The sequence below is a fragment of the Gossypium raimondii genome, chromosome 6 (assembly GCF_025698545.1).
Source record: "Gossypium raimondii isolate GPD5lz chromosome 6, ASM2569854v1, whole genome shotgun sequence".
In the NCBI taxonomy this organism is placed as follows: Eukaryota; Viridiplantae; Streptophyta; class Magnoliopsida; order Malvales; family Malvaceae; genus Gossypium; species Gossypium raimondii.
The window spans coordinates 620,671-742,566 of NC_068570.1; the positions used below are offsets into that span (position 1 = coordinate 620,671).

General features: G+C 31.5%; 13 protein-coding genes and 1 non-coding gene across 20 annotated transcripts; 10 read left to right on the top strand and 4 right to left on the bottom strand.

The window, feature by feature from the left end:
* The first annotated feature begins 7,799 nt into the window (after positions 1–7,799).
* LOC105774648 (glucose-1-phosphate adenylyltransferase large subunit 2, chloroplastic) lies at positions 7,800–10,733 on the top strand. Of its 2 annotated transcripts, none has more exons than XM_012597213.2 (14): positions 7,800–8,081; positions 8,174–8,281; positions 8,376–8,549; positions 8,625–8,717; positions 8,789–8,872; positions 8,951–9,006; positions 9,080–9,173; positions 9,270–9,455; positions 9,545–9,625; positions 9,727–9,813; positions 9,892–9,996; positions 10,072–10,178; positions 10,270–10,346; positions 10,430–10,733. In XM_012597213.2, the coding sequence occupies exons 1-13, from the start codon at positions 7,848–7,850 to the stop codon at positions 10,340–10,342; spliced, it is 1,482 nt and encodes a 493-aa protein (XP_012452667.1). In that variant the 5' UTR covers positions 7,800–7,847; the 3' UTR covers positions 10,343–10,346; positions 10,430–10,733. The 2 variants fall into 2 exon arrangements, with proteins under 2 accessions (XP_012452667.1, XP_012452666.1); XM_012597212.2 differs by having other exon boundaries at positions 10,286–10,346.
* A 4,853-nt stretch (positions 10,734–15,586) lies between these two features.
* Positions 15,587–16,794, top strand: LOC105774637 (F-box/kelch-repeat protein At3g06240). The gene has a single exon (XM_012597197.2). It carries the CDS (start codon positions 15,682–15,684, stop codon positions 16,723–16,725), a length of 1,044 nt encoding a protein of 347 aa, XP_012452651.1. The 5' UTR covers positions 15,587–15,681; the 3' UTR covers positions 16,726–16,794.
* Positions 16,795–45,026: 28,232 nt separating this feature from the next.
* Positions 45,027–49,265, top strand: LOC105772697 (bifunctional dihydroflavonol 4-reductase/flavanone 4-reductase). The gene is made up of 6 exons (XM_012594112.1): positions 45,027–45,244; positions 45,578–45,747; positions 46,346–46,540; positions 47,217–47,376; positions 47,899–48,091; positions 48,947–49,265. Exons 1-6 carry the CDS (start codon positions 45,127–45,129, stop codon positions 49,164–49,166), a joined length of 1,056 nt encoding a protein of 351 aa, XP_012449566.1. The 5' UTR covers positions 45,027–45,126; the 3' UTR covers positions 49,167–49,265.
* A 482-nt stretch (positions 49,266–49,747) lies between these two features.
* Positions 49,748–49,828, top strand: TRNAL-CAA (transfer RNA leucine (anticodon CAA)). Its single transcript has one exon. It is a non-coding gene; the product is annotated as a tRNA-Leu (tRNA).
* A 1,886-nt stretch (positions 49,829–51,714) lies between these two features.
* LOC105772698 (auxilin-like protein 1) lies at positions 51,715–57,716 on the bottom strand. The gene is made up of 8 exons (XM_012594113.2): positions 57,257–57,716; positions 53,887–56,950; positions 53,734–53,800; positions 53,487–53,584; positions 53,339–53,404; positions 53,154–53,243; positions 52,815–52,991; positions 51,715–51,912 (listed from the first exon to the last, which is right to left on the bottom strand). Exons 1-8 carry the CDS (start codon positions 57,580–57,582, stop codon positions 51,877–51,879), a joined length of 3,924 nt encoding a protein of 1,307 aa, XP_012449567.1. The 5' UTR covers positions 57,583–57,716; the 3' UTR covers positions 51,715–51,876.
* Positions 57,717–72,960: 15,244 nt separating this feature from the next.
* Positions 72,961–75,553, top strand: LOC105773590 (proteasome subunit alpha type-1-B). The gene is made up of 2 exons (XM_012595598.2): positions 72,961–73,393; positions 74,836–75,553. The coding sequence occupies exons 1-2, from the start codon at positions 73,043–73,045 to the stop codon at positions 75,316–75,318; spliced, it is 834 nt and encodes a 277-aa protein (XP_012451052.1). The 5' UTR covers positions 72,961–73,042; the 3' UTR covers positions 75,319–75,553.
* A 1,537-nt stretch (positions 75,554–77,090) lies between these two features.
* LOC105774733 (protein RER1B) lies at positions 77,091–82,298 on the top strand. 3 transcript variants are annotated; one of them, XM_052632255.1, is made up of 6 exons: positions 77,091–77,609; positions 78,608–78,788; positions 78,879–80,563; positions 80,653–80,888; positions 81,601–81,670; positions 81,793–82,298. In XM_052632255.1, the coding sequence occupies exons 1-3, from the start codon at positions 77,260–77,262 to the stop codon at positions 78,930–78,932; spliced, it is 585 nt and encodes a 194-aa protein (XP_052488215.1). In that variant the 5' UTR covers positions 77,091–77,259; the 3' UTR covers positions 78,933–80,563; positions 80,653–80,888; positions 81,601–81,670; positions 81,793–82,298. The 3 variants fall into 3 exon arrangements, with proteins under 3 accessions (XP_052488215.1, XP_052488214.1, XP_012452745.2); XM_052632254.1 differs by lacking the exons at positions 81,601–81,670; positions 81,793–82,298 and having other exon boundaries at positions 78,879–79,699; positions 80,106–80,563; positions 80,653–81,433; XM_012597291.2 differs by lacking the exons at positions 81,601–81,670; positions 81,793–82,298 and having other exon boundaries at positions 80,653–81,433.
* A 6,387-nt stretch (positions 82,299–88,685) lies between these two features.
* LOC105772764 (tubby-like F-box protein 6) lies at positions 88,686–91,399 on the top strand. 2 transcript variants are annotated; one of them, XM_012594203.2, is made up of 5 exons: positions 88,686–89,496; positions 89,577–89,664; positions 90,131–90,263; positions 90,351–90,981; positions 91,292–91,399. In XM_012594203.2, exons 1-5 carry the CDS (start codon positions 89,140–89,142, stop codon positions 91,322–91,324), a joined length of 1,242 nt encoding a protein of 413 aa, XP_012449657.1. In that variant the 5' UTR covers positions 88,686–89,139; the 3' UTR covers positions 91,325–91,399. The 2 variants fall into 2 exon arrangements, with proteins under 2 accessions (XP_012449657.1, XP_052488891.1); XM_052632931.1 differs by lacking the exon at positions 91,292–91,399 and having other exon boundaries at positions 88,690–89,496; positions 90,351–91,183.
* LOC105772763 (flocculation protein FLO11) lies at positions 91,209–93,307 on the bottom strand. Its single transcript, XM_012594202.2, has one exon. The coding sequence runs from the start codon at positions 93,305–93,307 to the stop codon at positions 91,484–91,486; it is 1,824 nt and encodes a 607-aa protein (XP_012449656.2). The 3' UTR covers positions 91,209–91,483.
* Positions 93,225–96,621, top strand: LOC105772766 (CBS domain-containing protein CBSX3, mitochondrial). Of its 2 annotated transcripts, none has more exons than XM_012594205.2 (6): positions 93,225–93,368; positions 94,596–94,848; positions 94,942–95,023; positions 95,760–95,833; positions 96,195–96,255; positions 96,361–96,621. In XM_012594205.2, exons 2-6 carry the CDS (start codon positions 94,606–94,608, stop codon positions 96,501–96,503), a joined length of 603 nt encoding a protein of 200 aa, XP_012449659.1. In that variant the 5' UTR covers positions 93,225–93,368; positions 94,596–94,605; the 3' UTR covers positions 96,504–96,621. The 2 variants fall into 2 exon arrangements, with proteins under 2 accessions (XP_012449659.1, XP_012449660.1); XM_012594206.2 differs by lacking the exon at positions 93,225–93,368 and adding an exon at positions 93,796–94,494.
* On the bottom strand, positions 96,121–99,880 carry LOC105772762 (uncharacterized). Its single transcript, XM_012594201.2, has 3 exons — positions 98,572–99,880; positions 96,768–97,836; positions 96,121–96,435 (listed from the first exon to the last, which is right to left on the bottom strand). The coding sequence occupies exons 1-2, from the start codon at positions 99,634–99,636 to the stop codon at positions 96,787–96,789; spliced, it is 2,115 nt and encodes a 704-aa protein (XP_012449655.1). The 5' UTR covers positions 99,637–99,880; the 3' UTR covers positions 96,121–96,435; positions 96,768–96,786.
* A 2,760-nt stretch (positions 99,881–102,640) lies between these two features.
* Positions 102,641–104,429, top strand: LOC105773931 (uncharacterized). Its single transcript, XM_012596151.2, has 2 exons — positions 102,641–103,044; positions 104,126–104,429. The coding sequence occupies exons 1-2, from the start codon at positions 102,692–102,694 to the stop codon at positions 104,232–104,234; spliced, it is 462 nt and encodes a 153-aa protein (XP_012451605.1). The 5' UTR covers positions 102,641–102,691; the 3' UTR covers positions 104,235–104,429.
* A 5,188-nt stretch (positions 104,430–109,617) lies between these two features.
* LOC105773930 (sugar transporter ERD6-like 6) lies at positions 109,618–115,700 on the top strand. Of its 2 annotated transcripts, XM_012596147.2 has the most exons (19): positions 109,618–109,769; positions 109,914–110,228; positions 110,332–110,394; positions 110,471–110,560; positions 111,105–111,164; positions 111,246–111,311; positions 111,397–111,462; positions 111,567–111,642; positions 111,881–111,945; positions 112,034–112,126; positions 112,618–112,698; positions 112,817–112,901; positions 113,020–113,066; positions 113,147–113,209; positions 113,342–113,401; positions 113,860–113,925; positions 114,004–114,063; positions 114,855–114,969; positions 115,270–115,700. In XM_012596147.2, the coding sequence occupies exons 2-19, from the start codon at positions 110,031–110,033 to the stop codon at positions 115,380–115,382; spliced, it is 1,467 nt and encodes a 488-aa protein (XP_012451601.1). In that variant the 5' UTR covers positions 109,618–109,769; positions 109,914–110,030; the 3' UTR covers positions 115,383–115,700. The 2 variants fall into 2 exon arrangements, with proteins under 2 accessions (XP_012451601.1, XP_052488781.1); XM_052632821.1 differs by lacking the exons at positions 109,618–109,769; positions 110,471–110,560 and having other exon boundaries at positions 109,805–110,228.
* Positions 115,701–118,231: 2,531 nt separating this feature from the next.
* Positions 118,232–120,338, bottom strand: LOC128041925 (protein RADIALIS-like 3). Its single transcript, XM_052632860.1, has 2 exons — positions 120,009–120,338; positions 118,232–118,726 (listed from the first exon to the last, which is right to left on the bottom strand). The coding sequence occupies exons 1-2, from the start codon at positions 120,269–120,271 to the stop codon at positions 118,702–118,704; spliced, it is 288 nt and encodes a 95-aa protein (XP_052488820.1). The 5' UTR covers positions 120,272–120,338; the 3' UTR covers positions 118,232–118,701.
* Between the last annotated feature and the right edge of the window lie 1,558 nt (positions 120,339–121,896).

Here is a 121,896-nt window from a genome sequence, read left to right on the forward strand (position 1 = left end):
GGACTAAATTTCAAGTTTTTGAAGAGTATAGGGAATTATGGCATATTTTAACTTTATTAAAATAAATTTTATACAATGCCTATAGCTGCCCATAACCCCTTCTCAACCCTTAAATAGGAGGATAAACACGCTTTAACGTGCTTGAACCCATGTCCTCTTGCACTGGCAACAATGTCAATGCTAACCGAGTTGAGACTCAATCCGCACCTTATTAAAATCATATTGTAATGCCCTGAACCCGACCCGATTCACTAGGTCTGAATCTCGAGTGTTACTTCACAAGGACAAGAGGTATTATCCCTTATAGGATCATCTTTCTGTGATTTTCTTCTCATGTCTTCTATTATCTTCAACCCCATATTCAGGGATGAAGGCAAAGGGGGCAGGTAGTGACATTGGCCTCCCAAAAATGGTAGATTTTTCATTTAACCTCTTAAGTTTTTATAAAATTACATATTAGTATAATGATAAAATTACACTTTGACCCCAAAATTTTATAATTCATCTCTTGCCTCCAAAGCAATTTTCTACCTTTGTATTTGCTCATATTACTTTCTTTCTCGATTACCAAATCTCGTCATTGACTAAAGCATTCAGAAAACATCTTGAAGTAGAAGCTCTGGTGCCTCCCACAATTTACCTTCATCTCGAGAACACCCGAATCCGTCTCCAAATCTAATATAGGCATCGAATTTCATCCAACATAAGTTATTTTGTTTATGTAAAATCGTTTTAATCACCAAAGAAATTTCTTTAATTGAACTAAATTGGATTTTGAGCTAAGTGTTTGATTCAAGACCATTTACTCAGCATCTACATTTGGGTCTTTAATGTTGGATAAACCCATTTGTTATGGATTTTCATTTGGGCTTTCTAATTTCAATTTTGTTTTTTGTTTTGGATTGATAAGATCCTTTTATGTTTTAACTTGATTTTAGGCTCATTAATTTCTAGCCCCATTTTATAAATATAAAATATAAAAATAAATTTTTATAGCATTTTGTGATTTAAAATATTAAATTTTTTTATAAATTTTATAACATGTTATGAATTTAATTAATTTCTAATAAATTTTATAAATTTTAAAATTTTTTAAAATTCCAAAATGTATCTAAACAAAAGAGTGTCCATATTCAAATGTACCTGGACAAGTGTTTATCCAGTTTCATTATGTACTTATTTTAGAATTTTTATTTTTATTTTATTTTTTGCTGACATGGCATCATTTAACAGCCACATCAGCGTTGTTATTAAATACTAACGATCAACATCAATCAAAGGGCTTATTTGATTAATGTTGTTAATTCAAGGGCTCAATTTGGTGCAAAAAGTTCGAAGAATCTTAATTGATTTTTTTGAAAAAATTTGAGTGCTTATAATACCATTAAGCCAATATTTTATTTTATGTTAATGAATAAAATTTAAATCAAAGATATATTGAATCTTATAAAATAAAATAAAATAAAAACTGTGCTAAATATATATTTATAAATTTAATTATTAATTTAATTTGATCACGAATGCTTAAATTCGTGATGAAAATATTCAAAAAACATTTATAACACTAAACTCAATACTCAAAACAAAATTCAATTCCTATCCTCTACATGAAATGCTATTTTTAATTTCAATTAATCCGATCTCATATCAAACTATTTCTAATCCTTTAGAGATTACATATTTCTCATCATTCTAAAATTCCTACACCACAAAGAAATCTTCAATCTATAGAATTATACAATAGTCAAACGAATTGCCAATTAAAATTTGGGTCAATATTTGACGGATAATCATGCTCCCAATCTTCGTCGGAATTGTTCGAACTAAATGCATCCATATCCCCAACATCATCCTCCACTAGGATGACATGCTTGTCCACTATGATCTCCTCCGAATTGCAACAACGTTCCATTTCCTCCTCAGAAAGTGAAGGAACAGATTCAACATCGTCGATGGGCAAGTCATCTTGATAAGATCTAACATCGTCATCGTCGACAACGTAAGGCGATTTGAGCCGTGTGTGGCTAGAGAGAAAGCAAAGAGCAAAGATGATGAAGGTGATGAAGATGAAAATAGGCAATTGCTCGTTTGAAAGAGCTTTAGCAATATCTACATGGATGAATAACCAAAACAAAAATGCCAAAGCCAACATCATCCCACGCGAAGGAACATTATTATTGTTGTATGAGTGTTCTTCCATATATTTCTAAAAAGAAAAAAACCCAAAATTTAAAAATTTCTTTTTCTCTAGCTAAAATCGAACAAAATTGGATTTTGGATGCCTTATTTGGTCAAAAGTACGAGTTGTATTTATATGAAAAACTTGGAAGTTAAGTTAGAAGATTTGTCACTAAGGTCAATGGTCAAGAAAATCAATGAAAGATGGTGTTTTGATGAGGATAAAATATAATAATAAGTTTTGATTTCAATGACAATCTAAAGGGTCAATTGCACCAAAGGTTGCCAAATTATCACCCAGATTCTAAATTGGTTCTTAGACTTCAAAATGTTCTAATTGAATCCTCAAAATATCAGTACTATAGTAATCAAACCATACTACCAGCCTGTCAATTAATTTAGGCATTAAATGTCAATTCTAATATAATGTGTAACATCTTCAAAACATCTAGATCGAATCATAAATATACGTGTATCTACAACATGTACAACTTGGATTATTTCTTTCTTCTAATACATAAATCTAAGTTGTTCATACAGTAACTACACACATGTTTTTGAATGTGTTTAACCCCAAGCTAATGACAAAGCTAACATAAAACCTATTTGATACAATATATATATATATATTTAAAGACTCAATTAGAATGTTTGAAGTCTAAGGACCAATTTATAATCTAAATCAAAGTTTGAGAATGCCTGATAAAATTAACCATAAGTAACTCTAGACCTCAATTCTTTCTCGAACCTTCATAAATCATAAGGGAAAGAACAAGGAAAATGATTAATAAGATATCTGTTTGATTAAGAAACGCCTAATAACCTTTTACACTTCCTTTTTTAATTTATTTTGAAGGATTCTAATATTTGTATAATCTAGCAAGAAAACGAAATTATATGTACAAGTGGAAAGAAAATATCCAAGCTAAACAAGTGGCATTTCAAGCTAACAGGTGCCACCAAGGGTAGCCAGGTGCTGGTAGGCACCAGGTTGCTTTTAAAATGGAAAATTTTTATTTATGTCCTTTTAAAATTTATAAAATTTTAAATTAATAAAAGTAAAATTATACTTTGACCCTTAAAAATAATAAAAATTTGATTTAATCCTTTAAAAATTATAAAGATATAGATATTAAAATAGTGAAATTATATTTTTACTATCTGCAATAATTAATAGGGTTATTAATTTGAAATTATTGATAAGGATTAAATTAATTTTTAGAGGGATGAAAGTGAAACTAAATTAAGCAGTGAACCTAGTACCATGCTCAATAGCCCAAGGTTCAAAAGAGAAGAGGATTTAAGATTAGAAATAACATTAATACAATCATATTATTGTTAGTTTTTCCATTACCAAAGGTTATTTGTTACTAGGATTACTTTCACAGCTTTTTAATATGAAAAATTGTTCTTGACAAGTGATTTTGTTATAATTGTTAATTCCGTTAAAATTTAATATTATTTAATTTTTTAATAGTATAAAATTAAACTGATCCATTTAATAAATGAATATGGTAGATACTTTTATTGTCATAGAATCTATTTCTGGTCACTTTTACCGACCAACTTTCATTTTGTGGGTAAAATGGGTTTGGATCCTGACCAAGACATTTTCACCCATTGTTTTCTAATACACTAATCATCATCATTTAAATGTGTAAAGTTTATGAATGGTCAAAATCTTACTTTTAAATGGTAATTAAAATTGTATTGGATAAAAATGAACATAAAAGTAATGGATGGGGAGCTTATGATGGTCTAAATATTGTATGGTCACTAGGGATTAAAAATTTGATTCTTGAGACAGACAGCTTGACAACTATTAATCTTATTGGCAAGAAGACCAGGAGCCTTCATCAGATGCAGTGATCCGTGCAATACAACGTATGTTGAAGTGGAGATGAATTTTTCACATTAAACATGTGTGTCGTAAGATAAATGGTGTGGTAAATTCCTTGGCAACTCGTGCAAAAATGCGGACAATAAGATACTATGTTCTCAATGACCCCCCTGAAGAATCTAAGTTGGATTCTCCATAAGCATTGGATTCTCACCCTTAAGCATTGGATTCTCCATAATCTCTAGCAGTTGCCTAAACTTCTTGACCTGGTTGTATGGGTGAAGGTAGAGATTTTGTTTGAGGGAAGGCAAGTGCTTTGGCTCTAAAAAGTAGAAAATTGGCTTTTTAGTCCCTTAATATTTAAAAATTAAAAATTAATATATAATAAAATTATATTTTAGCTTTCTCAAAAATGAAAAAAAAATATTAATCATTTTAAATATGATGAAATTATAAATTCATACATAATAAAATTACACTTTAATTTTGCTTAAAATATTTTCTAATTTCACCCTATCAGCAATCCCATTAGCCTCTTTATTTTTAATATTTTAGAAGTTAAAATTTGAATAAGATTATCATGTTGATATTTCCTTCTTCTTTTTAATTCAAAATTAATTATTGCTTTTGGACAAATTGATCAGGTTTGTATGTCCTTTGCGCAGTGAGGGGCAATGGCACAGAATTTCAAGAACCTCAAACTTAATTTCACATAATATTAAAAAATATTTAATAACATTTAATTAAATATTATTTCTTTTTGATTAAACACAAAGAGTGGGGCAAAGTGTTATGATGCTCTCATCAATTTCTTTCACAATAATGTCAATATCCCAACATTCCCTCTCAATATCATAGCTCTAAATTCAACAACAGGTGACAATTGACAAATACATGATGCCATTGGCCCTTCCTAAAGCATAGCATGCTCCTTAGTTCACATTACAACTCTCAAAAAATTGAAAAATTAATCTAATTATTAGTAAATATATTAATTTAAATTTTTGGTTTTTACTATTTTATGTTAATTATAATTTTTTATTAATATTTTTGTAAATAAATTACTGAATTATTGATTTTCAAGACAATAATTTTACAATAATATTAACAATTTTACCCAATTAAACTAATTTTGTAATTTTCATAAAGTATGAAAATTAAAAGTTGACAAAATAAAGTGTATATATATATGGAGTCAATCAAAGTTATGCTATTAATCCACTATAAAATTAGAGGAGTGAACAAATATAAAATCGATTAAACCAAATAAAAATCAATTAGAAAATCATTTGAATCAAATTTAAAGTTGCTTATGTTAGAATTTGTGTGACCAGAATCCCGTCACTTATTGAGAAAATAAATACAGTGGCAAAATAAAGAGGTTCGTAGGGGCGAGAGATTGAGGGTCGTAGGCTGGGTTGCGGGGGGCAAACAAGTTGAGTCTGTATAAAACTATACTTCTACTATTTGATTTTGATTAGAACAAGCTTTTTTAACCCTTAGTCAAAACTCCTCTTGTATCATTCATTTTTTAACATTAGTAGAATTCTTCTTCTCTACCCATGTGTTTTTTTTCCAAAAGAGTATTAATGTAGAATCTGTGTTTTTTATTTTTCTTTTCTTATTACTTACTTTGCGATTGTTCTACCGCCATTATCGACGTTTATCATAACAACTTAAACATTTAATCTTGTTATTATAATTTATAAAATAAATATTTCTCTTAGTATTATAAGTTATTTATGTTTATTCACTTTTATAATTAAAAAAATTAATTTATGATAATTAAATAAAAAATTAACAATCTAATCAATTCAATTGTTATAACATTCTTTATACCTACTTCATCTTGAGGAATGGTTCATTTCCTTGTCACCTAGTTTACTATTTGATCATAAAATCCAATGTTTACAATTAAAATTTTTGTTGGCCACCATCAAAATATATCTTTCTTGATTTGACACAGACATAGATTCTAAGAAGGTGACAGCCACATGGCATCTATCAACCCATCTGTGTCTCTTACTATGGCTCCTGACCACCGATCTGTTACTCACATCGCTTTCAGCTTGATCTAATGCCTGAAATAGTCTCAAGTTTATAATTTATTCAATTTAGTACATTTCTAATTATGTAGGATAGGACTCAGGATTTTGGATTTTTGCTATATCTTTATCTGAAACATTAAATAATCTCTTAGTTAGAAGAATTTATAAGTTGATACAATTCTTGGTATTATCTATAATTTTAATACTTAAATATATTTGAACTTTGTTTGAAAATCTCATCTGCTTACTTAACCTTTAAATATTTTAATATATTAAAGTTTTATTTTAAAATTAAAAAACTATATATCAAATTTGAAATTTATCTTTTACTTATCTAAAATTTATACTATCAAATTTAAAATTTGAAAAAAATATATCTTAACAATGAACTTACATTAATTATTTTAAAATTACACTATTCATTTTACATTTCGCTGAATATATCATTTATAAGTTTTAACTTTTTTAATTTTGAAATAATACTCATATTATTCATAAAATTTATATATAAATTATAAAATAATTTTTAAAGACTTAGAAAATGATTTAGCATGTTTTAATTTATACATATGATGAACCTATGTATCATGTCATGGTTTGCCCATGAACAAGTCAGCCAACCGATGAAACAAAGCCCTCTTAATGTTGGCAAAGGCCCCAGATGGGGATAGAGGCGACTAAGAGTGTAGACAACGACCAACAAGGGCTTAAGAGGGCCTCCTCAAGTGTAGCAGGAGCAAGAATGGTGCATATGCGAGAATAATGAGTACAAGAGTTCTTTGAATGTCTCGAAATGATCTAGAATATGTGAGAACACCTTAAAAGCTCTAGAAATCTGAAAGTCCGAGGAAGGAATGGAACCCTTGTATAAATACTTGTATAAATTTGTATAGATTGTCCATAGATAAATGATCTTAACTGTTCATTGTATTCAATCTCAAACCATTGGATCAAAGGGACTCGGCCTATATAAAGGTTTCAATCCTCTCTCATTGTAACATAAGCTAGCTTAAGTTTAATAACACTTCCGGCATTCTCTCAACTCTCTTGTGTTATTTAGTGTGCTCTTTTTGGTGTGCTTGTTTAGAGCTAAAGGCTTGTTAAGTAACTCTCTTGAATGGTTTGAAGGTTATACTTAGAGGTATACATTAGTGTAAGACTTGAGTAAAGTGGTATCAAGTAGTTCCTTTCATCAACTTACCTATAAATATTGCCAACTCAACTTACCTATCAATACAAACATTAAATGTCAACTCAGATTTAACATGGAACATTTTTTTTTGACAATTTAGATCCAAGCTCTTCACATAGTAAGTATATATTGCGAGCTTTAAACATGTTTCACATCATGTTCAAGTTAGCATATGACACCTAAATTGACGAATAAACTCACAAAAGAACCTACTTGATATAATTATGATATTTAATACAATATTCTAACCTGTATAAAGACTAATTTAAAACTCTACAAATTCAAATACTTATCATAATTTAGAAAGCAGCACTATTATAAAAATGAAAATTGAACAAATTTAGATGCTTCACCACTATTCTTATTTCAACAAATTTATTTATTTAGGTTTCAAGGTTTTGAGATATTCTCGGATCTGGGTGTTTCGAATTTAGTATTTTGTTGACTAAGACACAGTCTACAGCTTTTTAATATCTTTTTATCTATATTAAAGAAAAATAGTTTTCTTTTTCTTTTTTTTTTTTTCTTTTTAGTATCTTGAGATAATCCTCTGGTTATTTTTGTTTTATTGATTAAAATTTCTTCAGCAATGGCTTCTCACTTCATATCACTCAACGCCAATGCCAATCCCTATAACCTTATCAAAGGTCGTAGTTACGGTGGTTCTGTTTTTTTGGGTGAGAGAATCAGTTGGTCTATTAAAAGTAGGGATTATGGAAGAGTTTTATGGAGGAGTTTGAGAATTGAAAATGATGTTAGAAAAGCAAAGTGTGGTGTTGTTCACTGTGTTCAAACCCCAACCAATGAAAATGATGATCCTACGGTAAGAGTTTGATTTTTCTGTTAAAATTATTATTATTATTTTCAATGTGGGTATTTTGATCATCACTAAGTATTTGAATTTTAAGTTCCTAGATGTTTGAGAGTCCACAAGCAGATCCAAAGGAAGTGGCTTCTATCGTATTGGGTGGTGGTGCTGGCACTCGCTTGTTTCCTCTTACAAGCATGAGAGCCAAGCCAGCCGTAAGGAATTCAATTTTTTTTACTCTTTTATGAATAAAATTAGAATCCCAATGATTAGATTTAGAGGTTTTGATGGTTTTTTATTGGTTTGCAGGTTCCTATTGGTGGTTGTTACAGGCTGATCGATGTTCCAATGAGCAATTGTATCAACAGTGGCATAAAAAAGATCTTTATTTTAACTCAATTTAATTCTTTTTCACTCAATCGTCACTTGGCTAGGACATACAATTTTGGTAATGGTGTAAATTTTGGAGATGGATTTATGGAGGTAAGCCAATTTTAATTTAACATTATAGCTTATTTTTGTGAAGCTTTTGATGAAGCTATATTGGCTCTGTAACAGGTTCTTGCTGCCACTCAAACATCAGGAGAAGCAGGGAAGAAATGGTTTCAAGGAACGGCTGATGCCGTGAGGCAATTCATTTGGGTCTTTGAGGTTAGTTACTAAAGTTTTATTCAAGCTGAAGTCATTCGATGTTCACCGGCTATGATTTTATTTTCTAACAGGATGCCAAAGTTAAGGATGTCCAGCATGTACTGATATTGTCTGGTGATCATCTTTACCGCGCAGATTATATGGATTTTGTGCAGGTAACTAGTTCAATTTCTAGGATCCGTGGTGTAGCTCAGAAAATCATTATGGCTAATCTACAGTTATTGTGCTTGCAGAAGCATATTGATTCAAATGCTGATATCACAGTATCATGTCTACCAATGGATAATAGGTACTTAATCCATGTTATTTTGTTATGATGAGTATAGTGGCTATAATAGTTATTAATATCGAGTTTTGTGCAGCCGTGCTTCGGATTTCGGATTGATGAAGATAGATGTAACTGGACGGATTATTCAATTTGCTGAGAAACCGAAGGGCAAGGATCTTAACGCTATGGTACATGCTTTTACTACTCCATCATTTCTTAATCCCATTAACATAATTGTGTATGTATTTACATATACTATGGCTTGTTTCACATTTGTATGGCAGCAAGTTGATACCTCGATATTAGGGCTATCAGCGGAAGATGCTGCAAAATATTCTTACATTGCATCAATGGGTGTGTATGTGTTCAAAAAGGATATCTTGTTAAAGCTTCTGACACAAAGCTATCCGTCATGCAATGACTTTGGCTCGGAGATTATTCCATCCGCGGTAAAGGAACATAACGTACAGGTAAGATAACTTTTACAAGGACTTTTACCTATAGTTTTCTCTTTGGAATTTTCACTAGTAATCAAATGCTAAAAAGGACTCGTTTGCAGGCATATTTATTCAATGATTATTGGGAAGACATTGGGACAATAAAGTCTTTCTTTGATGCTAATTTAGCCCTCACAGATCAGGTTTGCATATAGATATGTGAATTGTTTGCATTATTATGTTATTAGGTAAGGGATATGATATTCGTTCCCTGAAAATTGTTCTCTTTGTATGCTCTGCGCAGCCACCAAAGTTCGAATTTTATGATCCAAAGACACCTTTTTATACATCTCCGAGATTCTTGCCTCCTAGCAAAATTGATCAATGCAGGGTATTTACTTCAAGCCTTTTGTTTATATCTTGATTAATAAATCTGGTCGTCTTATCTCACGGCAAATGATTGTTGCAGATTGTTAATGCCATAATTTCACACGGTTGTTTCTTGCGGAACTGTAGTGTAAAACGCTCTGTAGTTGGGGTGCGGTCGCGTTTGGAGTCCGGTGTTGAGCTTGAGGTGATCCACAACTTCTAAAAGCTCTGCAAATTCCAATACCACATTTATTTATCTTTTATGTTCCTTTCTTTGTAGGATACCATGATGATGGGAGCAGACTTCTACCAAACGGAGATGGAAATAATGTCTCTCCTGAAAGAAGGAAAGGTTCCGATCGGTGTCGGACAAAATACCAAGATAAAGTAAGATTTAGATTGAAAAACCAAATGTTACAATCGATAAATCCTATTGAGAAAATTATTGTTTTGAAAAATATTTCCTTATTGTTGCAAGTTGTGTGTTTTGGAAGGAATTGCATAATAGACAAGAATGCCAAGATAGGAAAAAATGTGATCATATCAAATAGTGATGTAAGTATTTCTTTCCTTTCATGAATGTTTAGTATAATTATATATATTTTTTCAAATAATTTTCATTGACTTTGGTCATTCAGGGTGTTGAAGAAGCTGAGAGACCAGAACAAGGCTTTTACATTAGGTCCGGAATTACAGTGATAATGAAGAATGCAACAATTAAAGATGGATCCGTAATATGAAATTTCAAGTTGATTTCAAGTGGTTTCAGAGGTTGTCATATTCGATCGAGCACATCATCGGAAAGCTTAGAGCCCTAGTTTGCTAGGTTTTGCTCGGCTATTTTTGCAGTGAAAAATATATAGCAGTAATGCTTTGTACATGTAAAGTACAATTTCCTCTGCGAATTTTACAAAGGAAATTTAATTGCGATTTTGTAGTGGTTTGTGCTTAAATTTAATAATTTCACATTCTATAAGGTTATTAGTTAGTCCAAATTATTAATATCGATATTCTAATAAAGTGTTGATATGGATTTTTTTAAAAAAAAAAAGAATTTTATGCCAATTGAATGATTATGGGTGTTCTTTAAAAATTGTCAATCAAATGCATAAGAGTGCTTTTAAAATTTTACATTATCAACTGTAAGATCCAAAATATCTATGCACTAGGTTTAAACGTAATTACAATTTGATCTATATGTTTTAAATATGCATGTATTATATTTGAGCAAATTTTTAACTCGTAAGCTAACGGTAGTTAGGTTGATGGAAAGACCTTATTGATACAATATCGATATGTTGAAGACTCAATTAGAATGTTCTAATGTTTGAGGATGTCTAGTGCAATTAACCAACAAGTGTTGTGTGTAATGATAAAACACATTACACTCTCAAAAAAGAGAACTCAAGTTTGAATCTTGGAGACGATAGTGTAGAAAGATGCAACCACAAATCTTGAAAGGACTATGTTATATTAGATCTTAAAACGAACATGAAAGATACTTGATCCTAGAAAAAATGGGTAAATTACACCCAAGGTCACTAAATTAATAGTAAGTTTACGTTCTGATCACTCAACTTCAAAAAGTTACAAAATAGTTACTGAACTATTCGAAAGTTTTCATTTAAGTCACTGAACTATTCAGAAGTTTTTATTCAAGTCACTAAACTATTATAGTTTTTTTTTAAAGTTCGGCTAGCGAATTCCAAGTGATGATTCAATGATCAATAGGGTGGATATGCACCCATCGACGATTAGAAGAATATGCCTTAGATCCAAGCCGATTTGACAGTCAATGTCGGAGAACAGAAAATAAAATTGTTTAGATTTTGGTTCGTAGTTTCGTGAAATTCAAAGTATGTTTCATGAAAAAATTGAGTTGTGGAAGAGAAGAAAAAAGAGAGCTTTCAATTGGTGCAGGTGATACAAATGAAAACTTTTGAATAGTTCAATGCCCATTTTGTAACTTTTTAACGTTAAATGACCAAAACATAAATTTACTAATAGTTTAGTGATCTTGGATAAAATTTACCCAAAAAAGTCTTTAGTGGTTACCAACCTGGTGAGAATTAGTAGACCACGTGATTGTTAGATGGAAAAAAAAACATCTATAAATAGAAATGGCGTTTTTGTAAGTAAGCCATTCTTATGCATCTTCTTCCCTCTGCTAGTTTTACAATCGTCCACATTTATGAAAATAAAAATTATATTTCCCGTCCTTTTATTTTTCTATTTTTTTAATTTTGCATCCTTCAAATTTCTTTTCTACTCTACCAAGTCCTAATATCTCACCTCAAAGATAATAACTCCTATAAAAGATAAATTACTTAATTAGATATAGTGAGAAAGCAAAAGGAAAAAAAAACTTCTAATAAACACCTTATTATCATGGATAGTATCTATCTATCCTCTATTTCACTAAGGATGGAATCCGTCCATCAATTGGATCTAAAATTGATTAGAGTATTGGTCCGATTACAGGAATTAGATTGATTATTAATTTGCAAATCGGTTGTATCAACTAAATTGACTAAAAATTTGTTGAATTAATTTTCTCTATTTTTAATTTTTATGAATTTTTTAATTATTTATTTAATCAATCACCAATTAGTTATGAAAACCTTGATTTTGACAACTTGCTATTTGTTTTTAAAAGACACTTACTACTTCATGTTTAATGTAAAATGCCCTTACCTCCCATGGTTTAAAGAATGCTCACTTTATCTCCTCCAATTTGAAGAAAATCTCATGAACCCTCTTAAAATCTACGTAGTGCTTGGAAAGTCGCCTAATAGTTAGATTTAAATATAATTGTTTGTAATTACACAATTATGGCATGTTTAGATAACCATTGTAATTGATGAATTCTACTAAACTGGGTGGAATTGAAGCACCCTAATTACACTTTCCAAGTCTTAAGGGACAAGGTGAGACTCAAATTCAATTTTTTTAAAAATTATGATAATTATGACAAAATTTCTTATATTATAGATCATAAAATATATTATTTAAAGATATATTGTTCAATATAATTTATTTGTATATCATACGTTTTTACAGTACTTGCCTTTGAAGATATAAGTTGACAATTATTGTTGCTCATTAAAGCTGCATTATTTGTTGTGTTCGATGAAAGCAACTCAAATTTTGGATTATAAAGTAGAAAATTTATTTAATAATATTGAGTTGCATTACTAATAACAAATTTTAATAAATTATTTAATATATTTCTTTAATTTAACAAATTTATTTCTATAAAAGTATATGCAGAATGATTGAGATGCCAAAGCTGAAAATGATGGGAGCTCATATATTTTCGAAATTTAACTTAATGATTATCACTTAGAGTAGAAAATACACTGTTACACTTCTCCATAAAGTATGAACTTAAAGTATGAGATAACACTTATGAGGTTGCGTTGGAAAGTAAGGAGTTATCGTATTCCAAGAATTCATAATGAGGTTGTCGATCATATGACTAAATATTATATTTTCGAAATTTAGCTTAATGATCATCACTGAGAGTAAAAGGCTCATTGTTATACTTCTACATTAAGGCTGGATTTGAATGGACGGTGCATTTATTTGCAATTAGTGTAAAAACAATTATGACAGTGATATTAAAAATTGTAGCAATAATGTAATATGAAATAAAAAGTAAAAAAAGTACACCACACTTCACTGTCCATTCAAACCCACTTTTAAGTATGAATTTAAAGAATGAGATAAGACTGTTACATGTTGAATTTTTTGTTTTCTCCTTATATTGGTCTTGTTCCATTTCCATTTCTAAATTCAAAGCTTTAATGGAAAGTTTACAACCCCTAGTACAGAAAAAGAAAACTGCTATGGACTTGGTAGTTGATATTCGTTGTACTTTTTTATTTTTCTAAATTTGTTTAATAAGTTGCTGATGAATTTTTTTGTCTTTTATACTCCTTTTATAATTTATAATATGGTAGATTGTGCTTTTATTCCTTTTATAAAATTTGCTAAATTGTTGTCAAAAAGTGTGCAACAAGTTTCACGATACATGGATAAGTAACTAGTCGTTTTATAATTTTTAAAGGAAAACCATTCGTTATGAGAGAATTAAAAAATAAGCGAAAACCCGAATCAATAGGTTTATCTTAATTTGGATTTAACTCAACTTTGAATTAGCATTAGAGCTTTCGTAAGCTCGTATAAGACCCAGAAATAATTGTGTATTGCATTATGTGATTATAATACTCGTAATTGAATATTTAATGGTAAATTGAATGTAATTAATCGTAGTTCCTCCGACATCGAATGTGGCACCCTGTAATTTGGATCCTGCAACCGGATCGAGTATCGGGGTGCTACACTAAACCTTGGAGGAGCCACATGTGAGATTGTGGGTCAATTGACCCCAAAAAAAATTAAGAAAAAATTACTTTAGTAGTAAATTGAGTTGTTGATCCCAAAAAATATATAAAAACAACCACTAATAATTTTTATTTTCATTCAACATTCATATTCTTTTTCCTCAAAATTTTCTTATTCTCTCACTCTCTCTTCATAACTTTTACAATATATAGATTATCAATCTTTCAATACTTTTAAATAGGTTTCCCTAATTTGGTAACAATTTTTCGTTTCTTTTCTTTTCAAGCTTTATTGATTGATCTCTAAAAAATTAAGATTGTGACTTTACTTGTGATAGATTAGGATTTTCATGTAAGATTAAGTTTTCATCAACGGAATGCTTTTGGGATATTGATTTTGTATGAGATTATTGATATCTTGATTACTTTATAATTTTAGAGAATATTAATACAAATCCGTGAAGAAATTATAATTGATTGTCGTATAATATTGCATTTCTTGAATATAGATTAAAATTGCTGCTGGTGTGATTTCGATGCGTCTTGAGTTTATGTTCATCTTATGTTTTAGATATTGCATTCTCATGGCATCAAAAAACACTTAGGTAACTTTTATTATTGTGAAAGAAATTATATTTTATCTTCCAACTATTGACGAGAATTGCAAAATGAGATTTTCTTTCAGTGATAAATATATATCCCTATTGATTAGAAGACTTCACTTCTGTAAATTACTATTGATCTAATACTAATAATATAGTTGTGTTGCGTGGAAGCATGTAAAAGAGAAATTATTGTACTGAAAAATCACTCCAAGTTCAATTCTCAGGAAAGAGAGGTGGATCACGAGGATTACTTAAGTACCAGGTCTTTCCTAGCCAGAATATCCCTCTATCGTAATTTAATAGTACAATAAATCACTAAAATCACACTCACAAAATATGCAAAATAAACAATAAAGAACACTAGAATTTTAACGAGGTTCAGGAAATTTTGCCTACGTCCTCGGGCACTACCAAATATATTTCACTCCAAAATACAAGTGAAAATTTACAAATAAGGAGAGAGAACAATGCCTTAAGTAGAGAATGACAAATGTGGGATATTGAAAATGAAAAATAGTTAGGCCTATTTATAGTTGAGGTTCAAGGATCAACTTGCAAAGTCCCTATACAACTAGAGACCAAAATTGCAATTATCCCATGCCAAATTTCAACCAACTTTCGGTGCCTTAAATTTTCTGATTTCCGGTGTCATCATCCTAACACCCATATCTTTGACTTTTCAAGGTATGGATGGTTGCCAATAAGTTGACTTTATGAATTTTTTTGTGTTTAGAACTTAGATTTAGTTAGTTTCTTTTTTTTTAATAATTTTATAATAATCTTACATTTAATATTATCCATTGGTTTAAATGAACTTTTAAAAATTTGAGCGATGCCTGTCTATCACTAACTTCGAGATCTGGCATAATGATATCCATGCACTGATGCACCTAACACCAATAAATAAATTAAAGGACAAACCCTTGCTAGCTATCAGCAATGGCTTTCATTCCAAGCCCTATAATCTACAACATCCTCAGTAAACTACCAGTGAAATCTCTAGCCAGATTCAAGTCCTTAAACAAGCTTTATTGCTCTTTCATCAAAGATCCACACTTCATCAATGCCCATTTCAAGAACCATAGTGTTGTTCATGGTGATCTTTGCTTAATCCTTTCATGCATAGAGCACCAAAATCTCAACAATACATCCAAGATTCACTTCTTCACCATCAAAGACAACGAGCATGCAATGATTGAATACTCAATTCCTGTAAGTTTCGACACTTACCATATCTTACCATCTTGTAATGGTTTAATTTGCTTTTATGGTCTTCATGGTAGCGTTCATGTATGTAACCCCACCACTAAAACCATCGTCAATTTGCCAAATATTGATGATGATCTTCAAAGGTTTCAATCATGTGGATTTGGGTTTGATGGAATCAATGGTACATATAAAGTGATTAAATTTTTCGACCCTCATAAGATTGAAATATTCACAATGGTGAATGGTTCTTGGAACAAAATATGGTACACTTACTCACCTTGTTTTGGTTTTCAACACCATCAACCACCAGTGTTTGCTAATGGGGTTTTTTATTGGTTTTCAATTTCATCCTCCATTGTTTCATTTGATATTGGGAAAGAAACCTTTGAAACCATTTCTTTACCACAAAGTGCTTTAAACAAGGACAAGTACAAGCTTTACTTAGTGGAATTGAAAGGGGAACTATGCATGGTGGATATGGACTTTGAAGATAAGAAAAGAGTTGATATTTGGATCTTCAAAAGCAACGGAGGGCTTTGGGTGAAGCTTGGAACCATTGTTCATAGATCAGAACCTATTGATACTACTCGTCCAGTGGGGATTAAAGCTAATAAGAAAGAGATTTTACTGCATGGATTTATCAAAGGATTGGGACATTTGAGCTGCTATAATATGGAGACAGGTGGGTTTAGGCCAATTAATATCAAAGGCTTTACTTTAGACTATTTTCATGTAAGCCAACATGTGGAAACCCTTTTCCAAGTTGGTGATTAAACAAATGTAAAATCATGGATTTTATCCCTAAAAGTTGATTTATGTTTGAAAGTTATGAGAATTCAATTATTGACCGAATTGATTAAATTATTAATTTCAACACCATCAATTTAACCTGGGATCCAATCGTTTTCTAAAATAGTAAATCTACTTTTAAATATTACATATGTTTCCTTTGTAGACCTTGAATTGGGTAAATTTCTTTGACAATTTTTCTTTTAATTTAAACTCTAAATTTTGATCTTTGATTTCATTAAGATACCATGATGATATGATATATTGATATTCTTCTACATTACCACTTAAATTCTTTTTAAAAATTAAAATTTTCTTTTAAATTTTTGTTATTTTTTAGATTTACTTGGCAATTTTTTCACCATGGTACTTGAAACTTTTTTTTGTTCACTTGAATCTTAGAATTTGGCAGCTTTTTCAATCTAATCTCTCAACTTGATTCCATTAAGATATAATGTTAACATTCAACAATTAGTCCTTTTCAATACTAAACTTAAAATCTATCAAATTGGTCCCTTAAACTTCAACTATTTAACAATGGTAACATTTTCAGTCTTTAACAATACTGAAAAATACTATATAGGTCAGCCAGCTTAAGTTCCCGAAATTTCGAAAACATAAAAATTACAAAAAAAAACACTAACCGATTTTGGAATTGAATTAAAATTTCTAAGGACCGAACGTTCTCCTTTCTCCCTTTTCTTCAATTAAAACTTAAGTCACCGTCCACTATTAGTGTAGTAGTGGGATAATTGCCTTCTAAGTCCCATATGCTAGATCTAATTAAATATTCTTTTACCATTAATTTTTTACCACTTTTATGATTTATTCTCTGTACCTTAATAAAACATTCATTCGATAAAATTATTCGACTGATATTCAAACCAATTCTAATATAAATCTGTAAATATTTAATAAAAATATTTACGATTTTGATTTACGAAAACGAGGTCCCGATAACTTAGTTTCCCAAAACCACTAACTTTAGAACTTATACACTTGCACCTTGTCTAACTTTCAAAATAACCGAAATTATTAGACCAAACTTCAGTATAATTCTGTAATACCCTCGTAAATATTAATAAATAATATTCACTGACTCTATCATCCTAAAACAGAATTTCGAAACCACCGTTTTCGACTCTACTGATTTCCGGATCGTTACAACGGCACCCTAGGGATTCCGAGCAAAAATTCAATAATCTAAAATTATATAAATAAGGGGAATCAAACTCGGGTTCTCAAGGGAAGAAAGAAAGGTTTTACCCATTGAGCTAAACTTATTACCTAACATAGTTCTACAGATTTAAAACAAAAAAATTGAGATGTTACAAATATTGTGCACATCATCACTTAATTTGTTGAAATTTATTTATTTTTGTATTTTTATATTATATATATTTAAAAATTTAAGCATTAATATACAACAATATTAAAGTATTATATCATCACACGTTAACGAGTCCAAATTTATGTACCAAACTAAAAAAAAGTTGTCCAAATTCATGGAACAAACTAAAATAGTTGTCAAGTCAAATAATTGTTTGCAAGCTGGTTTGGATTTGAGTTGAAGGAACCATGTGATGTGTTGGGTTGATGGGATGTGGAAAGTTTTATTGAAGCATATTCACTAGTGTGTGCTCACAATTGATTTTGTTTTGAGCATTTTAGGGTGTATAAAAGCTTATGTTATCTCATTTTAGGTAACCTTGTGGTCAGTTTTTAACCCTTTGAGTTCTAATAATACTTTTACACTGGCTGAGAAGAAAATGTCAAATTCTTCTCCATGTATTGCCAAAATACCAAGGAAATCTTTTTTGTTTGTTGTTCTCTATTCAAACAAGTTTGAAATATTTATCAAAGGAAGTTTCTCGGCCTACTCGTTTTCTTTCTTCATTTTATATTTATTCTAGCCAATATTTTTGGAATAAGATTAATAATTAATTGGTCAAATTATCAATTCTGAATTCGATCGGTCCAGACAAAAAGTAAATAAATTATTAAAAATTATAAAGAAATTGTTCAACTACATTTTCAGTTCGATTCAATCGATTTGTTGAGCAACTAATTTTATATCTCTAATCAAACTAATCTTCTTAACCGGTTCCCAATCCAACTGATCCGACTGATAGCTCCGCTTAGGACAACATTGATCTTATCTATTTTATCTTTTATAATAATATATATTCCACTATTTTAATTCAACATAAGTTTTAAATTTATAATATTATTAACTATATTAATAACATCCACTACACCAGAACAGGTTTTTAGCGGCATTTTTTTAGGCCTTTAGCAGCGCTTTTTAACGCCACTAAAGGCATTTGCGGCGCTTGAAGAAGAGCCACAAAAAATGCCGCTAATGACAACGTCGCTAACTTTTGCGGCGCTTACAGAAGAAAACGCCGCTAAAGAACATGTTCTTTAGCGGCACGTGGTCAAAAACGCCGCTAAAAGTAGTGTTCTTTAGCTGCGCTTATTTCACAAACGCCACTATTTGATATGACTTTTAGCGGCGCTTTTTTAAAAAACGCCACTAATTTTGGGATTTTTTTAAAATAAAATTTTCTTTTTTTCACCTCCGCAACAACAAATCAAAAGCAACCAGATCTAAACTAACCAAAACAATAAATTTATATAATATTTCAAATTAAATGACTAAAATAATATTAATTGATATAAATAAAAGTGAATTCATACTTTTCTTTACAAAAACGTTAAAAGTTAAAATGATAAAAATATTTATGCAATATACACTATGACGGCGGAAGTTGCAACTGCTGAAACATCTTCATCATAATCTGAAGCTGCTGTTGAAGTTCGTCGTACTTTTTGCTCTGCTCTGCTTCTCTCGATGCCGCATCATTTTGAAGTCGTAGCTGTAGTTCTTCATATTTCTTTTGAACCTCTGCTTCTATCGCTGCTTCTCTCGCTGCTTCTCTCACTGCGGCCTCTACTTCTCTCGCTGTAGCCTCTGCTTCCCTCGCTGCCGCCTCTGCTTTAAGTTGTTGCTGAAGTTCTTCATATTTCCTTTGAACCTCAAATGTGGTCGCTTGCATCTGAGCCATCTGGTCTTTTAACCTCTGAACTTCAGCTTGAGATTGACTCCCCGAAGCCATGTATTGGTGCGAGCTGGATCCAAAATATTGGGTTGGGCTGATAAAAAATCCTTGAAATTGAACCCGACCATACTTTTTAGGACCCAAAACTTCAGTAATAATCCGGTTATCAATGTCTTCAAGATGAACAGAACTATCACTAGAAGCAATCGCTTCGTACTCCGTCTTTTTTTCCTTTAGTTCTTCCTAATAAATAAATCACATAGTTAGGAATGCAATATATATTAAAAAAAACAAATGCAATATAACAATAGTCGCATTACAAGCAATGAATTAAACCATTAGAAAATAAACACTATAAATAACTAAAACAAATCAAATTGTATTAAGTAAACGTACCATAATTTCACCAGCTTCAGGAGTCATAGCAGATCCATCTTTCTTCTTATGTGTAATTTCAAAAAGTTGATGGCATCCAACTTTTTGACCGGACGACCGTTCCTACAATATAGTAGTAAAAATATTATTTAATAGAAATTTATACATATTTGAGAATATTAAAAAATTAAAAATACCTCCGCCTCAGTTACACATGCAAAACTTCTCGACGGCGGTGTGAGTGAATTTTTGTTCTTCTTACATTTTTTCCAACTCGTTCATGATCCTACGTTATAAAATTTTTAGTACGTAAATAGTAAATACTATAAACCAAAATAATTACAATAGTTTGGAAGTACGTCGTACCTCGCCTTTACGAGAATGCCAAAATCTAACCGCATCTTCCCATTGGTACCTCAACATACCGTGGGACATTTTGCAATTTCTCATCGAGGGTTGTTTTGTCTTATAATAATTTTTCTTCAAAGTACTTTTATTGTCTCTCCATCTTTTCCCAATGCCTTCTTTACATAAGCATCGAGACCTCTAAAGCAAACCTCTTTGCAAAAACACAAGTTAATAAAGTAAATATAAATGAAACTATTTCCCAAGCATTACAGATGACATTAACATTTTGTTACCTTAATATTATCAAGGGCTTGGTTTTTGTTGCTATCGGGCATTTGACGCCATGACTCGTAGTTGATAGGCAACATATTCGCATTTCGTGTTAAAATGCCCATGTATCCTGCTAAAAGTCTAGCTTCTGATCCAACAGGCTGACCAAAATTGTTTCTGCATACCTTGACACGCTCGAGTCGATCTAACTCGTATAACTCTCTAAGTAGCGTACGTCCTCGACCTCTGCGCGTCCCACCATTTTCAGCTACAAATGGTATATTATAATATAAGAATTTGAAAAATAAATCAATTATAAGTCAACACGCATGTAAATTAAATGTAAAATTACTTTAAACTTTCGTAGGATCCTCAGGTGTAATTGGAACATTCGAAGATCCAATTGCTGTCTGTTGTTCAGTACTATTTGTTTCTGTCGAGTTTGGATCATTTTGAACAATGCTTTCCCTTATAATTTTTCTTCTAGACATTTTATCTGCAATACACATAAAATGTAATTAAACTTAATAACTAATTACAACAATAACAACACATATAAAATAGTTGAAATATATAATAAGAGCAATATTTAATACTAATATAAGTTACATATAATTAAACAATCGTAAAATCTTACTACATCATTATTCGTAAATATCTTCATCCGTATCCTGACGAACCCATTGAAATTGTGCACTAGTACTAGGGATATTATCTTTAAGTTTTGTCCAGGAAATGGCAAAGTTTCTGATCTGTCGTCGATGTTATCTCTACTTCCACTGCCCATGTCAAACAAGTCTCTAGGGATGTTACGGAGTACAACGTACCAACCCTCATCAGTTGGATCTTTTGAGTAAAAAACTTGTTTTACTTGAGATGAGAATACATACGGCTCATCTATCAGTTGTTGTCCTGTGTGAATCAATCGGTCAAAGTTCACCATTGTAAAACCAAATTGATCTTGCTTGATTCCACGAGCTGTATTAACATCGGCCCAATCACCTCGAAATAAGACAACTTTCCATTTGCCGTAGTAATCCAACTCAATTATGTCAGTAAGATGTCCGAAATATTCCACATTTCACTCGACAGGATTATTGTCCCTAGCACTAGCATAACTTGTAATTGCAGAATTAACAACTATTCCACAATTTTGCGTTCTCCTCAACCTCTCGCGATATTTTGTATGAAATCTGAATCCGTTGATGAGGAACGCACTATATCTTTTAACCACTTGATTTGGACCTTGGGAGAGCTATTTAACTTCGTCGTCTACGTTCTTCCCACTCCAAACCTATTGAATGGAAAGTAAACCGAGTAATTAAAATGTTATGAAAAACATTATTGTTTGTAGCGGAAGCTCCAAGCGCATACCGTTTGGCTTAACCATTCATAAAAGATTCGTAAACAACTTATTGATATCTCGATGTTGTGTTCTTGAGAGCTGACGAGATCTCAATATTTGTTTGTACTCAACGTGTTAAAAAATGTTCACTTTGTTAGAAGATAAACAATTATTAGTTTGATAAATATTTATCAAATTTGTAGAACTTACTTCTGTAAAGGTTCCAATGATTCGTGGTGAAACAGAACATATCTATGTGCTTGTACCCACGATAAATGATCTAATTCTGCAATTTCAACTTTGTCGATTGGTTCTCCAAAACTTTGGAACAAATAAGTATCGGCTAAGTTATGGTCCGCGAGTCCAGCATTCCTATTTGGTCTGTTCAACCTTGTTTCAACATCTTCCAAATATCTTGAGCAGAAGGTCATACATTCCTCGCTTAAGTAGCCTTGACAATCGATCCTTACGGATATAAACATTACGGCAGTAAGACTTTAATTTGGATAGGAACCTAAACACAAAATACAACATTATCAAAAGTTATAACTAAAGGCATAGAGGTGAATGAAGGAAAATTTTAAAAATTTTAATTAACACCTTTCTATGGGATACATCCATCGATACAAAACGGGTCCGCCAAGAATTGCTTCGTGCGGGAGATGGATTATCAAGTGAACCATAATGGTGAAGAAGGAAGGTGGGAAGATTTTCTCCATGTTGCATAAAGTCAAAACGGCTCGATCCTGTACCTTCTGAAGTTCTTGAACATCCAAAACTTTGCCACAAATGGCTTTCATTATATTAGATAGTTCAATTATACAAGGCGTCGACTTCTTAGACATACAACATCGTGAAACAGCTGGAAGTAAATCTTGCATTAAGATGTGATAGTCATGTGATTTCAGCGAATATAATCTTCGATCTTTAACACTAACACATCGAGATATATTTGATGCATACGCATCTGGAACCTTTATATCCTTCAGCACCATGCAAAATAGTTCTTTCTCCGTCTTGGACATTGAGAAAATAGAAGGCGGCAACTGATATTTCCCATTCGGAAGTAGATTGGGATGAAGATCAGGTCAAATTCCCATTTAGACTAAATCAAGTTGACTCTGAAGATTGTCTTTTGATTTTCCGTCAACATTCAAAATTGTACCCACAATGTTCTCGCAGACATTTTTCTCAATGTGCATAACATCAAGATTGTGTCGTAAAAGGTGATGCTCCCAATAAGGAAACTGAAAAAAATACTTCTTTTTTTTCCACAAGTTCGCCTCATTAGGATCGTTCTCTTCGTTAGAGTCATCATCAGCTTCATCATTTGATCTTCTGTTTCTTTGTATGTTTGGCGGTTGGTTCATCTTCCCATAAATGAAATTCATATCTTCCAACATGAACAAGATTTCAGAGCCACTGGTCTGCGAAAGAGCTTCTCTAAACTCTTTAGTGCCGTCAAATACAGAACTCTGAAATCTAAATCTATGATTTTTCGGTAACCACCGACGATGCCTCATGTAAGAGAACTTCTTCCCATTGTACAACCATTGCGAACATGTTTGTGCAGCACAACAAGGACACACGTAACGACCCTTGGTACTCCAACCGGATAAATTGGCATAAGCGGGAAAGTCATTAATGGTCCACATCAAAGCTGCACGTAAATTAAAGTTCTCTTTTCTCAGCATATCGTATGTCTCGACACCAGCCCATAATTGTTTTAACTCTTCAATAAGTGGCTGTAAATAAATGTCGATATCATTCCCAAGCCCTTTCTCCCCAGGGATAATCATAGATAAAATAAGGGAAGATTGCTTCATGCAAATCCACGGAGGCAGATTGTAAGGAACAAGCACAACTAGCCAAGTATTGTACGCAGTACTCATGATCTTGAAAGGATTAAATCCATCAGATGCTAACCCAAGCCTCACACTCCTAGGATCGCTTGCAAAGTTTAGAAATTTATTGTCAAATGATTTCCAAGCTAAAGAATCTGCTGGATGCCTCATCTTCCCATCATCGGTTCGTCCATCATGGTGCCACGTCATAGACTCCGCTGTCTTCGACAACATGAAAAGCCTTTAAAGCCTTGGTATCAGCGAAAAATATCACAAAATCTTGACCGGCTTTTGTCTTCGGTGTGCAACATTTTCATCGCCGCTCCCATCTTCTGTGTTTCTATTAATCCAACGTAATTGGCCGCATATATGACAGCACTGTTGGTTTCTCCGATCGCCCCAATACAACATGCAGTCATTCGGGCAACTATGAATTTTGGTGTACCCAAGACCTAAATCTTTTATCATTTTCTTCATATCTTTGCATGATTGAGGGATTTTTGCCAACGGAAACATTTCTCTCAAAAACTCTAACAGCATTGTCAATGAGTTCCCGGTCCATCCTCCCAAACATTTTAACTGAAAAAGACGAATACATAAAGACAATTTTGAGAATTTTGATCTCTCATACAGTTTTTCGTTCATGTCATTAAGTAGCGCGTAGAACTTTGCCGCTTCTCCATTCGGCTCTTCATGATGTACACTTCTTCCGGATTCGGTAAAAGCATTTCCACCGAGATTACAATCATCAGATGGAACAAAGTCGGGTGGGAACGACTGTAAACCATGACTGTGAATATTAAATGCTTCCCGCAACATCTCTTCCATGTCATCCCCTCTAACAAACTGATGGTAAGTAGTACTATCATAAGATACATCCATCCTTGAAGAGGAAGTACTAGGCGGGCATTCTCCATGAAAAAACCATTGTTTATAACCCCGAACAAACCCATCAACAATTAGATGCTCGTATACAACTTCACGATAATGCCAGTTTATGTTGACACACTTCTTACACGGGCAAAGAATCATGTTCTCTTGCTTGCATATTGAAATGCAAAATTTAGAAAAGTTTGTACTCCATTTCGATAACCGTCGCTTACCCTTGACAAATTCATCCAAGACCGGTCCATTTCTTATTTCTTGAAGCCTAATCTTGACAATAAATTGCACGGGTTTAGGATTTAGGAATAAGTATAATTAAGCTATGTAAGTTATGTATTATGTAAGTTATTTATTATGAAAATTATGCTATGTAAGTTTTGTAAGTCATATAAGTTATGTATTATGTAAGTTATGTAAGTTATTTATTATGAAAATTAAGTAAGTTATGTAATTTATGAATAATTAAAAAATGTAAGTTATGTAAGTTGTAAGTTATGTAAGTTGTAAGTTATGTAAGTTATGCATAATATTAATTAATTAAGTTATGTAATTTATGTATAATATTAATGTAAGTTATGTAATTTATGAATAATTAAAAAATGTAAGTTATGTAAGTTGTAAGTTATGTAAGTTATGTATAATATTAATTAATTAAGTTATGTAATTTATGTATAATATTAATGTAACTTATGTAAGTTGTAAGTTATGTAAGTTATGTATAATATTAATTAATTAAGTTATGTAAGTTATGTATAATACTAATGTAATTTTGCCAAACATTTTAATGTAAGTTATGTAATTTATGAATAATTAAAAAATGTAAGTTATGTAAGTTATGTATAATATTAATTAATTAAGTTATGTAATTTATGTATAATATTAATTAATTAATTAAGTTATGTAATCGAGGATGTAAGTGGATCACTCCCCTTTAATATTTACTACTTTTTATCATTTCAACACTAATTTGATTTTTCGATCATTTTCACTTTCAACTTTTAACATTCAATTAAATTATAATTTTTAGATAAAGCGGTTAGATAAACTCTTAAAAATTTAATGACATTAAAGTGACAACTCACGTAATAATTCATATTTATTGCATAAAAATCAGAAAAATAACAAAAATTTTAAAATTTCAACAAATTTAAAAATATTCATAAAAACAAATATCTACAACGGTAATAAAGTATACATTATATGAAATGTTATCAATATCATTAAATTTTTAATATAAGTATTTTTGCAAAATAAAAATAATTTAATTAAGTTTGAATATAGAAAGAAATGATAAAAATAAAATTAAGACTGAAATGACGAATAAGCGAATATTAATAATAAATTTATTTTACGCCTTACGTTAAATAAATTAATAATATATTTATAATTAAATAAAACAATAAAAGCTAATTTTATTTAAGTAATGTAATATATTTAAGTAATGTAAGTTATAAATTTTAGTAAGTAATATATTTAAGTAATGTAATATATTTTAGTAAGTAATGTAAGTAATGTAATATATCTTGTAATTTTAGTAAGTCATGTATTTAACATTACATTAAATCAGGCAGCCCATTTTACAATGTATATACAAGATCCAAATCTAGTGTAAGAAACAAACAAAGCAGAGAACTAACAAACTCATTGAACAAAGCAGAATAGACATGTAGGAACTTCGGTGTGAAAGGAACTTTTGTTCTTCATGTGTTCTATATCAATGTTTGAATATGTGTAGGAATCCAGATATAGCATCGGATGGATACTTTAGGAACAATCGGAGAATGAAGAAATCGTGTAACATAGTTTAACATTGTTTACCAACTACTGAGCTAATTACAGAGTTTGGGAAATCGATTACGTTCTAAGAAAATTACTTTCAACAATTTTACTGCAACTTGAGAAAAATTTAAAATATATAAAGAAGGAAGAGCACTAAAGCGTTTACAGAGATGCGCTTTTATACTAAATTACTCCAAAGCCTCAACAATATATGAATAAATTAGGCTTTGTCCATTCACCCAATAAGTTTTTCTTAAAGAGATTTTAAAATGCACAAAATTTCCAAGCCATTCAAATGTTTTTACCAAGTTAAAAGTTTAAATAACACTTAAAGCAAAAGCGTGATGCTTATTTGAGGAAATTCACAGTGAAGTCAACTAAAATTAGAGATTGTCGAAGAGTAAACTTTTGTAGTTTTAGTTCAGTTGTTTACCCCTTTTTAGTAATAACTAAATAAATTCAACTCTGAAATCAGAAGGAATAAAAGTAAGGACATTTTGATTAAAATAATATCAGCAAACTTACCTAAATACGAGCTAATCAATAAGGCAGTAACAAATGGTTAATCCACAATTTTGAGTTCTCCTTTCTTTAACAGTTGGGCAAATGCAGTGTTACTTCTGGGGAACAAAACTTGAACATAAGAACAAGTGTTATTTTTAACTCTTCAACAATGAGAAGAACAAACTAGAAAGCAAACACAGAAGATCGGTACTTCTTCCCAAACCCTAGACACGCAAAAATTCCCAAATTCCCCAAATTCCCAAACAAACTGGTACAAGCTTGGTGATTGAACTTGGACTCTAAACCCCAAATTCCCAAATTACACTGAACCCAAACCCTAAATCAAGATACAGTGTTTTGAAAGAAAAAAGCTTACCTTTTAACCACAAATTCCGCAACTTTGATAGTATCCTGTCAAGATTGACTCAACTGTTGCTTCGTTTCTGATGATTTATGAGTTCTCCTCTCCCTTTTTTCCTTTGTATTTTCTCTTTCGTTTTTATCCCTTTCATTTTGTCCTCTGCTTCTGTTTCTTTTTGTGTTCTGCCTTATAGAGAAAATGATAAGTTAAAACACGATGAACAGAAACGGCGTCGTTTAGCCAAAATTTTAAGACACCATTGCGGCGTTTCTTAGAAAAACGCCATTATTGCTTGTATATTTGCAGCGTTTCCAAAAAACGCCACTAAAAATTGAAGTTCTAATCTAAAACGGCGCCGTTTAATAAAGCTTTAATGCATATTTCTGGCATTTTCTATAAAAAACACCATTAAAAAATAATTTGCTTAAGCTAAACGTCGTCGTTTAGCTAATATTTTAAGTCACTTTTGCGGTGTTTCCCGCGAAAACGCCACTAGAAATTAACAGAAACGGCGCCGTTGAATTAATATAGAGAAAATGCTAAGTTAAAATTCGAATATAGAAACGGCTCCGTTTAGACATTGTTTTAATACCCTTTTGCGGCGTTTACTGAAAACACGCCGCTATTGATTCCAAAATTTCCGGCACTATCACGAAAACGCCACTACTACTTAACGTACAACAAGCCAAACGGTGACGTTTCAAGTAATTAATACTAAACTTTTTATAAGTTAAAAATCGTGTAGACAAACGGCGTCGTTTACTCAAATTTTAAAGACACTTTTGCGGCGTTTCTTGAACAAACGCCACTACTGCTTCCCACAGTTGCGGCATTTAACAGTTAAAACGCCACTAAAAGTTTAACTATTCATTCAAAAACGGCGCCGTTTTGTAAATTTTAGATTTTTTTGTCATTTTTTGTTTTTTTTATTTCATTTCTTATGTATTTGGTCCTAAATATATCCATCCATATAAAATATATCAATATATTTTTTTAACTTATTTATGAATTCTATTTAAAATAATATTTAAATATATCAATTGGTACTTTAAATTGATTTTTTAAAATATTATTTAAAGAAATTAATCTAAACTAACCTAAAACCCTTATTCTACCCTGAAACCCTAAACTTTAAATTCTAAACCACTAACCCTTAACACGTAACTGGTAACCCCTAAACCCCTAACCCTTATATCCCAAACCTTAAATCCATACCCCCCAATCCTTAAAATAGCACGGCCATCCAAAATAATCCCTAAATATTTAATAATCATAAAATAGTTATAATTGATTAAACAATAATTAATAGTAAAAACTTTTTGTAATATTATCTTTATAATATTTATTTTTTTGTATAAAGTTTGAAATTTATAATATTTAATTTTATTGATAAATAAATAAATTTAAACTATATATTATATATTTTAGAAATATATAAGAACATATTTAATATAAAAATTAATAAAACTAATTAATCTAAACTTAAACTCTAACATAATCGTTGAAACCTTAAACCCCAAATCTATAACCCCCTAACCTCTTACCCCTAAATCCCCTAACCCCTAAAGCATAACCCTTAACCCCTAAATCCCCCTAAACATTAAATCCCAAACCCTAAATCCATACCCCGACCTACTCCTTAAACTCTAAACCATATACTGTAATTAATTCAATATTTAAAATTAATACTATCTCCTTTACGATTATATAAGAAATTATTTAATATATAAACTAAAAAAATCAGTAATGTATCCTTTTAAATAATAGTATTTTAATTTTTCCATTTTTAACAAATATTTTAAATTATTTTAAATCCTTGAGCATTAGCGGCGCTTTCCTAAAAACGCCGCTAAATCCCCGACAGCTCAGAAAACGGCGTCGTTGGTCTTAGGTATTTTTGCGGCGCTTTCCCAAAAACGCCGCTAAATCCCTGAGCATTAGCGGCGCTTTTCTAAAAACGCCGCTAAATCTGATATTTCGTAAAAGCGGCGTCGTTGGTCTTAGGTATTTTTGCGGCGCTTTCCCAAAAACGCCGCTAAAGCCCTAAGCATTAGCGGCGCTTACATAGAAACGCCACTAAATCCCCGACAGCTCAGAAAACGGCGTCGTTGGTCTTAGGTATTTTTGCGGCGCTTTCCCAAAAACGCCGCTAAATCCCTAAGCATTAGCGGCGCTTACCTAGAAACGCCACTAAATCCCCGATGGCTCAGAAAACGGCGTCGTTGGCCTTAGGTATTTTTGTGGCACTTTCCCAAAAACGCCGCTAAATCCCTGAGCATTAGCGGCACTTACATAGAAACGCCACTAAATCCCCGAAAGCTCCAAAAACGGCGTCGTTGGGCTTAGGTATTTTGCGGCGCTTTTCTGGAAACGCCGCTAATGTTTATTTTCAGCGGCATTTTCCATGAAGCGCCGCTAATGATCTATCTTTAGCGGCGTTTGTTATCCAACCGCTGCTAAAAATGCCGCTAAAAGCCTGTTTTGGTGTAGTGATCATTAGTTAGTTGATGTTATTGAAGAGACAAGCCGGAACTTTTTTACTATCGTTGAATCACATATTCAATGCCACATGAAATTTCAAATAAAGTATGCTCAATTAAACTAGAGCGATTAAACTCAAAATTTCAATATAATAAAAATATTAAAACTAAATTAGATCAAAAAGAAAGAATTTGACAATTTCTTTTTCCTTTGTCGTGGTAAGAGCTGTTGATGGCCAAGCATAGCTGCTCTGGGTTAAGTTCGGATTTATATTTTTTAACCCCAATTTGATGTGATTCTATTCATTTTGCTATTTAAATTAAATTTAAATAGTAAATGAGTTATTTGGATAGATTTAATTAGATCGGAATTGAACTCAATCATAATCTTTTAAAAATTAAACCTCAATTTCATCCAAAACATAAACATCATTTATACCTTTTTGCATGATGCAACATCAATTGTTCAAGCAACTTATTAGTTTTGGCATCCCCATGAAAATGTACCAATTAAACCATTTGACTAAAGTTGACTATTAAGTTTTAATATTTACCAGCGTTCATCATTAACATATGGGGTTTTTATTTGCTTTTGCAATGTGTTACTCCACGATTGTGCGATGTGGCATTTATGTTTTTTTTTTATTAGAAATGTTTAAAAATATTTTCAAATTATAAAAATTGAGAAAAAAAATATTTTTTAGGAAAAAATCGAAATATTATTAGTAAGGAAAATGAAAGAAACATGAAGCGGACTAAACTAAATCCCAAGCCGATGCTTACCCGATACACATGTTCCTATTGCCATCTTCTCCCTTAGTTTCAACAATACGAGTTTTCAAGGACATAGGTTTACTCAACGTAATCCACATAAAATAAAATTATCATCGCAAGCATACAAGATATCTTATTAGCGTTTCTACGAATGTGTTGGAAGGATAAATCATTAAAGTGAGAGTTAACATAAATACAATGCTTGCACAACGATATAGGTGAGAATAAGGTTAAGAGTAAAACCAAAAACCCATTTGATTATTTTGAGATGGAAAAACCCCACCGTGGAGGGTCACTTTCTCTCTTAATGAAACACTTTTGTACTAATTTTCAACTATTTTTGCTGTAATGAAAGAACATAGAGGCAAAAAGACAAACAACTAGCCTTCAAGTACTTCAATCATGAGAACCAAGATGACCAATAAGTTTGGCGGAAATTGTACTCTAGGAAAAATTTAAAAGAATGAAAAGGATACCATCAATTAGTAGGAACCAAACTATATCTAACATTATTAAATTATTAATAAATTTATGTTTTAGTCACTAAATTTCAAAAAATTATAAATAGTTATGAAATATTCGAAAGTTTTCATATAAGTTATTGGGATGTTAAAATTATTGTCGTATGGCATTATTTGTTAGCACCACCTGCACCAATTGAAAGCTTTCCTCCTTCTCTTCTATAGTTTGGTTTTTCATTAAACAACTTTGAATGTCATGGATCTGCGAACCAAACAACTTTCTTCTCCAATCTCTTACACTGACAGTCATATCGATTTAAATCTAAGGTATGTTCTTCTACTCATCGATGGGTACTGATCCACTATACCGATTGTTTAATTGTCGCTTCGACCTCAGTAGTCAGATTTTTTTTTAAAAAAATAAACTTAATAGCCCAGTGACTTAAATAATTCTTCCGAATAGTTTAGTGACCATTTTATAACTTTTTAAAATTGAGTGACCAAAATGTATACTTAACAATAATTTAGTGACATTAATTGTATTATATCCTAATTTAAAAGAAAGAAAATGATGTGATGAATAAGTTTGGTGGAAATTGTATTTTAGTATGTTGATCTTAGGATCCCAATAATTTAAAAGAATGGAAAGCAAACAATGAATAAGTTTGGTGGAAATTGTACTCAAGTTAAATTAATGGAAAGCATACTGTAACACCCCAAACCCGACTTAGACGTTACGACCCAATTAGGGAGTGTTACGAAAAAGGGTTTTGAGATCAATGATACTTCGATAAAACTTTGTATAGTTGTTCGATAAAAAATCCAAGTTTTATCAGACATATTCTTTTATATAACTCTTACTGAAAACGTTATTTGGTTAATTCATTTGCCAAAACATAATTTGCAGCGGAAGTTTTAGAAATCGTTATATTTTGAAAATCCAGTTTGTATTTTCAGAAAAACCTTTGTCTACGTAAATCGTGTTTTTTTGAAAACGTCGCAGTTATAGAAAAACATAAATGCAACCAAAACAAAATTCAAAGAAACAGTCTAAAAGTCCGGAGAGTCTAAAAATTACAAAACTATCACAAATTTCAGAAATATAAGTAGTAATATTAAAAACAGTTTTTCAGCTAGTGGTCACCACTGAGCCTCCGTCGCACCGACCCGCCTATGTCCAAAGGTTGCTTGACCAAAACAGACAAACAATGTGAGTTTTCATAAACCCAGTGTGTAACCCAATAGAGATAGACATACAAATGTACACAGTATTCTTTTATGTAGATCAAATACAAATTCGGACCTAAGTTCTTAGAAGATACAAATATCAGAATCAAATAATCCAGTCAAATATACAAAATCCTACCCCCGTCCTCTACACACCATCTTCATCCATCTTATCACACCATGTGGGGTTAAAAACACTCACCCATATAATATGTGACACATAACAGATAATATGCAGTCAAGCTTCTAGAATATAGGCGAAAGGTTGTGTACAGATCACTTCTTCCACACATACAAATCTCATCCTAAACACTGATACAGAATACAGATTCAGAAATAATAGATTTAACATGCTTAATATGCTCGTATACAGATAACATACATACTTAAACAGTACAGTCAAACATAGATATCAGTTTCCTACTCAGATCAGACTATCAGAATATCATATCATAGGAAAAAGCGTTTGATTATCCCTTACTGACCCTACGATAGGCCCACAGACGATCAGAATGACCCGTGCGACCCTAAGGAAAATTTCAGAATTTTGGGCACACATACCCGTATAGCTTGCCCGTGTGGGCCCACATGCCCAAGCCCATGAGGCCCACACGGCCACACATCACTATCACACGGCCGTGTCTTGCACACAGCCAGCCACACGTCAGGGACACGTTCGTGTAGTGTCGACAGACCATTTTTTCAACTTTTGCCAAACCTCAATTTTACATGTTTAGGGTACACACCTGGTACAGTTTTGATGCGAAAGCAATCCTGAGCCTTTCTAAACCTAAAAACTAGTACCCCAAACACCAATTTAGCAACCAAAATACAAATTCACGATAGAAATTCAACAATGCCCAAGAACTCACTGCCGACGATAAACACCCGCTAACGCGTACTAAGTCGTTGAAATGTAATTTTTCGCCTTACAACCTTCACCTAATCACAGATTTATCTATTAATCACCAAATAATGGCTACCATTTAACATCGCTAACATCTCAAAAATCAAATGTGAACGACAAACGAAGTTCTACTTACCAAGACGAATAAAGAACCCGACAATTCTAATAGCATGATTGGACGACAGGTTCACGAACAGAATCGAAGAAGAACAAAGCAAAGATTTACAGAGAATGGGAAGAATGTCAGAAAGGGAAAAGACAACGTCAGAAAATTGAAGAAACTAACGTCAGAGGAAAATTGGGAAGAGAGAGAAAAATAATAAAAATTAAATCAAATAAAATCTTACAATCCCCAATTTTAGGCATAATCTCCTACTAACCCAGTCTCTCATTCACTTACACAGGCTTCCAAACCCATCCAAACTCTCTCAGACAACCGAGACAAAAATTAACAACCACGCTCGCACAAGAATTTGAACACAAGACCTCCAATAAGTTAACTCCTTACCACTCGAACCAACAAGCTCATTCTAATATGAGTTTACAAACAATAAGACATAAGCCTACCCAGCAGGGATAAGGCTAAGATTAAAAATAATAGAATTTGCCAAAAATGGGACTTGAAACCAAGACCTCACACACACACCCAAAACATTTAGCCATTAAAGCAGACACTCATTTTTGTGTCAAGACTTACAGAAACAGAAATAAATTATTCAGGGCATTACACATACAATGAATAAGTTTGGTGGAAATTGTACATAAGTATGTTGGTCTTACGACTCCAATAATTTAAAGGGTAAATTACATTTAAGGTCATTAAATTATTAGTAAGTTTATGTTTGGTTACTAAATTTTAAAAAGTTACAAAATGGTTATTGATCTATTCGAAAGTTTTCATTTAAGTTATCGGGTTGTTAAAATCGTTGTCGTATGACATTCTCTATTCGCACCACTTACACCAATTGAAAGCTCTCATCTCTCTTCTTTTCTACATTTTAGTTTTTTCATGAAACAACTTTGAACGTCACGAACCTGTAAACCAAAGTCCAAACATCTTTCTTTTCCGGTCTTCGACACTGACTGTCAAATTGATTTGAATTTAAGGTATGTTATTCTACTCATTGATGAGTACTGATCCACTATACCGATCACCGATCGTCGAATCGTCTCTTGGACCTCGCTAGATAATTTTTTTTAAAATGAACTTAACAGCCCAGTGACATAAATAAAAACTTTTGAATAGTTCAGTGACTATTTTATAGCTTTTTGAAGTTGACTAACCAAAACATGAACTTAGTAATAGTTTAGTGACATTGAATGTAGTTTACCCTATTTTCAAAGAAAGAAAAGGATACAATCAATAAGATTGGTGGGAATTGTGTTTTAGTATGTTGATCTTAGGACCCCAATAATATTGTTTTCCTACACTCATTGGTAATAATACTAATGGTTTCCTATCATGTTTTACGTTTGGTTAATTATGCTTTGGAGTTAAATTACAAAGTAAAAATTTAAAGGTTAAAATATGTTTCAAGTTCCTATATTTTTAAGTAAATTTAAAATTTAGTTCACATACTTTTATTTTGAGAAATTTAGTCAATCTGCTCTTTAGATTTAAAAACTTGAGTCTAGTTGTTAACATAGTTAAAATTCTATTAAATTTCCGGTATGACATTTTAGAATTAAAAAAATACTCAATAAACATATAACAAAAATAACATTATAATGGACTTGAATCAGCTATAAAATCAGATTAATTGGTTATTATATTTTTTAATCTAAAAATCTTAAAGTTTCAAGATCATAAAAGGACTAAAATCATAATTAAGGTTTTCATTGGATACCATGGAATAAAAAAAAGTATGTTCCTTTTAAATGATATTATGCGTTATTTGGATTACCACGATGACTTGCAGTTGAGTGATTGAATCGTATTTAACCTTTTGATTTAACTAGATTTTTTTTTTTGGCGACAAGGAAAAATAAGTAGATTAACTACATAAACTAAATCATTCCCCCTAACGGGGATACCTCGAACAATCTCAATCCGTGTCTTCCCTCATGCACTCTATATATTGGTGAGATTAAAGTCACTCCAGTAAAAGGATTATTTTACAAAAATATATACAAATACTTATCACATTTATTAATTTCATAAATATTAAATAAACTATCACTTCTAACCTATATTTATAAATTTTAAAATAATGTCCTTAATGATTGTTATACTTCCACCCATGTTAGGACACATGGCAAGTCTAGAGGACATCTGAACAATAAACTTGCCACCAACAAGCTAGGAAATCACCTACGAAATCATCCTTCCAAGAAGACTACCACTCAGAAAACGAATGGCCTGGTCTTTATTGGGAATATGATTTCATATATAGGTGATTCCATTCAGATAACTGTGGTTCATTCCCAAATAAGACAACTGTCGTTCAGACAACTACTTTATCCCATCATAGTCAAAATGAATCACAGGGTCTGTCCTATCACAGACATCCTCATCTTATCGAAGACATTCCTCCCCCGCACTCCGTAATAATGGCTAGATGACAAGTCCAACACGTTAACATCATATTACTTGAGACTCTTGCCTATAAATACCCCCCAAAAACTATGAAAAAAGGATTGACTTTTCAAGGATACTAAGCCTACTCTCTCTCTATACTTCTCCAACCCTCAGTCTTCAAACTCTCTCCACCTCCGTTCTTCATAACTTCCAGCTCTCCGTCTCGACTAGGTGAACTTACCTTCTCAGCAACTGTTGTACTTTCCCCTTGTAGAACATTGTATCAACAATAATCATTTTCCCTTCTCACTAAAATTCACTTCATTATCATCACTATAATTGAATTCAAATATACATACCTCACAATTGATTTTAATCTCACTAGTATAATATCAAATACTATCGCTACAATGATTAATTTCACCGTAATCTTATAGGTACTAATTTCACAGCTCATCCAAATGTACATTAATCCGAATTTTATTCATAGCCATATAGATGCATTCTGTGTCCAACACTATCACAGAACCAAGTTTCATCTCGAGTTAAGCTTCCTAGTATTTGTAAGTTGGGATCCACATCTAACATCTTTATGTATTTTTCAACTTTTCAAAGATAGAAAATTATTTTCAATAAAATTACGAGTAAAATAATAAAGAGAGTTTGATTAACTGCCAAAATTACATATTTTATGTAATTAAATTGGTTAATTTATGAGAGTGCACCACTAATTTTTCCATGTTTTTGTTGAATTTTGTGCAGGGATGCAATTTGGGACTAAATAGAAGAAAAATGAAACAATTGAGCTAGATTGAAGAAAGAAGCAAAGAAGGAGGGCCAAAGCAGAATTTTTCCAAGAATAATTGGCTGAAATTGTTGACTTAGTGGGAGATTATTTTGGGATATTTTTTATATCATGTAATATTTTTCCTTGATTTTCTATACTAGTTGGCTCTTAATTTAGCAAGGCCACTAGTATAAATAGAGGCTACATTGTTCATTTTAATGAATCAATTGAAATATCAAGCTTTCATCTTTCAATACATTCTCTCCTTTCTATTCACGAATTTATTGTCTTTAGTTTCATTTACTTTCAATTCGTAAATTTCCAGCTTGTTACCACTTACCATTTACAACTTCTTTTTCAAACTTTCTTTTTATTTCCAGTAGCCACCCTACTTTAATACACCACCAAAATTCCAGCCTCATACTTAATTACGCCACCCATCCTTTCCACCCATTTTTACCTTATCCGATTATGCCCAATACCATCATGTCCCAAACCCTAGTTAACTAAATCCATTTTCAGCTTTAGGTCGAAGTTAGCCTCGTCAAAACCCGTGAGTTACGAACCCGAGCAAATTAACTCCTAAATTTCAGTACTTATTATTTCTCCGGATTAAGAGTATGATTTTGTCAGCTCATAAAGTTAGATCAACACTAAGTCAAAAAAGACGTCGTTTGAGTTAGTGTGGTTAGACGTACAGTTGGAATTCCGAAAGGAACATTTCTAATCGGTTTTCTGTGAACACATTGGCGTGCCAAGTGGAGATAGATGTTTGGTTCTGTCAAGGGAAGTAGTAACCAGATTTAAATGTCCCACGCGGTTGAGGACATTGGTTCGAGCTATGCTCTTCTAGAACGCAAGGCTGTCAGAGTTCTAAATCACGAACGTTTCGTGGTTGTTCGATCGGTATGGGTTAGTTATTGGACGTTCCATAACTAATTTACACAAGGAAGAGTTGGTGTCCGAGGCGTCCTTGGTAGCTATAACTAGCTTATTGGAAAAGAGGAGTTCATCTAATTTCAAGGATCGGTTCAAAGACGAGGAAAACCCGTGCCTAAAGCTGAGCTTATTCTAATTAATTTTTCTTCAAATTTATTTAACTGCTTTTATTATTTCATTTTCAACTTTTACTTTTTATGCGTTTTATTTGTTTATTTCAGGTTCCAGGTTTTCGATTTTATCCTCCCCCCTAATATCTTGGGCACGACAACTGCCCCGACATAAATCTGGTCAAGAGAGCAACAATTTGCAGTAAATCCAGTATCTGAGGGATCGACCCTACTCCCTATACTGCTTAAATTGCAAATTAGGCGTAGGTTTATATTGGTGGACTCGACACCCATCAGAGTTACATTCAAATATTTAATTAACACTGATCTCTTATTTGATATTAGACCTCCACTGCCTACTTTTTTATATTTAAAAAAATTGGGTATGACTATTGAACTTTCATACTATCAAGGTCAATGGATTTTCAGTTTGGTGGAAATATAGTAACATAAATGGTATTTGACTAACATTTAGTTCTTTTTAATTTTTAATTAAATAAAAAAATTATAATTTTTACCTTTTTGAAAAATTAATAATTTAATTTAAGAATTTCTAACATAACTTTTTTTTATTTTGACCCCAAATTTTATAATATTATCTCGTTACTTTAAACAAAAGCTAACCAAATAAAGGTGTTCGATTTGTTCTTTGGAGATTTGAACCCAGATGAATTTTAGGGGTCAACATCCTTTATCACTGAGCCAATCACGAAAATTTAAATTTTTTATTGAATAAAAAATAGAATCTAAAGGTTGCTTTTTAGTTTCATTAAAGCATTTTTAATTGGTAAAACTATAGAGTCGGCGTGATTTCTTTTAAATGGTTTAACTTGTCCCTCGTTAAATTAGTATAGCTTTTTCCCCTGATTAAATTAGTAAAGCTTTTTCTTTTTGGTCGGCTAAAGTAAAAGATTAATTAATAACCCAAAAGGGTAGAACTAACTAAAATGGTTAGTAAAAGATGAGTTGCTAAAAGCAAACAAATTGCTAGCATCGATAGCCCTACATCAGAGGGGATGTCGAGAGCCATTACTATCTGGGGCTCGTAACGAGCAGCCTTAGTGGGATAATTAGGTATATCCATTCCGAACTTAAAAATGGAATATTGTTATCAATAAAATTATCTTGAAAATTAATATTCTCAGCACTAAATTCATCTCAATGAACTTAGTAAGTAAAACTATAATAGGTTTTACTATCGCAACGCACTCGTATAGCTTGCCCTACTGACCCTACGATAGGCCCACAGGCAATCGGAATGACCCGTGTGACCCTAAGGAAAATTTCAGAATTTTGAGCCCACATACCCATATAGCTTGCCCGTGTGGGCCCACATGCCCAAGCCCATGAGGCCCACACGGCCACACATTCGCTATCACATGGCCGTGTCTTGCACACGGCCAGCCACACGTCAGGGACACGCCCGTGTAGTGTCGACAGACCCTTTTTTCAACTTTTGCCAAACCTCAATTTTACATGTTTAGGGTACACACCTGGTACAGTTTCGATGCGAAAGTAATCCCGAGCCTTTCTAAACCTAAAAACTAGTACCCCAAACACCGATTTAGCAACCAAAATACAAATTCACAATAGAAATTCAACAATGCCCAAAGTTCTTGAAGAACTCACCGCCGACGATAAACACCCGCTAACGCGTACTAAGTCGTTGAAATGTAATTTTTCGCCTCCCAACCTTCACCTAATCACAGATTTCATCGATTAATCACCAAATAATGGCTACCATTTAACATCGCTAACATCTCAAAAATCAAACGTTAACGACAAACGAAGTTCTACTTACCAAGACGAATAAAGAACCCGAAAATTCTAATAGCACAATTGGACGACAGGTTCACGAACAGAATCGAAGAAGAACAAAGCAAAGATTTACAGAGAATGGGAAGAATGTCAGAAAGGGAAAAGACAACGACAGAAAATTAAAGAAACTAACGTCAGAGGAAAATTGGGAAGAGAGAGAAAAACAACCCATCCAAACTCTCTCAGACAACCGAGACAAAAATTAACATCCACGCTCGCACAAGGATTAGAACACAAGACCTCCAACAAGTTAACTCCTTACCACTCGAACCAACAAGCTTATTCTAATATGGATTCACAAACAATAAGACATAAGCCTACCCAACAAGGATAAGGCTAAGATTAAAAATAACAGAATTTGCCAAAAGTGGGACTTGAAACCAAGACCTCACACACACACCCAAAACATTTAGCCATTAAAGCAGACACTCATTTTTGTGTTAAGATTTACAGAAACAGAAATAAATTATTCAGGGCATTACACATACAATGAATAAGTTTGGTGGAAATTGTACATAAGTATGTTGGTCTTACGACTCCAATAATTTAAAAGGTAAATTACATCTAAGGTCATTAAATTATTAGTAAGTTTATTTTTGGTTACTAAATTTTTAAAAGTTACAAAATGGTTATTGATCTATTCGAAAGTTTTCATTTAAGTTATCGGGTTGTTAAAATCGTTGCCGTATGACATTCTCTATTCGCACCACTTACAACAATTGAAAGCTCTCATCCCTCTTCTTTTCTACATTTTCGTTTTTTCATGAAACAACTTTGAACGTCACGAACCTGTAAACCAAAGTCCAAACAGCTTTCTTTTTCAATCTTCGACACTGACTGTCAAATCGATTTGAATTTAGACCTCCACTGCCTACTTTTTTATATTTAAAAAAATTGGGTAAGACTACCCAACTTTCATACTATCAAGGTCAATGGATTTTCAGTTGGTTGGAAATATAGTAACATAATTAAATGGCATTTGACTAACATTTAGTTCTTTTTAATTTTTAATTAAACCAAAATTATAATTTTACCTTTTGAAAAATTAATAATTTAATTTAAGAATTTTAACATAAATTTTTTTATTTTGACCTAAATTTTATAATATTATCTCGTTACTTTAAACAAAAGCTAACCGAATAAAGGTGTTCAATTTGTTCTTTGGAGATTTGAACCCAGATGAATTTTAGGGATCAACATTCTTTATCACTGAGCCAATCACGAAAATTTAAATTTTTTATTGAATAAAAAATAGAATCTAAAGGTTGCTTTTTAGTTTCATTAAAGCATTTTTTATTGGTAAAACTATAGAGTCGACGTGATTTCTTTTAAATGGTTTAACTTGTCCCTCATTAAATTAGTATAGCCTTTTCCCCTGATTAAATTAGTAAAGCTTTTTCTTTTTGGTCGGCTAAAGTAAAATATTAATTAATAACCCAAAAGGGTAGAACTAACTAAAATGGTTAGTAAAAGATGAGTTGCTAAAAGCAAACAAATTGCTATCATCGATAGCCCTACATCAGAGGGGATGTCGAGAGCCATTACCATCTGGGGCTCGTAACGAACATCCTTAGTGGGATAATTAGGTATATCCATTCCGAACTTAAAAATAGAATATTGTTATCAATAAAATTATTTTTAAAATTGATACTCTCAGCACTAAATTCATCCCAATAAACTTAGTAAGTAAAACTATAATAGGTTTTACTATCGCAACGCACTCGTAAAAATAAACTTCTTCACTTGAACAGATTAATTGCTATATATCTCAGTACAATAACCTTTACAAGTGTTTCAATTATATAGAATTTTTTGAGATCTAATGAAGATCTATTATAATCTCTATTAAACAGCAGGTAAACTGGTTGAATACAATGTAATAATAACAAATAAGGTAAACAAGGATTGTCGGCAACTAATATATCAATGTTCCAATTCAATCTAATATCCTCGATCCAAGGGATTTGATAAGTATGATCCAATCCAATCTCCAACAAGTTTCCTCAAGTGATATAATATTCATTGGTGGGCTAGATACTTTCCACAATATTAGTTCAGTCCAAATATCCTATTCAATAAATTGTCAATAACCCAAATATGGAAACAATCTCAACTGTCGCAGTTAGCCAGGGAGTGAGAACTCTCGCAGGTACTCCTCATCCTTTCTATATTTTTCAATAGTTTTGAATATCAATGCACGAGTGAAACATGAAGTTACAACTCACATAGATTATATTGAAGATATATCTAATATCAGACATACTTCATCTAGATTTCGTGAAAAAGATCCATATTGTTTCACGAACTACAACCCTTATGTTGATGATGTAAAATTCGGTCCCATCCCCTCTAAACAACTTAGTCGGAGGAGTAATATTGTTGAATTGGTGTTGGTGGTGAAAAAGATTTGTTTGGCAAATCTTTGTCGAATTTAGAATTTCTAGCTAGATTGAATGGTGAATGGAACTGAATGCTATGGGGAGATGAATTTTATGGCAAATCTTGTGTTAGGAATGTTTGGCGATCAAGTGACTAAACTTGTACATGATGAATTTTATGTTGTAACATCTAATTCGACAGCTTTTTTCCAGCGAGCTTCGGAAACATCTCAAACGTTAAGATTTTTATTTTCATTGAAGGTTCATTAACCTTGATATTCAAAAGTTCCTACAACAGTGTTGTTATATTTCTTGTAATAACGACGAACTCGACAAATTCAACAAAAACAAATCGTTACCTTTTTCAATTAATAGTACTCTCGAGTTAGATCTTGAACATCCACCACCTCAACTTTCTATAAATAAATCATATATATAACCGTAAAAAACCTACCAACCAACTTTCTTACTATCAAGTTTAATGGGTTTTGAATATTTGTTGAAGAAATAGTGAAATATTTAAATAGTATTTGATTTAGGGGTTTACTATAGTTTCCACCCTTCAAATTATAGTTATTTAGTAGACCAAATACTATGGTCTACAAAGAGTGGCTGCCTGCCTATATTTATTACCAAACATTCAAAGAAAGATAGTGATAGCACTGAAATCTTAGAAAAAAGAAGAATCTAATTAGTTTTCCATTTATTGAATCGAAAAATAGAATGTAAGGTTCAACATGCGATTTCCTTTAGATGGTTAACTTGCCCTCATTAAATTAGTCAGACTATAGGTAAATATAGATATATATGTTTTATGTTTAATGCATTATTGATATATTACTAAGTTTAATTAGTTATCTATGTGACATGCATCAAATGCAAGCCTAATTAAGGTATAATCAATGGTATATTTACTTAACAAGTATTAAATATTATTGTCTATTTCTGTTTTACGGTGTCTACTTTTCTAATAACTTGAGTTTATATTTATTATACCTATAGCTCACGAGTCAACACCTTTAATTAAGGAGAATTATTTTAAGAACTGAAACACTTACAAACCCGAATTATTGGTACCACCTACTTGACATGAATATAGGATATCTATCGGCGTATATCCAATCCTCATACATGACAACCCAAACACTAAAATATACCCATCAAGAGCAAAGCCAAAAAATTGTTTTAATAGAGGTTAGAGATTAATCATATCTTTTGAGTGACAACTTGCAATTTTTTTTTTCTTCATTCAATCTATTCTGTTTAAAAGTAATAGAACAGTTGTTCTAGTTAAACAATATAATTGTCAAACAAGCTATTATAACATGAAAACCAGGCATTCCAATCACCAATCTAACATTCACCACCACGCCTTGAACATAACCCTGCGATTAATACCTGTTGTCGCTAATGTTTCTGCCATGTCATTGCCATGCTGCTCTGCTTTTGAAAATGTTACCTCACCCACATAGGCTAGTCTCCTTTCCATATCTGCGAATGTAGTTTGTTGCAACCAAGGTCTCTTGTCTTTGTGCAATAACCAGTTATACGTCACCAGTGACCCTATTTCAACAATAATCAAATCAAATCCCCTTCACCCTATCTCAATTATTACATCCAACGCTGTAATCATTGCTCCTAATTCAGCTGAATCTGCATCAATGGCATCACATGGTCCCGAGAATAAAGCTCTTACAGTTCATTCCCCGTCTCTTACGTTATATTAATGGCTTCACATGGTTATTCCTCCATAGCCCGTAGCTTCCTCAGTTGCCATTCCGCTTACGTTAAACTTTAGCAAATTTAACATTATATTAATTTGTAATTTTAAATTTTGAAGGGGTTATAAAGCAATTTTACCAATTTTGGAGGGCCACCGCCCTCTATTCCCAAACAACCTACGAAGGTAAGTCATCATCAATAAGTCTATCAACTTAGTACCTCAAGAAAGTGTATATCAAAGAGTTGGTGTGAGCAAAATTCAATTCAATTCAAAAAAATCAAAAAAAATTCAAATTTCAAGTTAATCAAATTGAGTTATTTGAATTATTCGAGTCAACTCGAATAAGAAATTTTGGATTTTGAGTTCGAGTCGAGTTAAATTTTTACATTTCGAATAACTCGAATAATTTGAATAACAGATTAGTATAAATACTGTTTTGGTCCTTGTCAATTTTGAAAATGAGCAAATTGATCTCTCTTAACAAAAAAATCAAAGTAATTTTCACATTTTGAAAATAATTTTAAAATTCTAAATATTTATAGAACTTCTAAATTTTATATTTTTAAAAAATTATAAATTTTAAAAATCTAAAAATATATAAAATTTAATAAAATAATAATTTTGGAATCTAAATATGTGATTAATGATTCAAGTTTATCATACTAAAATATTTTTTTATTTTTCTTTAAAAAGTTTCTAATATATATTTTTTAAATTTGTGTTCTAACATGGAAATAGTTATATTGTAAAAGATTTTAATTTAACATTATTATTTTTTTCTAATTTAACTCAAACAGTTTCACTCGATTCAATCAAACGCTCACCTCTAATTCGAGTTATCCGAAAATCCAAATAAAAAAAGAAGGCAAAACTACGTTGTTTTGATAAATGTTTATATTTTTTAAAGTTAAAATTCAAAACTATCAAGTTAAAAGGTAAAACTACGTTGTTTTGATAAATGTTTACCCATTATTCTTACTTTCCTTCCCGAACTGCCACACTCTCCCTTTTTCCTTTACTCAAAATTAATCTAAAAGCTTGTACTTCGTAATCAGTCTATATAAACAGAACATTGAGTATAAATAATAATATTTATTAATTTAACTCGACTCGATTCGAAATTTTTTTTATTTAATTCAACTTAATTTAATCGAATACACATCCCTATCAAAGACAACACAAAGCTACCCCCGTTACGGCGTGACCTACCAACCAAGCACGTGAATATCGGTAAGTTGACCACGTGCGTTTAACCAAATTGTTGGGAGTTGGTTGTTAGATAAGAAAGAAAAAAACATCACCAAAAACTAGAACTGAATCATTGACTTTGAAGGTCCCCTTTTTATTACAGGCAGATACCCACTCACCCCCCAAATCTCTTTATATACATGTTTCCGACACACTTTTATCACACAAGATAAAACAGTACTTTGTTTTTGAGCTCCAAAACTGAAAAAACTCTCCAATTTTTATCAAATCTTCTAGACAACGATGGGATCTGAATCTCAAGTTGTTTGTGTTACTGGTGCCTCTGGGTTCATTGGTTCATGGCTGGTCATGAGGCTACTCGAACACGGTTACACTGTCCGCGCCACCGTCCGTGATCCCGGTTCGTTTCCCTTTTTATTTTCGATACACGTTTCTCTAGATATGTTGGCGTAGTTTTTGAGGTCACAGCAAGCCATTTCCATAGTAAAAATAATGATCCGTTTTTGTTATTAAAATCATGGTTTCAATATGGTCAGGAGTTCGATCTCCAGTTGATACTCTTAACTTCGATAAAATAATAATAATGGTTTCTACAAGCTAAACTTTAAACCTTAAAAAAATAATGCTTTTGGCTTTTAAAGATATTTACTTTTATAATATATATGTGTTTTTTTTTAAGTAATGTTAAACTAACTGTAAATACAGTGAAACTAATTTTTTCCCATATAAATAGATAATCAAAAGAAGGTAAAGCACTTGCTTGATCTACCAAAAGCCAACACCCATTTGACATTGTGGAAAGCTGATTTATCTGAAGAAGGAAGCTTTGATGCAGCCATTAATGGCTGTTGTGGTGTCTTCCATGTTGCCACTCCAATGGATTTTGAGTCCAAGGACCCTGAGGTTGGTTTTCCTTTTACACTGATGTATTTGCATGTCTGTTGTATATAATATATATTATATAAAGCATTTTTAAATAATATATATTTTCATTTAAAATACTTTATACAATATATAATATATAACAATCTATTTGTACAATTAATATTTTAACAATTCAATCGTCATGTTTAATATTTCATTCGTATGAATCATACATGTCAAATTTGATATTATTTAAAAATTTTAATTATTTATTTTATGTAAAAATATATAGTATTTTAGATCTATATGATAGATATATTAGATTAGTTTCAAAATTTGCATGCTTGACAAGCACAATTATATCAATAAATTCAACAACTGAATCGTTAAAATATTACATCATTATAAGCAAATCTCTATTACTAATTTTTATATATTACCATATGTTATATATGATAGTAACTAATGGATGGAAACCATTATGATAAGTCTAAAAATGGGTAACTTTTTTGGCCCTTTGGTGATCAAAACATTATATTGTAAAAAGGGGTGTGTCTGCAAATAGCAACCCTATTTTGCTAGAATTTTTTTTTTTACTTTTTTACTGCTGAGTTGATTTTTTCTCTTTTTTTGGCAGAATGAAGTGATAAAGCCAACAATAAATGGAGTATTGGATATAATGAAAGCATGCATCAAAGCAAAGACAGTAAAAAAATTGATTTTCACATCATCAGCTGGAACTGTCAATGTTGAAGAACACCAAGGAACTGTTTATGATGAAAGTAATTGGAGTGATTTGGAATTTGTCTATGCCAAGAAAATGACTGGATGGGTTAGTTTCTCTCTTTTTCTTTTTTAAATAATTATTATTCGGTACATCGATAATAAAATGTTTAAAATGTTAGAACCGGATTCGACCGGTTGAATCGTGAACTGATATGGATCAATCGAACTGATTAAAAATCGATTGAACCAACAGTTGAACCGAATTTTTATTTGTTATATTTTTTAATCAAACCGATCGGATTGATAAAACGATGGGTTCACTAATCTTGTCAGTTCGATCATTTTTTGGGAAAGAAAAGGTGGTTGGCAGGCAGTAACCCCCAAATAAATTTCTAACTATTTTGCAGGTCTCAGCATTTATTAATAAACAAAAAAACTGTTTTTTGTTTGGTACTTCAAATTTTCAAGTTAAGCATCCATAATAAAAAAGGATTATTTATGTGTTTGGGACCCTTATTCTTTTAATTTTCTTTAAATACTATAAGGTAAAATTGTATTTAATCATTCTAAAATTATAATTAATTAAAGGTCATATTTTAAAACCCGAATCGTATTTATAGATGAAATTCCGATTAATGAATTTATTAATCTCAACAATTTTTATTTTACTATCTCGACTCTTTCTATATTACATTTCTGACTTCGCCCCTACAGATACGAATTTTGTTTAATTAAAATTGGTTTTTTTTAAACTGAAATTCATTTTCTTTTATGGTTTGTAGATGTATTTTGTCTCCAAGACATTGGCTGAGCAAGCTGCCTGGAAGTTTGCAAAGGAGAATAACTTGGATCTCATCACTATAATTCCAACTCTTGTCATTGGTCCATTTCTTATGCCTTCAATGCCACCTAGTCTAATTACTGGCCTTTCACCCCTTACTGGTAAGTAGATCTTAAACATTAAGTTTTGAGGGGTTTAATTAATAATTTTTAAAAAGGTTTTTTAGGGATTTAATAATTTTTTTTAAAAAAACTTAGTTGGTCTAATTAAAACTTAAAAACTTCGAAGGTTTAATGAGAACTTACAAAATTTAGTTGGTCTAAGTGGACCACTTAGTCCATGAATACCTCTAGCTCCCTACTCCTACGGACAGTCAATCCCTATTCTTTAAGGATATATACAAGGACAAAGGAAGGGGGAGGCAAGGACCTTGGTACTCTTAAAATAAAAATTTATGCTTTTAGCTCTTGAAAATTTATAAAATTTTAAGTAAATAAATGGTAAACTTATAGTTTGGCCTCCTCAAAAATGATTAAATTTTAATCTAGTCCTTCTAAATACTATGATGAAATTACATTTTAACTCTCATAAAAATATATAACTCGACCTCGACCCTAAGAAAAAAGTTCCGGCGATATAATATATATATATTGATTTTTGCATGATTTTATGTAATAATGCAGGGAATGAAGCTCATTATGGTATCATTAGGCAAGGGCAGTTTGTGCACTTGGATGATCTCTGCATGTCTCACATATTCTTGTTTGAAAACCCTAAAGCTGAAGGCAGATACATTTGCTCCTCCCATGAGGCCACCATTGTTGAGCTTGCCAAAATGCTAAGAGAAAAATACCCAGACTACAATATTCCTACTGAGTAAGCCCATTTTTTTAAATCAAGTTCTTAATTTTCGTTGCTTTTTTGGAATAGCCAAGTTCTAATCCAAACTCAAAAACTTGATACGATTAATCAAAGTTCAAATCCGAAGCAACTTGATTCAATAATAAAAACTCCACAACCCAAACCAGATATTATCAAATCATAATGACAGTGGTGGAATGTGGCATTAAGTTTTGAGGGCTTAATTAAAAGTTTCAAAAACTTTAAGGTTTATTACATTTTAAAAAATGGGGGGTTTAATGACATTTTTCAAAAAAACTAAGGGTCTGGCTAAATTTTTTTTTAAATTGAGAAAATTAATGAGAATTTTTAAAATTTTAGAGAATTTAATCAAAATTTTTGAAACTTTTGTAGAGCTTAATTGGAACTTTTAGAAATTTTGGGAGTCAGTGAAATTTTCAAAACTTTGTGGGTCTTATTAAAATTTTAAAAACTTTTGAGTTTTAATGAGACTTTTCAAAAAAAATTAAGGGACTAATTAATTTTTTATTTTCAAAATTTTGTAAAGCTTGATTAAAATTTTTAGAAATTTTTCGAGTCTTAAGTAAAATTTTCAAAAATTTTGAAGAACTTACTGATAATTTTCTAAATTTTTGAGAGGTCCCACTCTAGCTCTCTTCATTTCACTCCTAATAATAACTTAAACTAGAATGGTCCAGACTCAAAATAACTCGAACTCGAATGTCAAATCAAAATAAATCAAATCTCAAATCGACCGTAACTTAAAACTATCCAAAAAATTTAAAACCCGATTTAAACAACCCACCCAATTATAACCCTAATAGGTAGCTTGTCTAATTGCTTATATGAATGTTTTTGTTACATGATCAGGTTCAAAGATGCAGATGAAAACTTGGGAAATGTGGTCTTCAATTCCAAGAAGCTGTTGGATTTAGGGTTTCAATTTAAGTACAGCTTGGAAGACATGTTTGTCGGAGCTGTGGAGACATGTCATGAAAAAGGGTTAATTGCACCTCCAACAAAGATTGAGAATGCAATAAATCGTGATACCATTGCTTCTATTGAGACACCAACCAGTGTTAAATGTTAGAACAATATCTATCTATATCATGGATGTATCACCATTGTCATGTTAAGGGCTTTGGCGTCTTTTTTTTGAATTAAAATAAAGATTTTCGTTTGGATCTCACCCTTTTAGTCGTTATCAAAGAAAAAAATTTATATGTTCTTTGGATTTTCTAGGGTTTGTTTCTAAGAATTAGGTTGCATGATTATAATTTTATATATAATTGGTAAATATATTTTTATGCACCGACAACACAACAAAACTTACCATTGAATTTTGAAAGGTCTAATTAAATTTTTTTTTTTAAATGAGGACTTATTGTGTGATTAGTTCGTCAGTGTCAAAAATATAGAATTTGAGTAGGCAAGTGAAGATTAAATCAAACTAATTCCTTTTTTTTTTTTAAGTAAAGTTATATTTCTGTCAGAGAACAATATGAATGGTATATCATGTTTTATCAACGCACTAAACGGGTTATACGATATCTCTAATGTGGAAGTAGGCCAACATTTCTATTGGCAAATAGCAGGTTTCCAAGTCCATGCCCAAGTACTTATTACTTTTTGGGTTGTAATTGCTCGTGGAATATGATTCACTTTCAAGATGCCTTGATGGTGAAATGGTAAACACATGAGACTCAAAATCTCGTGCTAAAGAGCGTGGAGGTTCGAGTCCTCTTCAAGGCATAATATTGAGAATGCTTATTGAATTGGAATAAGTTCGGTAGCGGATCACGAGATCTTGGTGATCTTCTCTATCTAATGAATGGGCAGTCCGCTTTGAAATCACTCGCCCTACACCCACCCCGAGTATATGCTTCAACAGGAATCACGCACACAAGGGTAGATTGATACAATATAAACCTCTGGTAAAATGCCCCCCGGTAACCAAGCAGATAAAGTACATTACATAGCCCGTTTTAGGGATTGGCGACTTACCAATTCCGTGACTTTGGCACTAGACATTCCAAAAATGGGTGTTATCAAATCGGGTGAATTCAATAATAGACGTCTGGTGGCATTCCAGCTTTCCTTCTCCTTTCAGGACCTATCCGAAAGAGAATCCAACGCTTCTCGCTCGTGAAAAAATTTTCAAAAAAATGTTATAATGTACAAAATCAAATTTAACAGTAAAAATGGAAAAAGATATTTTAAAAGATCTATACAAAGGTTAATTTCCCATTTTTTAGGAGCAAAATGCAATTCATCTTCTAATACAAAAGCTTTCGAGTCAAATTGAAAGAAAAATTTTTGAGTTAATCAAGTTGACAAGACCTATTTTATCTAGACCTAATCATGGGTCGGGCCACCTGGCCCGGCCTGAAGGCCCGCCCAAAATGTGGGAGGGTTTGGCAAAAATATAAGCCCGAAAAATGGGTTTGGGAAAAAAAATAAGACACATTTAAAAAATGGGCCAGGCCTCGGGTAAGGCATTTGTGGCCTAGCCCCGACCCGGCCTGAATCTGCTCTTTTTTTGTTTTTGTTTTTGAATGTTACTTTCTTGTTGTTTTCTCCATATTTTGCTACATTTTACTATTATGTTGCTACTAGTTTGTTGTTATTGTTTGGATATTATATAAAACTTATTTTATTGTTAATTTTATTATTATTTTAAAGACATTTGTTAATTTTGTTATTATTTTAGAACATTTGCTTGTTAAGTTGCATTTATCTTAGTGTTATTTAAGTTTATATATTTTTTAAATTTTATTTTAAATTTGTAAATTTGTTGGGAAATATTTATTTTGATGTTTTTAGTATTTTTGATGTATTATATATATTTAAAAATTATATAAAAATAATATAAAAATTAATTCTGGCAAATCGGGTCAAACCCAGGTTTTATCACTTTTATCCGGGTCGGGCTTGGGCAAAATTTTAAGCTCATTTTTCAGGCCGAGCCCGGGCCTAGTAAATGGTCCTGAATTTTTAGTTGAGCCCAACCCAGCCTATGAGCACCTCTAATTTTATCATCTCCGCTCGATTTAAAAAAAAAATTTGAATGAAATAAAACTCGAGTCAAATCAAGTAAAATTATTTGAGTTAAATTAAAAATTAAATATGTCAAATTAAAATATTGTCATCATATAACTAATTTCATATCGAGTATATAAATTTGAAACAATATATATTTGAAAATATTTTCAAAACAAAATAAAAAATACTTTAGTATGATAAACATAATAATTAATTAACTTATTTAAGTTCCAAAATTATTATTTTAAAAAAATTAAAATTTTAATTTTCTTTATATATTTTTTAAAAATTAAAACTTTTATAATTTAAAAAATAATTTTTTATAAATATTTTGAATTTTAAAAATCATTTTGAATTTTTGAAAATTATTTCAATTTTTTGTATTTTTATTGTGAGAGATCAATTTGCTCATTTTAAAATTGACAAGAACAAAAGGAATATTTACACAAATTTATTATTCAAATTATTCAAATTATTTGAATTGTAAAATTCAACTCAACTCGAACTCAAATTATTCGAGTAACTCAAATAACCCAATTCAATTAACTCAAAATTCAAAACTTTTTCGACTTTTATTGTGTAAAAGGCATTGAAGCTTTTAAATTCAAAAATATATTAGAGTTCATGTGAAAATGATATATAATATAATCCAATTTTCAAATGATGTACATTGAAGCCTTTTTTTTCTTTTCCATTTCAATAGGGCACTAAAACATTAACTAATATATATGGCAGCACCCTCCATGGAAACCCAATCTCTACCTTTCTTCTGCACTAAATCGGTTCCAAGCCTCCTGTACATTTCACATATATAATAGCATACATACACATAAAATTAGAAACTTCAGATGAACTAGGAATGTAACAACTCAATTTCTGTTTTCTTTTATTGTAGGTTAAACTATGATTTTGGTCGGATTTAGTCTATCTACTTTAACCTTACATAGTTTTATAGATAAATGTATTTGGCAGATCCCTTTATTACAAGGACCAAATCAAATTAGTCCTGTTTAATAATAGGTTAATTTAGTCCTTCTACTATTTAAAAACCAAATAAATCCAAATTTTATAGTTTAAAAATGGCATTTATTGTTAACAGAGTAAATATTTTGAATGCTTTTTATGGTTCTAGAGTTGAATTGCAAATGAAAAAATAATATTTTGAAACCCTATTTGATTATTTTTATAGTATAGTAATTAAATTGATACATTTAATGGTAGAGGGACTAATTTGATCTAGTCCCTATAATAGAGGGACTTGGAAGGTACTTTCACCTAGTTTTATCCCTACCATGCTTAATGTTATACTTTAGTACAAATCACTAACACCATTAAAAATTCAGTGAAACCGATATAGAACTTTTTCATAAAAAGTCCAAATCATTATGTTGGGCTGGAAATTTTCTTTTAAATGAAAAATTAGTCAAAAATATTTATAATCAAAATTTCACTATTGAAAAGATATAGGGAATTTTAGGTTTCTGAGGTTTTTCTAAATTACACCAACTAACAGTTCCTTTAACCATGTTAGTGATATGGACTAAGGCATAGTAGTAGAATCAAATTATGTCAAATTATAAGGACAAGGACAAATCCTATAATTTAACCTTTTGTTGTCTTGTTTCCCTAGCTCAATATAAGAAATAAATAAGAATAAATCAATGAAAGCTTTGGTTAAAGAAGGAAAGCAACAAACCTTGAGAAGATCAAAAACTTTCTCGCAAATGTACTTTTGTTGTATGTTAGCACCTCGTTGCTGCAACTTATCAGGATGAACACACAGTGTAGCTTTTCTATATGCTTTCTTTACAGCTGCAGTGCCTAGAATATCCGTAAGCGATATTGGCTGCCAACCGCTATCAGGGCCAAGGATCTGCCAGCAATGCAAAAATTCAGTTAAACTAGGGCGTCCTAAGTAGTATATAGCCAAATATCTCCAACCCCATGGCCACAGGCCACAGTGTAAATGTCAAAAGATTTAATCCTACCATTGTATGATGTATTTATGAACAAAAATAGAAAAGCTGTTACATACATATTGTAATGTCGATAAGAGTGCACGTAAATTTCCTTGCTTCCCACTTAACCACCTTTTGACTTCAGCATCCAGAGTTTCTGCTAACCTCTGCAATATAAATTACGATCCAAAATTGTTAGACAAGAACAGAAACCGGCCTCATTGTGAAAAGATTTATTGTTTCATTTGAATGTATAAGTTACATTTCTTTCAGCTTGTTCTTTCTGAGCAAGAAGATCACGCTCGTTCTTCTCTGCAAGTGCTTTGGCCTGGAAACAAAAGAAAGTGAGATTCTCAATACTAGTCGCAAAATCCGTACCGGATAAGCGACAAAGATAGTAGAAGGCATACCGCTCGTTCTGCTGTCCTTTGATGCCTTTCCAACCTAGCTTTACATCTTTGAGCTGATTCACCAACAGCTCCATCTGACTCCTCAGAATATTTTGAAGCTTCATGAAGCAAATAAAGATGATTCAGAATTTAAGGGTTTTCCTTTCTTTTGCCCAAACAAGTAATTTAATCATCACAGAAAAAAAAGTGCCGTTTCTGTTTTGCCAAGTCCATGCAGGATATCTTTAAATACCAGTTTACCACATACCACTCTGGTTTGAAGAATTAGGATATCTGGAAGTTGCAGGAGGACATGAGCCTTTGTATCGGGAATCCTGCAAAATATTCCAGTAATCATTTCTTTGCCCTTTTGTGCCATTTCAGCAAAGAGGAAAAATGGATGACAAAAGAAGACACTCACATAAGATTGGTAGCTGTGCTTTGAATCAGAGAACTTTTCAGCCTGGTTCCTGGCTCCAAGGGAAGCCTTTTCGGACAAAGCTTTCTCCAAGGCACGCTGCCGGGCCTCTGCAGTTGCTCTCTCTACTGCAGCACGCTCAGCTTTAAGTTTCGCTTCCATAAATGTCTTATCATTGGTATCAGCAGAATGCTTGACTGACTCTCCTTGGGTTGTTTCAGCCTTTACCTTACGCTGTGCTTCTATATTCGTTCTTCCAGCAGCAGCCCTCTCCCGGGCTTCAGCAAAGGCCCTTTCACGAGCTTCACGAATAGCTCTTTCAACAGCTATTCTCTCCTTTTCTTTTTCTTTTACCTTTTCCTTTTTCCTTTCTCTCTCTTTTGCTTCATCTACTCTTTTTTGTTCTTCCCTAACTAGCTTAACTTCTTCCTCGGAAGCATTTTCGGTTTCCCTCTCTTCCTTCATCAGGGTTTTAGGAGAATTTTCCTCTTCGTATTCTGTACTTTGGCCTGCTTCAATCTCATGACCTATTTGTGTGGCTTCATTTTTATCGCCAAACTCGCAATGTAACTGGGAATCAACGAATCTTACCTCATCAGTGTGTTCAAAGCTATACTTGTTCTCTTCCTGTTTCAAACAAACGACAGCCTCCCTTACATCTTCTGATTTACAAGCCAGTTCTTCAACATGCTTCTCCATGGTGAAGGTTTTTTCAGACTTCTCGGAATGCTGCTCATAGTGATCTTTCTCAAATGTTACGTCAGCTGGATCAACATCTATACTGCTTCTTTCGAAATTAGATGCATCTGCTGTATTTTCTGCTTGCCACTTAATCTCATCAGGTTTCAAGTTGCTTTCAGCCAAGTCAGACTTATCAAATTCCAGGTTTTCTTCCAAGTTAGTAGCCATTTCGTCTGCTTCTGAATTTATTTCAGTTTCTTTACACTCACTATAAGCTTTGCATCCTTCCACAATCCCTTCATTTTCTTCATTACAAAGGAACTCTGGAGTCGTTTCACAGCTGTCTTCACTAATAGAGGGCTCCAGAGTTTCACCTAGATAGTTAATTTCATTGCTATTGGATGCATTATCAGCTACTTTAAGGTCTTCCCAATAGCAGTCTAGAGCATCTTCCCTTGCTTCAGTCATCTCATCTGCTTCTTGATTGGTCTGGTTTTGCACCTCTTCAGTTCCCACACTCTCAGAAGCCATCATCTGTCCCTCATCCGCTGCTTCCATCTGATAAGCATCTTCAAGCAATTCTACATTCTCTTCAGCCTCCATAAATTCCTCATTGCCCAACGAATCACCATTTTCTTCAAGTTTCCTCATTTCTTCCTCATGATCAAAAGCATCATCTCTAGGATCAATTATTACCGGTTCCTTCATTTTGTCAGACATTTGCTCATTGTCTTCTCTATCACAAGCATCTTCCTCTTCATTGTTTTCTTCTGGTCTACAAGCCGCACTAACTTCCTCCTTCAGTTCTGATATCTCAAAAGCTTCTTCAGATATCTCCTCAAATTTTTCCTGTACAGAAACATCTTCTAACAGCATCTCATTCTTTTCCTTCTCGGAAACATTTTCTTCCTGTTCAATCTTATGCTGATGTTTCTCCTCCATATCCAACCCTTCCTTAGCAACTGTTAATCTCTCCAAATCGTCAGTATCCTTTACTTCTTCCATTTCAACCTTTTTCTCATCTTCTATTGGTTGCTCTGGATCTTCTGATTTCCTTTCACATGGTTCTAGTTCATTGCACACGTTCTCTTCAGTTTCCTCCCACTGTTCACCAAATCTTAGTTCAGTTTCATCTTCTTTCGTATCATGAAACTCTACATCAGGCACTGATTCATGCAGACATTCCTCGTTATCAAAAAACTCTCTCAATTCATCTATTTTCTTCTTCAGCTCAGTAGCTTCCTCAACAACTTCTGGTTCCTCGTTATATTCTTCTGGTTTGTCGAAGGTTGTCTTCTCTTCTCCCTCATGTTCATTCAGATCCTGGGTTACATCCTTTTCCCTTTCTCCGTCTTTTGCGGCTTCCCTTTTCTCCACTTCATCTTGTCTACAATCAGCCTGCAGAGATATGAAATCCTTTGCACATGTTTCTCCAGCAGCTTCTCTTGCAACGAAACCTCTCTTCTCGTCTTCTAATTCAGCAGCCACTTGGTGAACTTTGATCACATTTTGCATTTTTACTCCATCAGAAGTTTGCTGAGAAGCTACTATCTTTTCACTAGTCTCCTGAGCTTTATCTTCCCTGAAATTATTTTGTTTGACAGTATCTTTACTCTTCTTTCTCTCCTCACTAGTCGAACTACCATTAGATCGGGGTTTGACCCGTCCCATATAACCTTTTCTTCTTTCCATTATTTCTTTTGCAACTTTTAACCTAGCTTGAGCCTCCTCTATTGCTTTCTTCACTGCTGCTGCAGAAGTAGCAGCAACTGAATTCACATCCAATTCATCATCAAAGTAAGGGGGAGAAGAAACACCCATATCACAATCCAAAGATTGACTCCTCGGAACCCCAAACTTCAAAGAATCACGATTGTTAACACCATTGTTATATGACATGCTTGAAGCTCGCTTCACTTTTGAAGGAGGTGTTCCATGGCCAAAATCATAGGTCCCAAATAGAACATCGTTACAATCAGACCCATTACTTTTAGGCTCGCTATGGAACTGATCCACACCTTTCAAGGTCTCTTTACCAACACCACAAGCTTGAACATCAGACGCTGGTTTCTCACAATGTACACCATCATCCCCTTTCCCCCCACCTAACTTTTCAGTGCCATAAGGCTCATTTACAGCAGAAGAAACCGGGTCCTCCCTCGGCGGAGCTATGTTTTCATCAACAACACAAGTGAAACCAGGAACAGCTACATGTATTGTTCCATTCGTCCCATTTTTGCTTCCGAGGCTACTTTTATTATACGACATTTTGAACTGCTTCACACCATTACTTGATCCATGGGAAGCCTCATCGTTTGACACAACTCGATTACTTGAAGGATACGAAAACGACCCTTCCGAATGCGATTTCGTCTTAGCTGGTCTCCTACAAAATTAATCTAATTTATGCTAGATCTTTCCTCATATATATAAAGAGAAAAAAAATCACAATATTTAACGTGTTAAATTTAGCGCTACCACTTTCTAATGAATTTAGCATTCAACATTAAATGCAAAGATCAAAGGTTCAACACAACTATTCTCAAACCAAACAAGCTCTTAAAGATCAAGGTTTTACCTATACATGAAAACACAAACATATTTCAACATCCAAACACTCCCTAACACCATATTTACATATTTTAGTAACTAAATAGAAGATCAAAAAGAAAAATAAATAAAATGAACTTACTTTTTATCTCTAGTTGGTTTAGCGACGAATTCTTCATGAGAAACAGCAAAATCCACATCCCCAAAACCACCAAAAATGTTGGAATAATCAAGCTTCGAGCTAGAAACCTCGACGGAGAACTTCCTCTGGTTCAGTTCAGGGACATCGAGGAACGGAATCGAAGAACCGGAACCACCGCCGAATATCTCGGCGTAATCTTCAACGGCCGATCCAACTTTGGTTTGACCACCGAAAACGCCGTCGTACAAGCTTTTACCATTGAAACTATGGCCGTTACTAAGTTTCTTACTGAAAGATGTAGCAGCCGAAGCTCTTTGGTACTCCATTGAAATAACAAAAATAAAAATAAAAAAGAGATCTTTAGGGTTTGTTTTTCAGAGGATTTTTTTCCCTCTGTTTCACTGCAGTGTACAAGACACGAAGAGAAGAAGAAGACTCTGTGAGGATACGAGAAAATGAAAAATAAAAATTATTTGAAACGAGAAATTGAACAGAAAAAATAATACATTAGTAAATGTGGGGTATATTTGTCAGTGTACGGTGAAGGTTAAAATTTGTCATAACTCCCTGTATTTTTTGAAAATTAAGAATTTAGTCCTTATACTTTTATTTCCAAGAATTTAATCTTTTTACTTTTCAGATTTTTAAAATCAGGTCCAACCGTTAAATTTTTTCGTTAATAGCACCAGGAAACCCCAAACTATTACTTTCATTTTAAATTGGTCCTAAACTCCAAAACGTTCTAATTACAGAGGCAAACGGGCTGGCTCGGATTGGGCTTTCTTCATATTCAGATTTTTTTTAGGTCCAAATTAGCTTGGACTCTGATTTTTTGGGCTCGAAATTTTTCAAACTACGATGTTCTCAAGCTCAAGCTCTTTCAAACTCAGAATTTTTTGGGCTCAATTTTTTCAAATTCGAGCTTAGATCCGAGCCAGCAGACTTTGATGGGTTCAAATAATTTTGAATTTTTGTAAGTTATAATTTTTTTTAATTTTTTAATGTAATAATTCATTTTACTTTTATAAGATAAGAACACAGTTTCGATTTTCTCTGATTCTTATGGACTTGGGCTTTGTCAGGCTCAGGCTTGGATTTTTCTCGAGTTTGAATCTATTACAAGCTTGAGCTTTCTCAAACTTAAATTGTTATGGGCTCAAATCAGCATAGGTAAGCTTTCGGGCTCGAGCCTATTTGCCAGCTTTAGTTTTAATTACATCTCCAAACTATCAATGTTATGTCAATTAGGTCCTTTCGTTATTAAAATTGTTAATTTAACCATTAAATTAGACGTCAAATATAACATAGCTAAATTTAAAATAAAAAATTTGAAGAAATAAAACTTTGTCGCATAACTTTTAAAAGTACAAAAACTAAAATTAAAGTAAATCTGGAAAAAAAAAGCGAACAATACAAATTTTGGAAACCTTAAAACTAATATTTTTAAAATATCTATTTTATAATATTCATTTTTAAAATTTCATTTTAAACTATGTTACATAATATTTGGCGTGTCATTTATCATTTAAATTAATGATTTTAGTAACAAAAGTACCTAATTGATATAACCTCGATAATTTAGGGATGTAAATAAAATGATTTGAAGTTTAGGGACTAATTTAGAATGAGGGTCATAGCTTTGGGGATAATTGGTACAATTAACTCTAATTTTTTTCTGCAACATTTTAAAATAAAAGAGTTACTTGATAATAATAATGTAATTAAAAAATAGTATCATAATTACCATTAATTTAAAAATGATAATAGTGTTAATAGTTGGACCCAATGTTGTTTGAACTGAACTGCACCAGTTGATTAGATTGGTTGGACACAGAATTGACCGAGGTATTAATCTGAAGGACATTAAATTAGTTAACTTGAGAATTGATACAAACTTGTTAAAACGGGCAATAAACTTGTTTTAATAATTTATTTAATTGAACCAATTAGACCCATCGAGTATTGATCCAAATAAGGATATTGAATCGATTGACTTAAGAATCGGTACAAACAAGTAAAACCAAGCAGTTGAACCAAAATTTTAACATTTTTACTTTTATGATTTATTTAATTGAATCAATTAGATCAATTGGACCGATAAATCGATAGCCGGACCAGTTCGCTTCTGAAAATTTGATTGGATCTAAATTTAGAAATCTAAAAAGTAAAAAAGATTAAATCTTTGAAAATAAAAATATAAGAACTAAATTCTAAATTTTTGAAGAATAGAGAGAGTTATCGGATATTTCAACTGTAAATTAAATTTAAGAAATTATTAAATAAAAAATAAAAAGGAAAAAAAAGGGGCGAATGGAGGGAAAGATGAAAAGGAAGTGACCGGGAAAAGCCGGTGGAGAAAGGGGGTAATTGGGGGATCACATTTCTCGATGATCAAGTGAGCAGCTTTTCTTTTTAATAAGTTGTCGTTTTACGAGAACTAGAATGTCGTCTTCCCAGGCTCCAACCTGTCACCAACCAACCATTCCACGCCGACGCCGTGGTCAATGAAAGGGTAGTTTGAGGTCACGTTATTGCTCCTATTTTTTCTTTTTTCTTCAAATATTTGCATTTAATATTCTCTCCAGTTTTTTAATTTCATCGATAATGTTTCAAATAATTTTTTATTTAATTGTATCTTTATATATGGTTTTTAATCATTCTTTTATCTTTTATTTTCGGATTTTGTTTTGAGAGTGGTTGAAGGCTAAGTTGTTAAGGTCCAAATCGGTAATCGAATTAATTAAGCTATCAATTTTTGATTTATTGGTTTTCTTTTTGATTGAATAAATTATTAAAATTTATAAATAAAGATAAGAAAATTGATTTAAATGGTTCAATCGTCAATTCAACTAAGGCTATTTAAATTGGATCAGTTGATCGAATCAATTGGACCGAGAACTAATTAGGGTACTAGTCCAGGGAATGGCATTAAATCGCTTGACTCGAAAACCGGTACAAACCAGTTGAACCGACAAAAGATCGATAGAACTAGATTTTTAATATATTTTATTTTTATGAATTTTTAATAATTTATTTAATCAAACTAGATATATTTGTTAGATCGACAAACCAATGGCCTGACCAATTTGACTACCAGTCCGATTCTGAAAACTTTGAGTTAAACTGATTTTTTTAACCCAATTCAACTAATTTGTATCAATTTGCGGATCAACCAATCTAACCCCTTATTCCAAATTAGTACACCGACTGGCCCAATCCAAATTTTGAAAACAATGCAAATTGTCATTTCACTCTATTTCCCCTTGTTTGGGGGTTAATAAGTAAGGTTCCTTCTAGAGTTTAAAGACACCTCAAGTTTACACTCTCAAGTTATGGTCGAAGAGACAGTTTCATAACCCTCAAAATGAAGTGATGGGAGCGGTTCTTTGTGTGATGTGGTGACATTATCGATCCAACACTTTGGATCTTTCTTTGTTGGAGTTTTGATCGGGTCATTACTTGATATATTGGCGAGCATTTTTCTTTTATTTTACTATGAGAACTTTGTGCCTTGCAAGTTGAAGTGTAAATGAATTGTCTTTTTGTTTCCAAGTATCTTAAAGATTGGGATACTTAATTTGCCAAATCAAATCTCTGTTTTTATTTTTGTGTCTCGGATGTTTTATTTGATTCGTTAGCTTTTTCTTATGTAGTTTATTCGGGTAATAAAATTACAGACTATCTTATCCATGTGGATTTAAAGGGTGAGGATATTCTTATATTTGGGTTTGCTTACTCTCCCTCTATTCACGATCTTATAATTAATAATACTTCAAATTATGAATGAATGATTGGCCTTAAAAAAAGTTTCGAGTTTGTGATTATCATGTTTTTGTTGCCTAATACAATATTTAATCATAATCTTTAAAAGATACAAGTCAAAATTATCAACACAACGAAACACATTAACTATTATAAAAGCTTGTTAAACCCATCGTTAATGTTTCTAACAGATAGCAACTTAGACCTACTTGTGAAGTTTTTACTTCATTTTCAATATAACATTTAGGGACATTTGGTTCATGAAATGTAATATTACTTTTGATAATAGGATTATCGAAATTTATTATTATCTTAACGCATTACTAGGTATGATATATTATCTTGTTTGGTAGAATATAAGGTTACTTAAAAGCACATTTTATAGTCATTGTTATAAAATTTATTTATTTTTAACATGTATAAATATATAAGTTAAAAACAATTTTATACATGCCAATTGTTTATTTCACCAACAATGAATATTTAAAAATTTATGATAATATTAAAAATTAGCATATATCACTCCAAATATATTAAATTGAAAATTAGTTAGGATGCGAGTTTGAAAAATAATATTGGATAAGTTGAATCACGAATTAATTAAAAAATTGGTTGCTTCTCATTTTTTTTATATGAAAATTTTAATAATTTTTTAATCAAACTGGTCTAACCGACGAATCCATGACCTGACCAATATAATTGATCTTATTCTGAAAACATTGTTTAAAAAAGAAAGAGTCCCTTTACGTTGTGCCTAGAGGTGTTCATGGGTAGGGTAGGGCTGGGTTTAAGTTTTGTTTAAACATGATATTAACATACTTTATACTTGTCCAAGCCCAACCCAATCTAACATACGGCTGCCTAAAGACTAACTTAAACCCATTTTAGGCTCACCTATATTATTTTTATTTTTAAAATTTTTTATTTTATTTTATTTAATAATTAACCATTATATATCTTTTTTTATTTATTGAATTTTTTATATAGTCATCTTAATATTATTTTAATGTTTACATTAGAATAGTATTATATACTTAATATTTATTTATTTTTTTACATGTTATAAAATACATAATATATAAAAATAGCATGATATAAAACATTATAACTTAAAAACGGTTAGGACTTAGGCATTGAATGTTAAAACCGAGCCCAACCTATATTTTAAACGAATTTAATTTTCTTACTTTAACCCTTTTTCAAATTTAATATTTTTGCACAGACCCTCTCAAATTTGAACAGACCTTTAGACCTAAATAAGTAACTCGACCCATTAACAATTGTAATCATGCCCCACAAGCACCATGATTATGTGTTTTTGCCATCTCCAAGCTTACTTGTTGGTGATTTTTATTTTTGGACAACTTTTGTCATGAATTTTGGTGATTCAATATCTCTCTTGTAATTACATTTTACAAGAGTTTAATTAATGTTAAAATATGTTATCCATTTTCATACTTTTCATAAATTTTAAATTTAATTTGTGTACTTTTATTTTTAAGAATTTAGTTTTTATATTTTTTAAATTTTAAAATTTAAGTCCAAATTAGTAACACTATAATTATTTTTGTCAAATTTGTTGGCGTGAAATTTTGAAATTAAAAAAAACTCACTTGGTAGAAATATAACTAAAAATGTAACATTGTAATGAACCTAATTTAACAATATAATTTTAATGATGTTAACAATTAGACTTGAATTTTGAATTTTGAAAAGTAGAGACTAAATTCTTACAAATAAAAGTACATGGATTAAAATCCAAAATTAAGAAGAGTACAAGGATTTATAACATCTTTTTACCTTTAATTAATTGTGGTGTTAATCCTTTATATTGTTGAAATTTTTTATTTTTTAAAACTAATATAAAGTTTTGTTTAATGGCCTATGAAAATTAATTCTTACGCGGTACATTGTTGTCCCTTCTAACAATGTCGTCTTCAGGGTTTTAATCTCATCTCTCTATTTGAAACTGCAATGTGCCATACCACTTCAATAATAGATATTTGTAATTTAAATTCTTTATTTTAATTTAACATAATTTGATCCCTTTATTTTACAATGTTATTAGTAGGTTCAAATTGATAACATTATTAGTTATTGCATTTAAATTAACAACGTGGATATTTTTCTTAAAAATTGGACCGAGAACTAATTAGGTACTAGTCCGGGAATGGCATTAAATCGCTTGACTCGAAAACCGGTACAAACCAGTTGAACCGACAAAAGATCGATAGAACTAGATTTTTAATATATTTTATTTTTATGAATTTTAATAATTTATTTAATCAAACTAGATATATTTGTTAGATCGACAAACCAATGGCTCGACCAATTTGACTACCATCCGATTCAAAACTTTGAGTTAAACTGATTTTTTAACCCAATTCAACTAATTTGTATCAATTTGCGGATCAACCAATCTAACCCTTATTCCAAATTAGTACACGACTGGCCCAATCCAAATTTTGAAAACAATGCAAATTGTCATTTCACTCTATTTCCCTTGTTTGGGGTTAATAAGTAAGGTTCCTTCTAGAGTTTAAAGACACCTCAAGTTTACACTCTCAAGTTATGGTCGAAGAGACAGTTTCATAACCCTCAAAATGAAGTGATGGGAGCGGTTCTTTGTGTGATGTGGTGACATTATCGATCCAACACTTTGGATCTTTCTTTGTTGGAGTTTTGATCGGGTCATTACTTGATATATTGGCGAGCATTTTTCTTTTATTTTACTATGAGAACTTTGTGCCTTGCAAGTTGAAGTGTAAATGAATTGTCTTTTTGTTTCCAAGTATCTTAAAGATTGGGATACTTAATTTGCCAAATCAAATCTCTGTTTTTATTTTTGTGTCTCGGATGTTTTATTTGATTCGTTAGCTTTTTCTTATGTAGTTTATTCGGTAATAAAATTACGACTATCTTATCCATGTGGATTTAAAGGGTGAGGATATTCTTATATTTGGGTTTGCTTACTCTCCTCTATTCACGATCTTATAATTAATAATACTTCAAATTATGAATGAATGATTGGCCTTAAAAAAGTTTGAGTTTGTGATTATCATGTTTTTGTTGCCTAATACAATATTTAATCATAATCTTTAAAAGATACAAGTCAAAATTATCAACACAACGAAACACATTAACTATTATAAAAGCTTGTTAAACCCATCGTTAATGTTTCTAACAGATAGCAACTTAGACCTACTTGTGAAGTTTTTACTTCATTTTCAATATAACATTTAGGGACATTTGGTTCATGAAATGTAATATTACTTTTGATAATAGGATTATCGAAATTTATTATTATCTTAACGCATTACTAGGTATGATATATTATCTTGTTTGGTAGAATATAAGGTTACTTAAAAGCACATTTTATAGTCATTGTTATAAAATTTATTTATTTTAACATGTATAAATATATAAGTTAAAAACAATTTTATACATGCCAATTGTTTATTTCACCAACAATGAATATTTAAAATTTATGATAATATTAAAAATTAGCATATATCACTCCAAATATATTAAATTGAAAATTAGTTAGGATGCGAGTTTGAAAAATAATATTGGATAAGTTGAATCACGAATTAATTAAAAATTGGTTGCTTCTCATTTTTTTATATGAAAATTTTAATAATTTTTAATCAAACTGGTCTAACGATAATCCATGACTGACCAATATAATTGATCTTATTCGAAAACATTGTTTAAAAAGAAAGAGTCCCTTTACGTTGTGCCTAGAGGTGTTCATGGGTAGGGTAGAATTTGGGTTTAAGTTTTGTTTAAACATGATATTAACATACTTTATACTTGTCCAAGCCCAACCAATCTAACATACTACGCCTAAAGACTAACTTAAACCCATTTTAGGCTCACCTATATTATTTTTATTTTAAAATTTTTATTTTATTTTATTTAATAATTAACCATTATATATCTTTTTTATTTATTGAATTTTTATATAGTCATCTTAATATTATTTTAATGTTTACATTAGAATAGTATTATATACTTAATATTTATTTATTTTTTACATGTTATAAAATACATAATATATAAAAATAGCATGATATAAAACATTATAACTTAAAAGCGGTTAGGACTTAGGCATTGAATGTTAAAACCGAGCCCAACCTATATTTTAAGCAATTTAATTTTCTTACTTTAACCCTTTTCAAATTTAATATTTTTGACAGACCCTCTCAAATTTGAACAGACCTTTAGACCTAAATAAGTAACTCGACCCATTAACAATTGTAATCATGCCCCACAAGCACCATGATTATGTGTTTTTGCCATCTCCAAGCTTACTTGTTGGTGATTTTTATTTTTGGACAACTTTTGTCATGAATTTTTGGTGATTCAATATCTCTCTTGTAATTACATTTTACAAGAGTTTAATTAATGTTAAAATATGTTATCCATTTTCATACTTTTCATAAATTTTAAATTTAATTTGTGTACTTTTATTTTTAAGAATTTAGTTTTTATATTTTTTTAAATTTTAAAATTTAAGTCCAAATTAGTAACACTATAATTATTTTTGTCAAATTTGTTGGCGTGAAATTTTGAAATTAAAAAAAACTCACTTGGTAGAAATATAACTAAAAATGTAACATTGTAATGAACCTAATTTAACAATATAATTTTAATGATGTTAACAATTAGACTTGAATTTTGAATTTTGAAAAGTAGAGAGACTAAATTCTTACAAATAAAAGTACATGGATTAAAATCCAAAATTAAGAAGAGTACAAGGATTTATAACATCTTTTTACCTTTAATTAATTGTGGTGTTAATCCTTTATATTGTTGAAATTTTTATTTTTAAAACTAATATAAAGTTTTGTTTAATGGCCTATGAAAATTAATTCTTACGCGTACATTGTTGTCCCTTCTAACAATGTCGTCTTGAGTTTTAATCTCATCTCTATTTGAAACGCAATGTGCCATACCACTTCAATAATAGATATTTGTAATTTAAATTCTTTATTTTAATTTAACATAATTTGATCCCTTTATTTTACAATGTTATTAGTAGGTTCAAATTGATAACATTATTAGTTATTGCATTTAAATTAACAACGTGGATATTTTTCTTAAAACGAGCATAAACATTCAATTGAATCAAGGTTTTCGAACCATATTGGTGATCGAATCGATCAAACCACCGTTCAATCGATTCAACCAGTTTATCTGGTTTGATTAAGTAAATCATTAAAATATAGAAAATCCGTTCAATTAATTTAACCCTTCTAATTGGACCAATACCCCAATTGATTCTCGGTCCATCCAATCGATATTGATTGGTATATACATTTATTATTTAAATAATATTGATTGAATTTATTGCATGATTGAATAACAATCAACTACATCAACATAATCATATTACCAATGGTGAATGTATCTGATATATCCCTCTATTATAGGGATTTGATCACATTAGTCTCTTTACTATTAAATCGAACAATTTAATCCCGTACTATTAAAAATAATTAAATAAAGGTCAAATTAAAATAGAATTAACATTTACTATTTAAATTACATCATTTATAGTTTAACAAAGTTAATATTTTTAAAGTTTTTACAGGTTTGAAAACAAAGCCTTTTGTTTAGAATTAAACTACAATTGAAAAAGTAATTTTCAAGACATTTTTATACCGTAAATGTTAACTCATTCACAGTTTAGACTTATTTGATTATTTTTAATAGTGACTGAATTGATCCATTTAATAACAAAGGAATTAATTTGATCTGATCCTATGATACAAGAATCTCTTGAATACTTTAATCATTATCAATTCACCAAATTATACAAATTTCAAACATAAACAATAAAATCATAGTTTCATCTTTTTGTAATGATAAAATGATCCCAACTTCCACATTGATTGATTTTATCTCCCAAGATGTGAAATTATTGCCAACAATAAGACTATGAATCCTATTAAAAGTATAGTTATCATTTCCAAGAAGATTATATAGTTGATGACCCCTCAACAAATGTCCCCACTTTACAAGTTAAAAATTTCAAAGGCTAATACTTTGGTTTGAATGTTTGAAATAGGAAGGAAAGGGACCTCACCTTAGTAACTTAAAGACCCAAATTATGAATAGCTTTTCACTATTTAACATCATTTTGGCATTTGAAAATTGGCCAATCACCCACCCATATGATGATGCTTCTTATCTCTTTTTCCTTTCACTACTTGCATCTTATACACTATCTTAAATATCCTAAATTTGTGTTTTTGTGTTATTAAAAGTTATTTTGATAAAATGAGTTTTATATTTATGAATTTTAATCTTATTTAGTAAAGCCTCGATATATTTTAAACATTATGTCATCATCGAGTTGAGTTCAGTTCAATTAAGTTCGATTTGATTTTTTTGAATTTTTAGAATTGTAAATGTTAATTCAGTTCATTTTATTTTTAATCCTTTTATATTATTTTGGGTTTTTTTTAAATTTATTTTGATAAAATGAATTTTGTTGCATAATTTTTATATTATTTGTTAAAATTTCTAAGTTTCGAGTAAATAAAAATAACCAATAACTTTTATATAACATCATAATTTTTTGAGTTATTTTCTCTATTTTAAATATAGAATATTAATTTTTATATTATAAAGAATAAAATTAATTATGAATTAAATGTATTTCTAGAGACTTAATCCATTTTTTTATCCTTATCTTTTCTTGTTATGCCTAAAATTACCAAATTAACTCTATAAATACAAGCATCACTAAAATGAATTATTCATAACTCCTCCCAACTTTTAAATAGGATGATAATATGCTTTAACGCTCGAACTCACATCCTCCTACACTAACAACAATACCGATACTAACCGTGTAAAACTCAATCAGAATAGAGAAGGGATTGTATGAAACTATTATTCCACATCATTTTATCCATTTCCAATAAAAATTGACAAATCGGTTTTTCTTCCGATTTTTAGTATTTTAGTTGGATTTGAATTTTGATGAAGAAAAGTTAAAAATTAAGAGAAAAAATCTAATTTATCATTTCGCTATTGAAAAGGGATAGAAATCACGTAAAATCACAGTTTCATACCATAATTTCTCATCAGCAATAGTAGTTTATTTTTAAAAAGTAAAAGATGTAATAATAATTGTGGTGTTAATCCTTTATATTGTTGAAATTTTTATTTTTAAAACTAATATAAAGTTTTGTTTAATGGCCTATGAAAATTAATTCTTACGCGGTACATTGTTGTCCTTCTAACAATGTCGTCTTGTGGTTTTAATCTCATCTCTCTATTTGAAAGCGCAATGTGCCATACCACTTCAATAATAGATATTTGTAATTTAAATTCTTTATTTTAATTTAACATAATTTGATCCCTTTATTTTACAATGTTATTAGTAGGTTCAAATTGATAACATTATTAGTTATTGCATTTAAATTAACAACGTGGATATTTTTCTTAAAAACGAGCATAAACATTCAATTGAATCAAGGTTTTCAGAACCATATTGGTGATCGAATCGATCAAACCACCAGTTCAATCGATTCAACCAGTTTATCTGGTTTGATTAAGTAAATCATTAAAAATATAGAAAATCCGTTCAATTAATTTAACCCTTCTAATTGGACCAATACCCCAATTGATTCTCGGTCCATCCAATCGATATTGATTGGTATATACATTTATTATTTAAATAATATTGATTGAATTTATTGCATGATTGAATAACAATCAACTACATCAACATAATCATATTACCAATGGTGAATGTATCTGATATATCCCTCTATTATAGGGATTTGATCACATTAGTCTCTTTACTATTAAATCGAACAATTTAATCCCGTACTATTAAAAATAATTAAATAAAGGTCAAATTAAAATAGAATTAACATTTACTATTTAAATTACATCATTTATAGTTTAACAAAGTTAATATTTTTAAAGTTTTTACAGGTTTGAAAACAAAGCCTTTTGTTTAGAATTAAACTACAATTGAAAAAGTAATTTTCAAGACATTTTTATACCGTAAATGTTAACTCATCACAGTTTAGACTTATTTGATTATTTTTAATAGTGACTGAATTGATCCATTTAATAACAAAGGAATTAATTTGATCTGATCCTATGATACAAGAATCTCTTGAATACTTTAATCTGTTATCAATTCACCAAATTATACAAATTTCAAACATAAACAATAAAATCATAGTTTCATCTTTTTGTAATGATAAAATGATCCCAACTTCCACATTGATTGATTTTATCTCCCAAGATGTGAAATTATTGCCAACAATAAGACTATGAATCCTATTAAAAGTATAGTTATCATTTCCAAGAAGATTATATAGTTGATGACCCCTCAACAAATGTCCCCACTTTACAAGTTAAAAATTTCAAAGGCTAATACTTTGGTTTGAATGTTTGAAATAGGAAGGAAAGGGACCTCACCTTAGTAACTTAAAGACCCAAATTATGAATAGCTTTTCACTATTTAACATCATTTTGGCATTTGAAAATTGGCCAATCACCCACCCATATGATGATGCTTCTTATCTCTTTTTCCTTTCACTACTTGCATCTTATACACTATCTTAAATATCCTAAATTTGTGTTTTTGTGTTATTAAAAGTTATTTTGATAAAATGAGTTTTATATTTATGAATTTTAATCTTATTTAGTAAAGCCTCGATATATTTTAAACATTATGTCATCATCGAGTTGAGTTCAGTTCAATTAAGTTCGATTTGATTTTTTTGAATTTTTAGAATTGTAAATGTTAATTCAGTTCATTTTATTTTTAATCCTTTTATATTATTTTGGGTTTTTTTAAATTTATTTTGATAAAATGAATTTTGTTGCATAATTTTTATATTATTTGTTAAAATTTCTAAGTTTCGAGTAAATAAAAATAACCAATAACTTTTATATAACATCATAATTTTTGAGTTATTTTCTCTATTTTAAATATAGAATATTAATTTTTATATTATAAAGAATAAAATTAATTATGAATTAAATGTATTTCTAGAGACTTAATCCATTTTTTTTATCCTTATCTTTTCTTGTTATGCCTAAAATTACCAAATTAACTCTATAAATACAAGCATCACTAAAATGAATTATTCATAACTCCTCCCCAACTTTTAAATAGGATGATAATATGCTTTAACGCGCTCGAACTCACATCCTCCTACACTAACAACAATACCGATACTAACCGTGCTAAAACTCAATCAGCAATAGAGAAGGGATTGTATGAAACTATTATTCCACATCATTTTTATCCATTTCCAATAAAAAATTGACAAATCAGGTTTTTCTTCCTGATTTTTAGTATTTTTAGTTGGATTTGAATTTTTTGATGAAGAAAAAGTTAAAAATTAAGAGAAAAAAATCTAATTTATCATTTCGCTATTGAAAAGGGATAGAAATCACGTAAAATCACAGTTTCATACCATAATTTCTCATCAGCAATAGTAGTTTATTTTTAAAAGTAAAAGATGTAATAATCATTACTAACATAAATCTTTAGAAATACATCTAATAGAGCATTATTATAAATGATGGTGATGTGGAAAGCTTGCATAATTATCAGTATATTATGTATTATCCAAAGATGTAATAATTATTATACTAACAAAAATCTTAGCAAAAAGCAAACACTATAATGGATCTAAACAGGCTGTTTTTCCTTTTCTAGAATCTAAGAAGGTGAAGCACTTTATCCACAATATATATATATATATATATGCTATTAAGTACTTATATTCTTTAAAATTTTATAATCTAATCTTTATACTTTTATTTTCAGGATTTTAGTGTGTATGACATTTTGAAATTTTAAAAAAATCACTTAATAGTTATATAATTGAAAAACTGATGTTGTAATAAAAAATTAACGGTGTTGACAATTTAACTTGAATTTTAAAATCTATGTACGGAGGCTTATAATATATTTGAACCATTTTTCATTACTCGTAATTACGTTGGGTTTTGATAAAATTTAAAATCAAACCGAATCAAACCATTAAAAGCAAAGTAAAGATTTCACAATTTACTTCTTTCATCTATAAAATTAAAATCCAAAATCTTACTTAAGATACATCGAATTTTTATATCTCGACTCGATAAAACTATATAATTTATAAATCATGATTGAATGAGATTATTTTTTATGAAAGTGATGAAAGCCCTTTTGACCTAAATCTAACACAAAGTGAATCTCTCTGCCAGTATCAATAATATATCATAAAAGAAATCAGAATCCAAAGCATAAAAAAGCAGATTTCTGCTTTGCTTTCTTTTGTGCTTTTGGTCTGATCTACCCATTTCTCTTAATTCTGTGACTAACAGCTCAGCTCATCCATTTTGGCCTTTTAAGCCTTTAGGCTTCAAATACTACATTATTTATCCATTATAATTGAATTGTTGTATTTTTTAAGGTAAATTATATTGAATATGATTAAATTATTAGTAAGTTTATATTTTGATTACTTGATTTTAAAAAGTTATAAAATGTAAACTGAAATATTCAAAAGTTTTCATTTAAGTTATTAGGCTGTAAATTCCTTTTCTTTTTTAAGTTTGGTTAGTGAGCTTCAAGTGACGATTTAATAATTGATACTGTGGATCAGTACCCATTGACGAGTAAAAGAAGATACCTTAGATCCAATCTGGTCTGATGGTTAGTGTCAAAGATCAGAGAAGAAACTTGTTTGGGTTTTGGTTTGTGAATTCATAACATTCAAAACTGTTTCATGAAAAAATATTAAACTTTAGAAGAAAAAAAAATTTGAGCTTTTTATTAGTGCAAGAGGCGTGAAGAATACTGGCTCAAATCCCAAATGATTAGAAAGCAAAATGACCCAAGTTTAAAACAACTCAAACTCAAATCTGGCCCGAATTCAAAATGACCCAAAACCAACCCGACCCGTCCAATTAACAAGTTGAAGAGTCTAAAAATGCTAGCATTAGTGCATCAAGTACAAGCTCAAATTCAAAATAATCAAAACTCTAAATAGTTGGTAGTCAAAAGGACTCAAACCTCAAATAATTCAAACTTGAAATTAAATCAACCAAAAATTGTCCCAAACCCAAATGATCCAACAATTATAAGGGTGGGTTTGGATCGGCGATTGAGTGCGGTGCAGTGCGTTTAGCTTACTTTTTGTCTCACGCTACAGTATCACTACAGTATCTAATCTCACCGCCACCGCTGTTTTTACACTAACCACAGGTAAACGCACCGCCCATCCAAACTCACCCTAAGTTTAAATTCACCTGATTCAAATTAACCAGGCCCAAATATTAAAGATTCATTTGGGTCAATTCCTTAGAGTGCAATCCAAAATCAGGCTAATAGCCCATTTACTCAATGTCAAGAAGCCTTATCAGTGACCCAACCTATGTACTGGGGCAGACTCAAACCATGAAAAGGCCCAATATTGTCTTTAGGTTAAAATATGATGTTAGTCCCTATACTTTGTCAAAATTTAAAGTCCTATACTTAATTTTACTTTTCCAATTTAAAATTTTCAGTGCAATAATTAACGTCATTAGTATTTGGTTAAATATTCCACAAGTCCTTTTAATTTTTATGAATTTTGAATATAGTGTATATATTTTTATTTCTAGCAGCTTAGTCCTCTACTTTTTAAATTTCAAAATTCAAGTCCAACGATTAACGATATTAAAATTATTTTATTAAATTTATGTTTATTACAATATCAGTTTTTAATTACAATGCTACCAAGTGAGTATTTTATTATTTCAAAATGTAACACCATCCAATTAAAAAAAAGTGTTAACAATTGATCTTGAAATTTGAGGACTAAATATCAAAATTTTGTAAAAGTAAAAGTACTATAAACAAAATTTAACCCTTTTACTATGGGTGTTTTCTCTCTCTTTGTCTTGAAGAAGAAGAAAAGAAGAAAAAAACCCTCTTAAATTAGAGTCCAGAGAAGAAGAAACAAGGGGAAAAATCAAGTTTTTTTTTTCTTTTGTAGAATCAAATAGATAATGTTCAGGAACCAATACGATACCGACGTCACTACATGGAGCCCGGCGGGCCGGTTGTTCCAAGTGGAGTACGCGATGGAGGCCGTGAAACAAGGCTCGGCGGCGATCGGACTCCGATCTAAGACCCATGTTGTTTTGGGTTGCGTTAACAAGGCTAATTCCGAGTTGTCTTCTCACCAGAAGAAGATCTTCAAAGTCGACGACCATATCGGTGTCGCCATCGCCGGTCTCACCGCCGACGGACGCGTCCTTTCTCGGTATATGCGGAACGAGTGTATCAACTATAGCTTCACGTACGAGTCGCCGCTTCCCGTGGGCCGACTCGTTGTTCAACTCGCCGATAAAGCCCAGGTCTGTTTCAATTTTGTCTCAATTGAATCATTTGGTGATGTTGATTTAGGGTTCTTTTTATAGAATTGAAAATTTTTCTTTTTTTAGAGTTTGAACCTCAATTGGGTCTCTGCTGAAAAGTCTTCACAAGCATGAAATTTTAAAGTAATTGAAGCTCAAAAATAGTTATTGACTTAGCTAGATTACTGTTCTAAATTGAAAATTACTTTACATAGAGGACTATATTATGTAGAAAAAGATTGAAAAGATCAAGTAATGTGGAAATTTTAAGTAAATAAGACTATCCAATTGCATTATTGTTGAAATGGTTGATGATTAACACCTAATAGTACCATGGAGGCGCCTCTCCGAGGAGTTGGATAGTATTTTGCCCCTCTACTCAAAAAATAGGCAAATTAGTCCTTGTTTGTTAGTTCAAAGAGCCTATTTTTCCTTTACTGTTAAAAACTGACCTAGTTGGTGGAATAAGCAAATAATACACTTGACATCATGCTGACATAATTTTTAGCAAGGATCAGTTTACTTTTTGATTTAGCGTAGAGGGATTAATTTGTCCATTTTTTAAGTAGAGGGCCAAAATGCAATCCAACTTTTAGTACAAGGGCCTCTATGGTATTTTTACTATGATTAACAATGTAAAATGATAACCGAATGTCCAATACATAATAGCAAATGGAAAGTGGTTATAGCAGAGGGAATTTCGATCTTATGGTTTGTATATTCCATTATTGAGTTAGCAATACTTGGATGTTGAGGATAAGAGGTTGAATGTACCATGGCATCAAGCGATTAGGGCAAAAGCTTTTTGGTATAAAATCAGGTTAGAGAAATTAAAAGAATGTTGTTATGAGTGCCTTCCATTGACTGTTAATTGACGGTCATCTGTGTGCTTATGTTTAACTGTGCGGGTGTTATCTGATCAAGTAGTGTTTTTAAGATAACTTGTGATAAACCTAATATGTACCATGTACTTTTGTTGATGTAAGAGGTGAAGATTGTTGGTGCTACTGTGCATTAAATGATGTTAAGTATTTGAGGTTGGTTATAGTTAGTACGGATAAGTTTGTTGTATGATCTCTTTTTGCCTTATGCCGCTTCGATAGTTGGTTTGTTGAAGCTTTCAAAGTTTCTCTTTTGTTTCTTTTCCTCACTGTTCTCTGCTTATTCTGTTTGCTGCTCAAAGTTCTGTATATTTCTCGAATGTAATAGGAGTAGATTCTTGATTCTATTACATACTTGAAGGTCTAATATAATTTGTATATCTTCATTTGTATCGTTATCTAGCAAGCTTTTTGTTTTGCGGTGTTTAATTTGTTAACCCAGTTAGAAACTCTCTTTTTTTTTTCTCGTGGAACACCGAACCTATTGGATTTCTCGAAAGCCAAACCATGTTATTTGTTTGTGCAATTGAGATGGAAAAATGCTTCTGTTTTCGGTGGCAGGTCTGCACCCAACGTTCTTGGAAACGACCTTATGGTGTTGGTTTGTTGGTGGCTGGCTTGGATGAATCCGGGGCTCATCTCTACTATAACTGCCCAAGTGGAAACTACTTTGAGTACCAAGCTTTTGCCATCGGATCACGCTCGCAAGCTGCAAAAACGTACTTGGAACGCAGGTTTGAGAGCTTTAGAGACGCATCACGGGATGATCTGGTCAAGGATGCTCTTATGGCAATAAGGGAGACCCTGCAAGGAGAAACCTTAAAAAGCTTGGTATGTACGGTTGCCGTGGTAGGGGTCGGGGAGCCATTCCATATCTTGGATCAAGGAACCGTACAACAAATGATTGATGCCTTCGAAATTGTGGCAGAGCAAGAAGGTCCTGCTGCTGAACCTGATACTGAGGCAGGACAGGAGGCTTCAGCCGAGCCCGAACCTGAACAGGGTGCTGCTGCTGGCGAAGGCGTGGCCCCTATGGATATTTGAGGATGAAAAAACCTGCTTCCCGGTCCTTCTAGATGAGTTTTTTTCAACAATTTGCTTGGAAATTCGGGTTAGTCACTATATAGACATTATTGTGTTGGATATTTCCTTGCTAGCCTGAGCTGAAACTTGAAACTACATTTACATTTATACTCAAGATAGTGGTCATTGATGTTTTTGACTTATTTAAGTGTTACTGCCTCTTGAATTATGAAATTTGGTGCAATTCTCTTGGAAAGACCAATGTCAATGTGCATTTGGATTGCTGACAGAGTCACTCTGTGAACCCGTTCGGGTTTTAGGCGGAATCAGGAGATAAAACTTGGGGATAAAACCAAACATAAACACTCTGAACCCAACATTGGACATGGTTTGGAGGGCAACACACTTTGCAAACCTCCTAGACACTTGCATTAGGAGTCAGATTGTATTTTGTCCATTTTTTTTAAAAAGATAGGTAAATTAGTCCATGTACGTTAGGTCAAATAGTTGATCATTCTATTAAAAATTTCATTCAAATCTATTGTTAAAGATTAGTCCATGTACGGCAGGACGAGGTACACTTGGCAGACCACATGTTACTATATGATTATTCTATTAATTATGATAGTTTTTAATAGTAGAAATGAATGAAATATTTAATAAAAAAGATCAATTTGTTTTTTTTTTGATATAATGTATAACGATTATTTGTCAATTTTTTGAGTGGAGGAGACAAAATGCAATTTGACTATTTTTACCATCAAAATCCCTTTAGTAATATACAAAAACACATCACCTATGTGAGATGTTTAATAACCACAAAAATAATGTAATAAATACACAAAGCACATATACTGTCTTAAGATGATCATGGATAATGAGAATTTGAATATTTGTAAGTATTCGATTTATATTTGCAGATTCAAATATTGATCATTGCGAATAATGCATTTTGATTAGGATATTCATTAACAAACTCAAATTTTGACATTTAAATTCATCAGTCGTTTTACTATTTTTAGAATTTTTAAGTAATTTCTTTGTAGAGTTAAATATTCAATAAATAAATAATTAATTTGGATTAGGATAGTAGTAATCAAATTTTAAAATATATTAGAATGGGATAATATAATTATTGACCTCCGAAATTGTTAATTAGGTTTATTTTGTTATTTATACATTTTTTTTTACTTTGGTCTTTAAATTTGGCAACTAAATTTATATTGGTTCATATACTTGAATACTGGCAAGATTTGATAATGTGACCAATATTATTGGAACGATGGGTCGATGATTGATTGATATAACGATCTGAACAGATGAGCTGAACCAATTCACTCAGAAATACTTAAAATTGATAAAAATAAAAAAATCGGGATAAAAATCAACATTGAATAAATTGGTTCAATTTAATAATTTTAGATTTTTATAAGAAATTAATTAATTATTATTGGTCTGACAGTCGAACCAATTGAATTGATTGAATCAAGAATCGGTGGTCTAACTTGTTCAACCACCAATCCGATTATTAGAAAACTGAATATGATATTTGAGATTGTATAACATCATCACATAAAAAATTATATAAAATTAATTTCAAAGTATCTTCAATTTTATATTTACCAAGTTGAGAGATGAAAGCACATAAAAGAGAAGGCCCAATTTAGCTTTATGAACAAAACGTCGTCATGAAGGTGCGTTTGGATGCATTAGACACGGGCGAAATAACTGTAAACTACGTGCAAATTTGTCCTTTCTATTGTTTTCAAATTTTCTTACTATTTTCGTGAAATTCGGCATTAAAATCTTCATCTTCAATCAAAGGCAACCCGCAAATAAAAAATTTGTTTAAATTTTTAATTAAAATTTATTTATATAAAATAATTTCTAAATTCATCATCCATATTTGATTGTTGTTTTTGTTTTTAGGGAGGTGTTTAAAAAATAAAATTATTTTTTTTAATGGACGGATCCGGTGACGAAGTTGCCGCGGTGGTAGCGCCGATAGCGAAGTGGAAGAGCGATTTCTCACGGACGTTTCAGTACTTTTTGGATCGCTCAACGCCACACCTGATGGAAAGATGGCTTGGAAGTCTCGCCATTGCGGCCGTTTACGTCCTTCGCGTTTACTTATTGCAAGGCTTTTATATCGTGTCTTATGGCATTGGGATTTATATCTTGAATCTATTGATTGGTTTTTTATCGCCTAAGGTTGATCCTGAACTTGAGCATTTGGATGGTGCTTCGTTGCCGACTAAAGGTTCTGATGAATTCAGACCTTTCATTCGCCGACTTCCAGAGTTTAAGTTTTGGTAAATTTAAATTTAAAACCCGTTTTTCGATTTGGGAATTACTTTTAACTTTTTTTATTGTTATGATCAATAAATTTCATGAATTTTTTGCATTTAATGACTGGAACTTGAAATGCTGAAATCGGTAAGAATTTATGGAAATATTTACTCTATGAATAGCAAATTAGGATAATAAGCACTGTCTTAGTGATTTATAAGGTGCTAGGAAAAGAAATTGATTGCTTTATTGAAGTTTGTTGATACTAGGCTGAGATGATGGTAGTTGTAGACTGTTCATTTGGTGGGTAGAGAGCCATAGGACATATTATGAGTGTTCAAAGAGGAAGAAAGGTGGTTGAGGGATGAAAATAAAGATAGAAGAGAGAGGCCGGAGAGAGAGATCTCAAAGCCTTGGCCATCTTATAAAAGGTGCTTATGTTTCTTCTTGAGGCGCCATGTGTTGGTTTCATGTTGATTTTGTATTCTTGAAGTTTAGCCGACCTATTGATATCACTTCCTCCTGAGGACAATGGGTAAAATACGGTGTATGAATTTGTTATCGCAAGCGACCTTAGCTCACAAAACAACCTGCGAGGTTGGCGGATTGTGAGGTGACCTCATGAGGGGTAGGCATAACAAAGTTATCTTTAATTTCTTTTATTTTTCACTTTCAGATATTATTAAATTCTATAATTCTCAGTATTTGAGTATTCAAAAACATACATGGACCATAACAAAATCATGCACATATTGACCAATAAAGAATTTGCATGTTTTGTTGATAAACTAGAACAAATCTAGAGTTTATTACATATCTTTTATTTATAGACACATACAAGATCTCACAAGTATACATATTATGCTTCACATCATTCATGCTAGCACCTTTTTTTGTGTGTGTGCCTTGAGCATGAGTCACTATGAGAATTGTAGTGCCTAGAGTGCCATGCGCCCTTTACAACACTGCCAACTATACTGGATCAAAAATGACTTGCTTTTATTTGGTATTATGGTTTCAGGTACTCAATAACAAAAGCTTTTTGCATAGGCTTCTTGATGACTTTCTTTTCAATATTTGATGTTCCTGTCTTTTGGCCCATATTACTCTTCTATTGGATTGCTCTCTTTGTTCTCACGATGAAGCGTCAAATAATGCATATGATCAAGTATAAATATGTTCCATTCAGCATTGGGAAACAGGTCATAGCTTAGATCTTCCTTGTGGTAAAACTTGTATCATTGGAACACCTCATATAACATTTAACTTTTTTACCTTTTGGGTTTCAACAGAGGTATACAGGGAAGAAGACCTCTCCCACTGGCGCAGGTTTAGTGACGGATTGAAGGGGTTGTTTACATCCTTTTCTGGAAAAAAATCCAGAAAGTTGCAACCTTTTCTAAGTTCCAATTTTCATTGTTTTAGAATTTTAGAAGGAAGAGTTGTTAATCACATGTATGTATGTCGGGAATTCCGAGTTTTTGATTTCGAATGATCGACATCAAAATTGGTTATTCTTCTTTCTCTATAACTTCTTCCTATGTATTAGACTATTAGTCAATATATATTCTTTTCATTGCATCATTAAAGTTTGTTGATGATACAAGGCTGTGATGATGGTGGTTGTAGAAGATTCATTCAATGGGTGGGTAGAGAGTCGTAGGACGTATTATGAGTGCTCAAAGAAGAAGAAAGGTCGTTGAGGAATGAGAATAGTGATAAGAGAGAGAAACAGATCAGGAAGCCTTGCCGCTAGGGGGATCTTATAAGGGGTCTCGCTGCTCTTTCTTGCGGTGCCACATGTCGGTCTCTTATTGGTTCCATATTCACGGAGCTCAGTCAAATTATTGACAAATTTCCTCCCAAGTATAAGTTGTCTTGTTAGGACAGCGGGTAAATAACGATGTACGTATATGTCACCTTTGCCAGATGTGTGTTCCCCGTGCTGTGGGTTTGCGAGGTAGAGAGTTCATTGGCCCTCGTCAGCAGGATTTTGTTCTTGCAGGAGATCTTAGCTCGTGGAACACTCCGCGTGGCTGGCGGGTTGTGAGGTGATCTTGTGAGGTGTAGGCATAACAAGGTTATCTTTAGAAGGAAGAGTCGTTAACCGTATGTATGTATTTATGTTGGGAATTCCGGGTTTTTATTTCGAATGATCAACTATGTTCCACATCAAAATTGGTTAATCTTCTTTCTCTAAAGCTTCTTCCCATGTATCAGACTATTAGTCAATATATATTTTCTTTTCATTGCTTTAGGTTTTAGGCCCTTTTCCCCCATGTTTTTAGCTAATAAGAATACTCATTGCTCAAAAACTTATTTTGCTTGCATTGTTGTTTGTTGACCTGATGTTGGTTTTTGTGGATGGTATGAAGAAAAGGGTAGTTGTCAAGCAGTCATCAAGGAGAGCTTCTTGGGAATCTTTTCAAGATTTGATAACACTATTTGAGGCTTTTAAAAATTATTTTAACTTGTGAATTATATGGTATTTTAATGGTGGTTGTATAAACTGAGTGCAGGGGAAATTCTTCAAGAAAATTGACTTTGAGGGATGATGATATATACAATGCCAGATGGATGCCTAATCATTACACACACGTCTTAGAGAACACCTCTCCAACAACTGAGCCACAGTAATCCCCATGAGTTTCTTTTTTCTTTTTCTTTTTTTGTTTGTATTTGACTTTGATTACTTAAGGAAAAGAATATTACAATTTGAGTATTAAGTTTTATAATAGCATTGTTCATTAAACATGGCCAGCTAATTGTTGAAGGTTTTTTTGTGTCTGTCACTTCCCCTAGCTAGCCCTCTCTAAAAAAACCTTACATTAAATCTCTCCAACAATATTCCGTAGGAAAAGAAAAATGGGTGATAGAACCTTTGTTGTGATATTCTTCTTTTGGGCATTTCTTACAATAATCACCCCAACCCTTGTTCTCTGGTCAGAATCTTCCAAACCCTTGTTGGAAATGAATGGTAAGAGCTTAAAAAATCTTCACTTCTTTTAGTATTTCATGTCTGAATGTTATGTTTGAATTGTTTTTGCTTTCCTTTGCCTTTTGCAGGTCAGAAAAATGTGGGAATAAAAGATAGGAGAATGATTGGATATGGAGTGGAACAAGTAAGCAATGCAAGCATATCTTCACCTCAAATGGAGGCAGCAACAACATCCACAACAACCGAACACCATAACTGGAGCTGGTTTCAAGAACTTGAAAGCTTAGCCAGCAAAGTCTTTCAAAAAGCAATGGGGTTGCTGATCAGTGTCAGCTAAATTCAATGATAACCCTTCAAAGAAACTGTATGTTTCAATTCCACCGTCATTAGGTTTAAGTGGTAAAAGTAGCATGGAGGCCCTTGTATTAGAAGTTAAATTGCACTTTTGCTCCTTTTACTAAAAAAATGGACAAATTAATCTATGTAGGTTAGATTAAAGTACAAATTGGTTCTTCTATGAAAAATTCCATCCATTTCTATTGTTAAAAACTGATTCCTATACACTAGAATGAGGTACATGTGGCGTGCCACGTGTAACTGTCTAGTTATTCTGTCAGTCATGCCAGTTTTTAAGAGTAAAAATGGATAAAATTTTTAGCAAAAGAGAGCAGTTTGCTCTTTAATTTAACGTATATATGGACTAATTTGTTTATTTTTTTAAATAAAAAAGACAAAATGCAATCTGACTACTAGGAACTTCATGGTACTTTTACCGGTTTAAATTTGTTACGTAATTATTGTAAAAAATAATCAGAGAAAGCAAATATTTTCAGATATATTGACTCTCTATACCAAAAACACAAAATTACTGGGTAGAGTAGGTTAATGAAAAACAAAACCTTGAGTTTATTGAATGATTTGTTATGTTAGACTTTCGACTAGTTCACAAATTTTAGACTTTGGCTTGTTGTCTCTTGAAAATGACACAATTTATTTTATGATATTGAAAAACATACTGTATGATTGCTGGTTTTTTTCTTTTCTTTTGAAAAAGATGATATGTTTGACATTGACAGCTTCATATTTAGGGGGATGCCGAGCTTGATTTTTGTCCTAGTGTGAATTGTCTAAGTTTGGAAGAATAAGGTTAGTTGAGGAAGCTAACAGATGATTTATTAGTTCTAACTAATGATTCCAATCAAGTTTTATATATATATACACATGTGTGCATATGAATGCATGTTATATAATATTATGTTGTTAATCAGAGACCATCTAGGCCATGGGCTTTGAACAACCAGGAATCTTCTTGTTGGAGCCCGAGGTGATAAATGGTTGAACTAAAATAGCTGCAAGTGCAAGGTTTGTCTTCTGTTCCATAGCATATAATTAAGGCTAGTTTATTAGTGTCTTTTCTTTTTACAATGATAATTCAAACCTAGATTTCATGGAGTATATGAAGATGTCATAACTTGAGGTTGAAGCTAGTTTATTAGTTATTGCGTCAATAAAGTGATTATTTATGTATTTGATGCACACCAATCAATTGGTCGGGTAAGATGAATTTGGATCGGTGAATTTAGAATTTAAAATTTTAGAATAATTTACTTTAGGTCAATTTTAGATTTAGTTCATTTTGGTTTTGAGCTCGGGACATTTTAGGTTTGGGTTTAAATCATTGTAGATTTTGATAACTCTAGGTTTAAGGAATGTGATTTTCAACTGGGTCGTTGCGAGTTTGGATCATTTCAAGTTTAATGTTTAATTTTTTCAGTACGAGTCATTATAAAATTTAACCATTTCGAGTTGTACTTACTTTAAGTTTTGAGTCAATTCAAGCTTAAATCAATTTCAAATTTGAATCTGTTCGAATTTGTGTTAATTTAGGTTAAACTTTTTAATTTTCTTATTCTAAATAAGTTTAAATCAAATTTTAACTCTAATTTATTCAACTCGAATAAAATGGCCAAGTTTATAATAATATGATGGCATTGTTTTTAATAGTAAGGATAGTGCATCCTGTTGGGTGTTTTATTTGACCATATCTTGATAATGCAACCTTTACTCTTTAAATTTGGTAATTTTTGTTAATTTGATCTTTAATTTATTTTTAAAATTTAGGTGATAATGTGACACAAACATCATCATAACTTAATATAATTTAGATTTAAATATTAAATTGGGTAAATTTAAAAGAACTATCAAGTTTTGAGACTAATACGAACAAAAGAATTCAAGACCAAAATGGAAAAATTATAAGTTAAGAGATTAAATGTTATTTTATCCCTTAAAATTACCTAGTCATTATTTTTTTTCTTTTGCAGTATATAAAAGAGTTAACAACATTAGTAGTCACTCAACTATGTTTTTTTCCCCTGTTCTAGTCATCCAACTATGAAAAGTTACAAAATGGTCATCTAACTATTAGTAAATTTCTTTTTTGGCCACCCATTATGAAAAGTTATAAAATAGTCATTCGACTATTCAATTTTATCTTTTCTGGTCAACCAACTTCATTGGATGTTTTAGTGTTTTCATTTTTATATTAGCCTGGTGACCAAAAAAGATAAAATTGAATAATGATTGATCATTTTGTAACTTATTATGGTTGAGTAACAAAAAAAGAAATTTACTAATAGTTAAATGATCATTTTATAATTGAGTCACTCCTACTTATTTTACCCTATATAAATTCTTAATTGAGCCTATAGAAGGGAATTAGTCTCCCATTTAGAACCTTGAAGACCAAATGATAGTAGACCCTGATATGTTGCAGGCCCAATAACATAAAAATGTTTTAGATAGTAAACTTTATTTTATTTGAAAAGCTCGGATATAGTGTTTATGCGTTGGGTCAAGATTTAAGTTTAAAAGAAATTAAGTTTAAACTTAAATGTTGAACTGTTTAGAAAATAGTAAAAATATGTGATCGGTTCTTATTTCTATTCTTCTTAAATTTAAAATTTAGTTTTTATACTTTTATATTTAAAAATTCGATCCCTTACTTTTTAGATTTTAAAATTCAAGTATTATTGTTAATCTTGTTAAAATTATTTTGTTAAATTTAGGTTCATTACAAAGTTATTTTTTAGTTACATGGCTATTAACTCTTTTTTTTAAATTTCAAAATGCAAGAATAAAAATTTAACAACAAATGTTAAGTGTTAGCAATTAGTCTTGAATTTTGAAAATTAAAAATTAGAGGATTAAATTCTTGAAAATAGAAGTAAAAGAATTAAATTCCAAATTTTGAAAGAAGAACATACGACATATTCTAACCAAAATTATTTTTTATATTTATATTATTTCTGAATAATAAAACGGGCCAAGGTTGAAAAATATAAACCCAAACTAAACTTAAAAAAAATTAAATTTCCCGATCCTTAAACAAGTCTAGACTTTAGCCTTAATCGCAACAAAAAGGTTTTAAAGGGATAAAAAAGAAAAAGTAATGGAAATATTTAATTAAACAGTCCCTATCTACATTATTGATTATCCATAGGGGTAGAATACAAGCAACTCCTCACTTTGTTTTAATTTGGTTCTTTCTTGTATCATAAACTTTCTGCCTTTTTCTGTTTCACCCACTTTGTCTTAAAACAGTACCAATTCCCCCATTTTATATTATTTAGCCTCACTACAAGCTATTGAAGCAACAACAAAATAGTACCAACCATATGTTACAATATTCTATATGTATGTATGTATATTTTGCTCTCTTTTTTTTTTTTCTCTCTTTTGTTCTTTAATCACCATCAAAGGAAAGCCAAAACAATGACCTTCGTGAAATTTCTCCACATCGACAACACAAATACGGATCGGTATTATTCTCTTTGAATACCGCACAGATTCTCTTAAGGTTTTATAACCACACAACTCTTGGTACCATTACGAGAAAAATATAATGATAAATTTAACTCTAGGGGCAAATTTAGAAATTTTTTTAAAAGGGTTGAAATTGAATTATAAATTTTTGAGAGTCAAAATATAATTTTATCATATATTAGTTTATGATTTCATCATTTTAAAAAAAGATTAAACATAGTTTTTTTTTTCATTTTGAGGCGTCAAAGTGCAATTTTACCATTATAAATTTATAATTTAATTATTTTAAGGGGTTGAAATGTAATTTTCCATTTTTAGGGGGAGTGCACCTACTTGGCCCTTTGCATTCACTCTATTTAGCCTATAATATTTTACTCTTAATTAACAAATTTAAAAAAAAAATATCTATGTCAAGATTAAAATTCATGTAGTTTGCCACACAATAGCCACGTCAATGCTATTAAAATTTTAATGGTGCAATCAACTTTTCCATCCAAAACAAAGAATTTTGACTAAACTTTGAAAGCTAAGGACCAAAGTGATCCCAAAAAAAATTAAGACTTTAATGGCAAAATAAATAAACATTAAAGAAAATATAAAAATTAAGACTTTAATGACTTTCGGAAAATGGACTCCTATACGAAGAATTCATGAGTTTGAGTTTGAAGAGCTATGCTTTAACTTTGAGAAGACGATGAACATTTAAAGAAGAAAATACTAATTTATGCTCATGAAGTTGACACAAATACTAATTTTGAAAATAAAAGTAGGTGACTTTTGTAATCAAAACACATTAGGTAAAATAGGGACTATAATTTGGTTGACATACCAAAAAATTTCATCATTAATTTGCATTTTTATTTGCAATGGGAGACTAATAGTTGCCCCTAACACCCAAATCTTATCTAAGTCTTATCAAGTTTATGTCCTTGTGGGCATCCCTACTTGTTTGGCAAACTTCCAACTTGCAAAAAAAGATTATTTATTTTCATCCAAAATGGTAATGCCATACACTTCTTGCATGAAAAAAGGGGCTCCACATCTCACTTCATGATATATTTTTTAAAATACTAACTTTTTTTTTTGAATTTTTTTAAAATAGGGACTAAATTAACAATTTTATAAAGTTGAGAGTTAAATTTATTAATTTTGTTAGAATTAAGATTAAATTAATAAATTTATAAACATTAAAAAACTAAAATGATTATTATATAAATAAAAAAAAAGTCACATTACCTTTTGCTTAATAATTCAACCAAAATGGCAATACCATACACATCCTGCATGATGGGGGTAAAAAAGGGGCTCCATATTTCACTTCATGCCATTTTTAAAAATTTTAAATATTTTTATTGAAAATATAAATATATTTTATGATTGTTTTAGAATCGGGCTAAATTGATAAGATATGTAAAATTGAGGCTTAAATTTATTGATTTTTAGAATTGGATCAAATTGATAGAATTTGTAAACATTGGGTAGCTAACTTTGTTAGTATGCCAATAAATAAGGATAAGTCATCATTATGTTAATGATTTAACAAAGAAATAACCAAATTATCAAATGCCGATAATGTTAGTAAATCGAAAAATATTAGAGTTGAGTGACGAAAATAAAAACTTGTTAACAATTGAATGACTAAGTGTGTAATTTAACCCTTTTTTTTTTAATTTTTGCTTTGCTTTGCTTCTACTTGACCTCATTGTAAAGCTTGTCTGCATTTATATGTTCTTATATCCCAATACTAGAAAGTTCACAACTAAAGCAATCAGTTTCCTTTTCCTTTTTTCCTTATTTTACAATACAAACAGATAGGCACAGAAGTTAGCACTTTAATTAGCTAGAATTTGTCCGGACCCAAACTTGAACACTCGATTCGATTAATTTAAACGAAAATTCAACTTATCCTGATTTGATCATAAAAGAATCAATAGTTCAAACTCATTGAATTCTGATTCGACCAGAAAACCTAACTCTTAAGTTCAAATAATTTAGACTTGAAAGATACGACCTTTTAACCTCAAAAGATCATAAAATTTTAAAATTTGATTCGACCAAATTTGAATTAACCTAATCTAAACCTAACGTAATAGGAGTTAGTGGGAGCCTTGTGCCCTCAATTCCCCAATTTAAAAAATTTTCATCAAGTCCTTGAAAAGTTGTCAATTAAAACTTTTCAATTAAAAAATAATGCTCCTTAATCCTCACAATTTTTTTTGAAAATTTTAAAGGCATGTGCCCATAGTGACTAGCTCAAATTCATTCAAACTAGATAAAAGTATTATGAAAGTTATTATACTGAGAATCGGATTACATTTTTTTTACTAAAAAATGAGTAAATTAGTCCATATACGTTAAATCAAAGAGTAAACATGTCCTTTCTATTACAAATTTCTTCTATTTCTACCGTTAAAAACTGACGTGATTAACGGAATAATCAAACAGTTACACTTGGCGTGCCACATGTAACTTGTATTGACGTACATGGACCAATTTTTAACTGGATGAAATTTTTAACAGAAAGATTCTTTGATTTAATGTACAAAGATTAATTTACCAATTTTTTAAATAAAATAAACAAAATACAATCTAATTTCTAATATAAAAAAAAAGTAACAACTCGATGATAATTCAGGTGGGAAATATTTTGGTGGCCATGGAAGAGCACTCTGAGTTTCATATTCCATAAAATTATATGCAGAATCCAGTTTGTAGCTAGCATTCACCACAATCTAAACCCCACATTAAACTTTTGAAATCCTTTTCTTGCCCCCCGCCCCCCTAACTTTATGAATTCATTTTATTAAGCCCATAAATTCATATTAAAATAATAATACTACTATTTTAAAGCACTACCAGCAGTTTTCGGCTGTCAGTTCAAGGGTCTCCTCTAGGTTTCGCCGGTTGGTGAGTGGACCCTAATGTTGGGATCCTCACATTAATCCCTACATGATTTATTCCATCTCATCATAAAATAAATAAATAAAAAACTAACAATTTCAATTCATTTAATCCAATCTCAAATATGCTTTAAACTTAAAATGATTCAAATTTAGGATGACATGAATTAAATTCCAACGTCTAGTATGAAGTACAAGACTTGAACCCGAAATGATTCGAATCTAGATTTTTAACTTAAATGATAAAACATGAAATGACTTGACATAAGAACTTAACGAACATACTAGAATGACCCAGATCCAAAATGATTTAAATCGTAAAATGATTTGAACAAAGATGACATGAAAATCTCGGAACTCAAATTAATTAACTTAAATCGATTGGACAGGGAATCAACTCAACCCGCAAAAATGCATAAAAATTATATAATTGTTTTCGACCGAAAAGGGAATACCTATTCGATAGATTAAATAAGATTAGCATCAAATTATTTAATAAATTAAATATATTGTTAACTATATAAAAGTGAAAAAAAAAATGATGGCATTCCTTGCAATAATTCAAAGCATGCATGACAAAATCATTTTCCTATACATTAGAGTTCCTTTTGGAAACATATTAATTAAGGTAAATGCTTATCTTATGTATATAAAATAATTATTTGTATAAGCTTTTTAGTTTTATAAATGGATCATTGATTGAGTCTTAGTTCGATTGGCATATGCATTGTTGTTAGTATAAGAAGACTATATTATTTAAACACATTATTTTCCTATTCAAGGGTTTGATTGGTATGTGCAAAATGATCACTAAATTATTGGAAAGTCTTTATTTAAGTCACTGAGTTGTTAAGTTTTTTTTTTAAATGTTTGACTAATGAGCTCCAAACGATGAATTGACGATAGATACGGTGGATCAATACCCATCGACAAGTAAAAGAACATGCCTTAGATCTAAGTCGATCTAACGTTTAGTGTCGGAGATTAAAGAAAAAAACTGTATAAATTTTGGTTCGCAGATTCATGATGTCTAAAGTTGTTTCATGAAAATAATTGAATTGTAGAAGAGAGAGAGAATGGGTGCTTTTGATTGATGCAGACGATGTAAACATAAAATGTCATGCGGTTGTGGTTTTAATAGTTTCATGATTTAAATGAAAACTTTTAAATAATTTAATGACAATTTTATAACATTTTAAAGTTGAATGATCAAAACATTAACTTATTATTAATCTGACTGATATTGAGATTAGTTTAAAAAAACTAACACTTTTGGTGAATTAATATTAAATAATAAAAATAATTTTAAATTTAATTATAAAATATATAAGTATTAATATAAATTATATTTTAAACATTTAATAATATATATATATTTCAAACAGTTAACCAACACATAAAAAGCCCGCCAATTAAAATTAACGGAAAATTAACAATAAAACAAAAAACCCGGTTTTGTTTAAATTATAATCAAAGAGAACCTGAAAGAGAAAAGCAAAAAAGCAGAACCTTCATTGTGTGGTAATCCTCACAATCGCAGAGCAACTTACGGCAGCGGTAACGACGGAGACGGCGAAGATGGAGAGAGGCGGAGCTAGAGAAAAGAATAAAAGAAAACAACGAACAACCAAACCACTGGTCTAATCGTTTCAAAAAACAGTAAAATTATTAGATTGAGATTCTCTCTTTCATGTGATTGTAAATTGTGTTACATCTCATTTTCAATCTCGTCGTTTCGAGTTCTCCGATGAATTTGTCTCTCCGTTTTGTAAATTTTGATATATTTTTCCCATTTTTTCGAAGAATTTTTTGTTTCTGTATCAAAGGTTTCTCTCTTTTCTTTCTTTTTTTGACAATTTAGAACCCTATTATTTCAATTTAGCTTTGAAAATGTCATTTACAAGCTTTGTATGGGAGATTGGGAATATATCAAATAAAAGTTCAAGGAAGAGACATAGGCTTCGTCGAGGTCAAGCTCATATTACTCCAGAAGCTTCTTCCTCTTCTTCACCTGGCTCACCTGGTTCTTTAACTGTACAAATCGAACAACGGCAATGGGCAAATTTGCCTCCGGAATTACTCTTAGATATAATTCAAAGAGTAGAACAAAGGGAACAATGTTGGCCTGGAAGGAGAGATGTGGTTACTTGTGCTTCAGTTTGCCGTTCATGGAGGGAAATTACTAAAGACATTGTTAAAACACCTGAGCTTTGTGGCTTCTTAACTTTCCCAATATCTTTAAAGCAGGTAAAATTTGATATATTTTTACCTCTTTTTTTTTTTTTGCTATTTATGATTGAAAAAATCGGATGTCTGTTTTTTTAAAGCCTGGACCAAGGGATACGCCGATTCAATGCTTTATTAGAAGGGAGAGAGCAACTTCAACATTTCGATTGTATATGGGACTCAGTCCTGGTAATTTTTCTATTTTTTTGGGTGAAAATGTGTGTTCTGATTCTTGTTGAGGGGGAGACTCCTTAGGGAGAAGTCTTGAGTGTTGTCCACTAAGCAGTGGGTTGAACCCCAACAATGTCAAGGTATTGTCCTGTGTACAGTCATGGAGGGAGAGCACCTCGGTGTAGATACGACTTGCAATGCTCAGAGGAGAGATGTTGGTATAGCGCATAACAATAATTATGGAAATCACCTACGTTTGGGGGACTCGATCCATCAACCTAAAGCTTATAATCCACATACTTGCAAGTACGGTACCACTTGAGCTACCTTGACATTGTTGAGGGTCTAATCGGCTGCTTGACGGATGACACTTAGAAGACTTCTCCTAAAAGAGTTGGCTTACCTCAACAATTCTTAAAACTGTGTTTCAGCTTAGTATTATGTTCATATAACTGATATTTATTAGTATGTTATGAATTTAAAGCTTTGTCAGGTGAGTTGAGTAAACTGTTACTAGCAGCAAAAAGGGTCAGAAGGGCCACTGGTACTGATTTTGTTATATCTTTAGTTGGGGATGATTTCTCTAGATCAAGCAACAAGTATGTTGGAAAACTCAGGTAAGCTTTTAGATATGTTGAACTGTTACTTTCTTAAGGATTGGTTGGTTCCTTCTTTTGTGGAATTTAAGTGTGGAGCTTTAACAGGTCTAATTTCCTGGGGACCAAGTTCAACATTTTCGACAGTCAACCTTCAAGAGATTCTACGGTTTGCTCCAGTTGCGAATCGTGTCGAAAAACTCATCCAGGGAAGGTGGCTCCAAGGGTAACTACGAGTAACTATAACACTGCCAAAATATCTTATGAGCTCAATATTCTTCGCACTAGAGGTCCAAGGAGAATGCAGTGTATCATGAACTCGATCCCCGTCTCCGCCATTGAAGGAGGAACTGCTCCTACGCCTACAGCATTTACAAATTGCCTTGATGAGCATTCTTCTCCCTTGTTAGATTCAGCAGGAAGAAGGCCACAAGTTGGGTCCACTTCGAGATCAATGCAAAATGTACCCTTAGTCTTGAAAAATAAAGCTCCTAGATGGCATGAGCAGTTGCAGTGTTGGTGCTTAAATTTTAAAGGACGAGTTACAGTGGCTTCCGTAAAGAATTTCCAGTTGGTGGCTGCTGTGGAGCCTAGTGAAAATGTTACAATAACTGAACAAGAAAACGTGATTCTGCAATTTGGGAAGATTGGCAAGGACATTTTCACCATGGATTATTGTTATCCACTCTCTGCCTTCCAAGCATTTGCAATCTGCTTAAGCAGCTTTGATACAAAACCAGTATGTGAATAACAATTCTCTTGTTCCCTCTACTGGCATGATTATGCTAGTTTTCATTATATTTTGGTTGTAATTTGTAAATATTCTCCTTGGATGTACGTTAGGCTAGCCATTTCACTGGCAACTGCCTTCATTACTCTGCAATCTACATGCTTCTGTAATGCTAAGTTTAGTATCTATATATATATTTGAAAGGCACTTACCAGACTCCCCCTATTACCACATAGTTTTATCACATGCTGCAGCTTTTACATTTACTGTCATGAAAAATATCTGAGGAAATTTTCTCCCTCTTGGTATTTACTTGCAGATTGCAGTACAAAATGCATTTTGCTTTACATAACAATATATCATGAAATTACAAAAGGTTATGGATCTGGAGCTTGGCTGTGGACAATATGGCATCATTATTATCAATGTATAGTTATCATTCTCTATATCTTGTTTGCATATGCTGTCTGAAAACTGGCAGGTAATTCTTACAAAGTTGCGATTTATATGGTCAGAGATCCTCCATCTCCTTTTGTTTGTTCTTTCCCCCACAGTTGAAGCGACAACCGTGTCGTCGAGGCTTTTCAGGATTACCAGGGTCCGAGTCACTTGATTCTGCAAAAAGCCCTCTGAGGCATCTTCTTCGTACCGTAGGTTCATATGTACGCTTCTCTGCTGGTGTGATATTAAATCTAGTCTTGCCTGGCTCGGTATGCTCTTCCTTTGCTTTAGACTTGGTTGATTCTGCTAAATTGTGTATAAGTTCCAGATAAACACCTGGATTTCTTGCATTCACAGAACTTTCACACACAATTGAATTATTAATGCTTTGTATGTTATTATTGGCATATGCTGTTGATGCTGGATTTTCTTTGGTTACTGAATCCTTAGGCTTCCTTCCCCTGGAGCTTTCTTCTCCATCAGTGGTAGCATCAGGGCTGTCATCCGGGTTGATCTTATAACCCCGGTGAATATGAACTAATCCCTCCTTTTTGCTTGATTCTGAACCTAAGTGAAAAGATGCCCCTCTATTTTCTCCGGCTAGTGTTACGACACTGATTGATTTTTCATCTGTAGGTAGCTCCAGTTGCTCTGTGGTGAGCTTATGAACAAACTTACAAACATCTTCTCGGATCTCGTTCTGGAGGGGAACTTGTTCCCAATTTGAAGAGACATGCTTTTCATGAGCTTTATTTGGTATGCTCCAGTTTCTTGGATATGCTGAACTCACGGTTTTGATTTGTTTTTCATCATTGCTTGAGGTTTTCAATGTCTTCTTTATTTCCATATCATCTTGCTTCTGCTGGTGTCGTTTTCCTGTTTCCAGAGCAGCCATTAACTGCTCTTTGGTTTTTGTCCCAGCATCTGTTGCTGCAGCAAGGAGTTTTGTAGTTGTTCCCTGCTCTGGCTCTTCATGAGTTGAACCCTTTGCTGTTGCTTTCCCGTGTTCTTCTTGAACCTTCTTCCTTTCCACTCTTTCCTTTGGCTTTAGTGGTGCTGAAGGTGTTTCCATAGTTGTGCCAGTAATTGGTGCAATTTCTGCAACACCAAATGGTTGAGTCTGTTGATGAGAGGCAGATGGTGGGGGTTGAGTAGAACTTGGAGGTTGGGACCTTTCTTGTATAGCTGTTGGAGAATCTTTTGGTGCAGACACGTCTCGAAGTGATGGAGAAGAGGGTTGTGGAGATGTTTGCTGAGAGGCCAAACGGGATGAAGATTGTTGCTTGGAGACTGCCTGCGCTATTGATTGAGGCTGAGAAACCATGCGAGATGGAGATGGGGGCACAGAGATAGCCCTTGCTGGTGACCACGTTTGAGAGGTAGCCTGAGTTTGAACTGTTCCATGAGATGCTGATACTGGCCGAGACATCCCTTGCTTGTCTGTTACTCTACGAGATGCTGATGGTGGAACTGAAGAACCTCTGATTTTATGTCGAGGCGTTGATGTTGGCCGTGAAGTAGCTGGACGTGATGTTGCATCTGGCTGGGGTTCTGTCTTTTGCCCTGGCACTCGAGCCTGCGTAGGAGCAGTCTGTACTGGTGCGATCCCTGGAGGCCGAAATGGTGGCTGTTGGATAGATGTCGTAGTGCTTGGTTGGGAAGGGACTTCACTTTGAGCTGTAGGACGTGGAGTGGCTGCAGCTGACAGCCACGGGAGTCGGAAACGAAAAAGTTGCCTCCGTTCTGCCATATATGACAACGAGAAAACAGAAAAAAGAAGACAAGAAAACAACGATTGAAAATCGAGATGGGCGGTGTTTGCCAATGATATAACTGACATCTGATGTCTGGTATGCATATATAGGTTCAAAGTCTGATGATGCCTTTGGAACATGGCTTTCTTCTTGCTTCTCCAAAAGGACAAATCATTTCACGCAATATTCTGGATTCTTAAGGTAAGCTTTTTTATCTTGTCTTGTATAGTAGGGATAGCATCTAGTGTTTTCTCATTGTTGCCTTCATAGTTACTTACATTCCATGTCTCTGTTATTCTTTTCTTAAATGCATAAACCATACTTACAAGTTCCACCCACGTGAGTCATGTGGGTCTAATTATGGTTTCAGTCCTTATACTATGCTGAAATTTGAGATTTAACCCTTTCAATGACGTAATTTGGCCCCTCTACTATTATAATGTTATTAATAGGTCCAAAATGATAGCATTGTTAATAGTAGTGACGTGGATTTTTACCATAAGAAAGTTATCTGACCTATCTTTACCATAAGAAATTTATTAACAACAAAATCCTCATCATCATTTTAATGGCAACTTTTAACAATGTTATAACATTATAACAGTGGAGGGTCCAAATTATGTCAAATTAAAAGGATTAAATCTCAAATTTCAGCGCAGTAGAAGGATTAAAACCATGATTTGACCTAATAATTATAAGGATTAATGCAACTTTTTCCCATGAACTTGATAATTAGGTTCACTTTGATACTTGTACTTTTTATTAGTCCACTTTGGTACCTGAACTTACAACTAAGTCCTTTTTTATCCTGAACTTGGAAAAATTTTAAAGTTTGATTATATGACTCTCTGAGATCGTGTTAAGTCCACTTCTTTTAGGTGCCGCATCATTGAACTTTTACATTTTTCCAAGCTCAATGACCAAAATGGACCTAGTTGCTAAATTCACTTACCAAAATGGACAAAAAAAAGTACAAATACCAAGTGAATTTAATTGCCAAGTTCAAGAGCCAAAAATTATATTAACCCTAATTATAACTTAGTGTAAACAAAGCCAAGAGATTCATACTATATTTTGGTTTTGATACTTTATTCCATCTCTCTAATCCATGGAAACAATTGTTAGCTTTCTGGTTATGGGAGGCAAGGAAAGGAATCTTCTCAAAAAGACAAAATGAATAATAGCAGACCAAAAGTTTTCCTTTTACTTTGTCTTGTTAATCAAGTAATGTATTCCCTTTCTCTAAATATAAATTTTAAGACAAGTGGATCAAAACAATATTCTAGTTTGCTTCCTTGTCAATTGTCCAAGGAGCTGCTTTTCTAAGGTATATGCAACTCTGCATTATAATGTAAAACCTATACATACACTTCTAAAAATGTATATATATATAGACACATACATTTGTATCTGATCTTTGATTTACAGTGCCAACATAATGCAAGGATTGATCCAAGGACTAAGATCTTGCTGGCAGGAAAGAATCAAGCTAGCAATTCTAAGAAATTCGGGAGGACATAACCGGAAAAACATGTTCTCGCGTACCGGTTCCGTGGAAACAGAGGAAAAGGGATTAGAAAACATTACAGTAGCAGATGTATTGATCAGTAAAGGCAAAGAAAACGTCGGGTCTTGGCTTTGGTGTCGGGTCAACGACAATGTCGATGATGCCATGAAGAATGCAAGTATCATACAACAATTTTACTGTGATTGTCTGGTCTGGTTTGGTCTGGAGAATATTTGTTATTAAAATGACACAAGGGAAATTTTGCAGATGGCACAACATAACATTGGGTCATTGGTGGTGTTAAAACCAGGAGATCAACTACATGTTGCAGGGATCATCACAGAAAGAGGTAAAAGAAATATGTAACATTTATATTTTTTTGCTCACTATCTAGATTTTAGACTAAACCTGTCAATTAGATGGAATGGATGGGTCTTCAGTTCGGGTGAATTTGAGTTTTAAAATTTTTTTTTGTTCATTTTGGTTCAGGTCATCTCAGTTTCTAGTTATTTTGAGTACAAGTCATTTTGGATTTGGATCATTTGTGTGTGTCGCTTCAATTTTTTTTGAGTTAGGTCATTTTTAGGCTATTTTAAATTTAAGTCAATTTGGGGTTTGAATCAATTCATGATTGAGTTGTATGCTTCTTCTTTTTTTAATCTAGATTCGAGTTATGTGAATTGAGTTTTTATATTCGGATTATAATTGATAAGTTTATTTAAGGATGAAACTAGAGGTAAACCTCTAGAGAAAATTTTATTTTTATTCCCTTTCAAATATTAATAATTTAATTTGAGCCCTTTGAGCACATGGAAAACCGGTTATTCACCCTTCCTAAAAATTAGTTATTTATTTTTAAGACCTATAAATTTTAGCTTTGGAGTCTCTCTCAAAACTTTATAACATTATCTCAATCCTTACACAAGGCTCTCGGTTCTCTCTGTCTACTCTTGACCATTGACCAATTATGTTGTTAATGATCCAATATTTATTCACGAGTAATCAATAAACATGCAAGTTTCAATCATCACAAGGAGTTTATAAATAAAATTTTCTAACCTTTTAGCCTTTTTTCCCCCCCTTAGACTACTTGAGAAAGATCATTGGGCAAGGGAGATCACCAAAATACACAAGAGTGGGGGAAATCATGACAGATGAGGTATTTTCTCGCTATCCAAACATTTTTTGATACCAGAATTTAATTTCAACATTTAATTTAATATCTAAACTTCTTTCCCAATTTCATACTAGAGTATAGATTCAATGTTTGCTTTGGCACTTGATTTTTTTACTTTTAATGTTCAATTTGATACCTAAACTTTTTTTCAATCCCAATTAAGTACTTATGTTTTTTTTAGTACAGCATACATATCAAACATTTGATCTGGATATTAAATTAAACATTAAAGCTGAACTTATGTATCAAATTAGAAAAAAAAAACCAAGTACCAAAGGGCATATTACTCCCTTTTATATATTTATGTTCTTGCTACCATTAAAACCTGTCCTTTATGAAACAGAACAAATTAATCACAATGAAATCTGATACAAGCATTCTTCAAGCAATGCAACTCATGACAGGTAAACTTAGTTTATTCATTGCCAGAGTGTTTTAAGAATCTCAAAACTCATAGTTTTTCCCTTTGAATTTTATAACATCAACCATCCTTGATAACGATCCCTCAGACAATCACATACGACATGTTCCGGTGATAGACGGGAGAATTGTCGGCATGGTTTCAATAGTAGACGTTGTACGAGCTGTGGTGGAACAACAAAATGGTGAATTGAAACGACTCAATGACTTCATTAAAGGGGAATACTACTAGAACAAATACATTTCTACAATATAGACGTCTTCTTTCATTTCATTGCAATGCAATTGTAGTTCAATAAAACCGAAAATTGCATATAATTGACATAATTTGATTCTTCTACTGTATGAAATTTCGGATGTTAATAATAAGAAAACTAATTTATGCTTGAAATGAACATTGCAATGGTTCAACCAATAATCAAAAATGAAAACCATGTTCAAGGTCTCGAAAGAAAATTAGGTTGACAATTAAAAAAAAAACATCATAGCAGCATACCAGGTTTTAAACGAGTAGGTTATGTCTTGGGTCTTTTCTGGCTGAAAACCTGAGATGCCGATAGGGAGAATTTCACTTGTTCCGATGCAGCAAAGCCCTTAGCTTCCATCAATTGAAGTATCCTTTGAGCATCTTGCACGAATCCACCTGCACAAAGTGCAGTTATAATTCTCTCAAACTCACAGGGACCTAGTTCATCTTTCCTAGCTTCCAAAACTCCAACAGCTTGTAGAGCTTTTTTCTCGGATTTAGCCCTCGAGTACATATCACAGAGGCTTACGTGAACCTTTAAAGGAGGAACTTCGCCTAGTTGCGCAATCTTGTCTAGTAACTTTTCGGTTTCGTCAACCAGCTGCAATCTACCCAACCAATCCACAAGAACGGTATATGTTTCTATGCCGGGTTCAAAACCGTCCTTCTCTAGCTCCATTAGAAGATTTAAGGCCTTATCTAACAAATTCTTCTTCTCATAAGCAGCAATCATGTTAGCGGTACACTTGTCATCCGGTTTATGTCCGAGTTTTATCATGTTGTCAAAATTGCTCCTGGCTTGATCATAGTCACCGGCTTGCCCGTATGCCTCCACGAGCAATGCAAAATACTCCAAATTGTGTTGAAATCCTGCAAATTGCATGCTGTTCGCAATTCGTCCAGCTCCAACAGCATCACCTCTACGAGAATAAGACCGAAGCAATGCCATGTAAATCTCTTCCGAGGGTTTGATGTCTCTTGTTTCCATCTCTCTTAGTAATTGCTCGCCCTGTCGAGGTTCACCAGCATTGATATATGCCATCATCACTGAGTTGTAGACCTTCGTGTCCGGTTGGAAGCCATAGTTCCTCAAGCTTTCAAATGCATCATTAGCACGGGCAACGTTCCCTACCTTGCTATACATGTGAACAAGAACCGTGATAGTTAAACTATCAGGCATTATACCATTTTCAACCATCTTCCTAAGGATCCTCTCAACGTCTTCTACACGATCCTCTTTAGCATAGGCATCGATCAGTTTGGTATAGTCACGAACGTTTGTTTGGAAAGACTCTTCACCCAAAACCAGTTCCATAACCTATAAACATTCAAAATCATAATAGCAAGTTCAGAACCTGTAGCTCAGGTGTAACAAATTTTACAACGCAAATACTTGTACTTACATGTGTTATTCAAATAGGACAAGAAGAGAATCATGCATCCAATTAAATATAGCAGATAAACAACTCCTAGAGTGTTTGAACAATAACGTATAACTATAAATGAAAAGCATATTTCATGACCTCAGGAAGAAATAAAACAAGATGAAAACATGCACATACATATATATGATATAATATATCACCATACTGATAATCAATAATATGGGATGTAAATCAAGTAATAACAGGATAAACAACTCCTAGAGTGTTTGAATGATATCATATAACTATAGATGAAAAGCATACTTTCATGACCTCGGAAGAAATAAACGGGATGAAACACATGCACATACATACATATATATATGATATACTATATCACCATCTTACCTAGAACAAGAAAAACCCAATACTAATAATCAATAATATGGGATGTAAATCAAATAATAACAGGATAAACAACTCCTAGAGTGTTTGAACGATAACATACAACTATAAATGAAAAGCATACTTTCATGACCTTGGAAGAAATAATACAGGATGAAAAACACACGTACATAAACAAGACAAGAAAACTCGATACTGATAATCAATAACATGGGATTTAAATCAAGCAATAGCAGGAAAGTATAGTGCAAGTTATTGTGACATCATGAGGAGAAAAATTATACCTTTAAGTGTATGCCGGGATTTTGTTGTTCCAATTTATCAAGCAAAGTGATCCAGTCAACACGAGTAGGTTGCAAAAGTTGTATCCATTCAGCCAAAAGCTGTGAAGGATCATCTTCCTTTTTCAAAGAAAGGATTTTATCCATGACCAATTTGCACTTCCCAGATATTGGCTTTGGTTCCAGAGGCCAAAGCATTTCCTCTTTCTCATGGATTTTATCAGCCACTGCAGCCCACTTAGGATCCGATAAATCCAGTCCATAGATCTTATACTTAATCTTTCCCTTTCTTTTTGGAAGAGAAGCAACCGCAGGTGTATCCTCTGCTGCAACAGCTTGTTCCTTCAAGACATTCCGACCTTTCTCTTGCTTTCCGGACCTAAAACGTTGCAAACTCTCGTAAAAATCATTCTCCTCCATCTTCTCTTTCGCCCATTTAAACCGTAGCTCCCTCAACAAATCCCCACGAATCCCAACTTCACCAGCGAACCTACACATTTCTTTCACTTCTTCAGCTTGCAAAAACTGCTTCATTCTCTCCTTCTTCCTCGCCTTCTCCATATCCTCCAACACCATATTACTCGCTTCCCATACAGTCTTCCATAAATCTTCGCTAAAATCTTGCGATGGCATCGCCACTTTCAAACCAACCATCCGCTGAATACCGCCTTTCTCCATCTCTTCCACAACCTTCTCCACGATAACTAAAAGCATCCCATTAATCGTCTCCTTATCACAATCCGTATACACTTCGGATAACTTCCCTCTCATTATCCAAACGAATCGAGATAAGAACTCTTTCGTAGTCCCATCATCCTCATCCTCAGAATCACTGGACACAACATTTGCTTCAACACTAGCATAACTTAGCTTAGTTTCTCTGGTTAAGTGAATACATCTAATAAAAGGGGAAATGGGTTTAGGGTTTTTAATATACGCAGAGCTTTGAACACCACTTATTGGATGGAGGGAAGTAGATATTGCGGCTGATATTGTAGAAGCTGGTTTTGGACTTAATTTTGATATATGATTGATTGATTTCCTAAAAATTAGATGCTTCAAATTCATATTTAATCAGCAATTGAAACCAAAAACCCTATGCCGAATTCCTCAAAAACTTAGAAACGATCAAGCAAAATACCAGTGCAATTACCTGAGAGATAAACGATCAGTGATGAAATGAAGCAAGCGATTAAGCGAGAAGAGCCACTCTGTTTGGTTCTCGGGAAAATAAGAACGGAAAACTAGCCGAGAAAAAAGGGTATAGGCATAGGTTGCCCTGAAAGTTAAGTGTTGAAATGGACGGCTAAGATTTTAAGGGTTTAGTGGAGGGACTGATAAGAAAGGGGAAAGATTATTAGGGTTTTTTTATTAAAAGCATCTCATATAAATTAATTATTAAAAAAATAGTTTTCATAGGTCAAATTCCGCAATTAGACCATGTACTTTGTGGCTAAAAGTACTATAGAGGCCCCTGTATTAGGAGTTGGATTAGATTTTATCCCTTCTACTTAAAGAATGAGTAAACTAATTTTCATCCATTTTTACTGTTAAAACTGACATTCGTACATCAACATGAGATACATATGGCATGCCATGTGTCATTGCTTGATTATTTTGTCAGTCACATCAGTTTTTAACAATACAAATGGATGAAATTGTTAATATAAATAACAAATTTGTTTTCTAGTCTAACTTATAGGGACTAATTTACTCATTTCTTTATTAGAGGGAGGCAAAATGCAACCTGACTCTTGGTGCAAGGGTCCCATCGTACTTTTATCATGCTTTGTGTAAATTTTGGATTTAGTGCTTGTACTTTAATTTGGTCATTTTCAATCCTTGGTACTTTTAGAATTTGAAAATTCTAGTAGCCAAATGATAACTTTTAAACTCATTATGTTATGTTATTTTCAAATTTTAATGTGTACAACATATTGTCGAATATGTAATGCTATGTCACCTAGTTATTTTCATATATTCCTCACAAAAATTCAGTATATAGATTTACTGATAATCATTTGCATTATGACATGAATTTCAAATTCAAAAAATATAGCGACTAAGAATAATCCAATCAAGAACATAGACTAAATCTATAACTTTAAGCATAATAAAATTAATAGCATACTTTAACCAAATAGATTTAATTGTTACCATTTGGTCAGACTAAAATTTCAAATTTTGAAAAGAATAGAACTAAAATTGATCAAATTAAAGTACAAATACTAAATCCATAACTTACCCAAAGTATAATGTCTAATAGTAGAATTTGACCTTTTCTTATAGCTAAAAATCGGATAAGTGGTTAAACAGGTCAGATGGTTCTTGGTTTGGCTGTTGGTACAAAAATAAATAAAGAAAGAATTGAAAATCATGAAAATTATATAATAAAAAATATTCAACCAATTCAATTGTCATTTTTTTTCTCAATTTCTGATTTTCATTTATTCCAAGCAATTCGTTAAAGATTTATTCAACCTCTTCGTTTGGACTAACAAATCAATTGATTTCTAATGTAATTGATCTAGGTCCAATTTTGTTTCAATAACACTTATAGCAACATGAAAAATTATATTGAATTAATATAAATTAACTATGTTTACTATTAAATGTAAAACAAATCTATGAAAAACAACCGTAAATTTTTTTGGGTGAATTACAATAACAGGGCAAAACTTGAACAACAAATACGACTAGTGCGAATCAAGCCCATGCCACATTTGGACGGTGAACACCCTTAATTATCCAGTCATCACATGGAAAAAACTAGCAATTTTAACATTTTGGTTTAGGCTTACATATAAAAAAAAAACCCTTAAAAATGTAAAAAAAAAAAATCAATTTAACCATTATATTAAATTCACATTTAATTAAGCCTCTCTTGTTAATTAAAATAATCAATTAAGTCCCTCCATTAATGGTTTCTGTTATTGACCATGTTAACTGTTAAAATAAATTGACGATTAAATTATATATTTTTATAAGAGTTAAAATGCATTTTTACCCTAGATATTGAGTAGCTTGAAAACTCATGACTAGTATCTACTCCCTTAATGGGTCTAATGGACACAAAGGGTTAGTGATTGGGCTCACTCCAATGAATATATTGGGCAACAACAAAAAAAAGCAATTTCACCTTATATTTGTTTATATTTTTATGGTTTTCAAAAGAACTTAATTGAAATTTTAACATTTTGGGGGCTAGGGCATTGCCTCCCCCCCCCCTCCCTTCCCCTGTGATAATGGTACTTTGCTTTATATTCGATATATACAACCGATCAAATCACCAATTTTCAATTTAATTATTTAATTGTTCAATTTGGTCTGGTTCTAACATCACTGTCGGTCCAAACATCTTTGGAATAATGTGTGAAATTTGAAGCTTCCATTTAAAATGGATCTTTTTCTTATAGAAAACTCAAATCTAAAAACTCAAATCAAGGTTTTTAGATCTGAATTAATGGTCAAATCAGTTAAACCACCGATTCTCAATCTGATTGGTTTGTTTGGTTCAATTAATTAAATAATAAAATCATAAAAATTAAAAATATATTTACAAAATAGAAAAAGTTGGTTCGACCGATTTTATTGCCTAGTTTAATCAATCCATACCGATTGCCTGATCAATTGGTCCAACCCTTTATTTTGGATCAATACTCTGGTCAGCTTTTGGTTCGACTAATCGGTCCAATTCGATTATGAAAATAGTGACCCAAACCCAGAGTTAGTGCTTTAGGTTTGACCCATTATTGTATCCAAATATACTATTTTTTTATCCAAATTACCTTTAAAGAATCTCCGAGCTTAAATAGATAACTCGATGTTCTAAGTTTTGTGTAAGAATAATTGACATTAATGCCTAAATTTAGTATAATATTATTTGTAAGAGTTCCAAGATAAAGTTAATAACACAAAAATTACTTGAGATAGAAGTTATCAACGACTTAGTCGTGTATGGCCATTTGAAAGCAAAAATTAGTGAAAAATGGCCCATTGAACTCGCCACAAATGCCTCCTCCTAAAAAAACCTATAAAGTTGGCTTGATTTTCATCCATTTGAACCGAGACTCTTCCATTCAACATTTCTTCTTGTTTCTTTTTCAAGCTTTTTTCAAAAACCATGGCGAAGCTTGCTTTGGTTGTGGTATTCTTTTTGGGTCTTGTCCTTTCAACTCAAGGAGAATTCACCCAATTCGATGGCTTCGCCGGAAGTGTGTTAAGCTCTGCAGAAGATGAAGCTGAGAGTGCCAAAGGGTCGTTGTTCCAGATGTTTTCCCCTGATATAAACAAGGTTACTACAGAAGTCAAAGGTGCGGCCGACACCTTATCGACCTCCGGAACAGATGCTGCCAATATCATGAAAGAGAATGCTGAGTCATGGGTTGATACATTTTCCCCTAATGCCACCCCGGGCCCGTCTGCCGATAATCCGAAGAAGTCATCATGGACTGGTTGGATCACAGACAGGCTCAGGTAAAGACTATATTAAATCTATTCACGAGTAGGGTCGAGTTGGGTTACAGATAGAATAGAGAATGGAAGGTTTAGTCAATTCAATCGGTGACAAATAATTAAAAAAAAACTAGATTTTTTTTGAATAATCTCATTATAGGTTCTTATTATATTTGCTTGCTCTATTTAAGACAATGTTTAGAATTAAGCATAGCTCCTACCCAACCTATAAATAGGAGGATAATACACTTCAGCGCACTCAAACCCACGTCCCTCTGCATTGGCAACAATGCCCATGCCAATTAAGTTAAAACTCAATAGGAAAAAATAGCTAGAACCATAAAAAATCCTTTTTTAATTATGTTTATTTTTAATGAAAATTTTAGATTTTTTTCTATGTTTATATTTGATTTTTTTAATTAAGCTAAAACTCAATAGGAAAAAATAGCTAGAACCATAAAAATTATTTTTAATGAAAATTTTAGATTTTTTCAATGTTTATATTTGATTTTTAATTTTAATATTTTTGAATTTTTAATATATTGATTTTTATTTTTAAAATGGTTGAACCAAGAACTAAATATCTAACCGATTCAACCTCTTATAACATTGGGCTTGATTCTGAAAAAAATTCTATGTTTAAACTTGAAATTGACTCGACTTGATGCCGTTTTTACTTTTCATATATTACAAAATATTAAATAAATAAAATTTAAATACAAAATTATTATTCTTTAATTTGAGTTCAAGTCAAGCTAGCACAATATTAAAAAAAAATATTGTCCATGCTTGACCTAAGCAAGGTTGAACCTGCCAAAGTGGATTGATTGTTCGACACATGAACATATATTTAAGAGTGAAGCAAAAAATTCTATGTCAAGGATCGAGACAAAATTTTGAAATAAAAGGAAAAAATTGAGTTAAAATGACTTAAATTATCATTTTTTTAATAATGATGAAATTATAATTTTTTTCATTTAACCAAAGGATCAAGACTTTTGTCTACCCCTAACTTCGCCCTTGAAATATTATGTATATGAAAAAATATATAATTCCTTACTCATATTTATTATATCATAATTGATTTTTGTTTCTACTTTAGGGGCATTGGGCTAATGCCTTCCAATGACTCAAAGAAAGAGGCAAACAATTTGGCTTCGACTCCGGCTATGGCACCAGGACCTGCCTTTGCACCCATTGTATTTGGTTAAGATGGGATTAATATAAACCAAACTATTATCAATAAGTGCTGGATGCAGGGGTAAAACACACTGCAATTTTAAGGAGAGAATTTGTGTTCAAGCCCTGGAAATAATGTTTTTGAGAAAGGCAACTATGAATCCTAAAAGGATTAGTCTTCATAGACCATGAAGCAGATATGGAAGATACATTGGTTTTTCAATAGAAAAAGCCTTCAGTGTAATAGTATTTGAAAGAAATACATACATACATACATACATACATACATACATACATACATACATACATACATACATACATACATACATACATACATACATACATACATACATACATACATACATACATACATACATACATACATACATACGTAATAAATACGCACGTATGTACATACATACATACAAACATTGTTTGATTTTTTTAATGGTTGATAGAGGTAAAGTGTAATACCTGACGCTATGTAAGTTTCTTTAGGAATAAAAAATGTCATTATAATTGTTATACTTATATCTCGTGAGCTCACTTTGCATCCTTGAGACTTCATAGGTTAACGCCCTTGACTAAGAAGAATCACCTTGTGAACTAAACACTTTTGCGAGCCCAAGACCTCGTAACTCTATACCATTGGGACTACATGCCTAAAATGGATGAGGTACATCATATATGCCACTCACAATCTCACATGTCACATATATATATTCCCTTGACAAGACAGTCTATATCTACGGTGACAAGGTATCAATAAGTTGGCTAAAATATAGGAAGTCTAAAACTAATACATAGGTGACACATGACACCTTAGGAATGATTAGATACAACCCCTTAAAAGTTTATAATCATCAAGATAGAAGGCCAATACACTCTCTCCTTTGATATTCTCAACTCTCTTATCCCCTCCCCTTTTTTTTTTTTTCTCAATCCTCTATGAGTACTCACATTTCAATATCTTAATTTTTCTATAGCTCTTTGCTTTCCGAGTGAACTATCACAAAGCATCACTACTTCGTCTTTGTATCAACAATAATCATATATTTATAATTAATTAATTAAATTATTCACTAAAATACAATTTTTCCATTTGAGGGCCCTCTAAATTTACCCTTAACTTTCATATATCCATTATTTAAATTCATTTTTTTGACGTTACAACTAGCTATATCAACAATTACAATGAGAATCATTAATGAAGTTCTGACAATATTGGCAAAAGCTAAAGCGCTTGGGTTTTAATCCCACTATGTACAAAGACTTATACCTATGAATTTTGAATGACTACTCGAAAAAAACCTCAAAAAATGCTTAATATGAATCTAAACTCGAAATAACTTAAACGCAAAATTATTTGAACCCTAATGATGTGGAAGTCCTGGATCAAATCAAGCCCCCAAACACTCAACTCGAGGTAAACTCAAAAGAATTGGATCTTGAATAAGGAATCTTGGTGTGCAAGTAAGCCTTAATGAATATGAGAATTCAAAACTTAGTTAAACGATGATTTTAAAAGAGCCTAATCTTGATATTACATATTGTAAGCAAGCTTGTCTAAAATTTAGACAATCTTGAAAGTTAAAGTCTAAGCCTGACTCATATTTTAAGTAGACTTAATAATTTACCTAAGCCCATATTTTAAGCCTCGTACTTTTGTCTAAATCCTCTCATTTTTTTAGTAAGCCTTCAAGCTTGGATTAGGTCCATTTAAAAATCATCATATTTTATAATACAATACTATTTAAACATTAAAAAATATGTTAACTTGTCTGAAATTAAAATTTTAATAAAAGAAAAACCATCTAAAATATTAAATATTAAATTAAAATTAATATATTTTTAAAAAATAATATGGGCAAGCCTAAAACGGTTATAAGTTAGTCATTTACAAATATGGACTGTTTTGGATAAAATTTTAGGCTCATATCTCAGGTCAAACTAGGTTTAACCAAATATAAAGTGTACTAATGTCATACATAGGCTCGACATAAACCCAGCCTAACCCGACCCAAGGATATTTTCTTTTTAAACTCTTAACTTATGCTTAATCGAACTCTTGTATTTATATTTCTTTTTAAATATATATTTATTTAGTTTGGATATCCGATATCTTGTAGTTACATGGTCCTAACTAAAATTGAAGTTGAATCCGATCAAACTCTTAAATAAGGAGCAATAGTCTCTCAACATTGTTTTCACTATCCACAAAATGAATATCAAATTCATTACCACTCAATCCATATAGCTTTAAATTTTTTGTTTCCAAAAGAGTTAATTGCACCAAACATCCCCAAACTGGTGTTCAAGCATTAAAACAATCTAATTACATCCTCAAACTATCAATGTTAAATAAACAATATCTTTTGTTACTAAAATCATTAATTTAACTGTTAAATGAGACATTATATCTTATGTGATATAATTTAAAATGAAAATTTTAAAGAAAAATGTATGTTGTAAAAATCTTGATTTTGAGGTTTTCAAAACTTTTATAGAAATTATCGTTCACTCTCTCTTTTTCTTCGTTTTACTTTATTTTTAATTTTTAATTTTAAAAGCCATGCAACAACATTTTACTTTTCTTTAAAATTTTCATTTTAAGTTATATCGTACAAGATTTTACGTGCCATTTAATAGTTAAATTAACAGATTTCAAGAATTGAAGAACCCGATTGATATAGTCTCAATAGTTTGAAGATATAAATAGACTAATTTAAAATTTAGGAATTTCAGTGCAATTAAATCTTTAATATATATATATACACATATATATAATTTCAATAATTCCAAATACTGATGACGATTTGGCGAGCACGTGCTTAACAACAAAAGTAGGACTATCATTGACTCTCCCCCTTTTAGTTTGTTTCTCTTCTTGAAGCTATTTTTTTTTCTTTTAATTATATAGGAGAAAAAAATAATTTTTGAGTTTTTTCAACTATTTATGATAATCTAATTCGATATTAATTTTAGATTTTGATTTATTTTACTTATTTTGATAAAATTTATTTTATTTATAGTTTTAAATATTATTTGATAAATTTCAAAATTTGTTTTTCAATGAAAATGACTTATATATATATTTTTTTTCAAAAATAATTTTTATATAAATTTTACGTTTTTCATTATTTTAAATATAAAATATTTATTTTTACTCAATAAAAATAAAATTATTTCTATTTAAATAAAACAAAATTCAATGACCGGTAGTTGGAATTCCAAAATGGAACAACAAGGGATACCATTTCAAATTGTTCCAAAAGAAATAAATAAATTATTTATTTATTTATTTATTTTGATTTGGTTGGTAGGATTTGCATTGTTGGGTATTTTTATTGCCACGAGATAATTGAAAATGTTGGTCAATAAATTTATAAATTTATTTGATTAAAATATGCTTTTAAGTTTTTATAGTTTTTACATTTGAAATTTATTGTTTAAAAATTTTAATTTAAAATTTAAGTTAAATCATTAATATTTTAAAATAAAAATATAATCATTCTATAGTTACGTAACAAAGACGTTATGATTATAATAAACTTGAATTTAATAAAAGATATTAACAGTATTGATAATTGGTCTGATATTTTTTTTTGGTGAATTACAATAGGAGGGCAAAGCCCTAACAATAATACAACTAGCGCGACTCGAATTCAGGTCACATCTAGAGCGGTGAACACCCTAATGGTTAAGCCAACACACGGGGTTGTTGAACTTACATTTTAAATCTGAAAAAGGAAAAAAAAATTCTTCAGATAAAAATAAAATCACTAAATTTCAAAAAAGTAGAGAGAATTAACCAATTTAATTTATAGTCCCATGGCACCTAACATATTATCACGTGGATGTATATATTAGAATCTAACTAATTTAAGGTTTATTATAATTTTAGTCTCTCCATTCTATTAAAGTTTAGGATTTAACTTTTTTCTTTAAGTTACTATAATTTGGTCCCTTTTATGTTATTAATAGCTCTAATGTGATGACATGAAAATTTATTTTGTTGTTGTTCGTCACACAATTAAAATCACGTGAAATTTTAATTAATCAAGTTTAACATGTTTAATGTTGTCCTTTTAAAAATACACGTAGTCACTTTATCACTACAACTAACGATATTAACAATTTGAATATACTGATAACATTATAAAATTGATAGATTAAATTATACCAAATTAAGGTAGAGAGATTAAATCTCAAAGTTCGCATATTAAAGGGACTAAAACCATATTTAGACCTAAAGTTAAGTTCCATTTTAACGGAATCAACTAATCGTATTATAAATTTGGAAATTATTAATAATATTATAAAAGTAAATTACTGAATTATATTGAATTAAAGCAAAATAATTAACCAATATAACATTGAATATAATATTATTGGGAAGAGTAATTACGAAACCTCAAAATATTAATAAAAGTCAACGTGGTAAAGGAATTAAAACCATAATTATCAAGTTTCTAAAGAGATTAGCAAGGTTAGATTATGCTATTAGTCCTTTTACTTTATGAAAGTTGTGGATTTAGTTCATGTACTTTAATTTGATCATTTTAGTCCTTGTACTTCTCGAATTTAAAAATTTTGTCATCACCAAATGATAATTGTTAAATTCATTAAGTTTTGCTATTTTCAAAATTTGATGCAACAAACATATTATCATATGTGTAATGACATATCTACTTGTTAATTAACAATGTCATTTAAGTTAATAAAGAAATTTGAATTTGAAAAGTATAAGGACTTAGAATGATATAATTGGAGAATCTAGACTAAATTTACAACTATACACATAGTACAGGACTACTACATGAATTTAAATAAACGAATTTAACTGCTAATATTTGGATCGTAATTAAAATTTCAAAACTTGAAAAGTACCCAACTATGATTCTTTTTTCTTTTTTGATCACTCAACTATGAAAAGTTACAAAATGGTCACCCAACTATTAAATTTTGTCTTTCTTGTTCACCAACTAGATAACGTATAAATGGAAATATCCAAAAATCCAAGATAGTTGGGTGACAAAAAAGACAAAATTAAATAATTAAGTGACCATTTTGTAAATTTTCATAATTGAATAACCAAAAATGAAAGAAAACATAATTAAGTAACTATTAATGTAATTTACCAAAACTAAAATTAACCAATTTTGAAAACTACAAAACTAGAAAGGATTAAAGTAGCATAATTTAACTAATTAGCTTCCTCTTTTTTTCACCATAATTTTCATTTCTCGCAACTTTGGTAACAAAACTAATAGCAAAATTTAACTAATTAACTTCATTTTCTTTTACAATAATTTTCATTTAACAAATTCTTAGTTGTAACTTCGTACACTTTTCAATCATTAGAACCTAAATATCATTTTCATAATTAGTTAAAAAATATAATTTATCAAAACTATGAGTGGTTGCTGAGCTCGATTCTATACCAATAGGTCGACACCTTAAAATCGAAGAAGAAAGAAGTACCATCAGTTAAAGAACTTGAAAAGGACCTTTAATGGTAATTTTTGAGCTGGAACTAACGGTTGTCTTCCATTACAGCTGAGCAAGTGAGCTTTTATATTATAGATAAACACACAATATTCACGTTTGATTCATTAAATTCCAATCCCATTTTCTCAAATTTCCCAAATATTTTTCATATATTATATAATTCACAAGTAGCACCCCATTTATTTATTTACATTTTCCAGCTCATAACATCAAGAGCCTAAAAGAACTAGCAGAAGGGGTCCTTGATTTTTGTGTCTGGGTGATCACCAAGTGTTTGTTTTGTTGTCTAAGTCACTGTTGGTATAGAGAAGAGGAAGATGAGCTTCAGGGATGATGCTGAAGATGGAAGAGGGGATCTAAGGAAGCCATTTCTACATACTGGAAGCTGGTATCGTATGGGTTCTAGGATGGGGTCTAGTATGTTAGGATCCTCTCAAGCTCTTCGTGATAAATCCATCTCTGTTGTAGCTTGTGTTTTGATTGTTGCTTTGGGTCCTATCCAATTTGGTTTCACTGTAAGTTTTACTCTCTCTCTTCTTTTTTTTTTTTTTCTTATTTAGCTTTGTGTTTGGTACCATTTGAATGAAGTTCTAAATTGGGTTTCATTTGTTTTTTTAGTCTGGTTACTCTTCTCCTACACAATCCGCAATCATCGAGGATCTTGGACTAACAGTCTCAGAGGTAATTTTTATCCTTTTTTATCCTCCCCCCCCCCCTTTTATTTAAATCTTGCTAATAAGTTCTATTTGTGGGATAGTTTTCTCTTTTTGGTTCTTTATCAAATGTGGGTGCCATGGTTGGAGCAATAGCCAGTGGTCAGATAGCCGAATGTATTGGACGAAAAGGGGTAATCAAATCACTGGTTTTCCTTCAAAGCTATGCTGCTCGGACTCTTCATTTTTGTTGAAGTATCCGTGTTAGATGCATTCCCGTTTCTGAGTAATATAACTTCAATGCGGGTAAAAATACCATGGAAGCACATGTGTCTGATTGCATTTTGCTCTCTCTACTAAAAAATGGTTAAATTAGTCTTTGTACATTAAATCAAAGAGCAATTTGGTCAATTCTGTTAAAATTTTCATTCATTCCTACAGTTAAAAACCGGCATGACTAATAGAATAACCGAACAATGACATGTGGCATGCCATTGTACTTCATTTTGACATACAGGACCAGTTTTTAGTAGTAGAAATTGATGAAAATTTTAACAAAAGGACCAATTTACTCTTTGATCTAACGTCTAGAGATTAATTTGCCAATTTTTTGTGTAAAGGGAGCAAAATGCTATCCAAGTCCTAGTATAATGGCCTCCATGGTACATTTACCCTTCAAAGCATTGTTTTCTGTTTTAGATTTGGATTACTAAGTATAGTTTTTTATGTTCATTGCAGTCTTTAATGATTGCTGCAATTCCTAATATAATTGGATGGCTTGCTATATCTTTTGCAAGAGTGAGTTCTGATGATAAAGTTAATATCACCCAAGCTTGATATAGCAACATTGGTATAAAATAACTTGATTGCATTTTGCAGGATTCATCTTTTCTTTACATGGGAAGGTTGTTGGAAGGTTTTGGTGTCGGAATAATCTCTTATACGGTAACGTGGAAAAATGTTCGGTTATTAAGATGGAATTTTTGTTCAAAAGGGTTTAAAGTGTATGAATTGTGTTTATTATGTATAGGTGCCTGTATATATAGCTGAGATAGCACCTCAGAATTTGAGGGGCAGCTTGGGTTCAGTGAATCAGGTTGGCCTTGGCTCTGTTTACCATTAGCATTGTTAATGAATACTTTGTAGAAGGCTTTGATCACCTATTAGGTTACTCAAAATATGCAATGTTGTAATGTTTAGCTATCTGTCACTCTCGGAATAATGCTGGCCTATCTACTTGGACTTTTTGTTGAGTGGAGGATACTTGCAGTTTTAGGTAATCATTTTTTTAAAGTCATAATTGAATTTGATCATTTATTTCATTTTCTATCTAAATGGATTTCAAATTCAGAAAATGGTCTCATATTGCTTCATTTTAATATAACTTGGCTATCCACTTCTTTTGTTGCAATGATCAACTTTCTCCTCCACGTCACCGAGTGATGTATAAAGAATTTACCAGTAAAATCTATGAGATAGATTCATATTTGGACACTAATGTTGTCCTTTGGCAGGAATACTTCCTTGTACAATTTTGATACCTGGTCTATTTTTCATTCCAGAATCTCCTCGATGGCTGGTAAGCTCAAGAATGAGGTCATAACTCGAGCATTCTTGCACAGATAGTTATATGATCACCTGATTTACATTTCCTTTCCTAATTCTAGGCAAAAATGGGTATGACAGAAGATTTTGAAACTTCTTTGCAAGTTCTCAGGGGTTTTGATGCTGATATTTCTATTGAAGTGAATGAAATCAAGGTAATAATAATCAATTTAACGGTAAAAGTACCATGGAAGCCCTTGTACTAGGAGTCAAATTGCACTTTGCCCCCTCTACTAAAAAAATGAGCAAATTAGTCCCTATATGTTAGATCAAAGAGTAAATTGGTCCTTCTATAAACAATTTCATCCATTTCTACCGTTAAAAACTAGTCTTTGTATGTCAACACGAACTACATGTGGCACATCACGTGTAACTGATTGGTTATTTAGTTACACCAAATAGAAATGGGTGAATCTTTTTTAAAAAATGACCAATTTGCTCTTTAATCTAACATACAGGGACTAATTTTCTCATTTTTTGAGTAAAGGGGGTAAAACGCAATTTGACTTCTACTACAAGGGCCTCCATGGTACTTTTACCGCAGTTTAACAGCTTTTTCTTCAATTGCGAACCTTCCAACATGGTCTGCCACTTGCATGTTTGCAAGTTCTTTGTTCAAAACTTAAGTCGCTTATTAACTTGACAGAGATCTGTAGCATCAACCACTAGAAGAACTACGATTCGGTTTGCAGATCTCAAAGAAAGGAGATATTGGTTTCCATTGATGGTAAATTTTACTTGCAAATTACAAGCTTTATTCTTTTAACTTTCCACTCATCTCAATTGTCCTAGGTCTTGATAGCCTGATAAAGAGGAATCTAATTGGTTTCATTTGGATCTTTCAGGTTGGAATTGGATTACTTATGCTGCAACAGCTTAGTGGCATTAATGGTGTTCTATTCTATTCCAGTACAATTTTTGAAGCTGCTGGTAAGCTCATATCCAAAGTTTGCTGATGCTTATGTTATGTTAAGCAATATTTATTAGTTTAACGTTCAAGTTCGAATTTCAAAGGCTTAACGAGTCGATTTAACTGTGACTTGAGCAGGAGTTAAATCAAGCAATGCAGCCACCTTTGGAGTTGGTGCCATTCAGGTATAGCTCGAATAAATGCCACAGCTTTTTTCTTCTCATTGGTTCACAACGACAACTTACCAGAAGTTATGCACACTTAGGTCATTGCTACTGCCGTAACTACATGGTTGGTGGACAAAGCTGGCCGCCGGCTTCTGCTTATAGTAAGTTCACTCTACTCTACTGACCATTCCGACACACCCCTGACCTATTTTGGTTAGGGCCGAAAACGTGCCTAAAGCGGAGTTAGGACCCAACACCAAAAAAGAGATCATTGTTTGCAAATTTACTTTCAGGTCTCCTCTTTTGGAATGACTCTCAGCCTCCTAGTTGTAGCAGTATCATTCTTTCTAAAGGTAAACCAATGATATATATACATATGATTCAATTAGGTAAAAGTGCCATGAAGGCCCCTATATTAGGAGTCAATTTGTATTTTGCCCTCTCTACTCAAAAAATGAGCAAATTAGTCCCTGGAGGTTAGATCAAAGAGCAAATTGATCCTTCTGTTAAAATTTCCATCCATTTCTACTATAAAATTTGGTCCCTGTACATAACCATGAGGTTCATGTGGCACACAACGTGTCACTATCTAGTTATTTTTAACAAAAAGGACCTATTTGCTTTTTTATTTAACGTACAAGGACCAATTTACTCATTTTTTGAGTAAAAGGGGCAAAATGCAATCTGACTCCTAAAGTAGGGGCTTCCATGATACTTTTACCAATTCAATTATATTAAAGTTTATACTTCATTTTTTTTCAGTATTTTACCTAAATAATAAACATTTTTTGAATTTTGGCAATTGATCCAGGATGTTGTATCTAGTGACTCTAGTGTCTATAGCATTATGGGAATCTTGTCAGTAGTTGGAGTTGTGGTATGTTTACTTTTCTTGTTTCTGATACTATGTTTATTGCTAGAATGGCAATTGTTTTAACTTAGTTCTTTCTTTCAGGCCATGGTGGTTACCTTCTCTCTTGGAATGGGTGCCATTCCTTGGGTTATAATGTCAGAGGTATCAACATTTTACATTATTAGACATCATCTTTGATCGCCGTAAAGCTTTAAACATCATCTAGACATGGCTTATACATAGTGGGATTTAAACCCAGAATAAACTACGCAGAACCCTCACATGACTAGACTTGAATCTAAGACGTCAAGTTCCTAGAACCTCAACCTTACCAACATGGTCAAGGTATTATTGGAAAGAGCTATAAACATCATTTAGACATGGCCCACACATAGTGGGACTTAAACCTAGAATAAACTGTAAGAGAACTCTTACATGACAAGTGCACATAACGAGACTCGAACTTAAACCATCAAATTCCTAAAACCTTAACCTTACCAACATAGTCAAGGCATTATTTTTGGTGCAATGCCTAAAATCATCCATAATCCCTCCTTAACCCTTAAATAGGAGAATAAAACACCTTTGAATGCATTCAGACCCACGTGCTCCTACACTGACAACAATGCCGATGCCAATTAAGTTAAGACTTAATTGGTATGGTCAAGGCATTATTACAAAGCTTTAAACATCATCTAGACATGACCTACCCATAGTAGAATTTAAACCCAGAATAAACTACTAAAAAACCCTCATATAGCAAGTGTACATGGCTAGAATCAAACCATCAAGTTTCCCAAACTTCAACCTTACCAACACAGTAAAGATGTTAGCTGATTTATTTAATTACTTGGATCCAATTTCAATCACATGACTGCTTATAATTGCTCTTTCGTTGAAATTTGCTGAATATAGTAAAAAAATCATTTTCAATCATTTATACTGCATTGCAGATTCTTCCAATAAACATCAAGGGTCTAGCTGGAAGCATAGCAACACTTTCCAACTGGTTCTTTGCTTGGGTGGTTACAATGACTGCCAATTTGCTTTTGGATTGGAGCAGTGGAGGTACATCTCTCTCTTCTCTCACTCACACATGCACCCCCAACCTTTCAATTCTAACCCGAATCCAAAAACATAGTTCGTCTCAACCCAATTTGACTATAAAACCTATAACCCAATCTAGCTCAAACCAATCTCAAAATGACCCAAACCTGAAATGATCAGAATCTCAAATAACCAAAACTAAAAATGATCGAAACCCAAATTGACTCCATTCAGATTAACTCAACTCAAAACCAACCTGAGGCATTTTATTTATTGTTTTGGCTTTTCCCAGCTAACTCAACCTACATTCATCTTCAACAGGAACCTTTACAATTTACATGGTGGTGAGTGCTTTCACCATTGTATTTGTGACACTCTGGGTCCCTGAGACAAAGGGGAGAACACTTGAAGAAATCCAATGGTCTTTCAGATGAAACCAATCCTTTTCCTTGTTCCATATTTTTTGCATATAAGAAGCCCTGGTCCTGCAAATTTCCCATTGTTTTACAATATAGATGAAAAAAAAAACAGTTCTGTTTGCAAATATATATTCCTATATGTATTGTCTGGTTACTTGAGTGATCAATTCATTTACTTTCTTTTAGCACATTGCACCTTAGTAAAGTGAGAACTATAGTTCGATATGACGAATCTGTACACTATTGAAGCTTTGGGGTAAAAATGTTTTGGGAATTTAATGTAATGAGTGATAAAGGTAGACTCTTTTTGTCTAAAGATGGATTTGGATTTAATTTTTGAATTTTGATTTAATATGGAAAAATAGGTCTCATTATCATTGAAAGATTTGGATAATGTTTGGGTTGAAATGTTAAAAGATAAAAATTTAATGAGTAAATTACATTCAATGTTACTAAATTATTAGTAAGTTTATGTTTTGGTCATTAAACTTCAAAACACTACAAAATGGTCACTAATTATTTGATAAGCTTTTTTGAAAGGGAAAAAAATAGGTGAAATTGTAAATTTGTCACCATAGGTGAATTTTGAAATTTGTTCTTTTATTTTATTTTAATTTATTTTTGCCCTTAAGCTTTGAGAATATGGGTAAATTTTCCATTCAACTATTATGTGATTGCATTTTGTCATTAACCTTTGAATTTTATACAATTTTACCACTAAATTTGATTTGTTTAATTAAATTTTACCTCTCAATATTGATTTTGATTATTAACAAAATTTATGAGGAAAATATTATTTAAAATATTTTATTTTGATTTTTGATAATAAATTAATTTATAGGATATTAATAAATTGCCTTAGAATTTTAGTGCAAGAAACACTTGAATTTAAAAAAAGTTTTTTTAAATGATTGTTATGTTATGTTACTTAATTTATTTTCTTAGCTATTAAAATAAAATATTTAAAATATTTTTAATTTAATTTTGTCTTCAAATTTTAAATTGAAATTGAATAGCAAAATTTCAAGAAAAACCAAACATTAGTACCAAAATTCAATAGAATAAAAATAAAATGTAAAATTTAATATATAGTTAAAGTGTAGTGATAAATTTATCTTTAGTTCAAAAGTATAATAGTAAATATCAATTAATACAAAATATGGTGACGAATTTCAATTTTCACCTAAAGTATAGTGACAAATATTTTCATTAACTCAAAAAAAAAAACATCATATTCAAATATTAAATTATCTAAAAGAACAGACCCTCTCGAACTCCCCAAAATTCGGCACGAGCAGTCACCCCTATATTCAGCATAAAACCTCCCATCCAATCTCCATTTTCATTTCGCAAGAGACCCCCCTGAAGCCATTCGAGAGCTACACCGAATTGCTCCATCAGTATTTAATAACAGTACCAGCAGGAGGTTTGTTCCACTGAACCCAACGTGGCCCTCAGACAAATTTTGTTGCAACAAGGTTCGTAGCTCTGATAGTATCTCGTGACAAGTTTATGAAGATTGCTTAGATTTGATTAATGAAGAATAGACAGTGAAAATTCATCACACTTTACGGTGAAGAAAACAAATGCGATGACTATTTAACCAACTTGGCACATGATGTACTTGTGGGGATGACATGCCTTAAGGAACCACCTCCGAATCTTCAACCCTACTCCGAGGGGATGCTTGTGGGAAAGGGGTAGTTATAATATCTAAATTTGTACATAGTTATTGTATCAAAATTACAAATATATATATATATATATATGTTGTTACTCATTTATTATCGATACTATTTTTTAAGAGTTTAATTGAATTAGTGCTACACATCAATCGAGTCCCAATTCGTATATGAAATTATCAAAAACACGTTATTTATAGAAAACAACAAATATTATTTGAAGAAATTTTTATCTTTTTATATTTAATGCTTAAATTTTTTTAAAAATACATGCAGATGATGGGATTTGAACCCAAAACATTATAATTTTAGAGATAAATATCAAATTAATACATGAACTTTAGTCCAATGTGCAATTTGATGCAATTATACTGATGAAACTTGAATCATGGTCAATATGTATACACGAAACTTTGATTTTGATTCATTTGTACACATCTAAATAAATGAATATATACATTTATTTTCATATCGATTAATACAATTGTTTGTGTATGTATATCAATGTAAAATAGTACTAATTTGATAATTTCGTTAGTCACTTGTGAAAATGTAATCAAATTAAAATTATATATATAAAATTGCACAAAATCAAGATTAATGTATGATATTGCACATTACATCAAAGTTCATACGTAGTTTTGATATATATCCCTAATTTTTACTATCTCGACTTCATCATATCAACCAAAGTCATATTTAATTTTATGTCAAATTTTTTATCACTCACATCATGAATGTGTCATAATCTAGTTATATATAAGAGTACATATTAAGAGACGAAATCTATGGTGATTAATTAATGTATACATAATCATATAAAATTCTCAAATAGATATATACCCATTAGTCTTTTAAGCATTTTATGGCCAAATTGACGTCGAGTTAATTTGAGGTACCAAACTCAATTAGGAAATAGATTATAGTATATCCACTTTTACATCAATATAAAAATAATGTACTTTTACGTACTTTCGTAATTTTTGAAAACTATAATTTAACAATCCAATTGTTGATTTATTAATATAAATGTATTTTTCATGCACATAAATTTTTGAATTAATCCGATAACTCTGTCATATTATTTATATTAATATATATTGAACGATTAATTTTTTAGGTAAAACAAAATGTTAAAAAATTATTTTATACAAAACCTAACATACATGAATACAATTGAAATATAACGATCGATTGTTAAAATATTATTCGTACAAAAATTACGAAGCATGTAAAATTATTTTAATTTTATACTAGTACAAGTAAATTCCTCCATATATATATATTCATAAAGATAAAATACAACGGTATACAAGGAACTTTCCGTCATGTATCAATGCTATGAAACCGATGCATTTAACATAGTATATATACTAATGGGGCATTGACATTGTTGATTATGATGGAGGCTCTGGATCTTTTGTTACCTAACTTTGAGTTCACCATTCGTAATTATGATGTGTGGGTCTTTAATCCCAACACGTGTATATTCTTTTATTTTCGATTCTTCACCTATTATACTTTTCATTGATTTAATCTTAAATTATAATTAATTGGATATATATTTATACTTATATTGTGTCTATGAAAATATTGTCTTTAGTGAAACCCTGAAGCACGTATATGGAAAAGAAGTACATGAAGGTACAACTTCAGCGAAGCCTCAGATTCCTCATCCTGCAAGAGAAACATATATACATAAATATATATATATCTATATCATTTTCTCAGCTTGTAAATGAGATATATATATATATGGATTCCTAAAAAGCATTATTTTATGTTAGGGTTACCAATGGAGTAGAACGTGGACAAGATTACCATATTTATATGGATGTTGAGAATATTCATGTTGATAAATAGCAATGATATTAGGAACGGTTCAAATCATCGATTGAATAAAAATTAATAGTTTATAATTAAATATAAAGTAAATTATTATGAATTGATAAAAAATCGATAGTTGAATTAATTTATAATTTTTATAAATTTTTATTTAATGGTTCAACTTTAATGATCTGATCGGATCCACCATTGATATGATTTTGATCAACATTGATGGATGCTTATATTTATAGTTGGTACACTTTGATTTAGTTTCACCCAACTTCTTTCGCTAATGATTTTTCAGTTTAATATTAATATATATTAATAATTTATTCATGGATATGATTTCAGTATATATGATTTATTGAATTATGCATAATATGCATTATGAATATCTGGTTTTAATATTTATATACATACTAGAAAAATGTGTTATTACACCATAGAGTAAAATTTTCAGTATATATGGTTTTAATATTTATAAAATTTTCTCAAGTCCGCTCATATTAAAAATGCTAAACCCGAGTCGACCATAATAATTTTGAGATTATTTTTATGTAAAAACAAATTTGTAAATATAATACATCAACTACACTAAAAATATAGAAATAAATGTTTCCCAACAAATTAAAAATATAAAAAAAAAGTATCGAGATGTGATTTGAGTTTAGAAAATGAGCCTTATTTTTTGTCCAATATCATTTTTCGAGCCTATATTTTTGCTAAAACCCTCTCACTTTTCAAATAAGCCTTTAGGCTTAGGCAAGTGATCCAACCCATGATCAGGTCTACCACAAAGTTCGTAAAAATTAATATATATATTTATTTTTATTTTTAAAATGATAATAATATATAAATGGCTTTATAACCACGTAGATTCTATTTTAATATTTGAATTTTTATATATTTCTTTATCGATTAAGTTGTTATTCAATTGACTAATGATATCGAATTCAATCAAAATAATACTTAAAATATTATAAAAAGCAAAATAACAATTTTAAAAATTGAGTAACAAAACATAAATAATAACAAAAAAAAAAGCATTTACCATAACTATCCCATTTCATTAATTATTTCCATCTACTATTTTAAAAAAATCGTAAAATGGTTCGTATTTTACCAACCCTACCTTTGTACGCTATCCATGCAATTATATCCTTTGCTACCTCCTCCTGGTTTCTTACCATAAGGGGGTAAAGGCACATTGCCAGACTCAATCTGCTTGATGTCTTCAACAAGATTGTAGTAATGCATCTTCACTTCCTCCACGGTTTTGCCCCCGACAGCGTTGGCCAGGTTCTGCCACCGGTCCGGACTTTCCTTGTTGTAAATTACCAAAGCATTTTCGAACAACTTGTTTTGCTTTGGTGTCCAGGTCGAACTTGAACCCATTTTTGCTGACTCTCAAAAGTTTAAGAGAGAAAAAATAGAAAAGGGGATGAAATTTTTAGAGATGATTTTGTATGTCCAAAATAGAATGTTGGTGGCACTTATATAGTGGAGAGAAAGGGAGAGAAAATGGATTAATTCTAGTTTTAGCCCCTCAAAATATACTGAAATTTGAGATTTAATTTGATTTCATCTACTTTATATATATAGTATTAAGGGACAAATCTCATAATTATACATGAACTTTGATAATATACAATTTGATACTTGATCTTTGATTTGGTACAATTATACACATAAACTTTAATTGTGGTTCAAATGTATACATGAAACCTTAATTTTGATTCAATCATACATATTTAAAGAAATAAATACTTCAATTTACCTTTATATTGGATAAATATAAATATTTGTGTATGCAATATATAAACATAGTATGCAATATATAAACATAAAATGTTGCTACATCAATAATTGTGTTAACAATTTGTGAGCATTGGATCAAATCAAAATTTCATGTATAAAATTGCACAAAATCAAAGTTCATGTATGAATTTGCACATTAAACCAAAGTCCATGTATAATTTTGAGATTTATCCCTAATGTTAAAATCATATCCAAGTTGATAACATTGTTAGTTGCAACCATTGAAGTGGCGATGTGAATCTCTTTTATTGGTTTTTTTTTTATCTAGGATGGCAAAATAACAGTAAAAGTATCATTGAGGCCTTTGTACTAAGAGTTATATTGTATGTTTCCTCATCTACTAAAAAATGGTCAAATAAGTCCCTATATGTCAAATCAAAGAGCAAATCGATCATTCCTATTAAAAATTTCATATATTTGTAGTGTTAAAAAAAAACCTATTAAAAATTTCATCCTTTGTCCTGGGATGGCAAATTACCCCATCTCTTCTAATAGTCGTTAGATTCAAATATTTCATTGTATTTTATATTTATACAAATTTTAATAATTAATTATTTAAAAATATAAATTAAGGATGACAATAAAGCAAGCGATAATAAAATTTTCCTCATTTACTTTTATCTTGTGTTTATATGGAAGTTGAAAACACTTACGTTCTTGGATGCACTTTCATAACATATAGCTCCACACACTGATAACAGTAAATGTTAATTTTATTAAAATTTAGTCTTATGTGATTTTTTTAATAGTATAAAGATTAAATTAATCCATTTAATGGTAAAATGACTAATTTAATCCAATATTTATAATAGACAGACATACTTAAAAGTAATTTGAATATCAATCAATGGGATCAAAAATGTTAACTTCTGTTCACCTCAAGTAAAGAAATAAGCAAGGGAACAGAATGTGTGGTTAACCATAGCGTTACCAACTTTTGGGGGAATATCCAGAAAGAGGATTCATTTCAAGCACCTATCATGTTGGTCATTAGATTCTTTATCATCTACTCCACTTTAAGAATATATATTAGATCGCACACCCATATTTATAAAATCAACAAGTACCGAGTATAATGGTAAAGGCGTATTATACTCTCAAGGGAGAACATTTAAATATTGAAGATGACGTTATTGGAAGGGACAGTCTTAAAATAGACCGTAAAATAAACATGAAAAGCGCTAAAAAAATATATGTTTATA

Excerpts from the sequence above, each read along its gene's own strand:
- LOC105772763 (XM_012594202.2), bottom strand. The coding sequence starts at position 93,307 with ATGTTCCAAAGGCATCATCAGACTTTGAACCTATATATGCATACCAGA.
- LOC105774733 (XM_052632255.1), top strand. The coding sequence starts at position 77,260 with ATGGACGGATCCGGTGACGAAGTTGCCGCGGTGGTAGCGCCGATAGCG. Across the intron at positions 77,610-78,607 it reads CTTCCAGAGTTTAAGTTTTG|GTACTCAATAACAAAAGCTT; the intron begins GTAAATTTAAAT and ends TTATGGTTTCAG. Across the intron at positions 78,789-78,878 it reads CATTCAGCATTGGGAAACAG|AGGTATACAGGGAAGAAGAC; the intron begins GTCATAGCTTAG and ends GGGTTTCAACAG.
- LOC105774648 (XM_012597212.2), top strand. The coding sequence starts at position 7,848 with ATGGCTTCTCACTTCATATCACTCAACGCCAATGCCAATCCCTATAAC. Across the intron at positions 8,082-8,173 it reads ATGAAAATGATGATCCTACG|ATGTTTGAGAGTCCACAAGC; the intron begins GTAAGAGTTTGA and ends TTAAGTTCCTAG. Across the intron at positions 10,179-10,285 it reads GGACAAAATACCAAGATAAA|GAATTGCATAATAGACAAGA; the intron begins GTAAGATTTAGA and ends GTGTTTTGGAAG.
- LOC105772762 (XM_012594201.2), bottom strand. The coding sequence starts at position 99,636 with ATGAATTTGAAGCATCTAATTTTTAGGAAATCAATCAATCATATATCA. Across the intron at positions 97,837-98,571 it reads ATCCCGGCATACACTTAAAG|GTTATGGAACTGGTTTTGGG; the intron begins GTATAATTTTTC and ends GAATGTTTATAG.
- LOC105772698 (XM_012594113.2), bottom strand. The coding sequence starts at position 57,582 with ATGGAGTACCAAAGAGCTTCGGCTGCTACATCTTTCAGTAAGAAACTT. Across the intron at positions 52,992-53,153 it reads TCTTATCGACATTACAATAT|ATCCTTGGCCCTGATAGCGG; the intron begins GTATGTAACAGC and ends CATTGCTGGCAG. Across the intron at positions 51,913-52,814 it reads AAGTTTTTGATCTTCTCAAG|GAGGCTTGGAACCGATTTAG; the intron begins GTTTGTTGCTTT and ends TGAAATGTACAG.
- LOC105773931 (XM_012596151.2), top strand. The coding sequence starts at position 102,692 with ATGGCGAAGCTTGCTTTGGTTGTGGTATTCTTTTTGGGTCTTGTCCTT. Across the intron at positions 103,045-104,125 it reads TGGATCACAGACAGGCTCAG|GGGCATTGGGCTAATGCCTT; the intron begins GTAAAGACTATA and ends TTTCTACTTTAG.
- LOC105772697 (XM_012594112.1), top strand. The coding sequence starts at position 45,127 with ATGGGATCTGAATCTCAAGTTGTTTGTGTTACTGGTGCCTCTGGGTTC. Across the intron at positions 47,377-47,898 it reads TGGCCTTTCACCCCTTACTG|GGAATGAAGCTCATTATGGT; the intron begins GTAAGTAGATCT and ends GTAATAATGCAG. Across the intron at positions 48,092-48,946 it reads GACTACAATATTCCTACTGA|GTTCAAAGATGCAGATGAAA; the intron begins GTAAGCCCATTT and ends TTACATGATCAG.
- LOC128041925 (XM_052632860.1), bottom strand. The coding sequence starts at position 120,271 with ATGGGTTCAAGTTCGACCTGGACACCAAAGCAAAACAAGTTGTTCGAA. Across the intron at positions 118,727-120,008 it reads TGCATGGATAGCGTACAAAG|GATGAGGAATCTGAGGCTTC; the intron begins GTAGGGTTGGTA and ends TTTCTCTTGCAG.
- LOC105774637 (XM_012597197.2), top strand. The coding sequence starts at position 15,682 with ATGGCTTTCATTCCAAGCCCTATAATCTACAACATCCTCAGTAAACTA.
- LOC105772766 (XM_012594205.2), top strand. The coding sequence starts at position 94,606 with ATGCAAGGATTGATCCAAGGACTAAGATCTTGCTGGCAGGAAAGAATC. Across the intron at positions 95,024-95,759 it reads AGGGATCATCACAGAAAGAG|ACTACTTGAGAAAGATCATT; the intron begins GTAAAAGAAATA and ends TCCCCCCCTTAG. Across the intron at positions 96,256-96,360 it reads AGCAATGCAACTCATGACAG|ACAATCACATACGACATGTT; the intron begins GTAAACTTAGTT and ends ACGATCCCTCAG.
- LOC105773930 (XM_012596147.2), top strand. The coding sequence starts at position 110,031 with ATGAGCTTCAGGGATGATGCTGAAGATGGAAGAGGGGATCTAAGGAAG. Across the intron at positions 111,643-111,880 it reads GAGGATACTTGCAGTTTTAG|GAATACTTCCTTGTACAATT; the intron begins GTAATCATTTTT and ends GTCCTTTGGCAG. Across the intron at positions 113,402-113,859 it reads CAGTATCATTCTTTCTAAAG|GATGTTGTATCTAGTGACTC; the intron begins GTAAACCAATGA and ends CAATTGATCCAG.
- LOC105773590 (XM_012595598.2), top strand. The coding sequence starts at position 73,043 with ATGTTCAGGAACCAATACGATACCGACGTCACTACATGGAGCCCGGCG. Across the intron at positions 73,394-74,835 it reads AACTCGCCGATAAAGCCCAG|GTCTGCACCCAACGTTCTTG; the intron begins GTCTGTTTCAAT and ends TTTCGGTGGCAG.
- LOC105772764 (XM_012594203.2), top strand. The coding sequence starts at position 89,140 with ATGTCATTTACAAGCTTTGTATGGGAGATTGGGAATATATCAAATAAA. Across the intron at positions 90,264-90,350 it reads AAGTATGTTGGAAAACTCAG|GTCTAATTTCCTGGGGACCA; the intron begins GTAAGCTTTTAG and ends GAGCTTTAACAG. Across the intron at positions 90,982-91,291 it reads GCAGCTTTGATACAAAACCA|ATTGCAGTACAAAATGCATT; the intron begins GTATGTGAATAA and ends ATTTACTTGCAG.